This window comes from Brachycentrus maculatus, unplaced genomic scaffold (assembly GCF_059751285.1).
Source record: "Brachycentrus maculatus isolate JH-2025_06_01 unplaced genomic scaffold, ASM5975128v1 h1tg000852l, whole genome shotgun sequence".
Taxonomy (NCBI): Eukaryota; Metazoa; Arthropoda; class Insecta; order Trichoptera; family Brachycentridae; genus Brachycentrus; species Brachycentrus maculatus.
In genome coordinates, this window is record NW_028281579.1 from 1 (window position 1) to 130,000 (window position 130,000).

At 37.8% G+C, this 130,000-nt stretch overlaps 8 protein-coding genes and 3 long non-coding RNA genes across 21 annotated transcripts in view; all 11 read left to right on the plus strand.

Moving 5' to 3' along the window:
• The first annotated feature begins 5,680 nt into the window (after nucleotides 1–5,680).
• Nucleotides 5,681–11,060, plus strand: Gbs-70E (Glycogen binding subunit 70E). Its single transcript, XM_088275387.1, has 2 exons — nucleotides 5,681–6,051; nucleotides 8,945–11,060. Exon 2 carries the CDS (start codon nucleotides 9,403–9,405, stop codon nucleotides 10,219–10,221), a length of 819 nt encoding a protein of 272 aa, XP_088131513.1. The 5' UTR covers nucleotides 5,681–6,051; nucleotides 8,945–9,402; the 3' UTR covers nucleotides 10,222–11,060.
• Nucleotides 11,061–19,933: 8,873 nt separating this feature from the next.
• Nucleotides 19,934–30,679, plus strand: LOC148300012 (interleukin enhancer-binding factor 2 homolog). Of its 3 annotated transcripts, none has more exons than XM_088275382.1 (9): nucleotides 19,934–20,136; nucleotides 21,111–21,268; nucleotides 23,098–23,226; nucleotides 23,809–23,940; nucleotides 24,794–24,955; nucleotides 26,266–26,358; nucleotides 28,115–28,257; nucleotides 28,815–29,020; nucleotides 29,864–30,679. In XM_088275382.1, exons 2-9 carry the CDS (start codon nucleotides 21,113–21,115, stop codon nucleotides 30,028–30,030), a joined length of 1,188 nt encoding a protein of 395 aa, XP_088131508.1. In that variant the 5' UTR covers nucleotides 19,934–20,136; nucleotides 21,111–21,112; the 3' UTR covers nucleotides 30,031–30,679. The 3 variants fall into 3 exon arrangements, with proteins under 3 accessions (XP_088131508.1, XP_088131506.1, XP_088131509.1); XM_088275380.1 differs by lacking the exon at nucleotides 19,934–20,136 and adding an exon at nucleotides 20,154–20,285; XM_088275383.1 differs by lacking the exon at nucleotides 19,934–20,136 and adding an exon at nucleotides 20,204–20,289.
• Nucleotides 30,680–32,821: 2,142 nt separating this feature from the next.
• Nucleotides 32,822–38,283, plus strand: Tapdelta (Translocon-associated protein delta). The gene is made up of 3 exons (XM_088275388.1): nucleotides 32,822–33,296; nucleotides 37,134–37,287; nucleotides 37,833–38,283. Exons 1-3 carry the CDS (start codon nucleotides 33,042–33,044, stop codon nucleotides 37,931–37,933), a joined length of 510 nt encoding a protein of 169 aa, XP_088131514.1. The 5' UTR covers nucleotides 32,822–33,041; the 3' UTR covers nucleotides 37,934–38,283.
• A 6,334-nt stretch (nucleotides 38,284–44,617) lies between these two features.
• On the plus strand, nucleotides 44,618–73,233 carry LOC148300014 (uncharacterized). Of its 2 annotated transcripts, XM_088275371.1 has the most exons (15): nucleotides 44,618–45,214; nucleotides 46,444–46,536; nucleotides 47,858–47,988; nucleotides 63,282–63,387; nucleotides 65,347–65,445; nucleotides 66,800–66,898; nucleotides 67,835–67,933; nucleotides 68,900–68,974; nucleotides 70,826–70,939; nucleotides 71,223–71,357; nucleotides 71,459–71,605; nucleotides 71,684–71,782; nucleotides 72,699–72,812; nucleotides 72,893–72,995; nucleotides 73,095–73,233. In XM_088275371.1, exons 4-14 carry the CDS (start codon nucleotides 63,282–63,284, stop codon nucleotides 72,979–72,981), a joined length of 1,176 nt encoding a protein of 391 aa, XP_088131497.1. In that variant the 5' UTR covers nucleotides 44,618–45,214; nucleotides 46,444–46,536; nucleotides 47,858–47,988; the 3' UTR covers nucleotides 72,982–72,995; nucleotides 73,095–73,233. The 2 variants fall into 2 exon arrangements, with proteins under 2 accessions (XP_088131497.1, XP_088131498.1); XM_088275372.1 differs by lacking the exons at nucleotides 44,618–45,214; nucleotides 46,444–46,536; nucleotides 47,858–47,988 and adding an exon at nucleotides 62,066–62,273 and having other exon boundaries at nucleotides 72,702–72,812.
• Nucleotides 53,755–57,909, plus strand: LOC148300015 (uncharacterized). The gene is made up of 3 exons (XR_015839006.1): nucleotides 53,755–54,349; nucleotides 55,557–57,045; nucleotides 57,137–57,909. It is a non-coding gene; the product is annotated as an uncharacterized LOC148300015 (long non-coding RNA).
• Nucleotides 73,234–76,665: 3,432 nt separating the features above from the next.
• Nucleotides 76,666–88,290, plus strand: LOC148300016 (uncharacterized). The gene is made up of 3 exons (XR_015839004.1): nucleotides 76,666–77,369; nucleotides 78,594–78,841; nucleotides 87,044–88,290. It is a non-coding gene; the product is annotated as an uncharacterized LOC148300016 (long non-coding RNA).
• Nucleotides 88,291–92,119: 3,829 nt separating this feature from the next.
• LOC148300017 (uncharacterized) lies at nucleotides 92,120–104,296 on the plus strand. 7 transcript variants are annotated; one of them, XM_088275375.1, is made up of 12 exons: nucleotides 92,120–92,284; nucleotides 93,207–93,312; nucleotides 94,256–94,354; nucleotides 97,529–97,627; nucleotides 98,991–99,089; nucleotides 100,124–100,198; nucleotides 101,089–101,229; nucleotides 101,320–101,445; nucleotides 102,744–102,857; nucleotides 103,771–103,878; nucleotides 103,959–104,061; nucleotides 104,162–104,296. In XM_088275375.1, exons 2-11 carry the CDS (start codon nucleotides 93,207–93,209, stop codon nucleotides 104,045–104,047), a joined length of 1,056 nt encoding a protein of 351 aa, XP_088131501.1. In that variant the 5' UTR covers nucleotides 92,120–92,284; the 3' UTR covers nucleotides 104,048–104,061; nucleotides 104,162–104,296. The 7 variants fall into 7 exon arrangements, with proteins under 7 accessions (XP_088131501.1, XP_088131505.1, XP_088131504.1 ...); XM_088275376.1 differs by lacking the exon at nucleotides 92,120–92,284 and adding an exon at nucleotides 92,339–93,087; XM_088275374.1 differs by lacking the exon at nucleotides 92,120–92,284 and having other exon boundaries at nucleotides 92,338–93,312; nucleotides 103,774–103,878.
• A 1,263-nt stretch (nucleotides 104,297–105,559) lies between these two features.
• Nucleotides 105,560–110,733, plus strand: LOC148300018 (uncharacterized). 2 transcript variants are annotated; one of them, XM_088275385.1, is made up of 4 exons: nucleotides 105,560–105,638; nucleotides 106,315–106,466; nucleotides 107,093–108,102; nucleotides 109,721–110,733. In XM_088275385.1, the coding sequence occupies exons 3-4, from the start codon at nucleotides 107,121–107,123 to the stop codon at nucleotides 110,611–110,613; spliced, it is 1,875 nt and encodes a 624-aa protein (XP_088131511.1). In that variant the 5' UTR covers nucleotides 105,560–105,638; nucleotides 106,315–106,466; nucleotides 107,093–107,120; the 3' UTR covers nucleotides 110,614–110,733. The 2 variants fall into 2 exon arrangements, with proteins under 2 accessions (XP_088131511.1, XP_088131512.1); XM_088275386.1 differs by lacking the exon at nucleotides 106,315–106,466 and having other exon boundaries at nucleotides 105,576–105,638.
• Nucleotides 110,734–112,405: 1,672 nt separating this feature from the next.
• On the plus strand, nucleotides 112,406–114,043 carry LOC148300019 (uncharacterized). The gene is made up of 3 exons (XR_015839005.1): nucleotides 112,406–112,676; nucleotides 112,970–113,516; nucleotides 113,593–114,043. It is a non-coding gene; the product is annotated as an uncharacterized LOC148300019 (long non-coding RNA).
• Nucleotides 114,044–122,005: 7,962 nt separating this feature from the next.
• Nucleotides 122,006–123,639, plus strand: LOC148300020 (putative gustatory receptor 2a). Its single transcript, XM_088275390.1, has 2 exons — nucleotides 122,006–122,070; nucleotides 123,299–123,639. Exons 1-2 carry the CDS (start codon nucleotides 122,047–122,049, stop codon nucleotides 123,464–123,466), a joined length of 192 nt encoding a protein of 63 aa, XP_088131516.1. The 5' UTR covers nucleotides 122,006–122,046; the 3' UTR covers nucleotides 123,467–123,639.
• A 5,074-nt stretch (nucleotides 123,640–128,713) lies between these two features.
• Nucleotides 128,714–130,000, plus strand: part of LOC148300021 (uncharacterized) — a 2,767-nt gene continuing 1,480 nt past the window's right edge. Inside the window, exons 1-2 of the mRNA XM_088275384.1 lie at nucleotides 128,714–129,260; nucleotides 129,940–130,000. The exon at nucleotides 129,940–130,000 is cut by the window's right edge and continues 1,480 nt beyond it. Of these exons, the coding sequence (XP_088131510.1) occupies nucleotides 128,765–129,260; nucleotides 129,940–130,000 (557 nt within the window). The 5' untranslated portion in view covers nucleotides 128,714–128,764. The remainder of the gene's footprint in view (nucleotides 129,261–129,939) is intronic.

Genomic DNA, 130,000 nt, shown 5'->3' on the forward strand with positions numbered 1-130,000 from the left:
GTATTCCGAATACACGCACAACTGAAAATTGACGATTTTTTATTTATGAAGTTCTTGAAAGGAGTGAGCGATATGTCCTCACCAGTTAAAATTAAAAAAAAAACCGCTTTTGCTGGGATATAGTAATTTTTCTGGGCATCCCGAAAACATGCACAACTGAAAATTGTCGATTTTTGATTTATGACGTTCTTGAAAGGAGTTAGCGATATCTGTCATGATCCAGCGATCCATCATGTCGGACCACGGAAGGGCGGCAAAAGAGGATAAAAGTGAAGTCCCGTTTGAACTGTGCTTGTCTGGAAGTTGGAAATTGGCCATCCGCAATGGCGAGGAGATCAACAAGCTGCCCTCCAGCGTGACGACCATCGCTCAGGAAGGCGTCCTGCCCAACACCTTGGCCAGTCTCCAGCCCATGGGATCAAGAGGAAGGCGTTTTAATTTGTCGACTCATCTTTTCCCCGCTCCAGACTCGACAGCCCGAGACCGATTGACGACGTTTTAATCCATTTTTTTTCATATCATTATCATTATCATCTAATTATTATTATTATCCATGTCTTTATAAGCGCCCTTGAGGTAGTATTTTACGAAAATGGCGCTATATAATTATCTAAATTATTATTATCTGAAATGTTGTTGTGACTTGCAAAGCGCAGGGGTGAATAGAAACGGCGTTATCTTCCTTCAGTTATCGCAGGCAAAATTCTTTTGTTGGCGCTAATGACATGTGGAATATTTTCATGCACCTTTGATCTCTTCCCCGCCATAATCCGGCCAATGAGAGAGGAGACAAAAGAGAATCGGGCTCACCGATTGGTCCGCTGACCTCGGGACCCCGTAATCTATGGAATAGCCGGAGAACGGGACTGCTCTATGGTTTATCTGTCAAAGTGACAGATAATTTTCAATGTAAACAAAACTTTTTTGCGATGTTGATTGATTCTCGCCATAAAAAATTATCAGCAGGGAGACGAAAATACAATTGAAATAAAAAATATGTATATATATATATATATATATATATATATATATATATATATATATATATATATATAAATATGATAAAGCGGTCCCAATTTTGATATTTAATGAATTGTTTACATCTGTATCGCATTTAATTGAAGACAAACAAAAACGAGTACAATATTATCTGTGTTTTAACTTTTGTATGTAGAAACGGAACGGATCATCGTCAGACGGGAGGAATATCTAATTTAACATACTCAACCTATAAATTATTGTATTAGACTCGTGAAGTGTTTATAACAGCTGATATAATCAATATTTTCATTCATCATTTTCTTTTAGAAAATTCGCCTTCGTAAAAACGCTGTTTTCGTAAGTTGGTAATAAATGACGTCACAGAAACGATGGACTTATATTAATATTGGTAATATTGCTCTATTGTTCTACTTGTTGATGTCTATGGTCAGCCCTAAAAAGATGTGTTGCAAAGTAAAAAGTTCAATAAGTGGCTTGATAATTATTTTTAATACATTGTCTTATATTTTTAAACTTTAAAAACGTTCTCCTGAAAAATCATTTTTTATTTATTTATGACGTTCTTGAAAGGAATGAGCCATATCGCTCACTCCTTTCAAGAACGTCATAAATCAAAAAACTTGATTTTTCAGGAAAACGTTTTTAAAATATAAAAATGTAACACAATATATTAAAAATAAATATCAAGCCACATATTGAACTTTTTACTGTGCAACAGATCTTTTTAGGTAAAACCTGGAGGTTTTTCCTCCATTTGAAAAATATTTAGTATATTTAAAAAAATAATTAAACAATACCTTTTCTTCAAAATGCAAAAACAACATTTTCTGCCCTGTAGCGGGTAAATATTAAGTTAAAAATATGCATCTTTTTCTGGGACATAGTACATTTTCTGGGCATTCCGAAAACATGCACAACTGAAAATTTACGATTTTTGATTTATGTCGTTCTTGAAAGGAATGAGCGATATGCGGCAACCGATATTTGACTCGGTAACAACGAGATACCTAGTTTTGTTTGTTTCTTTATCTGGCGGGTTTCGCACTGATAGCATTATCAGTTCAGTATTCGGATAGATAATCGAAGATAGCGTGCTTAAGACTACATACTAAGTACCTTTTCCTCCTGGTGATATGTATTTACTACGACTCGACGTAAATATGAGAATATCAATATAAAATATTTATTGAACAGGAACTCTATTTATTTGTATATGAGGTCCGAATCCTGGATTATTTTTTTAATTGGGAAACCAACAGAATATTTCGACAAAAATAACATAATATGGTAAAATACAAAAAAAACATTTCCAACTATAGGTTTCCACCTAATAATAATAATAAAACCCCTTTCCGCACCCCAATGGTGCATAGGGCACTATGTCATATAAACGCAGATGTTTTCATCTTCTGGTACAATTTAAAACTAATAATAATAAATAATAAAACCCTTATCCGCACCCCAATGGTGCATAGGGCACTATGTCATATAAACGCAGTGTTATCTTGATCGTTTTACACATGAAGGAAAGGTGATCAGCACTCCGCTTCAGGTACCAGTCCAGGCTAATATTGAATAAATATTAGAGTGAAAAAATCACTTTTATGTATTTTACCCCCCCTGGGAATCGAACCCGGGACCTTCAGAACGGTAGCCAAGCGTGCTGACCATTACACTACGGAGGCGGAGACGGTTTCCACCTAAGTAATCTAAAAATAAAACAATTTAAATAAATAAACTGTCATAAAGTATAACTATGTAGAACATTTTGAGTGTGTCCAAATACTTGTTCACAAAATCTGGATTATCTCCAATTACAGGAGTTATTTTCATATTATTTTTTGACATCTCATCAAAGATGAAGAAGAATATGGAAGTCTGGGCATTTACGGGGCTGACGACCGTCATAGGCTGGTCTAAGTGATCACTTTACACACGTGTAACATTCACCAATTCTACCCATTATTGACAACCACACTACTCAAATTCTTGGAAGTTCTATATATATGAACCAATTTAGAAACCTTGTTCTTGAATCACTAGAACTTCACTAGAACAAGATTTTGTTCAGATTTTGTGAACAAGTATTTGGACACACTCAAAATGTTGTAAATAAATTATCTGGTCAAATTATAAGCTTAATAATAAAAATGAAAATGATATTTTCTGGCGTTTCTCATGTGTGTGATTATAATCCAGGATTCGGACCTCACATACTAATATAAGAGTTTCTGCTTGATAAAAAGCTTCTTTACATCTCACCAATAGATGTCTCTAGTGAAGTTCAAGTTGAAGTTGAAGTTTCAAGAAGGTTTGGACACGTGGAACGAATGCGTGAGTAAAGAAAGGTAAAACAAATATGCATATGGGGTGAACGTATTTGGCAAACGGAGCAGAAGAAAACCGAAAAAAACTTGGCATGACCTGATATATTTCAGATGCTTGGGCGTGATCAGGTCAGGAGTGGGCATAATCCGCGGGTATGTACACTAGGATTTGCGTGAATTTGGAAGAGGCGAAGATTGTTTGCAAAGAACAGGAAAAGGTGAAGTTAAGATAGGTTACAATAGCGTTGCGGCTAGGGAGCTCGGAGTCGCATTCCCGCACTCGTCCCTGATAATAGACACGCACCAAGCACACTAGAAGCACGTGAATTTCAAGTGAAGCACTCATTTGTGAATCCATAAATACTATGTCTACTGATATTATGAATTCTTATCAGTGATGGGGTCTCCAAGTGACTTGATCCCTTATGAACTAAATCTATATATATATATATATATATATATATATATATATATATATATATATATATATATATATATATATATATATATATATATATATATATATATATATATATATATATATATATATATATATATATATATATATATATATATATATATATATATATATATATATATATATATATATATATATATACTTTAGTACGGTATAAAATTGAAGGTCTTAATTAAACTCGATTGGTCCTTAGAGAGGCCGTTATATTGTAATTAGTAAAAGGTCCTTAAAAGGGCTGTTATAACTTATATTAAATATATGTATGTATGTGGTTTTTATTTCTGAGATTTTTCGTGAGTTACTACTCGATAATTTTGGTAGGTTGGTATTTAATTAAAGCTCTATTACAATATTTAAGTATGTATTATTTATTAAACTCAATTGGTCCTAAAAGAAGCCCATTAAATTGTTAATATTTAAAGGTGCTGAAAAGGCCTTTTTTATATATATATATATATATATATATATATATATATATATATATATATATATATATATATATATATATATATATATATATATATATATTCCGCCTCCGTAGTGTAATGGTCAGCACGCTCGGCTACCGTTCTGGAGGTCCCCGGTTCGATTCCCAAGGAGGGTAATAATAAATATATGTGATTTATTCAATATTACCATGGACTGGTACCTGAAGCGGAGGGCTGATCACCTTTCCTTCATAAGTAAAACGATTATGATAACACTGCGTTTATAAGACACAGTGCCCTATGCACCATTGGGGTGCGGATAAGGGTTTTATTATTATTATTATATATATATATATATATATATATATATATATATATATATATATATATATATATATATATATATATATATAAATATTTATATATATATATATATATATATATATATATATATATATATATATATATATATATATATATATATAAATCAATGCTTTATTTGGCAATTCTTGATGAAATATCGCTAAGCAATTGCCAAGGTTTTAAGGCGAGATTAGACCCCAAATTCAGTCAAAATTTCAACGAACTAGTGTCATCATCCAAGTGCCTATTTAAAATCATCTTCCAAGTGCCTATTTTTGCAATCATTCTCGTCTATTCTGGGCGGTGTTTGCTTTACGACTTCAGATCGCAAATACTGTACATGTACTAGTGATGTGCTGCGTAAGAAATAGGTAGAGATATCTATTTATATGCACTGGCGCCAATGTCGTCTTCGAACTTGTGACGTGAATGGCTGGCAGGTCAACATGATCGATAGCGATGACCGGTTATCGTGCAAATAATCGGTTACGCGTATAACCGATAAATAGTGGAGTGAATTTTATATATCCGCTTAAATTCACTTCCTGGGTAAGATCAAGAATCAAAATCATACATACATCATGTTTTTGCCTAGAATTTTCACTCATGAATTGCATGAAATTATAGTAACATAAGTTACTATGATTTCATGTAATTCATGAGTGAAAATTCTAGGCAAAAACACTCGCTGAATTTATCCGAAATTACGGTTATGCAGTCAATAAGATAACCGAATTAACCGAAAGAACGGTTATGTAGTCCTAAGAAAACCTAATCATCCGAAAAAACAGTTATGCAGTCACTAAGATAACCGAATTATCCCAAAGAACGGTTATGCAGTCACTAAGATTACCGAATTATCTGAAAGAACGGTTATGCAGTCACTAATTAAACCGAATTATCCGAATAAACGGTTATGCAGTCACTAAGATAACCGAATTATCCCAAAGAACGGTTATGCAATCACTAAGATAACCGAATTATCCGAAAGAACGGTTATGCAGTCACTAAGAAAACCGAATTATCGGGTAACCGTGACCGGCGGTCGCTGCACATCACTGATTCCGTTCTGGCACTCGTTCAGTAGCAGCTTGGTCGGCGGGTCGGTCGGCGGTTCGGCAATCGTTCGTCAGACGTCATCCGTTCGCTAACTCTACATGACGACAGCGAAAAATTACATCCAAGACGTGTTTTTTTGTTAATTCATAGACGAATTAATAAAAAAGCTAGGAATATTTTAAAATAAATTATACAACTTTGTAAAAACCGCGTTTTTGTTCGGCATCTTGTGTGATGTACAAGTTCTGGATGAAGTGATTAAAAAAGTGGTATTCAAAGTGATTACTTGTGCCCGTATCTCTTCCAAATATTTTTTCTCTGATGTGTTAAAAATATATGTAAATGGTTTTTTACTTCTGACTCTTCGCTAGTTTCTACTTGATAATTTTGGCAGGTTAGTACTTTATATAATTGAAGGTCTAAATTTGCAATATTTATATGTTATTTATTAAACTCGATTGCTCCTAAGAGAGGCCGTTATATTGTAAATACTAAAAGGTCCTAGAAAGGGCTGTTATAACTTACATGAAAATTAATATAAATTTATTTTATTTTTGAGATTTTTCACGAATTTTAACATGATATTTCTGACAGGTTAGCACTTTGTATAATTGAAGGTCCAAACTGCAATATTTATCTATTATTTATTACACTCGATTGGTCCTAAGAGAGGCCGTTTTATTGTAAAAATTGAAAGGTCCTAAAAAGGTCTGTTATAACCTATATTAAAATATATGTAAATAATTTTTATTTCTGACTCCGCGTCGCGTGATATTTTATAATTTTGGCAGGTTGGTATTTAATTATTATAATATTTATACATTATTTGCTAAACTCGATTGGTCCTAATAGAGGCTGTTATGTTGTGAATATTCAAAGGCCCTTAAAAGGGCACTTATGTCTTATGTAAAAATATATGTACATATGAGTTTTTTATGAATTTCAATGTGTAATTCGTGAGTTTTAATGTGTAATTAAAGGTCTGATATTGAATTATTTACAAATTTACGTATTTAAATCTAATAGTCCTAAGAGAGGTTGTTATATTGAGAATATAAAAAGGCCCTAAAAGGACTGTTTACAATTAATGTAAAAATATATGTCGATGGTTTTAATTTCTGAGATTTTTTGGCAAAGGCCCTAAAAAGACCTGTTTTAACAGCTATGTATTTTTTTTAGGTTTACCTTATGCAACAAATATTAAAATATTTGAAATACTTGATCATGACAAGTTTTCTTCAGTCTTCCTCTGCTTCTATTTCCCACTACATTCGCCTCGGAAATTTATTCTTTCATTCATGGTTCCGCATGTTATACGAGTATGTACAATTTTACATCAAATATAATTTAATATTTGCCGGTTCGTGATCCAATGGTTAGGTCAGAGGCCACCCTACCACAACTTGATTCCTGCATTTAATCACGGGCCGCCTAGATCTATCATAAAATAAAATCGAAATATTTGTGAAAATTTAGTAAGAATATAAATAAAGGGTCCGCCAAATAACATTTTTTTTTTGAAAATGGGGCGCAAAACATCGAGTGTAGCTTCGGCTGTGTGGCACGTAGCGCCGTCCTGTTGAAACCAAATGTTGCCAATATCCTCCTCTTCAATTTTTGTGAACAAAAATCCGTTCAACATGGCCCGATAACGATCGCCATTGACTAACGGCCACTCCTTGCTCATTTTCAAAGAAAAATGGCCCAATTATGCCTCTGGACCAAAATCCGCACCAAACAGTGACTTGTTTTGGGTGTACCGGCTTTTCAATGTATGCGTGCGGGTTTTCTGTGCCCCAAATACGACAATTTTGCTTGTTTACATACCCGCCAAGATCAAAATGAGCTTCATCCGAAAAGATGATTTTTTTGGCAAAATCGGCATCTTCTGTAAGTCGAATGTCGCAATATTTCCCAGCGTTGTTCAAGCGTATACACAACCATATTCGCTCAGCGGAAGGATAAAACTAATTATCTGTCAAATCAGACATGAGCTAAGTGTTACCATTCACGAAATAAGCACTAGTTGAAAAAAAAAACTTTAGATGGCGGACCCTATATGTCTTTAAATTACAATTGTCATTGTCACTTTTTCTTATTGGAATCACGTTAGGATTGGATCATGAGTCCATTCAAGGATATATATATATATATATATATATATATATATATATATATATATATATATATATATATATATATATATATATATATATATATATATATCAAATTTCATTCATTCAATATTACCCTGGACTGGTACCTAAAGCGGAGGGCTGGTCACCTTTCCTTCGTGTGTTAACGATCAAGATAACACTGTGATTATATGATGCAGTGCCCTATTGCCCTAGTGCACCATTGGGGTACAGATAAGGGTTTTATTATTTTATTATTATAATATTCTTTAATTCGCAACTTTTTCTTTAAAACAGGTAACATTTGACATATATATATATATATATATATATATATATATATATATATATATATATATATATATATATATATATATATATATATATATATATATATATATATATGTATATGTATATGTATATGTATATGTATATGTATATGTATATGTATATGTATATGTATATGTATATGTATATGTATATGTATATGTATATGTATATGTATATGTATATATATATATATGTATATGTATATGTATATGTATATGTATATGTATATGTATATGTATATGTATATGTATATGTATATGTGTATATGTGTATATATATATGTATATATATATATATATATATATATATATATATATATATATATATATATATATATATATATATATATATATATATATATATATATATATATATATATATAATAATAATAAAATAATAAAACCCTTATCCGCACCCCAATGGTGCATAGGGCACTGCGTCATATAAACGCAGTGTTATCTTGATCATTTACACATGAAGGAAAGGTGATCAGCCCTCCGCTTCAGGTACCAGTCCAGGGTAATATTGAATAAATATGACAGTGAAAAATCACTTATATTTATTTTACCCCCCTTGGGAATCGAACCCGGGACCTCCAGAACGGTAGCCGAGCGTGCTGACCATTATACTACGGAGGCGGACGAAAATATATATATATATATATATATATATATATATATATATATATATATATATATATATATATATTATATATATATATATATATATATATATATATATATATATATATATATATATATATATATATATATATATAAGTGTGCAACTAGTTTCTGATGAAATTTATTTCATTCTTTTCAGATGTCGCTGACTTGAATCAAGATCGAAGATTGCAGCTTCGATGGACCTGTTTAGAGTCTTTTTACACGACTTTACTTACCAAATTCGGCCAACGATGAGATGACATTGAACTAAGATAAAATTCCAGAACTGATAGTACCGATTTTATCATGTTGATCAGGATAGAACGGATGTAGAAGATCACGAGAGAGACAAGTCAAGTTTGGGAGATAAAGTAATTGAAGCTTCCAACTACATTCCCAGATCTGAAACAGGAGCATCTAGGCTTCCTGACAGACCTTCTCTCGCGAAGCTATTTTATTTTGTGAACTTAAATTGTTATAGAAAATGTGAAATAAAATTGTACCCCTGTGAATTTACGAGTACATCTGATAGCATTCGATGTCCTTTGTGTCACTGCCAATCTAAAAAAATAAGAATTATCAATCAGGGAGATTAAAGTAAGGAAAGACCCCGCCATGTTGGCTTCGCACAACTTCCCCACGTACGGGCACAGCCCGCCGGCGGGATTCCTGGCCGAATACAGCGCGCCGCTGCTGCGCAGCGTGCACCGGCCGCTGAACTCGCGGCACTCGGCGCCCGCGCTGGGCGCGCGCGCGCCGCAGCCGCGCCCCTGCCTGCGCCCCGGGCCGGCGGCCGGCGCCAAGAAGCGCGTCGTGTTCGCGGACGCGCACGGGCTCGCGCTGACGCACGTGCGCGTCATGCGCGAGCCGTCGCACGTGCCGCCGCACTGGTCGCTGCGGCCCGCGCCGGCCGCGGCGCCCGCGCCCGCCGCGTGGGAGCTGGCCTTCGCACAGCCGGCCTCCGACTACGTGGACTTCCGGCGGCGGATCGACGAGGACGGCGTGTCGCTGGAGAACGTCATCGTGCGGCAGAAGGAGGGCTTCCTCACCGGGACGGTTAAGGTGAAGAACATAGACTTCGAGAAGGAGGTTCTGGTGCGGTGGACGGCCGACGCGTGGCACACGTCCGAGGACGCCTTCTGCTCGTACGTAGACGCCCCCGCGGTCGCTACCGGGGCCTACACGATCTACGACACTTTCACCTTCCGCGTGCCGCTGCCCGTGCACTCGGGGCGGCTGGACTTCTGCGTGCGCTTCCGGTGCCGCGACGCGGAGCACTGGGACAGCAATGGCGGCGCCAACTACACGGTGTGCCGCAAGGACCCCGCCAGGTCGCCTTCCCCTCCGCCGGCCGCGGCCGCCAGCTACCGGCCGGCGCTGTGGTCCGAGTACTCCAGCTGGCAGAACAGTCCCCCGGACGTGCCGTACTGGTGACACCCCCATCTTCATCGTACCCGGAAGCAACTTTACAAAGCTGCCTTTGAAATGGACGCCTCAGAAGCAGTCCTGTGGACGTGCCCTGGTGGCACCTCAAACTTCATCATATCCGGAAGCAGCTTTACAAAGCTGTCTTTGAAACGGACGCCTCAGAAGCAGTCTTGTGGACGTGCCCTGGTGACACCCCCATCTTCATCGTACCCGGAAGCAACTTTACAAAGCTGCCTTTGAAATGGACGCCTCAGAAGCAGTCCTGTGGACGTGCTTTGGTGGCACCACCAACTTCATCATACCCGGAAGCAACTTTACAAAGCTGCCTTTGAAATGGACGCCTCAGAAGCTACTTACGGAGCCAAGTGACGGGTTCTTATTTATGAATCTCTTATATTGCCCAAACAGCTTTACGCCCAGATTTTAGCTGTTTTCATAGATGTCACATCAAATTGCTCATACCCCACATTTAGCAACGTCAGCCTCCGTAGCGCAGTGGTTAAACCACTTAATTGCCGAACTAGAGGTCTCGGGATCGATTCCCAGTGACGTCAAAATAAATATTAGTGATTAATTTATTATGATACGTATCTTAACTTGATATGAAACAACTATCTGTAAGCATCCCAGGGCACTTCACCAATTTCTGAACTGGCGGCGCTATAATCGGCCATACTTTCAAACCTATCAGAAATCGTACCCGCATGCGGAAGGTTCCGAGACCATTACACACATATCACTCACTCCTTTCAAGAACGCCATAAATAAAAAAAACTTGATTTTTCAGGAAAACGTTTTTAAAGTTAAAAATATAACACAATGTATTAAAAATAAATATCAAGCCACTTATTGAACTTTTTACTGTGCAACAGATCTTTTTAGGTAAAACCTGAATGTTTTTTCTCCATTTGAAAAATATTTTGGATATTTAAAAAAAATAATTAAACAATACCTTTTCTTCAAAATGCAAAAACAACACTTTCTGCCCTGTAGCGGGTAAATGTTAAGTTAAAAATATGCCGCTTTTGCTGGGATATAGTACATTTTCTGGGCATTCCGAAAACACGCACTACTGAAAATTGACTATTTTTGATTTATGACGTTCTTGAAAGGAGTGAGAAATAAACAGGTTTCAATAATTAATGCATTATGGACGATAAATAATGGGCAGAATGGTGAACGTTACACAAGCGTGTAAAGCGATCGCTTAAGCCAGCCGAATGCCAGGTCGTAAGCCCTGGAATGCTCAGACTTGCATCTTCTTTCATATAAAGAGGAACGATACATGCTTCATATCATGTTGAGATACCTATAGCATTAATGATTTATTATTACACCTGTTTCGTACCTGAAGCGACTGATCGCCTCGCCTTTATATAATTAAAAATTCAAACAAACGGTCCAGTGCCCTGAGCACCATTTAGTACAGATAAGAGTTATTGTTAGTGTATTATATATAAGCTACATATGAAGTTTACAACATTTTGAGTGTGTCCAAATACTTGTTCACAAATCTGGATTATCTCCAATTAGAGGAGTTAGTTTTCATATTATTTTTTGACATCTCATCAAAGATGAAGAAGAATATGGGAGTCTGGGCATTTACGGGGCTGACGACCAAGTATTTGGACACACTCAAAATGTTGTAAATAAATTAACTGGTCAAATTATAAGCTAAAATAATAAAAATGAAAATGATGTTTTGTGGCGCTTCTCATGTATGTGATTATAATCCAGGATTCGGACCTCACATACTGATATAAGAGTTTCTGCTCAATAAAAAGCTTCTTTTCATCTCACCAATAGATGTCTCTAGTGAAGTTCTATTCATTCAAGAACAATGTTTCTAAATTGGTACATATATATATATATAGAACTTCCAAGAATTTGAATAGTGAGGTTGTCAATAATGGGTAGAATTGGTGGATTAGCCCCGTAAATGCCCAGACTTCTATATTCTTCTTCATCTTTGATGAGATGTCAAAAAAAGAATACATATGAAGTTATGTCCGTTGGTATATTTAGGTTCCTAGCAAGACTGCGATCACGAGTGTGGTTAAATCGTACAAAATAGCGCCACATTGATAGCACGATTTCATACCTGGAAACGTGAGGGCGACGGTGCTAATATACCTATCAAAACGTCTGAACCTTAGTTTCGCGCGCACTAAAAACATGTATACATATACACCCATACCTCGCTATACGACCGCTCTTTATCCGGCATTTCGCTATAACGGCCCCTTCAATAAAGGCACGTTTTCGATTTACGGCCTAAAATTTAACACTTAACGGCAAAAAAAAATTCTTTTTCGAGATTGAAATACATGTAATACATGGACATAGACATTGAAAAAAGGTTTTTATTTTTATTTTAATATTTGCGAGACAGTAACTGCTCATTATCATCTTGGTTCAGCATCTCTAAAGGTGTAAAACAGGGATGTGTAATGTCTGAGAGAATGATATAGAAGGAGAGAGAGAGAGACGTGATGAGCACAACGTGTCTCTCTCTCCAAGTCCAGCTCCAATATGTAAACCACACTCCCCAAATTCATCTAGCTTGCACTGATGCTATCAACGATCAATATAACAATGCTTCGTAAAAAATATACTGTCTCTTCTTCGTCTTATTCCTCATTGCTGAGGGCTGTGAGCCTTGCAGAAGCAATGACTCTTCTCCAGTTATCCCTTGCCTGCGCTGCACGTAGCGCTCCAACCACCGAGGTGCCTGCTGCTGCCTTAATTTGATCGGCCCATCGTGTGGGGATCTTCCTCTCCCTCTCTTCCCCTCCAGGCTACCCATCACAACTAGTCGTTCCAGGCTATCCTTGAGGCCACGCGCAACGTGTCCAAAGAACTGGAGAATCCGTCGGGTACAGATATTGGTCGGGTACAAATATACTGTACTTAGAAGAAAAAGACCGAAGACCGCAACCCAATGGCGCATAGGGCACTGCATCGTATCTAGTTTTATCTCGACTGTAAACCATGCGAAGGCAAGGGTGATGTTGTTATTTAAGTAGCCATACTCGCTAATCACGACACTACGGAGCTGGACGAACTTGTTGATTTAAAAATTGACTAGTTTATAATTCTGTTTCAATTTTTTTCGTAAATTTAAATCCCAAACAGCTATCAAACGTGATGTTTTTCAAAACCGGCTAAATCTTTGCTTAATTTTAAAATCATTTTAACCAGGGGTTCCCGATCTTTTTCAGCCCGCGGCGCACCTATAAGTTTAGTATTTTGTCACGGCGCCGTTCTTATGTAAGCTATTTGGAAAAGACAATGTGACATTATGTGTATATACATATATTATAGTCGAAAGAAATATGTTTTCCTTGCCATCTGTTTGATGCAGTGCCCTATGCACCATTGGGTTCGGACAAGAGTCGGAGAAAGAATAAAAAAAACATTTTTTACGCGCAGATCTGTGATTTTAGATTTTAATATATATATATAGTGCCGTATGCATCATTATTCCAATAAATCCATAGATTATTCCGCAGATATCTTCTCTCTATGGAATGGGGGTATAAACTGGTCGTAAACCATAGAAACGAACTCAGGCGTACGCATATTCTGATGTGCCATTTATTTATATGGTACGTTTGGGTCTTTTTGCCAAGTTGACCCTTCCCTTACGTTGCTATAAGCTTCCGCGTGCACTGGTGATATGTATTTTATACACTATATGAAAATTTGGTTTAAAAACGGGAAAAATGTGAATATTCCCTAAATGTTGCTTTTATTGACCATAGTTGAAGGTGAAATGTAACAATTTTGTAATGTTAGCTCTGGTAAAGTATCTGAAAAAGAGAAAAAAATACATAGTGAGTAGCCGCAATAGCTAGCTTAGCGACACGACCGCCGCGCAAGACGATCTGGGCACTACTGGCGCAGTAAACACGTCACGACATGCGCGTATAATGACAGGAAGAACGTATGTGTATTGGTGATTTTATCCCGGATTTTTTTACAAATTATTTATTTCCGTCGCTGCTAATGAGTAACTTTATATTATAATGCTTTCGTGTGATAAGTGATTATATTACGGAATAATACAAAGATTGTGAACCCGTATCTATTATATTTTATTAATTGATTCGGCAGTCACTTTGTGGTAAAATCTATCAATTTTAATTAATGTTTTACTTAGTAAATAAACTGCAACATTTTGAAACATTAGAAATTCATAAGAATATAAAACTAACTAACTAACCATCACGCCGCTTCTCCGCAGGGGTAGGCAGAGAGAATAGAGCGCCACACCACTCTGTCCTTGCAAACATTCTTCGCCTCTTCCACGTTCATGCATCTCCTCATACATACCCGCCAATTGTTACGACTCCTAACCTGACCACTTTCAAGTATTTGGCATACCTGATCGTGCCATGTTTTTCTCGGTCTCCCTCTGCTTCTTTTCCCGTTAACATTCGCCTCATAAATTTGTTTTACCGTTCTTTCCTCACTCATTCGTTCTAAGTGTCCAAACCATCTCAACACACTTTTCTTAATTTTATCGATAATGCTTATCTCAGCTTTGCATTCCTTCCTTATTTAACTATTCGCACATCTATCATACATCGTTTTGTCGCACATTCTTCTGAGAGATCGCATTTCGTCTGCATTCAGTCTGCTTTCATCGTTCTTTTGCCAACTCCATGTTTCACTTCCATACATTAGAGTTGGAACCGGGACTCCGTTGTGCACTGCCAGTTTAGCATCCGCTGATAGGTTTTTATTTGCTATAACTGATTTCAGTGTACCATTCACTTTGTTCCCTTGTTTAATTTTGGATATATTACCCAAAAATTCAATACAGAATTCTACCAACTGTCTGAATAAGAATAAGAATATAAATAACAATAAACCCATAATTAAAAATATGACAATGACTAAAGCCTCCCCCCTATTGTCTATGTTCCCTCTGATAAGAAATAAAAATTAAATTAATAAATAAAAATAAAAAACAGCCACTACCCCCTCTTCAACCTTCAACGTCCCAAGGACCCAACTATAAAATTTAGAATTAGCTTCACATACGGTGTTTGAAAATGATGCGGAATGCATCGAAACACGTGTCACAGTAGATTTTAAGAAATAGTGGTATTTACTAAGTAAAACATTAATTAAAATATCATGTTTTATATTGATATTCTCATTTGAAAAGTCGAGTTGTAGTAAAACATGTCACCGGGAGGGGAAGGTTGAAACAAGCCGGGGAGAAAAATGCCCATCAGTGCCTTTTTGGTATCGTAATAATTGTGTCAAAATATATGTATAAAAAATCGTGCCATCGTAGATCTATAGTCATTTTCAAGTGCAATACTGTTAAAAAATAAAGTGCCAATAATTTTACATATTTTAAGTATTTTATAAAAAATATTTATCCTATATAATTAGAATTTTAACTGAATAAAAGGGATTTGAATTTAATTTTAAAAGTGTAGCTGGCAAAAGAAGGATGAAAGTAGACTGGATGCAGTCGCGATACGATTTTTAAGTGTGGCAAAACCATGTATGGTAGATGTTCCAATGGTGATATAAGGAAAGGGTGCAAGGCTGAGATGAGCACTATCCAGCAAACTAAGGAAGGCGGCTTGGGATGGTTTGGGAAGGATGAGAGTAGACTGGATGCAGTCGGGATGCCATCTCTCAGTGCGGCAAGACCATGTATGGTAGATGTTCCAATGGTGATATAAGGAAAGGGTGCAAGGCTGAGATGAGCACTATCCAGCAAACTAAGGAAGGCGGCTTGGGATGGTTTGGGCAGGATGAGAGTAGACTGGATGCAGTCGGGATGCCATCGCTCAGTGCGGCAAGACCATGTATGGTAGATGTTCCAATGGTGACATAAGGAAAGGGTGCAAGGCTGAGATGAGCACTATCCAGCAAACTAAGGAAGGCGGCTTGGGATGGTTTGGGCATGTGGAAGCAATGAGTGATGAGAGAATGTTTAAACAAAGTAGATGCAGAATAAGACTGAGGAAAACTTGTCGTGATTGAGTAACTTAAATACTTGCACGTGGTCAGCAATGTATGAAGAGATGCGGGAATGTGAGAGGCAAAATGTTCGTATAGGCAGATTGGTGTGTTCTTTCTTCTCTGCCTACCCTGCAGAGAGTGGCGTGATGGTTAGTCAGTATGTTTATTCAACACCGTCCTAGACTGTTTCCAGTAGCGCAAGACTGGCCACCTTGCCTTCTGATTAACACTCAAGATATCACTGCAAGAATTGATCCTTGAGCAAAATAAAATTAGACTTGACGGTGATCAGAGTTTGTGAGGAACATAGGACGCAGCAACCCATAGTTACAACTGTAGGCAGAAAGAGGCCATTCAATTAGCTAGGCCATGTCTCCACATACCTCCCGAGAGCTGCCATCAAGCTTGCCTCTTTACAAGGCATCAAGCTCCCGTCAACTGCTGAGAATTCATCAGTAGCTAGATGAGGACACGACTTGGAAGGATGCTAGAGATGTTGTAGAAGACCCTGGAGACAGTTTGTGGCCGCCATATGCTCCAAATAGCAAGTGGATATGTATTAATCAATGAACGATCGTCAAATGGGGTTTTATAACTCGGGAGGAATGTCTAATTTAACATGCTTAACCCATAACGGATTGTGTAAGACTCGTTTTGTGATTATAACGCCCGATATAATCAATATTTTCATTCATCATTTTCTTTTTCCGAATTCGCCTTTGTTAAATACGTTGTTTTGGTAAGGTAGGATTTCTCATTTCTAAAATCTGACCCGGCTACTGAAAATGTTGGCCACCCATCCTATAAGAGGTCCTTGGGGTATGCAAATGGCTATTAGTGGTTCTGAAGATGATTCTGCCGGGGATGTTGATAATATAGACTGGTCAGACACTCCACGAAACAATCAGAGACTTTTTGGAACTCCAGGATTTGTAAAATTTCCAGAAAACCTGAAAATAAGGATGAATTTGCCTATTTGTTTATTAGGGTGGTGACTGACCGGAGCATTTCGTAGTAACGTAACTTCGTAACATCGCTCGCGGCGAGCATGTTACGTTACGGTGTTACAGCATCGCTGACTGACCGCGATCAGTGCTCGTTTAGAACGCAACTGCTCGCTTGTGGCCTTGCGCTCAGTGTTGCTATATCACTCACTCCTTTCAACAACGTCATACATCAAAAATCGACAATTTTCAGTTGTGCATGTTTTCGGAATGCCCAGAATATGTACTATATCCCAGCAAAAGCGGCATATTTTTAACCTAATATTTACCCGCTACAGTTATTTTGGCATTTTGAAGAAAAGGTATTGTTTAAGTATTTTTTTTAAATATACTAAATATTTTTCAAATGGAGAAACAACATTCAGGTTTTACCTAAAAATATCTGTTGCACAGTAAAAAGTTCAATATGTGGCTTGATTGATTTTTAATACAGTTTAATATATTTTTAAACTTTAAAAACGATCTAACGTCATAAATTAAAAAAACTTGATTTTTCAGGAGAACGTTTTTAAATTAAAAAATATAATAAAATGTATTAAAAATAAATATCAAGCCACTTATTGAACTTTTTACTTTGCAACAGATCTCTTTAGTCAAAACCTGAAGATTTTTTCTGTATTTGAAAAATATTTAGGATTTAAAAAAAAAATTAAAAAATACCTTTTCTTCAAAATGCAAAAACAACATTTCCTACCCTGTTGCGGGTAAATATTAAGCTAAAAATATGTCGCTTTTGCTGGGATTGTACATTTGTACATTTTCTGGGCATTTCGAAAACATGCACAACCGAAAATTTACCGGTACTTGAAGCAGAGGGCTGATCACCTTTCCTTCGTGTGTTACCGATCAAGATAACAATGCCTTTATATAATGCAGTGCCCTATGCGCCATTGGGGTGCGGACAAGGGTTTGAATGAAAAAAAAAGAAATATATTTATATATATATATATATATATATATATATATATATATATATATATATATGTGTATATATATATATATATATATATATATATATATATATATATATATATATATATATATATAGATATTATTAATTTGTGAATTAAGTGAAAGGAGTTTGATGTTAAATTAGTGCTATTTTAATCAGTAATTTTCTGTTATAATATGGTTTTGATATTAATTATTTTTAAATTTGTCATTTTTATTGTTTATAGAATAAGTACCTTCACTATTTATACAAAACTTGTACAAAAAAATGTTATTTTGTTATCGAAATATAAGATTTTACTAAATGAAAGGTATTTTTATTTATTTGCGTTTTATTTATCAATTTATTTATTTCATTTATTTTGTCCGCCTCCATAGTGTAATGGTCAGCACGCTCGGCTACCGTTCTGGAGGTCCCGGGTTCGATTCCCAAGGGGGGTAAAATAAATATTAGTGATTTTTTCACTGTCATATTTATTCAATATTACCCTGGACTGGTACGTGAAGCGAAGGGCTGATCACCTTTCCTTCATGTGTAAACGATCAAGATAACACTGCGTTTATATGACGCAGCGCCCTACGCACCATTGGGGTGCGGATAAGGGTTTAATGAATGAACCTACTTAAAAAAAAAAACAAATAACAAATACACAACATTGCGTTTATATGATGCAGTGCCCTATGCACCATTGGGGTGCGGATAAGGGTTTGAATGAATGAAGGAAACATATATGAAGAGGAATATGGAGGTCTGGGCATTTAGGGAGCTTACGACCGTCATAGGCTGTGTTTTTTTTTTCTTTATTTTAAATTCTTTTGCATTACATGACATAAATTCAAATACAAAAAAATATGAATATAAATACAAAAAAATATCCCACAAAGGCATGGCCTCTGTGTGGGTATACAATATAATTTAGTCATAATAAAAGGTATAAGGGTATAGGTATTATAAATAGAACTAGAATAATAGTGTTAATATAAAATACAAAAAATACTTGACTATCAGAAAACATTTTTTTTTTGTTGAGTAATTACTTTACACACGTGTAACTTTACCCATGATTGACAACCACACTATTCAAATTCTTGGAACTTCTATATATCTGGTTCAATTTCGAAACTTGAAGATCAAGAAAAACTTGGCTTAATCAAGGATTTCAAATACTTGAAAGTGGTAAGGCCAGGAGTTGTAATAATTGGGGGGTATGTATGAGGAAGAGTTACTGCTTTTACAAGGGTCACAGCTCTCATAAATGACGAACAATACAGAGATGAATCTTCTTCTCTGTATGAGGAGCAGGTTTGTCCGCCTCGGTAGTGTCATGGTCAACACGCTTGGCTACCGTACTGGAGGTCCCGGGCTCGATTCCCAGTCGTTAGTAAAAATAAATATTAGTGATTTTACACTCTCATATTTATTTAATATTACCCTGAACTGGTCCCTGAAGCGCAAGAGTGATCACTTTGCCTTCGTGTCAGTAACGATCAAGATAGCGTGTCGATGCGATGCAGTGCCCTATGCACCATCAGCTGCAGATGTGGGTTTGAAGAAGAAAATTGAATGTATTGAATGAAAATTTAATAACAGGAATTGAGGAGATTCATGAATGTGAAAGAGGTAAAGTTCGTTTGCAAAGACAGATTGGTGTCGTGTTTTATTCTCTCTGCCTACCACGTCGGAAGCTGCGAAATAAGTAACTTAAAGAATATACTACAAACCCCGTTTTAAAAATAAGGTAAGTACTCTCATCCCATTATTTTATTATTTTGTTGTCTATGCAAAATTGTTGAGCTTCTCGCTGTCAATTTACGTGCCGGCATTATATTTGTGAATTTAAGTGCTTTTTACGCGTTTCAACCATTTCTCTCAACAAGTTAACGTATATTTATTTAATATCCTTATTGAAACACGCTTTGAAACGCGACAATCACTTGAAATTTCATTAAAAACTCGCCCATATCAAAATATAAGGTAATATAATACATAATATCAAAACATATTTATAATTTATCTATGGAAAAGTAGCTTCGTTTTCCGCTGTCAAATATTTTCCACAGCGACTCTGCCGGCGTCGTTTGTGCGATTTACGTGTTTTCTACGAGTTTTAACCATTTCTAACAGTAAGTAAGCGCACAACAATGTAATATTATCCTCAGGACACATTTAAAAACGCTTCGATTCCGTGAAATACGTTGATTTTTCGACAAATCCGGTATCGAAAATGTGGCGTCCTACCATACATTAGACTGCCATTTTCTCTTGATATCGATGTTATTATAATGTACGCAATTGATATAGTGCACAAAATATACTTGAATTTTTTTCAGAAAACAATTGAATCGTTTTACAAGGTTAGTTGTAGACTTTCTTTTGTTCTGAAGTGAAAATCTTCGCCGTTTTTTGAGGTTATGATTTATACATGCGGATTATATTTTCCATTTGTTAGACATATCTCTCACTCCTTTCACCAACGTCAATTATCAAAAATTGTCCATTTTCAGCTGTGCATGTTTTCGGTATGCCCAGAAAATGTACTATATCCCAGCAAAAGCGGCATATTTTAAACTTAATATTTACCCGCTACTGGGCAGAACACCGTCCGCCTCCGTAGTGTAATGGTCAGCTCTCTCGGCTACCGTTCTGGAGGTCCCGGGTTCGATTCCCAGGGGGGGGTCAAATAAATATTAGTGCTTTTTTCACTCTAATATTTATTTAATATTACCCTGGACTGGTACCTGAAGCGGAGGGCTGATCACCTTTCCTTCATGTGTAAACGATCAAGATAACACTGCGTTTATATGAAGCAGTGCCCTATGCACCATTGGGGTGCGGATAAGGGTTTTATTATTATTATTATTATTTTAAATGTTTCAAATGTATTATGTTATAAATAAAAATTTTAATATATTTGTGTGAAGAAATGTTGATGACGCGGGGTGTTGCAGGCATGTCCCGAGGCGGGCGCGGCGGGCGGGGCCCCCGGCGGGGCGGGGCGCGGCCGCCCTTCCCGCGGCCCTCCCCGCGCCCCACCTTCGACCTGGCGCTGTGCGAGCTCGCCTTCCCGCGCGTGCGCCCCGCAGTCGACGACACGGAGTTCACGCAGGTACGCACGCTGCTCATCCCTACCACCCACCCGATGCAGCTGTTCATATATACCCGCCAATGAATCTTTGTCAGACGGGAGGAATATCTAATTTAACATATGTGAACCTTTCCAGGAGTACAAAAATTGACGTCCGACTTTCTCTGGGGAGTATGTTATTTTTACGTGAATTTTTTATTTGTATTAAATCGATGAATTATGAAGGTATTACGTTTAATTATTTTTTTAAATATACTAAATATTTTTCAAATGGAGGAAAAACCTTCAGGTTTTACTTAAAAAGATCTGTTGCACAGTAAAATGTTTAATAAGTGTGTTGATATTTATTTTCAAAACATTGTATTATATTTTTAAACTTTAAAAACATTCTCCTGAATAAGCTAGTTTTTTTTATTTATGACGTTCTTGAAAGGAGTGAGCGACATGGCAAACTTATAGTTTTAACTTCTCTGTGCCTCTCCAAAAAGAGACTGACCTCTTGTGCTTGGAGAGGGACTTACACTCAAGGTTTTATGTTTTATATAATTAATGGTATAATAGTCTTTTTTATATTTTTTTTTAAGATTTATATGTAATGGCCATTAATTTTTTTCTTAAGAATTTTCATATCTTGTATTTAATTTCTTTAGAGAGTTTATTAACCGGATCCACGCGGCTCGCATAACCGTATGTGTTTTCATAAAACATGTCCCATACGCGGCTGACATAACCGTTTGTGTTTTTACATTGCTCCAAGTTTCGAACCTCTGTTCAACTTGGAGGGATTTTTTCATGGTGTGGAACTTTGGATAAAATAATACGTCAATCCTCGGCCTTATGACATCTGTTGAAATATCTGACTAATAATTTGTAACATCACAAGGATAAATAAAAGAACAGATCCCTGATTTTTCTTGCGGTCGGTAATTAGTCCGCGCCATAATCATGCCCTATATCTGTCTCACTCTCGACGCTACGCATCGCCAGTGGGTAAGAGTGACACACGATGCGTGCTTTGATTTATTTATGTTACGATCTTATTTGTTTATATTACGATATATTTCAAGAATAATGTGACACACGTGTATTATAGAGTACCAAAAAGGCACAATGAATCCCATTGAACGTTTTTGTTTAGGAAAATAAATCGTTTCTTAACTAAATACATGATAAAAGTAATCATTTTAAAAACGGCGAAATACCGTATATATCGTAGTCATACAGGAGAAAGTGACCAAGTGCATTTTTTTACAAAAACGTGATCATTGACTATTTGATATCTTACTAGCTTAATATTGCCCTGAAAACAATCCCAAAGGATTTTAAACTTGGAAGTATAATATATTGACTTGGTAGAAATGACTAACTGCATGGATGTTTATTTCGTTGCCAAGCAAAAGTGACTTAACCAGTCAAGGAGCATGGACGTAAATGAACGTCAGTGCGAATTTTCCTTGAAGAGTATGGACAGTATCGGATAGTATCGAAGTCCGTCTGTCAGTTAGTATGATGTAACATGTATAACCATGACATCTGCGGATATTTGTGTGTAATTTTGTCATAATAATAATAAAACCCTTATCCGCACCCCAATGGTGCATAGGGCACTGTGTCATACAAACGCAGTGTTATCTTGACCGTTTTACTTGTTTTTTAATTTGTGTTTGATTTAAAATTAGAACATAAACTTTAATTAAGATTTCGATAGAATACAGTTAACAGAACAGATTTGAATTCAAAGGATTTTTTGTGCAAATTTGTAAATGTAACTTCTTTGTGAGGACCTCCACATGTAATGTGTTGCGGGAGCGTTTCTTGGGATGTTGTGACGACTGTGGACGCCCTTCCAGGCCCTGCTGAAGCGGCACACGGAGCTGACGCCCTCGCCCGAGGAGCAGACGGTGGTCCTGAACCTGGTGACCAAGATCGAGTCGGTGGTCGAGAACCTCGCGGTGGCTCCGGGCGATTTTGCCGCTTTCGTAAGTCTCATTAACTCCCCATATTTATTCGTAAGTCTCATTAACTGTGCATATTTATTTGGAAGTCTCATTAACTATTCATACTTATTCGTAAGTCTCATTAACTGTGGATATTTATTTGTATGTCTCATTAACTATTCATACTTATTCGTAAGTCTCATTAACTGTGCATATTTATTTGTAAGATTCATTCACTTTTCATATTTATTTGTATTTGTAAGTCTCATTAACTGTCCTTATTTATTTGTAAAACTCATTCACTGTTCATATTTATTTGTAAGACTCATTCACAGTTCATATTTATTTGTAAGTCTCATTACCTGTCCTTATTTATTTGTAAGACTCATTCACTGCTCATATTTATTTGTATGTCTCATTAACTGTGCATATTTATTCGTAAGTCTCATTAACGGTTCATATTTTAATTGTAAAAATCATTAACTTTTCATATTTATTTGTAAGACTAATTGACTCTTCATATTTATTCATAAGACTATGTTCATATTTTAGTTTAGCTTTCTCAATACAACTATAGATGGCTCCCGTGAACTCGCACATTAAGCGTGAATTGAATTTTTGCAGCAACTCCTAACCGTGAGGCATGTCGGAGCCTTCAAGCAGGGGACAATGGTGAAGGGTGATAACGTGGCCGAACTGGTGTTCATTTTAAAGACTCTGCCGACGAAGGAAGCGGTCGAGGGGCTCTCCGCCAAGGTAGGCAGACCGCGGCCAAATTTGACTTGCATTGCAAATCTATTTGTCCGCCTCCTTTTATTTATTTTTATTTATTTTTAAATGAAATATTTGTATTATTATTTACACAAATATTTAAATTTAATGCTATTTCTTAGAGTTTAATTGTGTACTAATTTGATACATGTGTCGGCAAAAAGCATAATTTTAAATTAACTATAAACTCGTATGTCCGCCTCTGTAGTTGAATGGTCAGCACGCTCGGCTACCGTTCTGGAGGTCCCGGGTTCGATTCCCAGGGGGGGTCAAATAAATATAAGTGATTTTTTCACTCTAATATTTATTCAATATTACCCTGGACTGGTACCCGAAGCGGAGGGCTGATCACCTTTCCTTCAAGTGTGAACGATCAAGATAACACTGCGTTTGTATAACGCAGTGCCCTATGCACCATTGGGGTGCGGATAAGGGTTTTAATAAACTCGTTTATCTCGAAACTACCGTTTTTAACTTGCGGCTATTTGCGTTTGCACATTGAAAGCTGTCCCACCGCATGCCCAGATCTGATACAGAAGCATCTAGGCTTCCTGACAGATCTGCTATTGCTAAGCAATTGTTTTTATTGAACTAAGTTGTAAAATTTATTGAAAATGTAAAACAGTATAAAATTGTATCCCGATTTTACTGTGAATTTACATTTAAAAGCTTTCAATATACCTGTCACTGCCAATCTAAATAAATACAAGACTGTAAGTCCATCACCAAATTTTCTAGAAGTTCCCCGGTGTAGGCAGTGAAAGGGATTTTGCCTTTGCACAGTAACGCAAAGTTATTGCTTCGAATATGAATGAATAGATAATTGCGGGTGCTTCAGGTGACGGAGGAACTGAAGAGTCCGCAGACGCCGGGCGCGGCGAAGGCGGAGGCCGTGCGCGTGCAGCTTGACGCGGGCGGGTTCAGCGTCACGCAGGGCGACGCCACCGTGCGCGTGCTCGTGTCCACCGTCAACCAGAACCTGCGCAAGCTCAAGCCGGAGGTGAGTCCGTCCGCAAGGCCGCTACACTACCTTGTCTGCAGGATTACAGGCATTTACCCTGAGGGAACTAGTCATATCGTAGTGGTACAGGAGAAAGTAACAAGACTAATTACCAACTAACAAGACATAAAAGGTTCAGGAGGGCCATTGAAGTCACTTTTGCTTGGCAACAAAATAAACATCAATGCAGTCAGTCATTTTCAACAAGTCGATATATTATACTTCCAAGTTTAAAATCATTTACAATTTTTTAACTAACTAACTAACCATCACGCCGCTTCCCCGCAGGGGTAGGCAGAGAGAATCGAATGTCAAACCACTCGGTCTTTGCAAACACTCTTTGCCTCTTCTACATTCATGCATCTCCTCATACATACCCGACGATTATTACGACTCCTGACCCGGCCGCTTTCAAGTATTTGACATACCTGATTGTGCCAAGTTTTCCTCGGTCGTCCTCTGCTTCTTTTTCCAACTACATTCGCCTCAATTGCTAAATTTGTTAAACAATTTTTTTCAGGGCAACAAATTGTTAAATTTGTTTAACAATTTTTTTCAGGGCAATATTAAGCTAGTAAGATATCAAATAGTCAGTGATCACGTTTTTGTAAAAAAATGCACTTGGTCACTTTCTCCTGTATGACTACGATATACGGCATACACTAATTGAAGTCCAACCCCTCTGTGGTATCAAACGTTTTGACCGATATCACTAGTCTGTTTTTGGTTGGTTGGAAGACATTGCTTTTCAGCAAGCAAGCCCGCCAATTTATGTACTTATTTATTTTCTGTACATTAAGGTTAAATAAATAAATATAAATATTGAAAATTTATATATCGTAGTCATACAGGAGAAAGTGACCAAATGCATTGTTTTATTGACTATTTGATATCTTACTAGCTTTATATTGCCCTGAAAAAAATGCCAGAGGATTTTAAACTTGGAAGCATAATATATTGACTTGGTAAAAATGACTAACTGCATTGGTGTTTATTTTGTTGCCAAGCAAAAGTGACTTAAATGGACCTCCTGAACATTTTACGTCTTGTTAGTTGGTCACTTTCTCCTGTATGACTACGATATGTGTATATACTGCCAGTATCAATTATTACATCACAAAACCCATTCAGAAACCTGAGACATTACTATATATCGTTAGTATCCTGACTGCCCATCAAACCTCCTCCCTCTACCTCCTTCCCTAAACTCCCTTCTTCCTTTGCCTTCCTTATAACCATCAATTTGTAATTTATGTTTTTAAATGTTCAAGTACTATCTACCCTCTGTTAATTAATTTATTCGGTCTCAGGTTCACCTGCCGTACGAAATCCTGCGTGGCCATTCCAGCGCCATCGGGCATACCATGTGGTTTGAGGAGAACGCCCATCACTCTTCCATCAAGGTATAGTCTTCCGTAAAGGTAACAGCAAAATAAAACAGTAAACTCGTATAAAACAGAAAACATACGCAACAGATACGCAGCTATTCATATCGCTCACTCCTTTCAAGAACGTCGTAAATCACGAATCGTTAATTTTCAGTTGTGCATGTTTTCGGAATGCCCAGAAAATGTACTTTATCCCAGCAAAAGAGGCATACTTTCAACTTGATATTTACCCGCTACAGGGCAGAAAGTGTGGTTTTTGCATTTTAAAGAAAAGGTATCGTTTAATTATTTTTTAAAAAAATACTAAATATTTTTCAAATGGAGAAAAAACCTTCAGGTTTTACCTAAAAAGATCTGTTGCACAGTAAAAAGTTCAGTAAGTGGCTTGGTATTTATTTTCAATACATTGTAATAAGTTTTTGCCCATGCCACAAATCTCAAAAATTCAACTTTTCCATCCGACCAATTATTTCAGGAAGCTGAACTTTTGGAGCTACGTGAAATCTATTGCCAACAGTGTCTTAACCGGATCCACGCGGCTCGCATAACCGTATGTTTTTTAACAAAACACGCCCCATACGCGGCTGACATAACCGTTTGTGTTTTTACATTGCCCCAAGTTTCCAACCTCAGTTCAATTTAGAGGGATTTTTTCATGGTGTGGAACTTTGGATAAAATAATACGTCAATCCTTGGCCTTATGACATCTGTTGAAATATCTGACTAATAATTTGTAACATCACAAGGATAAATAAAAGAACAGATCCCTGATTTTTCTTGCGGTCGGTAATTAGTCCGCGCCATAATCATGCCCTATATCTGTCTCACTCTCGACGCTACGCATCGCCAGTGGGTAAGAGTGACACTCGATGCGTGCTTTGATTTATTTATGTTACGATCTAATTTGTTTATATAACGATATATTTCAAGAATAATGTGACACAAGTGTATTATAGAGTACCAAAAAGGCACAATGAATCCCATTGAACGTTTTTGTTTAAAAAATAAATTGTTTCTTAACTAAATATGTACATGATAAAAGTAATCATTTAAAACATGGCGAAATACCACCGCGCAGAGGCGTCTCTTAGGAACAAAGTTAACGCGGTTAAAAGGTTAAATATGTTTTATATCGCCGACATTTCTTTCCTCAACAAATTAATAGGTCTTGTCCCCCTCCGTAGTGTAATGGTCAGCACGCTCGGCTACCGTACTGGAGGTCCCGGGTTCGATTCCCAGGGGGGTGTCAAATAAATATATGTGATTTTTTCACTCTTATATTTATTCAATATTACACTGGACTGGTACCTGAAGCGGAGGGCTCATCGCCTTTCCTTCATGCGTTAACGATCAAGGTAACACTGCGTTTATATGCAGTGCCCTATGAAGCACCATAGGGGTGCGGATAAGGATTTAAAGAGAGAAGAAGAAGAAATAAAATATCTCTCTGGGCAAACACGAGCAGTCTCCATCTCGATGGAGAATAATATGTATGAATATGTGAGTGTTTTTGCCTGGAATTTTCACTCATGAATTACATGAAATTATAGTAATTTTAAACATAAAGAGTAAATCCACTCACGAGTAGACATAGGCTATGAAACTTATAAAGTTGAAGCCTGAGTAGGGACATGACAAACGGTGTTGCATAAGCCGTAGCTAGATTTCAGTCACTTGGACGTTAGGTAATTTTAAAAAAATGTATGAATATGTCAAGATATTTACAGGCGTATTTCGACGGACCTCTCTTGCAATTCTCTGAACATTCCAGGTGCTGATAAGGCTGCTCAAGGACCTGTGCCGGCGGCACAGCGGCCTCTCCCCGCTCAAGCCGTGGCTGCTGGACACGCTGGCGCACTACGCGGTAATGAACTATCCCACGCGCCAGCCGCTGCCCATCAACCTGGCCTTCAGGTACGTCGGCACTGTAGCCGTCTCATTTAGACATTATTTAGGCTATTATCCTTGGCTCTACCCGACCCAGTTTCTCCAGGCTATGCTCGGCTACAATAGTTTAGAGACTAGAAGGAATGTGTATTTGATTACGCATTTTTTTCGATTGTTGCGCGGTATGGTGGATAATCCTGAAATTATCCGGAGCATCGGTCTGTATGTTCCCGATAGTTACCTAAGACAGCGTCGGCATAGATTGTTTCACATTCCTATACACAGGACCAACCTGCCGATGGTTATGCCTGTAGGAAGGGCTACCGCTATGTTGAACAATATCACATTGGATATTGATCTGTTCCATGTATCCGAAGGAGTTTTCCGAAGCGGGACTCTTCTACACATTTAACAAGAGTCTTCTTGCTTACTTTTTGATTTGTTTTTTATTGTATACGCCTTAAATGTAAGTTTGTAATGTATATATTAATTATTGAATAAATTGAATTGAATATGGAATTCTACCAACTGTCTGCAGTTGCTATAAATATTTTTTTTTCACGTGTCTGGTCTCTTGTCTCCAGGCGCGTGCTGCAGCTGCTGTCGTCGGGCTTCTTCCTGCCCGGCTCGGCGGGCGCGGGCGGCGCGCGCGCGCCCCGCGGCGGCCCCGCGCACTCGGGCCTCGGCCCCGAGCAGCTGGACCGCATCACCATGACGGCGCAGACGCTGCTGCGCGTGCTGGCGCGCGGCGGCCACGCCTACGTGCTCGGCCTGCAGGAGTTCGAGGACGGTGAGGCCAACAACGGGCATTTCGAGCCAATAATGGGCCTTTTGGGCCAATAATGGGCCTTTTGAGCCAATACTGGGCCTCTTGTGCTAATAAGTGTAACCCTCTCGAGGCACAAATAGTGGTCTCTCTGGGCCAATACGTTCACAACTATTTGTGGTTTGAGTGGGCTACACTTATTGGCTCAAAATGTGATTTATGGGCATTTTGAGCTTATAAGCGTAGCCTCTCTCTGGGTCAATATGTTTATGTAAATAATGGGCATTTTGAGCCAATAAGTGTAGCTCTCTCAAGGCACAAACAGTTGTCTCTCTGAGTCAATATGTTTAGCTCTTCTCAACTATGAATAGTGGGCCTTTTGAGCCAATATGTGTAGCCTTCTCAAGCCACAAACAGTTATAATTAACTTTTTTTGTAAATCACTATATAGTGATTTTAAAACAAATTTACATTTTAATTATAAAATGGAAAATCACAAAGTTAGTGCTTCAAATATAAATTATACCACAAATAGTTCTCTCTTAGTCAATGTGTTAGTCATATGGAGTCCACAACTGTCTCCAGGCTTTTCTGTCGGCTGCCAGCTCCCTTGCATCCTCCCAAGTCAGATCCACGTCCTGAAGTTCTGACGAGAACACATAGTTCTGTCTATAATATAAATTATACCACAAATAGTTCTCTCTTGGTCAATGTGTTAACTCTTTTCAACTATGAATAATAGGCCTTTTCAGCCAATAAGTGTAGCCCTCTTTAGGTTTGCGGGTCAGCGCTGAATATTTGCTTGGACTCAAAAATTTAATGTATATGTTATAAATTGATGTGTGTACATGTGTGTGCATGTTTCAGGCAAGGACATCTCCTGCGAGATAACCGTCTGGGACGGCGTAGTGGTGTCTCCGCTTGCGCCCGCGTACGAGCCCTCGGACGCCAAGCCCGAGCTGGACGACTCCCTGTACGCGCCGATGGAGGAGGGCGACTCCGATTCTCCAGCCCCCGTGCCGGTTGCTACCTGATCGCCTGGTGCGCGCTCTCAAGGTCACTGCGAACTCTCCCGGTCACTCGAGCCCCTCCAGGTCACTCAACTACTCCAGATCACTCGAGCCTCTAAAGATCACTCCAACCTCTCCTGGTCACTCAAACCTCTAAAGATCACTCCATCCCTTCAGGTCATTTAACCCTGTCACTCGAACCTCTAAATATCACTCCAACACCTCCAGGTCACTCAAGCTCTCCAGGTTACTCGAATCTCTTCAGGTCACTCCAACCCTCCAGGTCACTCGAACCTCTAAAAATTACTCCAACCTCTCCGGGTCACTCTAACCTCTAAATATCACTCCATCCCTTCAGGTCGCTCGACCCCTCCAGATCACTCGAACCTCTTCAAGTCACTCCGACCTCTACAGTCCTCTCAAAGATCCAATTTTCGAGCAGTTAAAATACCTAATCTAAGAAATTGGTGGCAGTTTTTTTTAGGCTACCGTATTTTTTCAACACACCGAATTCGCATGTGACAATTTCTACCACGTATCGTAAGAGTTTCTATAATAGGAACGTTATATTTAAATAAGTAATTACATATGTATTTATATGATATAAAAATGTGTTATATTCCGTCAAGTCATACCTTGTTCATTAAACACAAATAAATGAATAAAATATAAATCATTTTTGTTTTTTTTTTGCCTATTTTTACTTAATATATTATTTTTTATAGATAGTCCGCCTCCGTAGTGTAATGGTCAGCACGCTCGGCTACCGTTCTGGAGGTCCCGGGTTCGATTCCCAAGGGGGGTAAAATAAATATAAGTGATTTTTTCACTGTCATATTTATTCAATATTACCCTGGACTGGTACCTGAAGCGGAGGGCTGATCACCTTTCTTTCATGTGTAAACGATCAAGATAACACTGCGGTTATATGACGCAGTGCCCTATGCACCATGGGGGTGCGGATAAGGGTTTTATTATTATTATTTGACATCTCATCAGAGATGAAGAAGAATATGGAAGTCTGGGTATTTACGGGGTTGACGACCGTCATGGGCTGCAAAATATCGCAAATAGAAGCGACAGCGACACGACCGCCGCGCAAGACGATCTGTATTCTACTAGCGGCTGGCGAAGTAAACACACACGTTATGACATGCGCGTATACTTACATAGCAAAGCACAGAAACGTTTGTGTATTGGTAATTCTATTCCCAATTTTTTCAAATGATCGACTTTATATTATTTTTTGACATCTCATGAAAGATGAAGAAGAATATGGAAGTCTGGGCATTTACAGGGCTGACGACCGTCATAGGCTGGTTTAAGTGATCACTTTACACACGTGTAACATTCACCAATTCTACCCATTATTGACAACCACACTACTCAAATTCTTGGAAGTTCTATATATATATGATCCAATTTAGAAACCTTGTTCTTGAATCACTAGAACTTCCCTAGAGGCATCTATTGGTGAGATGTAAAGAAACTTTTCACTAAGCAGAAACTCTTATATTAGTATGTGAGGTCCGAATCCTGGATTATATTCACACACATGAGAAACGCCAGAAAATACCATTTTCATTTTTAAGTATTTGGACACACTCAAAATGTTGTGAATGACTTTATATTTTAATACTTTCATGTAATACATTTCGCCCACTCCTTTCAAGAACGTCATAAATCAAAAAACTTGATTTTTCAGGAGAACGTTTTTAAAGTTTAAAAGTATAATACAATGTGTTAAAAATAAATATCAAGCCACTTATTAAACTTTTTCATATGCAACAGATCTTTTTAGGTAAAACCTGAAGGTTTTTTCTCCATTTGAAAAATATTAAGTATACTTAAATATATTTAAAAAAATAATTAAACAGTACCTTTTTCTCAAAATGCAAAAACAACACTTTCTGCCCTGTAGCGGGTAAATATTAAGTTTAAAATATGCCGCTTTTGCTGGGATACAGTACATTTTCTGGGCATTTCGAAAACATGCACTACTGAAAATTTACGATTTTTGATTTATAACGTTCTTGAAAGGAGTGAGCGATTTGTTTCATCTAACGGTACTGGAACACTTGTGATGAGGAAGACGGAAACGCGCAAATGAAGGCAATTATTTATTTATCGAAAATTACAAAGTTATAAGGGCGAAAAGAAAGCGACACCAATATATCGAAATAAATAAATAACAAACGGCTGTATAAGGTTCAAATTTCGACCCGTATCACTAATCTACTTTTCGTTAGTTAGAAGGTTTTGCCTCTTAGCAACAAACTCGCCAACATTCATAAATTCTGTACAAAATTAATAATCTTAATAAAAGCCCAAGTGTTTTTTTTTACAATTATTATTGAATTAATTTTTACCGCATTTGGGAATGTGAAAGAGGCGAATAATGCGTGTAAAGACAGAGTAGTGTGGCGTTCTATTCTCTCTGCCTGCCCTTGCGGAGGGGCTGCGTGATGGCTAGTTTAGTAAGCCAGGGTTTTTGCCTAAAATTTTCACTCATGAACTACATGAAATTATAATAACTTTAAACATAAAGAGTAAATCCACTCACGAGTAGGCAAAGGCTATGAAAATTTAAAAGTTGAAGCCTGAGTAGGGTCATAATCACTTATCAGCGGTGTTGCACAAGCTTCACTTGGACGTTAGGTAATTAAAAAAAATGACTAGTTTGGTAAATGCCTTTATTACTTTATACCCCGTTTTTAGATTGTAAGTAGATACTTTTAAAGAAAATAGTATGCGAAGAGAATGCTTAATACATTTTTTACTTCTGGTAACATTAGAGACACGTCAAAATTGAAATGCGTCATAAGAAAATAGTCGTTAACGCCAGCATTATAAGAATTATACTTGCTTGAATTTTGAATATAAACCGTTCTGACGTTTCCTACGTGGAACAAAATTCAGTAAAAATTTCACAAAATCATAACCTATTTCTTGAGGGTCGGCTGCTGCTCGTCGCTGTGGCATTTTGAAGAATATCGAAATATCCTGTGATAAACAGTTTGACGAGTATTTCAAACATGGATTCGAAGAGCGCGTTGTTTTCTCTGGCCCTGCTGACGGTGGTCGCGTCGGCATTCGCCAATACTTGCGTAAACCCGAAGGTGTCTGCTACATCCTTCACGTCCCGGGACGCCGCCGTGCTGACGCACACCGCCTTCGTGACCGAGTTCACCCTGAAGTGCGACAACCCTCTTCCCGCGGGCTTCGCCCTGTACGCGGAGGTCGAAGGGAAAACGATGCCGGCTGCTAAGATCGGGGGGTCGAGATACCAGGTATGTGGACGCTCGCATTCGGTTCTTGTTTTTAATTTATAGCTTATTATTAAGGCTGCAGTTATATCCGGATGCCTCAGAAACTCAGAGGAACAAACACACGAGAATAGAAAGTAATATGAAAATATCGTTTTCATTATTTTTTTACGTTACGTACAATTCAAAATGCTTTTTTTAAGACCCATTTGTCTTTGATATGTAAAAAAAGTATTTTTTTCATACATCAACGGCCCACTCTACTATCCATGTCTTTATAAGCGCCCTTGAGATAGTATTTTACGAAAATGGCGCTATACAAATTATCCAAATTATAACTTACTAACTAACTAACCATCACGCCGCTTCCCCGCAGGGGTAGGCAGAGAGAATCGAACGCCACACCACTCTGTCTTTGCAAACATTCTTTGCCTCTTCTACATTCATGCATCTCCTCATACATACTCGCCGATTGTTACGACAACTAACCATACACTTACAAGTATTTGGCATACCTGATCGTGCCATGTTTTTCTCGGTCTTCCTCTGCTTCTTTTTCCAACTACATTCGCCCCGTAAATTTGTTTAACCGTTCTTTCTTCACTCATACGCTCCACATGTCCAAACCATCTCAACACTCCTTTCTTAATTTTATCGATAATGCTTATCCCAGCCTTACATTCTTTCCTTATTTCATCATTCGAACATCTATCAAACATCGTTTAGCCACACATTCGTCTGAGGGATCGCATTTCGACTGCATTCAGTCTGCTTTCATCCTTCTTTTGCCAACTCCATGTTTCACTTCCATACATTAGAGTTGGAACCGGGACTCGGTTGTGCACTGCCAGTTTAGCTTCCGCTGATAGGTTTTTATTTGCTAAAACTGATTTTAGTGCACCATTCACTCTGTTCCCAGCATTTTTCTCCGTCTTATTCGAGATTCGATTAGATGAGATGAAGCTCGTCATCAATGTGGACTCCGAGGTACCGTATGGATCTAGCAAACGATTTAAAATCGTATCCCGATTTTACTGTGAATTAACATTAAAAAGCTTTCAATATACCTGTCACTGCCAATCTAAATAAATACAAGACTGTAAGTCCATCACCAAATTTTCTAGAAGTACCCCGGTGTAGGCAGTGAAAGGGATTAGTGTTTAGTTCAATTAGTCAGCTAGATCCGACTCCGACCCGACGTTGGCCGGTACACAGACGCCCACAACCCCGACCAGCACAGCAGACAGACACGGAACAGTGCAAAGACATTGACAGAGGTCAATCATCGCATTATCACTCAACCATTATCGATACTCTATTTCGGATCCCTTTCACAAGTAACGACACATCGCTCACTCCTTTCAAGAACGTCATAAATCAAAAAACTTGATTTTTCAGAACGTTTTTACTACTACTACTACTACTACTACTACCATCACGCCGTTTCTCCGCAGGGGTAGGCAGAGAGGATGGAACGCCACACTCTTCTGTCCTGACACTCCTAGCCTCCTTCACATCCATACATCTAGTCATACATGCCCTCCGATTACGCAGACTTTTGACACCGCCAGATTTTAGGTTCTGATTGATCTGATCGTGCCAAGTCTTTTTCGGTCGTCCACGTTCTGTTTTCCCTCTCACATTCGCCACATATATTTTCTTAGTCATTCTCTCGCTATCCATTCGCTCCACATGTCCATACCACCGCAAAGAGCTCTTTCTAATCTTTTCAATTATTCCTCGTTCAGCCTTACATTCCTTTACATTGTAAGAACGTTTTTAATGTTAAAAAATATAACACAATGTATTAAAAATAAACATCAAGGCACTTATTGAACTTTTTACTGTGCAATAGATCTTTTTAGGTAAAACCTGAAGGTTTTTTCTCCATTTGAGAAATATTAAAAATACTTAAAAAAATAATTAAACAATACCTTTTCTTCAAAATGCAAAAACAACATTTTCTGCCCTGTAGCGGGTAAATATTAAATTAAAAATATGCCGCTTTTGCTGGGATAAAGTAAATTTTCCGAGCATTCCGAAAACATGCACAACTGAAAATTGACGATTTTTGATTTATGACGTTCTTGAAAGGAGTGAGCGACATGTATACGTATATACACATATACATATACACATATTTTTTCTTGATACACGCCTATCATAATCCTAACAAACGATGGACATAAAATCCAATGGACATCCTCGGCGGAGACAGCATCCTGCGTCTCGTGAAGAAAACAGCTTCAGTTTTCTGGACAGTGAGCTGTAGCCCAGCGTCATCCAACCAACCCTTCTTATGGCCTCTTTTCGGCCAGACGCAAGGTCCGCTTATCCTTGGCTGTCATAATGACGGCCACATCGTTCCCGATAGTTACCTAAGACAGCGTCGGCATAGATTGTTTCTCATTCCTATACACAGGACCAACCTGCCGATGGTTATGCCTGTAGGAAGAGCTACCGCTATGTTGAACAATATCACATTGGATATTGATCCGTTCCATACAACTTTAGCAATAGTATTCTTTCTTATTTTCTATTTTTGTTAATGTATACGATTTAAATTTAAGTTTGTAATGTGTGTGTTAACTATAAATAAATAAATTGAAATTGAATTGAATCGTCAGCGAAGGTGACCATCTTTGCTTCTTCTGGCATGAACACCCTCAGCAAGTCATAGTACATGACATTACACAGAGCCACTCCGAGAACCAAGCCTTGCGGAACACCCGCCGTACTATTCGCTTCGTGCCCGTGCAGTCATACTCCAGTAGCCTGTCCTAGAAGTAGCCTCCTACGAGCCTGGACAGGTGTACTGGAGCGTCGTTCTTCTCTCTCCCCATTTTGCAGTGCTGAACGCGTTCTTGACGTCCAGCGCGATCAACACAGCATGTTTGCTCGCCTTGGCGCTTCCCTGTCATGCGTGTCGGACTGTGTCCACCACTTGAAACCTAACCTAACATAACCATAGGGTTATAGGTTGGTCTTGTATATAGGAATGGGAAACAAAACTAAAAACCAAAATCTGATGCGAGTGTCAAATGTCAGGGATCTGGGCGTTAGGTTTGTGAGCACCCTGACAATTTCACCATCACATAGAGGCGGTCAGTGGTAATGCATTGAAAATGCTAGGATTCGTTCTGCGTACTGCCAGGGTTTTCCAAAATACCCGCGTGCTGAGAACTCTTTATAACTCCTTGGTGCGAAGTAGACTTGAGAGTGGCTCCGTGATCTGGGGGCCACACGAGCTTAAGTACTCTCTTATGGTAGAGAAAGTCCAAAAGAAGTATCTCTACATGAGAGAGTGCGGCTATTATCCTCGGCTCTACCCGACCCAGTTCCTCCAGGGTATGCTCGGCTACAACAGTCTAGAGACTAGAAGGAATGTGTATTTGATGAGGCATTTCTATCCATTGTTGCGCGGTATGATGGATAATCCTGAAACTATCCGGAGCATCGGTCTGTATGTTCCCGATAGTTAGCTAAGGACAGCGTCGGCATAGATTGTTTCCCATTCTTATATACAGGACCAACCTGTCGATGGTTATGCCTGTAGGAAGAGCTACTGCTATGTTGAACAATATCACATTAAATATTGATCTGTTCCATGTGTCTGGAGGAGTTTTCCGAAGCGGGATTCTTCTACACCTTTAAGTCTTCTTGCTTACTTTTGATAAACACGCCTTGATTTTGTTTTGTATATATTGTTTGTTATGTATATATTAATTTTTTTATCGTTGAATAAAATTGAATTGGAATTGATTGATTATATCATAATATATTATTATAGGTTAGTGTTATCTGACTGACTGAAACTAGTGGTTTGAATATGCTGAACAAGCCCCGCATTGCTTTGCGCAGGTTTCCTGGACCGAGGAGGCGGCGCGCGGCGGGGAGCGGCGGGTGCGCCTGTACTCGGAGGAGGGCTTCACGGCCCTGCGCAAGGCCATCAGGTCCGAGGAGCCCACCGACTCCGTGCCCAGCGTCGGCGAGATCGCCATATCCTACTCCGCCGGTCAGTCTAGCGTCTTCACTTTTATATTTCTTTACAAAAATGTTAGTAATATTAGTATATAACCACTCGCCGAGATTTTTATGTCTACCGGTTTCGAGATGTACCCGTCTCTTCGTCAGGACAATCACTACTACAGCATGCAAACAATACCACCCTTCACCACCATAGCACTATTTACACACTTAAAACTACACAAAACATTTTGTTAACCTGTTAACCAAACGGGACGCATAAACACGTCAGACGTAAACAATATCGGGTACGGGTAGGACATATGAATACGTCCTTGAAATATCGCTCACTCCTTTCAAGAACGTCATAAATCAAAAAACTTGATTATTCAGGAGAATGTTTTTAAAGTTAATTAATTTGTTAATTCCCAGACTTCCATATTCTTCTTCATCTTTGATGAGATGTCAAAAAATAATATGAAAATAACTCCTGTGATTTGAGATAATCCATATTTTGTGAACAAGTATTTGGACACAATAAAAATGTTGTAAATGTCTTTAATTATTTTACGATGTTGTCTTTGTTGATTTTAGGCTTCGGAGGTCCGTGGGTTAACTCCGAGGTGATCGCCGCCGTCATGGCGTTTGGCGTGTCGTACGTCGCCATCACCAACAAGAGAAAGCTGCTTTCATAAGCTTGAACCGCAAGTCCTGCCACACGTCGCGTCACTTCACAAATGATATCGAGAATGACTCCTTGAGTGAACATAGTCCAGCGAAAACCCAGGTCAAGCTGGTCCAGCTATCACACTGTTGTCGGGCGGTTTTGTTCATCGACCCCTCCCTTGATTATACCCTGGCAGTCTGCCGCCCGACCCTCAGTATACTAATCACAAGTAGCCGCAACACCCAATTCCCGTCTGTACAATGTTTGCAGGCGTCTCCCGCGCTCTACCAAGAGTAAGCAAATGCAACGCTTTTAAGCGATTCCCGCAAAGCATGTGTTGATTGAACTGTATCAAGCTAAAACCCCCATCAAGAAAAAGACTGAATTATGAACTTGATATAGCTAAATCTCACATTTGAGGCTCTGAAACAGACTGGATACAGCTAAAAACCTTGTCAAATAGACTCTTAATTAAACTATGTCAAGTCACAAGGAACTTGATATAGCTAAATCTCACAATCGAGGCTCTGGGACGAACTGGATACAGCTAAAAGCCTTGTCAAATAGACTCTTAATTGAACTATGTCTAGTTACAAGGAACTTGATATAGCTAAATCTTACAATCGAGGCTCTGGGACGAACTGGATACAGCTAAAAGCCTTGTCAAATAGACTCTTAATTAACCTATGTCAAGTTACAAGGAACTTGATACAGCTAAATCTCACAATCGAGGCTCTGGGACGAACTGGATACAGCTAAAAGCCTTGTCAAATAGACTCTTAAAACTATGTCAAGTTGCAAGGAACTTGAAATAGCTAAATCTCACATTCAAGGCTCTAGAACGATCTGGATACAGCTAAAAACCTTGTCAAATAGAATTAAAATATGTCAAGCTAAAATCTACATTGAGAATTACACTAAATAATGAGCTTGATACAGCTAAATCTTTTATGGTCACATTTTAGAACAAATTTTACTTATAAAATTGTTATATTATCTAGTGATTTGGAATTAACTAAACTAAACTAAAATTTGGATTATTTTTTTGAAAATTAAACACTTGAATATACCACTTAACCTTTTAACCGCGTTAACTTTGTTCCTAAGAGACGCCCGTGCGCGGCGGTATTTTGCCGTCTTTTAAATGATTACTTTTATCATGTATTTAGTTAAGTATGATTTATTTTCCTAAATAAAAACGTTCAACGGGATTCATTGTGCCTTTTTGGTACTCTATAATACACGTGTGTCACATTATTCTTGAAATATATCATAATATAAACAAATTAGATCATAACATAAATAAATCAAAGCACGCATCGTGTGTCACGCTTACCCACTGGCGATGCGTAGCGTCGAGAGTGAGACAGATATAGGGCATGATTATGGCGCGGACTAATTACCGACCGCAAGAAAAATCAGGGATCTGTTCTTTTATTTATCCTTGTGATGTTACAAATTATTAGTCAGATATTTCAACAGATGTCATAAGGCCGAGGATTGACGTATTATTTTATCCAAAGTTCCACACCATGAAAAAATCCCTCCAAGTTGAACTGAGGTTGGAAACTTGGAGCAAAGTGAAAACACAAACGCTTATGTCAGCCGCGTATGGGGCATGTTTTGTTAAAACACATACGGTTATGCGAGCCGCGTGGATCTGGTTAATGAGTTTTATTTATATATACCACTAGTTTCAAAAACTTACAGATATTTTCGTCTTTGAGTAGATGAAAACACCTGTAAGTTTTCGAAACTAGTCGTATATAAATAAAACTCACTAAGTGGTTTATTCAAGTGTTTTTTTAGTGTAATTTATAAAATTATTATTGAATTGATATATTTTTCTTTGAATCTACAAGGTATATTGAATTTTCTTACGATTAATTTTATTATTATTTTTTTATAACAATTTAAAAATAAAGGGTAATTATTTAGTGCGGCCTATACGGCTGTCCAAACTCGAAACACGGTAAGGGACATTTTTTTCGTAGTATGTTTTTTTGCATTTTTGGACTAAGTAGATTCTACTTATGTTTTAAATATTGAAAGCATTAACTTTGTGGATCATCTTGATATATTATTTCGAGAAATAAAAATACTTTGTGTTCTGATCCACTCACATTTTTATTTAACCAACTAGTTTCGGCAACAACCTGTTGCCCTCTTCAGGGTTACATTTATTACTAATAGATGTAACCCTGAAGAGGTAATAAATGTAACCCTGAAGAGGGCAACAGGTTGTTGCCGAAACTAGTTGGTTAAATAAAAATGTGAGTGGATCAGAACACAAAGTATTTTTATTTCTCGAAATAATAGATTCTACTTAGTCCAAAAATGCAAAAAAACGTACTACAAAAAAAATGTCCCTTACTGTGTTTTAAGTTTGGACAGCCGTATACTCGGACGAATGTTTTCACAAACACATACGGAGCAGGTTTAATTTTGTTTATCATATTGCCTGTACGGTTCCTCTCAGCCCTGCGTTGCTGCCCATGGAGATTTTATATTACCATACCACAAAGGCAACAATGCTTTTAATATACAAAATATATATTCACTATACCTATGGTCGCCAGGTTGCAATTCTGAAAAAGCTGCCAGGTAAGCTGTATGCGCTTGTGAAGTCATTTGTGGGCCTGTACCAGCCTTAAGATTTATGTCACAAAAACGTCACAAATTTCTCTTTGCAAAATGTATTATTTTATAAGAAAAGATCCCTAGTCTAGATATATAACTAACTAACTAACTAACCATCGCGCCGCTTCCCCGCAGGGGTAGGCAGAGAGAATAGAGCGCCACACCACTCTGTCCTCTGCCTAGATATATCGTATGTAGATTTATATTATCCACTGACACTTGGTGATGGAATTGCATTTTTAATATATTATTAGATTAAAACCAATATTTTTAGCTTTTCCGCTTTATTTTTATTTGACCAGCGACCGGGTTTTGTCGTCACCAGTCTGATGATGTCGGTAACGACGAAACCCGGTCGCTGGTCAAAAAAAAATAAAGTGGAAAAGCTAAAAATGTAGGTTTTAATCTAATAATATATATCGTATGTAATATTTAGTTCAATGTATGATTTGTGAAGTGAGTGAGTTCTAAGTTATTTGTATTTTGTAAAAATAAAGTTTTTTTAAAAAAAAAAAAAAAAATATGTTTTTTTACTAACACACTTTGGACTGGAATGGTATTTCTACCCGTTGGGCAGTGATGGGATTCCAAATTTTGAAGAACTGGTTTGCCCTTTAGGTAGTACCCCTATCCCCCACTCTATAAAAATAGTTTTTATATTTTGTAGTCATACAGGTGAAAGTGACCAACTAACTATATGTAAAATGTTCAGGAGGGCCATTTAAGTCACTTTTGCTCGGCAACAAAATAAACATCAATGCAGTAGTTAGTTACCAGAACAACCGGAAAATCTTGACAAACAAATTGTAAAATTAAACAAATCCTTATACGGTCTAAAAAAGTCACCAAAATATTGGTATGAGGAGTTAAATTCTGTATTACTAGAACAGATGTTTGTGCGTTCTAAAAACGATTATTGTTTGTACATATACACGAAATGTGAGGTTAAAACTTACTTACTAGTGTATGTTGACGATATTCTTATAGCAGGAAATGATGTGAAACACGTTGTTAAAATTAAGAACGAATTAAAGAGCAAATTCGAGATTAAAGACTTGGGTAAGGTGAATTATTATCTGGGAATTAGAGTAAGCCAAGATGTTACAAAGGGTGTTACAATTCTAGACCAAAAATTATATTTAGAAAAAGTACTGGAAAAATTCAACATGAGTGACTGTAACGGAGCAGCAACATGCTGTGACTCAGGTATGATTTTTGAAAATCTAATAAGAGAAAAGTCGGAGAGTGCAGAGATTGAGCACAAGTGTAGACAGATTATCGGAAATTTGATGTACGCAGCTGTAGGGACAAGACCAGATTTGTGTTTTATTACTAACAAGTTGGCTAGATTTCAGAGCAAAGCATCTTCTGATTTGTATAAAGCCTTAAAACGAGTACTGCGATATGTTAGAGCCACCCTTGATGTTAAATTAATATATACTGCTGATTCTAATTGTTATTTGGAAGGATATGTAGATGCAGATTGGGCAGGCGATAAAACGGATCGGAAATCCACGACAGGATATATTTTTAAAGTGTTTAATGGCTGCATAAGTTGGGCATCCAAGAAACAGCAAAGCGTCAGTTTGTCATCTACTGAAGCTGAATATATTGCCTTGAGCATCGCTTGCGCACAAGCGTGTTGGATAAGGGGAGTATTGGATGATTTTGAAATTAACATTACAGGAAAGATTTTAATATTTGAAGACAACCAAGGTGCGATCAAGTCTGCATTGAATGCAGGGACGCAGAGACTCAAACATATCGATATAAGATATCATTTTATCAAGGAGAAAGTTGAAGATGGGTGGGTAGTGTTAAATTATATTAAAACCAACGAGCAAATTGCAGATATTTGTACAAAGATTGTTAACAAAGTTAGGGCTCAGTATTTGCTAAAGAAAATTTGTAATATGTAGTATGCGGGTGTTTATTATTATTTTTTTTGGATTTTTCATTGAGGGGGGGTGTTAGATTTAAGCAATGAAAACATTGTATACCGCCATCTGTGGGCGTCGGATGTAAGCAAGCAGAGGTGCGCAAGAGAGCGGCGCAGAGCGAATAAGAGGATCTACGACAGTGGTCGGTCGATTAGAAAAACACGTATATTGTTATTAAATAAACTCAATTAAAAGTTAATCTTTGTTCTCTTTGCATCCTTCCCTATTCCCGTCAACAAACGGGAACGAAAAATACGAGATACCAATAAGTTGTTCAAATATTTCAAATAAATATAGACAAACTATGGTTATAGACAATTATCGATAGAAAAATAGAAACCCGTATTTGAAGAATTTTATAATATTGAGTATTATGCCAAAGTTAAAGTCAAATTTTGCGTATGAAAGTGTAGTTTTTCTTACTTGACACAACGCTCCCTTGAACTTCTGCAGCACCCCCCAAATGCAAAAAAAAAATAAAAAACGCCTAGCCAGACTTCCAAAACGCCCACAAAGAGGCGCTGGCACCCCCGTTAAGAAACATAACTTCAGGAAGTGGTGGGCACTCCTTCCGCCCTTTTAAAATATTGTATTTTCTAGAATTTTAAATATAATATAGTAATTTGAAAATTCTATCGTTTTTGTTTTTGTTGAAAAGCCTTATATTTATACATAGTTTGAGATAATAATTTAAAAAAAGTTACCATTACCATTTACCATTGTAAGGCTGAGTTGAGTAACCATTATTAATCGCCTGAACTCTTTTTATAATGTAGTTCCTCGAGCGCCCGACGCGGCTGCTGAGAGAACCACGCTCCATCATTTATTTCATTTTCTCCGGACATTTACATCTCAAGTCTATAATTTTTTGCTCATCTATAAATATTGTGATTGGTGTTAACTTGAAATGGTTAAAAGTTATAATTTTATAAAGGTTGGCTGTTAACTGATGAAAGTGCATCAATAATATCATTGCGTAGTTCAATATAGCAATGCTGGTCTAAACGGTGTAGTGTATTTCTAAGAATCTGTGCCGAATGAACACATGTGGCAAGTTGGCGTTAAAAAGTGCTTTGTGTTCGTCCCTTAAGGGTACTTTACGACCATAGTGTATTCATCCGAAACCCCTAACTTCTCGGGGATAAATGACGACAATAAAAATGTGCAAAGACAATACCAACTTGAGAACATGTGCTTAAACGGTTAAATTTTATGAAATCGAACTACAAACTTAAATACCTCAATTGCGCCAGTTCCCATTTGTATGAAAGCGAAAGCGGAAAACCTCAGAGACAAAACCATCATGTCGGATCACAGAAGGGCGGCAAAAGAGGATAAAAGTGAAGTCCCGTTTGAACTGTGCTAGTCTGGAAGTTGGAAGTTGGCCATCCACAATGACGAGGAGATCAACAAGCTGCCCTCCAGCGTGACGACTATCGCTCGGGAAGTCGTCCTGCTCAACACCTTGGTCATTCTCCAGCCCATGGGATCAAGAGGAAGGCGTTTTAATTTGTCGGCTCATCTTTTCCCCGCTCCAGACTCGACAGCCCGAGATCGATTGACGACGTTTTATTCCATTTTTTTAAAATTATTATTTTATTATTATTATCCATGTCCTTATAAGCGCCCTTGAGGTAGTATTTTACGAAAATGGCGCTATACAAATTATTATTATTATTATTATAAACGTCGCGTTTTAGCCGTGACCTTTCTATTTTTGTTTACACTGAAATAAATAAATTTAGATAGTGAAATATCTTCTTTGTAAATTAATATTTTAATTTTGAAAATAAGTAATACAACAAATTTCAATATAAATACCATTTAACCTGAAAAATGAATGATAAATATTTCGGCGGGTGGATTCGACATTCAGCCGCGGCGAAGTCACGCCCAGCCGGGAGCTTAGTACTTCTAGCCGTTTACGTCACTTCCGGCCGGTGGCGAATATCATTTCTAGCCATAAAAAATCGAGGCAGTTGGCGGTCTTTATATAAATTGGTTAGTCTGTGGACATACATCAGTGCAGTCTGCAAGTGCAATTGGTAGGCACCGGATTTCTATGTTTCCATTGACAATTGTCTACATTTAGTGTTATCTCCTCCCTTATACGTCGTTTTTGAAGAATCTGACGTTTACGAGTCGAACCCATTGCGAAACATTGCGTGCGAACATCGTGTGATGAATATCTCGTACATTATCTTCCAGCACAATGAAAAGATAAAAGACTTGTCGCCTTCGTTCGTGATATGTGATTGAGTGATAACAACTTAAATCATAAAGGTGCATATATATTTGTAATGAAGACTGAAGGCGTTCACACATCTAGGCTCTTTGTGGCGTGACACGTGTTCGCTTATAACCTATAATATTTTCTATATTGAAAACCAGATGGCGTCGCCTTTCTGTGATAAATTCGCTAAATAGAAGAAGCCCGATCGATAATTGATACATCATTGTTTGGAATAACGAACAGTGCACACGTATTTCGTCATCCGATTTCAATTCAGCAACATGGCGATTCTAATACACAATTACACCCATACTAGGCATATTGAGAACTTTCGACACGCGTACTGTGTTTATGAAGACTTTAAGAAGACCTGCCGATCTTGTATGTGTTTCACGACACTATTATCACAGTTGGAATGCATCAAAGAATCATGTTCTCGAAGCTAAAGAATACCTGCGATATTTCGACGGGCAGCATTCAGACGAATCTAAAAAAGGTATTAAACAAGAACTATTTCGAATTCAATACTGGGATGTAAGTAATGAAGCTGTCATCTTACATTATTTATAAGTTCTGTTGGTATGTTGACTGTGTTTTTTAACCTTTCCCTTCCCTAAAAAATTCCGCATGCCTCGGTGATATGTATTTTACCTAACTAACTAACCATCACGCCGCTTTCCCGCAGGGGTAGGCAGAGAGAATCGAACGCCACACCACTCTGTCTTTGCAAACATTCTTTGCCTCTTCTACAGTGATGCATCTCCTCATACATACCCGACGATTATTACGACTCCTGACCCGGCCGCTTTCAAGTATTTGACATACCTGATTGTGCCATGTTTTCCTAAACCGATATGTATTTTGTACACCATAATATTAAACACGTCGCTCTCTCCTTTCAAGAACGTCATAAATAAAAAAATCGACAATTTTCAGTTGTGCATGTTTTCGGAATGCCCAGAAAATGTACTATATCCCAGCAAAAGAGGCATATTTTTAACTTAATATTTACCCGCTACAGGACAGAAAGTGTCGTTTTTGTATTTTGAAGAAAAGGTATTGTTAAATTATTATTTTAAATAAACTAAATATTTTTCAAATGGAGAAAACACCTTCAGGTTTTACCTAAAAAGATCTGTTGCACAGTAAATAGCTCAATCAGTGGCTTTATATTTATATTTAATGCATTGTGTTATATTTTTAAACTTTAAAAACGTTCTCCTGAAAAATCAAGTTTTTTGATTTATGACGTTCTTGAAAGGAGTGAGCGACGTGTCCGTCTCCGTCCGTAGTGTAATGGTCAGCACACTCGGCTACCGTTCTGGAGGTCCCGGGTTCGATTCCCAAGGGGGGTAAAATAAATATAAGTGATTTTTTCACTGTCATATTTATTCAATATTACCCTGGACTGGTACCTGAAGCGGAGGGCTGATCACCTTTCCTTCATGCGTAAACGACCAAGATAACACTGCGTTTATATGACGCAGTGCCCTATGCACCATTGGGGTGCGGATAAGGGTTTTATTATTTTTATTTTTATTATTTTATATGAAAATGTGGTTTGAAAACGGGAAAATGTGAATATTCCCAAATGTTGCTTTTATTGACCGTATTTGAGGTTAAAATGTTACAAACTTTCTACACTGCCAAAGAAGAATTTTTCTTTGTATTTTTTTCAAGTAAAACGTCATCGCAGATAATTAATTTTGTATCTTGTTTCCTCAGGTGGTCTTCAGTGGCGAGTGCCGCCTGGAGGCTGTCACGGAAGGCCGACAATTTGTTGGGAGAAGGCCATCGGAGCGATATTGCGTTGTACAAGTATTGAAACATCCATCTGCAATAGTGATATGGCATGCGTTACCAAGTGCCCGGGCCTTTTTTATGTTGTTGAAGGAAATATTAATCAAAATTCATATAAAGACGTTCTGGAAGCGTTTTTTTCCATTACACGATGCGCTTAAACCGAGTGAAGGTCCGTAAAAAACAAAATTCAAAAAAAAAATTGTTTATTTTAATTTTTTTTTAAATAAATACATATTTTGATATATATCGCTCACTCCTTTCAAGAACGTCGCAAATCAAAATACTTGATTTTTCAGGAGAACGTTTTTAAAGCTTAAAAAAATAATACAATGTATTAAAAATAAATATCAAGCCACTTACTCAACTTTTTACTGTGCAACAGATCTTTTTAGGTAAAACCTGAAGTTTTTTTCTACATTTGAAAAATATTTAGTATATTTAAAAAAAATAATTAAACAATACCTTTTCTTCAAAATGCAAAAACGACACTTTCTGCCCTGTAGCGGGTAAATATTAATTTTAAAATATGCCGCTTTTGCTGGGATATAGTACATTTTCTGAGCATTCCGAAAACATGCACAACTGAAAATTGACAATTTTTGATTTACGACGTTCTTGAAAGGAGTGGGCGATATACGCGCAGGGTCCGCACGATTCACTTATCGCGGAACATACAGGATTTAATAGAATGTACTTTATAGTAATAAACAAAACATATGGTAATCTTGTGTAGGTACTTTACAATGATATCTATGTAATTCAATCAATGTTTTGCATTGTATAGAATCAAAAACAAAGAAAAAACTGTACTTTCAATAGTAGTACGTATAAATATATGTGTGTACATATATATATATATATATATATATATATATATATATATATATATATATATATATATATATATATATATATATATATATATATATATATATATATATATATATATATATATATATATATATATATATATATATATATATATATATATATATATATATATATATATATATATATATATAATCGGGAAGATTCGGAGAACTAGTGTTTTCTCAAGTTTGGTGTTTTGTACATCTATCAGGCCGACATACATACCGAATCCAGCCGGTTCATTCGCTGGAGGAAGGAGTTTGGTCGCGTCATGCTCAACGCCGATGTGGAAGGAGAAGATTATTTTAAAAACATTTTGCGGACTGATGAGTTTAGTTTGGACCGTGATGGCATAACGAATTACGACAATTTAGATGTACATTATGCCAATGTGCAAATCGATAAAAAATTAAAAAAATCCATTTCTTTCATTTTATGATCCGAAATTCACTGACGCCTTTGTCAGATTCACCGTACCTAGGAGTCTTCAGCTGATGGTGCGCGGGGCACTGCGCCATATGAATGCAGTTTTATCTTGATCGTTAACACATGGAAGAAAGGTGGTGATCAGCCCTCCGCTTCAGGTGCCAGTCCAGGGTAATTGAATAATTATCAAATGTATTATTTCGGCATTTACTCGTAGTAAGACATGTTGAAATTATTAAAGGTAACAATTTTTTTTTTAGTTTATTTATTACGACGATTTTCGGAAGCTATGCATCCATCTTCAGGCCTAAATATAAACTACTACTACTACTACCATCACGCCGTTTCCCCGCAGGGGTAGGCAGAGAGGATGGAACGCCACACTCTTCTGTCCTAACATACACTCCTCGCCTCCTTCACATCCATACATCTAGTCATACATGCCCTCCGATTACGCAGACTTTTGACACCGCCAGATTTTAGGTTCTGATTGATCTGATCGTGCCAAGTCTTTTTCGGTCGTCCACGTTCTGTTTTCCCTCTCACATTCGCCACATATATTTTCTTGGTCATTCTCTCGCTATCCATTCGCTCCACATGTCCATACCACCGCAAAGAGCTCTTTCCCCTAAATATAAACTAAGTTTACATTTAGACCCGAAGCTTCTGAAACTAGTAAATAAACTCGAGTGGTAAAAAAACAAGTGTTTTCTTTAATGATAAATTTAAGAGTGAAAAATCACTTTTAATTTTAGACCACTCCCGTTCATCGTCATCTTAGCTGGTATGTCCGCGTTTAAATTCTGCTACCCAAAATTTTACACTGGTAAATGATGAAAAAGAGTCCAATTCGTCTTTAATTTGCATAGATGAATGTTGCCTGTCTAAAACAAACATTTAATGACTGCTAAGCTACTCAATTTTTTTTCATTTTTGAACAAACGCTCACGGCGACTCACTCAAACGACTGTCAAAAAATAACTGGGCGTTCAAAGTGGTCAAAATTTGGTGAGTACCTTTCAAAACATGCCCAAACACATGCTTAAGTTTTATGTTGAGGTCGGAAACTTTTCAGACTGCCCTTGTGTATGTTTATATATATATATAACATGGTAATATTTTTCTTTGTAAATTAGTGGGTGTATAATAATAAAATAAACAATGTGTTGCTTTGTAATTGAAGAAACGACTTCTTCTTCTCTCCATGTTCGCTCCCTAGGTAGAGCACATGGCCAACACGAGTCGTCTCCAAGTCACTCTGTCACGCGCCATCTCCTTGGCTTCCTCCCAGGTCAGTCCGGCGTCTCGAAGTTCCGCTGAGTATAGTCGGTGAATGGTCGTCAGCGGCCTTCCGGGGCGCCGGAATCCTCGGGGTTGGAAAAAAAAACAGACAGTAAAAGTTTATTCTTAATTAATATTTTTAAATTACATATAATATGATAGTTCACCCAATATAATATATTTTGCTGTCTGAAGTCTTTTGTTTATTCAGTGCGACGCATGGCGACATCTGGTGGTAGATTTGCGCGATCTGCTTTACCGACTGTCACAATATTGAGAGTCGGTACTATATGTAGGTATTTAATCAAATCTGTATGTATTTGATTTACATATATATATATATATATATATATATATATATATATATATATATATATATATATATATATATATATATATATATTTATATATATATAAATATAGGTCCTCACCCAGAACCTCGCAACGCGCGGGTCTGGGTGAGGACCTATCCGACATCGGATAAGGAACTCTCTACAACATTCTTTCTTCTACTGTTCACCGTCCATAACAACTGGCGATGAGGATTATAAGGATTTTTTAGATGGGAATGAATCTTTGTCAGACGGAGGAATATCTAATTTAACATACTCAACCTATGAAGGATTTTATGAGGCTCGTTTTGTGTTCAAAACAGCCGTTTTCTTTTGGAAAATTCGCCTTCGAAAAAACCTTATATTCGTAAGTTGGCAATGAATGACGTCACAGAAGAGATGGAGTTATTTTAATATTGGTAACATTGCTAAATTATTACTCTATTTGATGTCTATGGTCCCCCCTCCCCTCATATGTCTATAACACAAATGGTAGTGTAGTGGTAAACAAACAATCTACACTTCTACAGTTCTATAAACCATAGACAACAAACCATATGACGTCATAAAACGTTCGATGACGTATACGAACGCACGTTTTTCGTTTTATTAAAATATCTAAAGTTTAAACCTTCATATTTCCCTTATTTCTTCTACACAGATTTCAATAAGAAAGCGACTGCCTTGTGATTTTTCGTTTTAATTTGTTAGCCAATACACCAACATCGTGATATTTATCCATTGCATTTATTATGTACAAGGTTTATAGATCATTTAGTGGATTTTCGTTTCTTTTAGCTAATCCAATATGTTTTTATTTGAATCCGTGTCGGGAACAGGAGGGATAATCTAGTGTGGGCCAATTGGGAACGTGTCAGCATTTGCTCATTGCCGGGAGGAAACCACGTGGAACTCCTCAGGAGAAGCCGCTCACAGAGACTGCTGACTGTCCTCAGCAGACCTTCCGTTCCACTCGAAGAGGGTTCGGCATTTTGTGTCCTAGCTTGGTTTATGGTACCAATGTCCTGCACCATAAATAGTACTGTGCGGGTAGCCCGTGTTGGTGTGCACGCGTGCCATTGTATGCAAGTACTAGAGCTGCTATCGACCGATGGCTATGCATTAGGCACAAATCAAACCCTTTCATCGCGGATCGGATGTCTGGGAACAATTAAGAGGTCGTCTTCTGCAATTCTCCGTACTAAATGGTGATTTTAACGCCAATAGAAAGCGCTCACTTCTATTGAATCTTTCAAGTTCAGCTTTTTCGTTAGTATAAGGTTTACACATAAATCATAACGGAAGTTAGTTTTGGAAATATATTCACATCGCGTGAGAGAAAAATTTTATATAGCGCTTTGATTGGCGTTTATGATGAGCCAGGATGAAAATTTTATCTGTAAGATTGAAATCGATAAGTACAAATTGCCAATTTGGATCTAGATTATATGCAACTCTAATAGGTATTTCAAAATGGGTTTAAAGGAATGTAGGACGAAAGAACATTTATTTCATGAAGGGAACGCTTTGAGTTTTCAAAAATGCATTGAAATGGCGTCAACAATCAAACATTTAAATTAAAGAATCGTTCTGAATTTTAAAAAAATATATTCAAAAGTCAACAGTTTTAAAAATAAAATAAGGAATCATCACCAGTCAGGAACGGGTTGACAATTCGCAATTCTGCCGAATCGTTCGGTTGGCGATAAGACCTAAAAATGATTGTCACAAATGTTCCAGGTCAGGTATACGAGTAGTTTGTCATGTAAGTGTAAATAAATGCTACAGGCGTGCTAAACCGGGACATTTTAAAGTAAATGTAATTTTTCTAAGAATAAAAGCGTGATTTTAAAGGCGAAATATCATGGAACAGATAGAACAGAACTATAGATGATATAGTTTTTAGATAATTGTGAATATAAATAATAGAGAGTTAAAATTTTTATTGGATTCTGGCGCGTCTGGTTCTGTGGTACTGAAAAATATTTGAAAATTATAAATTATCCAACGATCAAAGGAAATTACTTAGTTTTGACAAGCAGTTGCAAGTTGTGGATAAATGTGTAATACATGTTGGGTATAAGGAAGTATTGCAAAGGATCTATCGCACCAATGCCATTCAGCTGAGGCACGAAGAAGTCAGTAATCATGGTTCTGTAGCGCTCTCCATTGGCAGTAGCATTCTGGCCGGCATCGCCTATAAAAAAACCCGGGCCAATGATTTCGCCTGCCCATAAAGCACACCTAACAGTGACTTTTAACGGATGCAAGGGCGTCTCGACAAAGGCTTCTGTGTATTCTCCACTCCAAATTCGGCAATACCGCTTAGCACATCCGCATATCAGTTTTCTTTCAAAACATGTACATAAAGACACAAATTGAATGTATCCCCGCAAGTAAGAAACGTCAGATTGTTCAAAAAACGACCAGATTGTAAACGTCTCGTAAACGTCAGATTGTTCAAAAAACGACCAGAAAATGACGAGACACACTAATACATTAACAAAAACACCAAAACGGGAACGAAAAATACGAGATACCAACAAGTTCTTCAAATATTTCAAATAAATATGGACAGACTATGGTTATAGACAATTATCGATAGAAAAATAGAAATCCGTCTATGAAGAACTTCATAATATTGAGTATTATGCCAAAGTTAAAGTTAAATTTTGCGTATGAAAGTGTAGTTTTTCTTACTTGACACAACGCTCCCTTGAACTTCTGCAGCACCCCCCAAATGCAAAAAATTTAAAAACGCCTAGCCAGACTTCCAAAACGCCCACAAAGGGGCGCTGGCACACCCGTTAAGAAACATAACTTCAGAAAGTGGTGGGCACTCCTTCCGCCCTTTTAAAATATTGTATTTTCTAGAATTTTAAATATAATATAGTAATTTGAAAATTCTATCGTTTTTGTTTTTGTTGAAAAACCTTATATTTATACATAGTTTGAGATGATAATTTCAAAAAAGTTACCATTACCATTTACCATTGTAAGGCTGAGTTGAGTAACCATTATTAATCGCCTGAACTCTTTTTATAAATGTCACGTTTTAGCCGTGACCTTTCTATTTTTGTTTACACTGAAATAAATAAATTTAGATAGTGAAATATCTTCTTTGTAATATTAATATTTTAATTTTGAAAATAAGTAATACAACAAATTTCAATATAAATACCATTTAACCTGAAAAATGAATGATAAATATTTCGGCGGGTGGATTTGACATTCAGCCGCGGCGAAGTCACGCCCAGCCGGGAGCTTAGTACTTCTAGCCGTTTACGTCACTTCCGGCCGCTGGCGAATATCACTTCTAGCCATAAAAAATCGAGGTAGTTGGGGGTCTTTATATAAAATAGTTAGTCTGTGGTTTACGAGCAGGGGGGGTCGACTCGTAAACGTCAGATTGTTCAATAAACGACCAGAAATGACGAGACACACTAATACACTAACAAAAACACCAAAACGGGAACGAAAAATACGAGATACCAACAAGTTGTTCAAATATTTCAAATAAGTATAGACAAACTATGGTTGTAGACAATTATCGATAGAAAAATAGAAATCCGTATAAGAAGAACATGATAATATTGAGTATTATGACAAAGTTGAAGTTAAATTTTGCGTATGAAAGTGTAGTTTTTCTTACTTGACACAACGCTCCCTTGAACTTCTGCAGCACCCCCCAAATGCAAAAAATTTAAAAACGCCTAGCCAGACTTCCAAAACGCCCACAAAGGGGCGCTGGCACCCCCGTTAAGAAACATAACTTCAGGCAGTGGTGGGCACTCCTTCCGCCCTTTTAAAATATTGTATTTTCTAGAATTTTAAATATAATATAGTAATTTGAAAATTATATCGTTTTTGTTTTTGTTGAAAAGCCTTATATTTATACATAGTTTGAGATAATAATTTCAAAAAAGTTACCATCACCATTTACCATTGTAAGGCTGAGTTGAGTAACCATTATTAATCGCCTGAACTCTTTTTATAAATGTCGCGTTTTAGCCGTGACCTTTCTATTTTTGTTTACACTGAAATAAATAAATTTACGTAGTGAAATATTTTCTTTGTAATATTAACATTATAATTTTGAAAATATGTAATACAACAAATTTCAATATAAATACCATTTAACCTGAAAAATTAATGATAAATATTTCGGCGGGTGGATTCGACATTCAGCCGCGGCGAAGTCACGCCCAGCCGGGAGCTTAGTACTTCTAGCCGTTTACGTCACTTCCGGCCGCTGGCGAATATCGCTTCCAGCCATAAAAAATCGAGGCAGTTGACGGTCTTTATATAAATTAGTTAGTCTGTGTTTACGAGTCGAACCCATTGCGAAACATTGCGTGCGAACATCATGTGATGAATATCTCGTACATTATCTTCCAGCACAATGAAAAGATAAAAGACTTGTCGCCTTCGTTCGTGAAATGTGATTGAGTGATAACAACTTAAATCATAAAGGTGCATATATATTTGTAATGAAGACTGAAGGCGTTCACACATCTAGGCTCTTTGTGGCGTGACACGTGTTCGCTTATAACCTACAATATTTTCTATATTGAAAACCAGATGGCGTCGCCTTTCTGTGATAAATTCGCTAAATAGAAGAAGCCCGATCGATAATTCATACATCATTGTTTGGAATAACCAACAGTGCACACGTATTTCGTCATCCGATTTCAATTCAGCAACATGGCGATTCTAATACACAATTACACCCATACTAGGCATATTGAGAACTTTCGACACGCGTACTGTGTTTATGAAGACTTTAAGAAGACCTGCCGATCTTGTATGTGTTTCACGACACTATTATCACAGTTGGAATGCATCAAAGAATCATGTTCTCGAAGCTAAAGAATACCTGCGATATTTCGACGGGCAGCATTCAGACGAATCTAAAAAAGGTATTAAACAAGAACTATTTCGAATTCAATACTGGGATATAAGTAATGAAGCTGTCATCTTACATTATTTATAAGTTCTGTTGGTATGTTGACTGTGTTTTTTAACCTTTTCCTTCCCTAAAAAATTCCGCATGCCTCGGTGATATGTATTTTAACTAACTAACTAACCATCACGCAGCTTCCCCGCAGGGGTAGGCAGAGAGAATCGAACGCCACACCACTCTGTCTTTGCAAACATTCTTTGCCTCTTCTACATTCATGCATCTCCTCATACATACCCGACGATTATTAAGACTCCTGACCCGGCCGCTTTCAAGTATTTGACATACCTGATTGTGCCATGTTTTTCTAAACCGATATGTATTTTGTACACCATAATATTAAACACGTCGCTCACTCCTTTCAAGAACGTCATAAATCAAAAATCGTCAATTTTCAGTTGTGCATGTTTTCGTAATGCCCAGAAAATGTACTATATCCCAGCAAAAGAGGCATATTTTTAACTTAATATTTACCCGCTACAGGACAGAAAGTGTCGTTTTTGTATTTTGAAGAAAAGGTATTGTTAAATTATTATTTTAAATAAACTAAATATTTTTCAAATGGAGAAAACACCTTCAGGTTTTACCTAAAAAGACCTGTTGCACAGTAAATAGCTCAATCAGTGGCTTTATATTTATATTTAATGCATTGTGTTATATTTTTAAACTTTAAAAACGTTCTCCTGAAAAATCAAGTTTTTTGATTTATGACGTTCTTGAAAGGAGTGAGCGACGTGTCCGTCTCCGTCCGTAGTGTAATGGTCAGCACGCTCGGCTACCGTTCTGGAGGTCCCGGGTTCGATTCCCAAGGGGGGTCAAATAAATATAAGTGATTAATTTTCACTGTCATATTTATTTAATATTACCCTGGACTGGTACCTGAAGCGGAGGGCTGATCACCTTTCCTTCATGCGTAAACGACCAAGATAACACTGCGTTTATAGGACGCAGTGCCCTATGCACCATTGGGTGCGGATAAGGGTTTTATTATTTTATTTTTATTATTTTATATGAAAATGTGAATATTCCCAAATGTTGCTTTTACTGACCGTATTTGAGGTTGAAACGTTACAAACTTTCTACACTGCCAAAGAAGAATTTTTCTTTGTATTTTTTTCAAGTAAAACGTCATCGCAGATAATTAATTTTGTATCTTGTTTCCTCAGGTGGTCTTCAGTGGCGAGTGCCGCCTGGAGGCTGTCACGGAAGGCCGACAATTTGTTGGAAGAAGGCCATCGGAGCGATATTGCGCTGTACAAGTATTGAAACATCCATCTGCAATAGTGATATGGCATGCGTTACCAAGTGCCCGGGCCTTTTTTATGTTGTTGAAGGAAATATTAATCAAAATTCATATAAAGACGTTCTGGAAGCGTTTTTTTTCCATTACACGTTGCGCTTAAACCGAGTGAAGGTCCGTAAAAAACGTAATTCAATAAAAAAATAGTTTATTTTTATTTTTTAAATATATAAACATATTTTTATATATATCGCTCACTCCTTTCAAGAACGTCGCAAATCAAAATACTTGATTTTTCAGGAGAACGTTTTCAAAGTTTAAAAAAATAATACAATGTATTAAAAATAAATATCAAGCCACTTACTGAACTTTTTACTGTGCAACAGATATTTTTAGGTAAAACCTGAAGTTTTTTTCTCCATTTGAAAAATATTTAGTATATTTAAAAAAATAATTAAACAATACCTTTTCTTCAACATGCAAAAACGACACTTTCTGCCCTGTAGCGGGTAAATATTAATTTTAAAATATGCCGCTTTTGCTGGGATATAGTACATTTTCTGAGCATTCCGAAAACATGCACAACTGAAAATTGACAATTTTTGATTTACGACGTTCTTGAAAGGAGTGGGCGATATACGCGCAGGGTCCGCACGATTTACTTATCGCGGAACATACAGGATTTAATAGAATGTACTTTATAGTAATAAACAAAACATATGGTAATCTTGTGTAGGTACTTTACAATGATATCTATGTAATTGAATCAATGTTTTGCATTGTATAGAATCAAAAACAAAGAAAAAACTGTACTTTCAATAGTAGTACGTATAAATATATGTATGTACATATATATATATATATATATATATATATATATATATATATATATATATATATATATATATATATATATATATATATATATATATATATATATATATATATATATATATATATAATCGGGAAGACTCGGAGAACTAGTGTTTTCACAAGTTTGGTGTTTTGTACATCTATCAGGCCGACACACATACCGAATCCAGCCGGTTCATTCGCTGGAGGAAGGAGTTTGGTCGCGTCATGCTCAACGCCGATGTGGAAGGAGAAGATTATTTTAAAAACATTTTGCTGACTGATGAGTTTAGTTTGGACCGTGATGGCATAACGAATTACGACAATTTAGATGTACATTATGCCAATGTGCAAATCGATAAAAAATAAAAAAAATTAAAAAAATGCATTTCTTTCATTTTATGATCCGAAATTCACTGACGCCTTCGTCAGATTCACCGTACCTAGGAGTCTTCAGCTGATGGTGCGCGGGGCACTGCGCCATATGAATGCAGTTTTATCTTGATCGTTAACACATGGAAGAAAGGTGGTGACCAGCCCTCCGCTTCAGGTGCCAGTCCAGGGTAATAGAATAATTATCAAATGTATTATTTCGGCATTTACTCGTAGTAAGACATGTTGAAATTATTAAAGGTAACAATTGTTTTTTTTTAGTTTATTTATGACGTCGATTTTCGGAAGCTATGCATCCATCTTCAGGCCTAAATATAAACTACTACTACTACCATCACGCCGTTTCCCCCAGGGGTAGGCAGAGAGGATGGAACGCCACACTCTTCTGTCCTGACATACACTCCTCGCCTCCTTCACATCCATACATCTAGTCATACATGCCCTCCGATTACGCAGACTTTTGACACCGCCAGATTTTAGGTTCTGATTGATCTGATCGTGCCAAGTCTTTTTCGGTCGTCCACGTTCTGTTTTCCCTCTCACATTCGCCACATATATTTTCTTGGTCATTCTCTCGCTATCCATTCGCTCCACATGTCCATACCACCGCAAAGAGCTCTTTCCCCTAAATATAAACTAAGTTTACATTTAGACCCGAAGCTTCTGAAACTAGTAAATAAACTCGAGTGGTAAAAAAACAAGTGGTTTCTTTAATGATAAATTTAAGAGTGAAAAATCACTTTTAATTTTAGACCACTCCCGTTCATCGTCATCTTAGCTGGTATGTCCGCGTTTAAATTCTGCTACCCAAAATTTTACACCGGTAAATGATGAAAAAGAGACCAATTCGTCTTTAATTTGCATAGATGAATGTTGCCTGTCTAAAACAAACATTTAATGACTGCTAAGCTACTCAATTTTTTTTCATTTTTGAACAAACGCTCACGGCGACTCACTCAAACGACTGTCAAAAAATAACTGGGCGTTCAAAGTGGTCAAAATTTGGTGAGTACCTACCTTTCAAAACATGCCCAAACACATGCCTAAGTTTTATGTTGAGGTCGGAAACTTTTCAGACATGGTAATATTTTTCTTTGTAAATTAGTGGGTGTATAATAATAAAATAAACAATGTGTTGCTTTGTAATTGAAGAAACGACTTCTTCTTCTTCTTTCCATGTTCGCTCCCTAGGTGGAGCACATGGCCAACACGAGTCGTCTCCAAGTCACTCTGTCACGCGCCATCTCCTTGGCTTCCTCCCAGGTCAGTCTGGCGTCTCGAAGTTCCGCTGAGTATAGTCGGTGAATGGTCGTCAGCGGCCTTCCGGGGCGCCGGAATCCTCGGGGTTGGAAAAAAAAACAGACAGTAAAAGTTTATTCTTAATTAATATTTTTAAATTACATATAATATGATAGTTCACCCGATATAATATATTTTGCTGTCTGAAGTCTTTTGTTTATTCAGTGCGACATCTGGTGGTAGATTTGCGCGATCTGCTTTACCGACTGTCACAATATTGAGAGTCTGTACTATATGTAGGTATTTAATCAAATCTGTATGTATTTGATTTACATATATATATATATATATATATATATATATATATATATATATATATATATATATATATATATATATAAATATAGGTCCTCACCCAGAACCTCGCAACGCGCGGGTCTGGGTGAGGACCTATCCGACATCGGATAAGGAACTCTCTACAACATTCTTTCTTCTACTGTTCACCGTCCATAACAACTGGCGATGAGGATTATAAGGATTTTTTTAGATGGGAATGAATCTTTGTCAGACGGAGGAATATCTAATTTAACATACTCAACCTATGAAGGATTTTATGAAGCTCGTTTTGTGTTCAAAACAGCCGTTTTCTTTTGGAAAATTCGCCTACGAAAAAACCTTATATTCGTAAGTTGGCAATGAATGACGTCACAGAAGAGATGGAGTTATTTTAATATTGGTAACATTGCTAAATTATTGGCGGCTCTATTTGATGTCTATGGTCCCCCCCCCTCCCCTCATATTTCTATAACACAAATGGTAGTGTAGTGGTAAACAAACAACCTACAGTTCTATAAACCATAGACAACAAACCATATGACGTCATAAAACGTTCGATGACGTATACGAACGCACGTTTTTCGTTCTATTAAAATATCTAAAGTTTAAACCTTCATATTTCCCTTATTTCTTCTGTACAGATTTCAATAAGAAATCTACTGCCTTGTGATTTTTCGTTTTAATTTGTTAGCCAATACACCAACATCGTGATATTTATCCATTGCATTTATTATGTACAAGGTTTATAGATCATTTAGTGGATTTTTGTTTCTTTTAGCTAATCCAATATGTTTTTATTTGAATCCGTGTCGGGAACAGGAGGGATAATCTAGTGTGGGCCAATCGGGAACGTGTCAGCATTTGCTCATTGCCGGGAGGAAACCACGTGGAACTCCTCAGGAGAAGCCGCTCACAGAGACTGCTGACTGTCCTCAGCAGACCTTCCGTTCCACTCGAAGAGGGTTCGGCATTTTGTGTCCTAGCTTGGTTTATGGTACCAATGTCCTGCACCATAAATAGTACTGTGCGGGTAGCCCGTGTTGGTGTGCACGCGTGCCATTGTATGCAAGTACTAGAGCTGCTATCGACCGATGGCTATGCATTAGGCACAAATCAAACCCTTTCATCGCGGATCGGATGTCTGGGAACAATTAAGAGGTCGTCTTCTGCAATTCTCCGTACTAAATGGTGATTTTAACGCCAATAGAAAGCGCTCACTTCTATTGAATCTTTCAAGTTCAGCTTTTTCGTTAGTATAAGGTTTACACATAAATCATAACGGAAGTTAGTTTTGGAAATATATTCACATCGCGTGAGAGCAAAATTTTATATAGCGCTTTGATTGGCGTTTATGATGAGCCAGGATGAAAATTTTATCTGTAAGATTGAAATCGATAAGTACAAATTGCCAATTTGGATCTAGATTATATGCAAGTCTAATAGGTATTTCAAAATGGGTTTAAAGGAATGTAGGACGAAAGAACATTTATTTCATGAAGGGAACGCTTTGAGTTTTCAAAAATGCATTGAAATGGCGTCAACGATCAAACATTTAAATTAAAGAATCGTTCTGAATTTAAAAAAAAATATATTCAAAAGTCAACAGTTTTAAAAATAAAATAAGGAATCATTACCAGTCAGGAACGGGTTGACAATTCGCAAATTCTGCCGAATCGTTCGGTTGGCGATAAGACCTAAAAATGATTGTCACAAATGTTCCAGGTCAGGTACACGAGTAGTTTGTCGTTCAAGTGTAAATAAATGCTACAGGTGTGCTAAACCGGGACATTTTAAATTAATTATATTTTTTTCTAAAGATAAATGCGAGAATTTAAAGGCGATATCGGGAAATAACATGGAACAGATAGAACAGAACTATAGATGATATAGTTTTCAGATAATTGTGAATATAAATAATAGAGAGTTAAAATTTTTATTGGATTCTGGCGCGTCTGGTTCTGTGGTACTGAAAAATATTTAAAAATTATAAATTATCCAACGATCAAAGGAAATTACTTAGTTTTGACAAGCAGTTGCAAGTTGTGGGTAAATGTGTAATACCTGTTGGGTATAAGGAAGTATTGCAAAGGATCTATCGCACCAATGCCATTCAGCTGAGGCACGAAGAAGTCAGTAATCATGGTTCTGTAGCGCTCTCCATTGGCAGTAGCATTCTGGCCGGCATCGCCTACAAAAAACCCGGGCCAATGATTTCGCCTGCCCATAAAGCACACCAGCAGTGACTTTTATCGGATGTAAGGGCGTCTCGACAAAGGCTTCTGTGTTTTCTCCACTCCAAATTCGGCAATACCGCTTAGCACATCCGCATATCAGTTTTCTTTCAAAACATGTATATAAAGACACAAATTGAATGTATCCCCGCAAGTAAGAAAGTTGCCCCGCCCGGAGAGGAGGTGATATGGGGTTGTCAAACAAGGAGGCGCTAATATTTTGCACCCGATAAAACGAGAACAAACAGAAATAATCTTTAATGCAGAAAAAAGTACCGCGCACTCAACATTTGATGTTTAGTGCGCGGTCCAACATCCGACCAATGACACCGCGCGCGTGGCTGCGGCGTCAACGGCGTTCAAATTCAACCGAGTTTTAAAAATCAACTATGTCATAAAATTATAACTTTTACTGTTTTACCAATAAATATGGTACATATAACTATAATGCACGCATTTTATCGTGTGTCTAGATCAGAAATATTATAAATTAACATGAAAACTTTAAAAAAATAACTCAATAAAACATTACTCCTGGGATGTACAGTTTTGATTTCTCACTGATTTTAGTTGATAATTCAATCAAAAGTATGAGTCAAGTGTCGTCAGTAAATATGTATTAAAATTATAAGAAATAATGCCTTACAAAAAGCTTTCTTTACTGATTAGTAGATATCACACGAAAGTATCTTTATAATATGAACCGCCACGAATGGGGGCGTGGCTTAAACGGCGGCTGATTTGCAAATGTAAATCGCAAATCGTAAATTGCAAATGTAAATCGGCTGATAGGCCGATGGGTTAATGACATTTTGCCTTGGAAAAGAGGATCAAGCTGAATATTGTTTTCGACCCATTCAACGAACCTCGACGCGCATGATCGTCACGCGGTTTCAACTCTTGCAAATGGCAAAACGTACTGACTACAAATCAACTGTCAGCTGTCAAATTGACAGTCCGTACAAACAATGTTGACAGTTTAAAAACAAACCTTTGAAAATAAACCAAAGTACTAGCAATCGTCTACTGTTCCTCTCCCCCCATGACCACACAACAATAAACATCGGACATCTTTTGCCTCCAGATCGACTTTAAAATATGACATAAGTAAATACAATTTTTATATGATAAAATAACAGATTTTCCACATTTATTTTATTTGACCCGTGACCGGGTTCCGTCGTTACCGACATCGTCAGACTTGTGGAAGGCTAGACAAAATTATATGTTACAAACATAAAAAGGAAGAGGTCGAAGTCCATGATTTTAAGTAAAATTTTCTGTCAAAATTTATAATAATAATTACACATAAGTTATGGTTTGCAGTATGACTTTATGCAATTTTATTATAGAAATGTATTTTTGTTCGTAAATTGAAATAATGTCTGGGGAATCTGGAACCGTCGGTTGACAACCCTTTCTACTGCCCATTAGTGGGGGAAGTCCTGTCTTCTAAGATTTCGGGTAGTTATTTCTTATCGACATGACATTTGAGTAGCCGTTGTTTGCATTCAACCTTTGCTGCATTCTAGTATATAATCTCCGGGTGAACGCTTGTGTGTGACTTGGCCATTCAATATTCCCTTGTCAGGGTGAGTTTTTACTGTATTTATCTGTAAGATTTGTAACCGATCTAACTTACTAGATGCGTGTAAGGATTGAACGTTTTTATTGTTGCCTTTTTATTTGTCCAACTTTTGACGGTTCATTAATCCTTATTCCGCACGACCGTCCTGTTAGCGGCGCGTATGGTGATGGTGATCACAATAAATATGAGCCCGAATCGGCCTCTAATATTTAGTCTAAGTTTGATTTATTGTTAACCTCCCGGAACACGCGCTACAAGTTGTAACAATACACCGTGAGACTGTGAGGCATTCATTGTGTAATGGACCTGCCATTCGCCTTAGAATTTAGTACATAAATATCCCATAGACTGATAACCGACATAATATTGATTCTGTAACAGGTGGAATTCCACTTGTAGCTATGTGCAAGTCATCTTGTGACCATATTTAATTAGTGTCCTTATCAATCTATGGATAGATATACAAACCTGCCACCCACTGTAACACCAGGGACAGTTAAGGACAGTTATCTAGAAGCGATTCACGCCACTCGTTACGGTAGTCAAAAGTTGCAAGCTTACGCAATATCAACTTTGAATAATAAAGTTATTCGTTGCATCCAGTGCGTATTATTGACGCGAGTCCGCCTTCCATTCCTGACAATAGGACCTCAGCGTTCTGGAATTGGTCCCATAGCGTTCCCGTTGCGGACCAATACACTAAGTTTGATTTATTGTTAACCTTCCGGAACACGCGCTACAAGTTGTAACAATACACCGTGAGACTGTGAGGCATTCATTGCATATATTTGGCACACTTGACGCGCGGATCTCTTCCTCTACTGGATAGTAGCAGTATTTCTAGAAAATCACCATTCAATTAATGCCGGCAATGTTGAACAATGAATAGAAAACTGAGAGCATTCATCGTTGTTAGCTAATTGACCCTTTTCGTTTTTTTGTTACTTATGAATGTTGAATCTGATGATGGAATGGCTGTTTTTATTATAATTTATTGGTTATATTTCTACAGATGTCCGGACAAGGTTTACTGGAGGCAGCGGAAGGGGGAGATGTGGCGAAGGTCAACACTCTTCTTAAACAACATAATATAAACGTAAACTGGACAAATAGTCAGGGTAAGATATTCCAAGATTATTGAACTAGTGAACCGAGGAATGTAGCAAAGCGTAGTAGCGAGGAATGTAGCAAAGCTTAGTAAAGCGATATGATATACAAGTGGGAGAATATTACTGTATTTATTCTACCTTTGCCGGCCAATGTCAAGTGGAAAGCCCCGCGAGTAGCTAGACTTCCATATGGAAGTCTGGGAACAAATAGATGGTTCGCTCTGTTAAGGCACCTATCCCTGCAAGCTAGTTTGGTTCCTCCACATTCCCGGATGATATATATTTGCCTAACTGCGTGCCTCGGACAGTGGTATTGGGAGGGCAGTTACTCGCCGCTAATAGCTTCTTCAATGTTCCGTGTCCGTTGCGCAGTGGTTAGCGCGTTTGGTTACCGCGCTCCGGGTCCCCGGTCCGATGGCTAGAATACTGAATACCGTCGGCCTCGCTCCGTGTAAAGCTCAAATTGTAACAAAATTAACTAACTAACTAACCATCACGCCGCTTCCCGCAGGGGTAGGCAGAGAGAATCGAACGCCAAACCACTCGGTCTTTGCAAACATTCTTTGCCTCTTCTACATTCATGCATCTCCTCATACATACCCGACGATTATTACGACTCCTGACCCGGCCGCTTTCAAGTATTTGACATACCTGATTGTGCCAAGTTTTCCTCGGTCGTCCTCTGCTTCTTTTTCCAATTACATTCGCCTCATAAATTTGTTTAACCGTTCTTTCTTCACTCATACGCTCCACATGTCCAAACCATCTCAACACACCTTTCTTAATTTTATCGATAATGCTTATCTCAGCCTTACATTCTTTCCTTATTTCATCATTCGAACATCTATCAAACATCGTTTTGCCACACATTCGTCTGAGCGATCGCATTTCGACTGCATTCAGTCTGCTTTCATCCTTCTTTTGCCAACTCCATGCTTCGCTTCCATACATAAGGGTTGGAACCAGAACTCCATTGTGTACTGCCAGTTTAGCTTCCGCTGATAGATTTTTATTTGCTAAAACTGATTTTAGTGCACCATTCACTCTGTTCCCAGCATTCACTCTCCTTTCTATGTCTTTATCAATCTTTCCATCCCTAGAAAACATACTACCCAAATATATGAAATCATCTACCTGTTCCTAAATCTCCCCATTTACCAATATTTCACACTCAGATCTATTCATCTCTTTCAAAAACCATGATTTTGGATTTGCTAACATTCATCAATAAAACACTTTCCTTGCACACATTATACACTTTTGTCACCAACGTTTGCAGGTCTTCTTTGCTATCGGCAAGAAGAACAGCGTCGTCAGCATATAAAAGGCAACAAACGGTCAAATTATTCATTCTTGCTCCAATATTTAAACCTTTCAGCTCTTACATGCAGTTATCCATGTATAGATTAAACAGCCAAGGCGACATTACACATCCCTGTTTTACACCTTTAGAGATGTCAAACCAGGATGTTAACAAAATTAGGTAACATATAATAATTTTATGTAATAATAAATGTTTTCTTTAAATGTTTAAAATTGCTACAAATATTCCACCGTATATGTCATTGACTTAGAACAATAAACACAAATAAAAAATTGTATTCCAGCAAGGTTTCTATTCCAAATTTACAAATCTTCTTGCTGACGAGGTAGAGAACTCATACAGAATAGAAAATCTCCTTATTACATTATGATTCAAATGTATTTTTTAAAAATGTTATAGAAAAGAACAATAAAAAACTAATGGATAATTATATTTCATAAAGTGATGTGAAAATAAGTATTTAGTTATGCCCTTCAAGTGATTTCTCACAAAAACGGCACAATATAAGTTGTACAATAAATAAATAATTAAATGCAAGAAAGTAATTAAATGCTGGAAAGGTTACTGGGATAGGTAGTGGGGTCCTGCTACATGGCCTCGCGCTGGCCGTGCACCCTGTATATACAGTACATCCTCCGTTACAGGGTGGACTGCACTACACTGTGCAGCACTGTGGGGCCACCTCCCGGTAGTACGGGCACTCCTGCAGGCGGGGGCTGCAGTAGATCTGCAAACTAAGCTCGGTAAGTGTAACTAGTAGTAGCAGTAGTAATATGCCCAACACACGCAATGTACATACAGGACACCATGGTATATAGGTTACATGAATCATCACTAACTAGCAGAAACGGAAATATACATTTATTTGCAAACGGCGCATAAAGACCTTTTATATATTAAATGTTAAATCAAGCACTGATTTTTTAATCTACTAAAGAATCAATTTTTTTTAGCCTTACTGCAAAAATTAAACTAAAAAACAAAATATCAACATTTCAAAGTCGATCCGGATACATATGATGATTTCCGATATGTTTAAAAGTTTGTATATACTGTAAAAACAATATTTGGGGCTTTTCATTGCACTGCATAGCCAACCCCAAGGTAGACGACTCGCGGTCAGACCACCATAGAGATGAATTAACAGCTGGAAATCGACTTCGCAGGAGGCTAATCCGTCTATAAAGAGGGGGGTATGAATGCACATACATAAAGTGATCACTTGAGTCAGCCAAATGCCAGGTCGTAAGCCCTGGGATGCTCAGATATACATCTTATTTGGAATAATTGATATCATGCATATGGTGAATAATCCAGTAACTGTCAGTTTCTAAATTATTTTTAAAATGTTGATAATGAAATAAATTAAACATTTTCTAGCATTAACTGTCTCCCATTCACCAATTCCAATTATGTATTAGCTAAAATAATAAAAAGGATATTTTCTGGGGTTTCTCCAGGACTCGGACCTCACATACTAATATAAGAGTTTCTGCTCAGTAAAAAAGGTTCTTCGTCTTACCAATAGATGTCACTAGTGAAAATTCTAGTGATTCTTGTACAATGTTTCAAAATTGGATCATTCATATAAGTTCCTAGAATTTCATTAGTGTGATAGTCAATCATGGGTAGAATTTGTGAATGTTGTCGCGTGTAAAGTGATCGCTTAAAACAAGCCTACGACGGTCGAAGGCCCCGTAAATGCCCAGACTTTCGTGTTCTTCTTCATCTATGTTGAGATGTAAACAATCATATGATAAATAACTCCTATAATTGGGGAGATAATCTAGATTTGTGAACAAGTATTTGGACACACTCAAAATATTGTTCACATTTAACTTTTTCAAAACGTAAAAAAAGTAATTGACAATTATGTTTTATAAAATGATCTGAAAAATAAGTTCAACTTCCCCTAGCCCTTCGAGTGATTTCTCTTGAAAACGGCGCTAGATGAATTGTCCAATAAATACATAATTAAAGGTAAACTATTGGTGACTATAACATACTGGGGAGGTTACTGGGATAGGTATTGGGGTCCTGCTACATGGCCTCGCGCTGGCCGTACACCCTGTATATACAGTACATCCTCCGTTACAGGGTGGACTGCACTACACCGTGCAGCATGGCAGGGCCACCTCCCGGTAGTACGGGCACTCCTGCAGGAGGGGGCTGCACTAGATCTGCAAACTAAGGAAGGTAAGTGTAACTAGTAGTAGAAGTAGTAATGTGACCAACACATTCAAAGAAAATATAGAGGACTTGGGATATAGATTTGGCATTAGTGGTGCATAAGGCACCGCATCATACTCTTTTATAACTATACAAAAGCGGGGTGATCAGATCGGTGGTACCCAGTTGAAGTAGGTGAAGGAACTTAGAAATGGAGGAGGAATAGAAGGTCTCGGAAGGGTTTTTGGATAGGTATTGAGGTCCCGCTACGCGGACTCTGTGACATGTGTGCGTATGTGTATGACACAAACCCGTGTATGTATTATCTCCCTCGTTTAGAATAACTAACTAACTAACCATCCCGCCACCCCGCAGGGGTAGGCAGAGAGAATAGAACGCCACACCACTCTGTCTTTGCAAACTTCCTTCGCCTCTTCCACGTTCATGCATCTCCTCATACATACCTGCCGATTGTTACGACTACTAACCTGACCACTTTCAAGTATTTGGAATACCTGATTCCACATTCTTCTGAGAGATCGCATTTCGACTTCATTCAGTCTACTTTCATCCTTCTTTTGCCAACTCCATGTTTCACTTCCATATATTAGAGTTGGAACCAGGATTCCGTTGTGCACTGCCAGTTTAGCTTCCGCTGATAGGTTTTTGATAACTGATTTCAGTGCACCATTCACTTTGTTCCCGAATTATTTATTTGTTATTATTATCATTCATTTCTTCTTTTATTGAACTTCCTTTATAAAAAATGTGCAAACGTCGCGGCCTACACGCGATACGAGTGAAGTCCTTAAGTTTCACTTAAAAAACAAAATAAATGCAACAACTATAAACTATTGGTGACTATAACATACTGGGGAGGTTACTGGGATAGGTATTGCGGTCCTGCTACATGGCCTCGCGCTGGCCGTACACCCTGTATATACAGTACATCCTCCGTTACAGGGTACACTGCACTACACTGTGCAGCATGTGGGGGCCACCTCCCGGTAGTACAGGCACTCCAGCAGGCGGGGGCTACAGTAGATCTGCAAACTAATGCAGGTAAGTGTAACTAGTAGTAGCAGTAGTAATATGCCCAACACACGCAATGTACATACAGGACACCATGGTATATAGGTTACATGAATCATCACTAACTAGCAGAAACGGAAATATACATTTATTTGCAAACGGTGCATAAAGACCTTTATGCGCCAGCAATTACAAATGATTTAAAATATAGATTTTTAAAAATATATTTTTAATATTAAAAGCATTGTTAACTTTGTGGTATGGTAATATAACACTCTCCTTATCATTCATCATTCGCTTTGTGTAATACCACTTAAATGCTCTACTTCATGACCTCACGATTCAGTTGACCTGATGATGAAATGGTTATTCCGAAACCGGTAGTCGCGGAGGAGAGTTTTATAGTTTATTCATGCATAATGTTTTGTTCACATTTGTTTATAGATATACTATTTAAAACTTAGCAATTCTAACATAGACACTAGATACATGATAGATCAGACTCACTGTGCCGTCGCTCTGGGCGCTCAATTACAGGGCTTGTGAGCTGTCATGGGCTGGTTGAGTGATCGCCGTGCACACGTGCAACATTCGCCAATTCTACCCACGATTAACCTATTGACTACGGGTTGCACGCATTGGTGCGTTTCAGTAGGTACCTTCAACTTCACACACAAAAAACACGCTTCGCTGTGTAGCGGATAGGTGTGAATATAGTGAAAACATTCACGGATGGGAACATTGGTACACGAGTATAATAAATCCAACATAAAAATCCAGTTTCCGGTAAGCGCTGGTTCAAAATGCCCGAATAATGCACATTGTTCATATTACCCCCATTATGTTATGTATGTACTTACACGATTCAATGTCTGCCAGTGAACAAGTCATTTCTGTCTTTCTACCTTCATTCCGCACCAAGATGTCGAGGGTATCCAGGCTTAATGTACAAGCTCCGCTCTTGTGAAACTATTTTATATTTTTTAATGTTTTTAGGTAAAACACCACTCGACTCCGCTAAAATATGTGGTCACGAGGAAGTAGTAGCTTGGCTGGAGTTGGAAATAGGCAGTAAGTATAAGCCAGTAAATGTATTCACAACCAGTGGAATGTAAACATTTCCTACCAACTATACACTTTCACATAAGTATACCCACAACAAGTACCTACTTGAATCTAGACTAATATATTTACTAGTAGATGTGTGCACGCTACAAAATAAAACATAAGAAGTAAATACCGTTCCCGAAAATGAGGCGACGTTTTACAGGAAATAAGTTGAGGACTCTTCCTAATATCTGCTGGACTGAACGTGTTATGGATATACCTAATGTTGTATCGTGCAAAGAATGTGTCATTTTAAAGTGATGAATATAAAGCATGTTGGTGTTTGCACTCCCTCGGTGAGTAGCTAGGTTTGTGTCTACCGCCTCTCTATACACCACCAGCATAGCACTATTCACCCGCTAACACTGCGCAATATACTAATCACACGCGTTCTCGGTCTGCCCTCACTCTGACGCACTCTGCCTAGTCCTTCTAACGATACTAGCATGCAGGTCTAAATGACCAATCACAGAGCATGTTATACTAACAATGTTAATATTGCCTTTCCAGACATGCAGTGTGAACTCTGTTAAAAGGAGACCTCCGACTGCCTTTATCATTATTTTATTTGTAATTTTTCCTTTACATCATCACACTATTTTATAAATATTTAGGCACATCCTGTGCGTGGGTATAAAATATAGTGCAATGTACTTTATGGTTTGAAGCTAATTGTAATCACATTAAACTGGAAAAATAGGTGATTTAATAAGATGAGGAGTAAGAAATATGACGTATTAAGTATTTTCCATATGTTTCTTGTCCTTCCTCTCTCCCTTCCCTACAGACTGCTCCCGACCTGCGGACAGGAGGCTCGGCTGGCGATCCCACTATACCGGCTGCTTGGACACAGGAATCCGTCCCTCTTGGCTACCTCCATATGCCGCGCTCTCCGCGTGGGACTCTCCTAACGAGTGACTCCCGTTTCTTCCTCCGTATACCGCTTCCATTCCCCTCCTTACACAAGTCTCGTAACCTGGCGTAGGTTCTTCCTGTATCTTCTACGGAGTTGTGGACTCCCAACATGACTCGCGTCGCGAGGCCCCACGTGATTTCATCTACTCTCCATGTTGAACTAATCTCCCATCTCTCGATCTCCAATCATCCTCCCGTGTCGGAGTATGGAGTTTTATCCTCTTGCAGAATCGCTCCACTTCCTATTGGCTGGCGAGGATATGTTACTACCCCCAGAATAAAGCTCAGCCTCCTCGTCCAGCCCTCAGTTGATTGCCACGCCATTTACAAAACTTTAATGCTTAATAATAATAAAAATAAAGTAAGAAACAATATTGCCAAACACGTCGACAAGGAATAAATTAAACGGCTTTAAAAGACCGATAGTGCTTTTGCAAAAAAACTATCTTTCCAGGTTGCAATAATATTACTTTAACAGAAAATGTCTTTTGGCGGTGCTTTAACTCGGAACTTCTTTACAAGGCAATTCCGAATTTCTTAAGATACACGATCCAGGGATTTATCTCGGCGATATTATACATTATGACGGTTCGGACCATTTAGCAAAATAAAGTATTCGAGGGTGTAATTGAAGAAAGGTTCAAACCTTTCCGCGATCCTATGCAATCGTCGCTGGCTTTGAAAATAAGTAATTTTTACTTTTATATTGCGAGAAGGTTAGTTTAAAAAATTTCAGACCTTTAAAATATTGTTGTTGATGGATTGTTTTGCCAGCTTTGTCGGTGCTTTGATAAAATAAAAGTGGATGTATAAAACATACCTCGTCAAGTTTACACACACCAAGACAGCTGTCCAACCCGCAGACGAGAGATGACAAGTGACTTACTGTTTGATCCTCAGAACGCAAGACGGCCGAGTTGGAGCAGAAAGTTAAGGAGCTGGAGGAGGCCCTGACTGCCCGAGCCGGCCCCGCCCCGTCCCTGGAAACCCTGCAGCAACACCGCCAGGACACGGGTACTGAGTCTTGTTGTTAAGTGCGAGAAATTATTTGAACACTTTTACAAACACGATGGACAAATATTACACTCTACATCGGATTCGCAAACAAGGAACATTAGGATCATTTGATATTGATAAATACATTTATAGAAAAGAGAGTGAATGATGCGCTGAATTCAGTTTTAGCAAATTAAACCTAGGATCTACATAAAGAAGAAGAAGAATAATATTGTTTTTCAACCTGCAGACAAGATATGACAAGTGATCCTACTTTACTGACTTACTATTTGTTCCTCAGAACGGGAGATATTGCAACACACTGCACCATTGGAGCAGAAAGTTAAAGAGCTGGAGGACGCTCTGACTGCCCTAACCACTCCCAGCAGCTCCGCTCTGTCCCTGGAAACCCTGCAACAATACCGCCAAGACACAGGTACTGATTCAGAATATTCACAAACAAGTTTCAATATTGTTTTCCAACCTGCAGACAAGAGATGACAAGTGATACCGACTTACTACACATTTGTTCCTCAGAATGCAAGACGGCTGAGTTGGAGCAGAAAGTCAAAAAGCTGGAGGACGCCCTGACTGCCCTAACCGCTCCCAGCAGCTCCGCTCTGTCCCTGGAAAGGGTGCAAGCTAAACACGCCGAAACCCTGCAGCAACTCCGCCAAGACACGGGTACTTTGATATTCAGAATATTCTTAAATAAGAGATGACAAGTGATCCCACTTTACCGACTTACTATTTGATCCTCAGAACGCAACATGGCCGAGTTGGAGCTGGAGGACGCCCAGACTGCCCGAGCCGGCCCCGCCCCGTCCCTGGAAACTCTGCAGCAACACCGCCAAGACACGGGTACTGAGTCATGTTGTTAAGTGCGAGATACTAAATCATCACCATTACAAATATGATGGACAAATATCATACTCTACAGCGGATTCCCAAACAAGGAACATTAGGATCATTTCATATTGATTAATATATAGAAAGGAGAGTGAATGGTGCCCTGAATTCAGTGTTATCAAATAAAACCCCATCAGGGAAAGCTAAGCAGCACTGTCCCGGTAATGTATGGAAGTGGAGCATAGAAGGATGAGAGTAGACTGAATGCAGTCGGAATGAATCTCTCGGTAGATGTTCCGATGGTGATACGAGGAATGGGGGCAAGGCTGAGATAAGCATTATCCAGCTAACTAAGGAAGGTGGGTGGAGATGGTTTGGGCATGTGACGTTCACCATTCTACCCACGATTGAGAACCCTATTACTCGGATTCAGAGAGTTGTATATATGAGGGGAGGTCAAGAAGTTCGCGGAATGACAGGGAAGGATAACGAAATGAAACATTAAACTATTTTTCCTTTTCAATGTATTCTCCCTTAACCCTAATACATTTATTAGATCTGTCAAATAACTTATTAATACCGTCAAAAATAAAAGATTTGTCTTGGGCGTCAAAATAGGCCAAAATTGCCGACTTTACTTCATCGTAGTCGCCAATATTTTTCCACGCAGTTCTTTCTGCATTTTTGGTAACAATTGATAGTCGCTTGGGGCCAGGTCTGGGCTGTAGGGTGGGTGGCGCAGTTGTTCAAAACCGCACCGGTGAATGGCAGCCGTCGCAACACGGCTTGTGTGCATGGGTGCATTGTCTTTTGTAAGCTTTCCTCGCCTTTTTTCTTTAATAGCTTCTTTTAATTGATCTAATAAAGAAACGTGGTATTCTCCCGTTATTGAAACACCACGTTCCTTATAATTTATTTCATTTAGTAGGAGCAGGTATTTCTCCCCTGATGGTGGCTGCCAAGGAGGGAAACTCGGAGGCAGTCGACGTACTACTGGCAGCGGGAGCTGCGGGAGCTGCGGTCGACCGATCGGATAGCAAAGGTAACCCATACTATCCTTGGCCGATTACAGATCTAACTACTCGCACGTCTGACTGCACTGATGTATATCCTCGGTTGCAGGTCGGACAGCCCTGGTGTATGCGCTCCGAGGGGGTCACCTGGACGTGGTGAAGGCCCTGTTAGCGGCAGGAGCGGATGCCAATCTGTGACCTCAATTAGCAAAGTAACTTTACTTTCGTGAATTTCTACTCGTAATCGGGTTAGTACTTAAATATGACATGAAATGTATTTACATTCAGCACAAATGTTTGTCTGTTTTCAGGAAATCCACTTGCTGGACTCGCGTTCTTCTCGTGTAAAACTGATCCACCCTGATCCACGCCTCGCCTCGGTTGGCGACATATACCATATTGTACATACTTTTATATTGTAAATAATAAATACATATATGTAAACAGGGATCTCTACTTATTCTCAATGAAAGCACCCATCTAGATCATGAATACCCACTCGTGTAAATATGCTGGCCACATAGGCGTCCTGAATGCTCACGTACCTGCAATGGGGCTTTACTGATAAGTGCACCTACCGTAGCTATATGGGCAACTTGCATAAACGCCAGCCTGCTGTGGGTGTAGACTGGGTACCACACCACACCAGTCAGGGGGGGTCGACTCGTAAACGTCAGATTGTTCAAAAAACGACCAGAAATGACGAGACACACTAATACACTAACAAAAACACCAAAACGGGAACGAAAAATACGAGATACCAACAAGTTGTTCAAATATTTCAAATATATATACGCAAACTATGGTTATAGACAATTATCGATAGAAAAATAGAAATCCGTATATGAAGAACTTGATAATATTGAGTATTATGCCAAAGTTAAAGTTAAATTTTGCGTATGAAAGTGTAGTTTTTCTTACTTGACACAACGCTCCCTTGAACTTCCGCAGCACCCCCCAAATGCAAAAAATTTAAAAGCGCCTAGCCAGACTTTCAAAACGCCCACAAAGCGGCGCTGGCACCCCCGTTAAGAAACATAACTTCAGAAAGTGGTGAGCACTCCTTCCGCCCTTTTAAAATATTGTATTTTCTAGAATTTTAAATATAATATAGTAATTTGAAAATTCTATCGTTTTTGTTTTTGTTGAAAAGCCTTATATTTATACATAGTTTGAGATAATAATTTCAAAAAAAGTTACCATTACCATTTACCATTGTAAGGCTGAGTTGAGTAACCATTATTAATCGCCTGAACTCTTTTTATAAATGTCGCGTTTTAGCCGTGACCTTTCTATTTTTGTTTACACTGAAATAAATAAATTTAGATAGTGAAATATCTTCTTTTTAGTATTAATATTATAATTTTGAAAATATGTAATTCAACAAATTTCAATATAAATACCATTTAACCTGAAAAAATAATGATAAATATTTCGGCGGGTGGATTCGACATTCAGCCGCGGCGAAGTCACGCCCAGCCGGGAACTTAGTACTTCTAGCCGTTTACGTCACTTCCGGCCGCTGGCGAATATCACTTCCAGCCATAAAAAATCGAGGCAGTTGGCGGTCTTTATATAAATTAGTTAGTCTGTGACACCAGTGCAGAAAGCTGCATGCAAGGTACCCATATGGGCACTGTATGTACACTACTGGAAGCAGCTTATGAAGCAGGGTTGCCAATCTGTGGGGAATTCCCCAAACGGCGGGGAGTTTCAACTCGATCGGGGAATTTGTGGGGATTGATGAGATGTCAAAAAATAATATGAAAAATAGCTCTTATAATTGGAGACAATCCATATTTGTGAACAAGCATTTGGACACACTCAAAATGTTGTAAATAAATTAACTGGTCAAATCTTATGCTAAGGTAATAAAAATAAAAATTATATTTTCTGGCGTTTTTCATTTATGTGATCATAATCCAGGATTCGGACCTCACATAAAGCAGTTTGTGTTCAAACAGTCAGCTCAGTAAAATCTTTTTTTTCATTTCACCAATAGATGTCTCTAGTGAAGTTCTGGTGATTCAAGAACAATGTTTCAATATTGGTTCATATATATATATAGAGCTTCCAAGAATTTGAGTAGTGTGGTTGTCGATAATGGGTAGAATTGGTGAATGTTACGCGTGCGTAAAGTGATCACTCAGACCAGCCTATTACGGTCGTCAGCCCCGTAAATGCTCAGACATCCATATTCTTCTTCATCTTTGATGAGATAAAATTATAAAATACAAAATAAAATTGATAATTTTTTTTTATTTATGTGTCCTAATTAATATTTCTGGTTTTAAAATTTCTTCAAAATGTTCATAAGTACACAATTTTTTGTTGCTGTTGGTTCATTGTGTGTTTTCTTCTCTCGTCTGGTCGTAGGAATGCTTTTTTTAACATTCACCCTGATTTTACTTTCTGATTACCTCTGCATTCAAATTATTTATAAAACTTACAGAAAGCAATAAGTATAAAACTCGTTATAATTTTATTTTTACTTTTTATGTCTTTATGCGGTCCTTGGAAATTTTTTAGGTCATCGGTGCGGTCCGGGGTGCGATTTGGGTTGGCCAGGCCTGATTTAGAAGATTCTTAGGTAGGTACTGAAATTAGTTTCCATATTGTCTATGACAAGATAATTGTCTATGCTCCTCTGTGGGCCGAGTCGTGTCTAGGTTACGCTATAGAAAATTTTCATTTTATCAGTGATACCTCGAATGTTAGTCGCAGGAGCAGGGGGGGTCGACTCGTAAACGTCAGATGGTTCAAAAAACGACCAGAAATGACGAGACACACTAATACACTAACAAAAACACCAAAACGGGAATGAAAAATACGAGATACCAACAAGTTGTTCAAATATTTCATAGATTTATATTATCCACTGACACTTCGTGATGGAATTGCATTTTTAATTTATTATTAGATTAAAACCAATATTTTTAGCTTTTCCACTTTTTTATTTGACCAGCGACCGGGTTTCGTCGTTACTGGTCTGATGATGTCGGTAACGACGAAACCCGGTCGCTGGTCAAATAAAAAAGTGGAAAAGCTAAAAATATTGGTTTTAATCAAATATTTCAAATAAATATAGACAAACTATGGTTATAGACAATTATCGATAGAAAAATAGAAATCCGTATATGAAGAACTTGATGATATTGAGTATTATGCCAAAGTTAAAGTTAAAATGAAAGTGTAATTTTTCTTACTTGACACAACGCTCCCTTGAACTTTTGCAGCACCCCCCAAATGCAAAAAAATTAATAACGCCTAGCCAGACTTCCAAAACGCCCACAAAGGGGCGCTGGCACCCCCGTTAAGAAACATAACTTCAAAAAGTGGTGGGCACTCCTTCCGCCTTTTTAAAATATTGTATTTTCTAGAATTTTAAATGTAATATAGTAATTTGAAAATTCTATCGTTTTTGTTTTTGTTGAAAAGCCTTATATTTATACATAGTTTGAGATAATAATTTCAAAAAAGTTACCATTACCATTTACCATTGTAAGGCTGAGTTGAGTAACCATTATTAATCGCCTGAACTCTTTTTATAAATGTCGCGTTTTAGCCGTTACCTTTCTATTTTTGTTTACACTGAAATAAATAAATTTAGATAGTGAAATATCTTCTTTGTAATATTAATATTATAATTTTGAAAATATGTAATACAACAAATTTCAATATAAATACCATTTAACCTGAAAAATGAATGAAAAATATTTCGGCGGGTGGATTCGACATTCAGCCGCGGCGAAGTCACGCCCAGCCGGGAGCTTAGTACTTCTAGCCGTTTACGTCACTTTTACGGCCGCTGGCGAATATAACTTCTAGCCATAAAAAATCGAGGCAGTTGGCGGTCTTTATATAAATTGGTTAGTCTGTGGATATACATCAGTGCAGTCTGCAAGTGCAATGGGTAGGCACCGGATTTCTATGTTTCCATTGACAATTGTCTACATTTAGTGTTATCTCGTCCCTTATACGTCGTTTTTGAAGAATCTGACGTTTACGAGTCGAACCCATTGCGAAACATTGCGTGCGAACATCATGTGATGAATATCTCGTACATTATCTTCCAGCACAATGAAAAGATAAAAGACTTGTCGCCTTCGTTCGTGATATGTGATTGAGTGATAACAACTTAAATCATAAAGGTGCATATATATTTGTAATGAAGACTGAAGGCGTTCACACATCTAGGCTCTTTGCGGCGTGACACGTGTTCGCTTATAACCTATAATATTTTCTATATTGAAAACCAGATGGCGTCGCCTTTCTGTGATAAATTCGCTAAATAGAAGAAGCCCGATCGATAATTGATACATCATTGTTTGGAATAACCAACAGTGCACACGTATTTCGTCATCCGATTTCAATTCAGCAACATGGCGATTCTAATACACAATTATACCCATACTAGGCATATTGAGAACTTTCGACACGCGTACTGTGTTTATGAAGACTTTAAGAAGACCTGCCGATCTTTCACGACACTATTATCAGTTGGAATGTATCAAAGAATCATGTTCTCGAAGCTAAAGAATACCTGCGATATTTCGACGGGCAGCATTCAGACGAATCTAAAAAAGGTATTGAATAATAACTATTTCGAATTCTAACATTAAATACTGGGATATAAGTAATGAAGCCGTCATCTTACTTTCTATACATTATTTATAAGTACTCTTGGTATGTTGACTGTGTTTTTTAACCTTTCCCTTCCCTAAAAAATTCCGCGTGCCTCGGTGATATGTATTTTAACTAACTAACTAACCATCACGCAGCTTCCCCGCAGGGCTAGGCAGAGAGAATCGAACGCCACACCACTCTGTCTTTGCAAACATTCTTTGCCTCTTCTACATTCATGCATCTCCTCATACATACCCGACGATTATTACGACTCCTGACCCGGCCGCTTTCAAGTATTTGACATACCTGATTGTGCCCAGTTTTCCTAAACCGATATGTATTTTGTACACCATAATATTAAACACGTCGCTCACTCCTTTCAAGAACGTCATAAATCAAAAATCGTCAATTTTCAGTTGTGCATGTTTTCGGAATGCCCAGAAAATGTACTATATCCTAGCAAAAGAGGCATATTTTTAACTTAATATTTACCCGCTACAGGACAGAAAGTGTCGTTTTTGTATTTTGAAGAAAAGGTATTGTTAAATTATTATTTTAAATAAACTAAATATTTTTCAAATGGAGAAAACACCTTCAGGTTTTACCTAAAAAGATCTGTTGCACAGTGAATAGCTCAATCAGTGGCTTTATATTTATTTTTAATGCATTGTGTTATATTTTTAAACTTTAAAAACGTTCTCCTGAAAAATCAAGTTTTTTGATTTATGACGTTCTTGAAAGGAGTGAGCGACGTGTCCGTCTCCGTCCGTAGTATAATGGTCAGCACGCTCGGCTACCGTTCTGGAGGTCCCGGGTTCGATTCCCAAGGGGGGTCAAATAAATATAAGTGATTAATTTTCACTGTCATATTTATTCAATATTACCCTGGACTGGTACCTGAAGCGGAGGGCTGATCACCTTTCCTTCATGCGTAAACGACCAAGATAACACTGCGTTTATAGGACGCAGTGCCCTATGCACCATTGGGTGCGGATAAGGGTTTTATTATTTTATTTTTATTATTTTATATGAAAATGTGAATATTCCCAAATGTTGCTTTTACTGACCGTATTTGAGGTTGAAACGTTACAAACTTTCTACACTGCCAAAGAAGAATTTTTCTTTGTATTTTTTTCAAGTAAAACGTCATCGCAGATAATTAATTTTGTATCTTGTTTCCTCAGGTGGTCTTCAGTGGCGAGTGCCGCCTGGAGGCTGTCACGGAAGGCCGACAATTTGTTGGAAGAAGGCCATCGCAGCGATATTGCGCTGTACAAGTATTGAAACATCCATCTGCAATAGTGATATGGCATGCGTTACCAAGTGCCCGGGCCTTTTTTATGTTGTTGAAGGAAATATTAATCAAAATTCATATAAAGACGTTCTGGAAGCGGTTTTTTTCCATTACACGTTGCGCTTAAACCGAGTGAAGGTCCGTAAAAAACGTAATTCAATAAAAAAATAGTTTATTTTTATTTTTTAAATATATACATATTTTTATAAATATCGCTCACTCCTTTCAAGAACGTCGCAAATCAAAATACTTGATTTTTCAGGAGAACGTTTTTAAAGTTTAAAAAAATAATACAATGTATTAAAAATAAATATCAAGCCACTTACTGAACTTTTTACTGAGCAACAGATCTTTTTAGGTAAAACCTGAAGTTTTTTTCTCCATTTGAAAAATATTTAGTATATTTAAAAAAATAATTAAACAATACCTTTTCTTCAACATGCAAAAACGACACTTTCTGCCCTGTAGCGGGTAAATATTAATTTTAAAATATGCCGCTTTTGCTGGGATATAGTACATTTTCTGGGCATTCCGAAAACATGCATAACTGAAAATTGACAATTTTTGATTTACGACGTTCTTGAAAGGAGTGGGCGATATACGCGCAGGGTCCGCACGATTTACTTATCGCGGAACATACAGGATTTAATAGAATGTACTTTATAGTAATAAACAAAACATATGGTAATCTTGTGTAGGTACTTTACAATGATATCTATGTAATTCAATCAATGTTTTGCATTGTATAGAATCAAAAACAAAGAAAAAACTGTACTTTCAATAGTAGTACGTATAAATATATGTGTGTACATATATATATATATATATATATATATATATATATATATATATATATATATATATATATATATATATATATATATATATATATATATATATATATATATATATATATATATATATATATATATATATATATATATATATAATCGGGAAGACTCGGAGAACTAGCGTTTTCACAAGTTTGGTGTTTTGTACATCTATCAGGCCGACATACATACCGAATCCAGCCGGTTCATTCGCTGGAGGAAGGAGTTTGGTCGCGTCATGCTCAACGCCGATGTGGAAGGAGAAGATTATTTTAAAAACATTTTACGGACTGATGAGTTTAGTTTGGACCGTGATGGCATAACGAATTACGACAATTTAGATGTACATTATGCCAATGTGCAAATCGATAAAAAAAATGCATTTCTTTCATTTTATGATCCGAAATTCACTGACGCCTTCGTCAGATTCACCGTACCTAGGAGTCTTCAGCTGATGGTGCGCGGGGCACTGCGCCATATGAATGCAGTTTTATCTTGATCGTTAACACATGGAAGAAAGGTGGTGACCAGCCCTCCGCTTCAGGTGCCAGTCCAGGGTAATTGAATAATTATCAAATGTATTATGTAACCGGCGTGGGTTACGTGCGATGACTCTCAAAAATGTACACGCCTGGCCTTCTTCGGAATCTCCCAACTATGCCACCGTTGTAAGGGGTGACGTTCCAGACGGCCCCGCCGTACCGAGTTACCGAGTAAGCTGGATACGGACGGAGGTGAATGGATGTATGAGCCGGGAAGAGCGGCACTGGACCGACAAGTCAACCTCAATAGCCCTGATAAGGGCTTTCCGAAACTGGTCCGTGAATCGGTATAATGAGGCGAAGCGGTCCAGGCTGGCGGCGCGGCGAGTAGTCCAAGGAGCGGGAGCGGAGAAATGAAACACAGGTTTCAACAGTCACACCAGAACTGGTTTATTACAAAAAAATGCGCCCTCTATATACCCGGCCGTGATCGCGTACCGCCCGACAGTGGGAAAGTACAGCCAATCAGCGGCCGGGGGAGAGAGACAGCCATATCTCTGTCTCTCTCTAATGGGCACCGGACGGGCTACACTTTCATACCGTACCGGTGCCGTTCCAACAGTTCGTTATTACATTACAAGTTATTTTATCCTATCTTATATCAGTAATCTATTTATACTACTTAACATCTAGGCGCATTTATGTATTAACATTGTCTTATTCTTTCTTATATCTAATACATTCTGTAAATACATGAGAAATCGGTAGAATCCATAGAGGCCCTTCTTCGGGCCGCATTCCGACGGGCGACCGTTTCGCTCGCCGCCAGGCGCCTGGAATTCTTTTTCAGGGCCGCCGCACGGGGTGTGCGATCTGTCCGTAACACTCCCCCCGTGCAGCTAGTCTGCACCAAATTTCCTGGGACGGATTGCACGTTCTTCTCCCTTATCACGCCGATGGTGATGATTGTGGCCCGTTCAGCGTGGTCTCTCGGCAGCATCCTCGCGTCACCAGAGACACCAGGCCGCGACTCGCCCTGATGGAGTCGCCTTCCGGGTCACAACGCCAGACTGGAGAAGTCTGGGCTTGAGGTGATGCTTCGCGTCACGTCCAGTGATCAGCATCCTTGTCATCCTTCCAGAGTCATCCGGCCGCATCCATACTCGGGCGGAGACATCTGGCTGCGACTTGTCATCTAAGTCGCCTTGGTTTCCATATTACATTTGCCAGGCTGGCATCGCCTGGGCTTGAGTTGATGCTCCGCGTCACATCATGTGATCACCCGGCAGCATCCTTGTACGGCCAAAGTCATCCGGCCACATCCATAATCGGGCGGAGACGTTTGGCTGCGACTCGTCTTTCGTGAAGTCGCCTTGATTCCCCAGCATCCTTACCAGAGTCATCCGGCCGCAACCTTGTTCGGGCGGAGACGTCCGGCTACGACTTGTCCTAAGTCGCCTAAGTTCCGGAATTCTCACCGGAACCGCATGTGCCAGGCTGGCGTCGCCTGGGCTTCAATTGATGCTCCGCGTCACATCCTTGTGATCACCCGGCAGCATCTTCGTACGACCAGAGTCGTCCAGCCGCAATCGTTCGGGTGGAGACGTCTGGCTGCGACTTATCCTGAGTTTCCTAAGTCGCCTAAGTTCCGGAACTCTCATCGGAACCGCATGTTTGCCAAGCAAGCGTCGCTTGGGCTTGAATTGATGCTCCGCGTCACATCCTTGTGATCACCCGGCAGCATCTTCGTACGACCAGAGTCGTCCAGCCGCAATCGTTCGGGTGGAGACGTCTGGCTGCGACTTATAGTGAGTTTCCTAAGTCGCCTAAGCTCCGGTATTCCCACCGGAACCGCAGGGGCCAGGCTGGCGTCGCCTGGACTTTGAAGTGATGCTCCGCGTCACGTACAAATAGTGATCACCCGGCAGCATCCATGCCAGAGTCATCCGGCCGCAACCTCGTTTGGGCGGAGACGTCTGGCTGCGACTTATCTTAGTTTCCTAAGTCGCCTAAGTTCCAGAATCCTCACCGGAACCGCGAGTGCCAGGCAAGCGTCACCTGGGCTTGAATTGATGCTCCGCGTCACATCTTTGTGATCACCCGGCAGCATCCTTGCCAGAGTCGTCCGGCCGCAACCATTCGGGCGGAGACATCTGGCTGCGACTTGTCTTGAGTTTCCTAAGTCGCCTAAGCTCCGAACTTCCCGTCGGAACCGCATTACATATGCCAGGCTAGAATCGCCTGGGCTTGAAGTGATGCTCCGCGTCACGTGCTTGTGATCACCCGGCAGCATCCATGTGTGGCCATGAGTCATCCAGCCGCAATCATTCAGGTGGAGACATCTGGCCGCGACTTTTCCTTAATGTCGCCTTGGTTCCGAACTACCCGTCGGAACCGCATAAGTTTCCTGGCCGTCAGGCCACGACCCTTCTGTGAGTCGCCTTGGTTCCGAACTTCCCGTCGGAACCGTATGAAGTGTGCTACCGGGCCGTGACTTGTCCGAGAGTCGCTCCGGATTTCCCATCGGAACCGCATCAGGCGGCAAATCGTCTCGGGCCCGCAGCGACCCCGCCTTCCCAGGCGGTTGCTGCGTGGTAGCCTTCGCCGTTATTGCACGCGTATTCGCCGCGCGGCTTCTTTCCTTTGATACTCCCAAGGAGTCGATTGCGCACATTTGCGCCTGTAGTACTCCGCTCGCGGAGTCATTCCCCTTCACTTTGGGGCGTCCGTACGTGACCGGTCCCAGTGCGGTCACTATAGTCAGCTGACCGTTCCTTTGAAGCACTGGGGTGTCGATCGGGAACATTAGAGACGCGTTGTCGAGGCCGATAAGCAACTGCGGCTTGATAACGCCTCCGGTCTGCGCGAGCGCGCCACCTTCACGAACAAGATCCAAGTCCTTAATGGTCCTCGCCCTGATCTCGAATTCCCCGTTTTGTTCACTTTCCAAAGTCACCGTTACACGCTGTGACCTGTATGTGTTGCCTCGTCCACACGCGCCTTTGATTATCAGATTCTCGGCTATCCCTGTAGCACCAATTGCGCGGGCGACGCCCTCCTCCAGGAGGGTTACAGATGCAGCCTCGTCCATCAAGGCGAACACTTTTGCGGTCCCCCGTGGTCCCTTCAGAGTGATCGGCAACACTTTGAAGGTGACCGGGACCTCACCGTCATTTATCCACAACACCTGCGCATTGTCCACAGCGTCCTCACTTTCATCTTCCACAACACTGTCCGTGCGGAAGGAGTGCAGGATCCTATTGTGGTGTTTTCCGCATACATCACAACTTCTCGCTTCACAATTTGGCACCTTGTGCCCTGGTTCCAAACACTGGTAACACAGTTTGGACGACCGCACAAAGTCCCAGCGGTCATCCACGGTTTTCTTCTCGAACCGTTTGCATCGGCGTATGTTATGCCCGTTGGCCTTACAAAATACGCATTCCTTATCACTTGTTGTGTCGCGCGTCGCAAACACGTGATACCTCGGCTCGACGCGTCGAGCGTTCTCGCGGCGGGCGGGCTCGGCGCACTTGTCGCGCTGACCCGCGCGCTCCTTGTCTCTGTTCCTCGCCACCATTCTGAACAGACCTCCGTGGCGCGTGATGCCGGCGGTGATCTCGTCAAGCCAAGCGGCGAGATCGTAGATACTGCTCCTCGTCTCGCGGCGGCGATCGAGGAACCAATCCCACCGGAGTTGCGTCGGCATCTTGGCAACCATCTCCGCTAGCAGCTGCGGGTTGTCGAGATAGCAAGCGTCCATCCCGTCCACGGTGGTGATGACGTTGCGTATCGAAACCGCAAAATCCACGACTGCTTCGTCCGCGGGGTGGTCGGCGAGACTCGGCATCCTCCGGGCGTCTTCCAGTATCTGCGCGATGATGAGTGTCGGGCTGCCGAAGGCGTCCTCCAGCGTCCGCAATATTTCCGACACGTTGCGCGGATACAGTAGCAGGCCTGCTACCATGTGACGCGCACGCCCTTCCAGTGCGCGCGCCAATCTTCCGATGTTGTCAGCGTCCCCTATCCCCCATCTCTCAGTAGATTGGAGATATGCCGCGTTGAAGCGGCGCCATTCCCTCGGGTCTCCGCTGAACTTGGGCAACTCCGGCGGCTGCCCCGACCATCGAAAGTAGTCCCCGCCTCGGGGTGAGGGCTCCGCGTAGATTGCGCTTCCGTCATCTCTGCGGTGCCGTTCGTCCGGTCGAGCTCTGTCGACCCATTCGCGTACCGGGTAGCGATCGCGTTCGTCCGGTGCGTGCCAACGCAAGCCAGAGGTTTCCATACGCCTCGGCTCCGCGTTGCCAGTAGGCGCCGGGCCATGTCCCCCGGGCGCTTCTCCTCTGTGGCCGGTCAGTTCGTCCCGCGATTCCCCAGCGAATCGCGTAGGTTCCGGATCCAACACCGGAACCGGTAGAGCTGCGGCCGATGTCCTGAATTCCCTTCTGGGCTGATTGGCGGCGTCGTCCTGCCGCGTTCGTAGGTGGGTGGATTGTTCGACACCCGGTATAACCTCCCCCCCTGGGGAGCTTACGTTAGCTGCTGTCCACTGTGACAGGAGCTCACGGAGTTGCTGGAACTGCCTCTCGCTGCTAGCGGCTAGCTCCGCCATCTGGCGGCGCAAGTCGCTACTCGCATCAGTTCGGACTGAACTGACCGAGTCCCGACCCTCCTCACGGCGCTGCTCTTCGGGCTCCATGGCGACGTTGCGTCCCGACCTCAGGGATGCAGGCATCGTAGCTGGAGACTGCGTTGAAGGATCCGGCTCGAAGGACCAAAATGTAACCGGCGTGGGTTACGTGCGATGACTCTCAAAAATGTACACGCCTGGCCTTCTTCGGAATCTCCCAACTATGCCACCGTTGTAAGGGGTGACGTTCCAGACGGCCCCGCCGTACCGAGTTACCGAGTAAGCTGGATACGGACGGAGGTGAATGGATGTATGAGCCGGGAAGAGCGGCACTGGACCGACAAGTCAACCTCAATAGCCCTGATAAGGGCTTTCCGAAACTGGTCCGTGAATCGGTATAATGAGGCGAAGCGGTCCAGGCTGGCGGCGCGGCTAGTAGTCCAAGGAGCGGGAGCGGAGAAATGAAACACAGGTTTCAACAGTCACACCAGAACTGGTTTATTACAAAAAAATGCGCCCTCTATATACCCGGCCGTGATCGCGTACCGCCCGACAGTGGGAAAGTACAGCCAATCAGCGGCCGGGGGAGAGAGACAGCCATATCTCTGTCTCTCTCTAATGGACACCGGACGGGCTACACTTTCATACCGTACCGGTGCCGTTCCAACAGTTCGTTATTACATTACAAGTTATTTTATCCTATCTTATATCAGTAATCTATTTATACTACTTAACATCTAGGCGCATTTATGTATTAACATTGTCTTATTCTTTCTTATATCTAATACATTCTGTAAATACATGAGAAATCGGTAGAATCCATAGAGGCCCTTCTTCGGGCCGCATTCCGACGGGCGACCGTTTCGCTCGCCGCCAGGCGCCTGGAATTCTTTTTCAGGGCCGCCGCACGGGGTGTGCGATCTGTCCGTAACATATTATTTCGGCATTTACTCGTAGTAAGACATGTTGAAATTATTAAAGGTAACAATTGTTTTTTTTTAGTTTATTTATGACGACGATTTTCGGAAGCTATGCATCCATCTTCAGGCCTAAATATAAACTACTACTACTACTACCATCACGCCTTTTCTCCGCAGGGGTAGGCAGAGAGGATGGAACGCCACACTCTTCTGTCCTGACATACACTCCCCGCCTCCTTCACATCCATACATCTAGTCATACATGCCCTCCGATTACGCAGACTTTTGACACCGCCAGATTTTAGGTTCCGATTGATCTGATCGTGCCAAGTCTTTTTCGGTCGTCCACGTTCTGTTTTCCCTCTCACATTCGCCACATATATTTTCTTAGTCATTCTCTCGCTATCCATTCGCTCCACATGTCCATACCACCGCAAAGAGCTCTTTCCCCTACATATAAACTAAGTTTACATTTAGACCTGAAGCTTCCGAAACTAGTCGTAAATAAACTCAAGAGGTAAAAAAACAAGTGTTTTCTTTTATGATAAATTTAAGAGTGAAAAATCACTTTTAATTTTAGACCACTCCCGTTCATCGTCATCTTAGCTGGTATGTCCGCGTTTAAATTCTGCTACCCAAAATTTTACACTGGTAAATGATGAAAAAGAGACCAATTCGTCTTTAATTTGCATAGATGAATGTTGCCTGTCTAAAACAAACATTTAATGACTGCTACGCTACTCAATTTTTTTTCATTTTTGAACAAACGCTCACGGCGACTCACTCAAACGACTGTCAAAAAATAACTGGGCGTTCAAAGTGGTCAAAATTTGGTGAGTACCTACCTTTCAAAACATGCCCAAACACATGCTTAAGTTTTATGTTGAGGTCGGAAACTTTTCAGACATGGTAATATTTTTCTTTGTAAATTAGTGGGTGTATAACAATAAAATAAACAATGTGTTGCTTTGTAATTGAAGAAACGACTTCTTCTTCTTTTTCTTTCCATGTTCGCTCCCTAGGTGGAGCCTAGGTGGATATATATATATATATATATATATATATATATATATATATATATATATATATATATATAATATATATATATATATATATATATATATATATATATATATATATATATATATACATATATATATATATATATATATATATATATATATATATATATGTAATAAAATAACTAGGTACCTACCTATACATTTTATTAAGTACTTACAAATAGTACCTACATAAAACAGTTCTACCACCAGATGTCGCATGCGTCACTCAGAATAAAACTAAAGACTTCCGATAATATTGTTAACTGTCAGAATCAGATAGATAGATATAAAAATTATTATAAAGATAAATTAAGAATAAACTTTTACTGTCGTTTCTTTAATTACAAAGCAACACATTGTTTATTTTATTATTATACACCCACTTTACATATTATTTACACCCAATTTATAAAGAAAAATATTACCACGTTATAAAACGACAATTTTGTTAATTGGAAATGGATTATGAAACATTAGATGTACTAAAACAATTACTACAATATGTTCGGAGTGAGAGAGAAAAATTAGAAGATGATAAAAGAAAACGATTAGAAGATAATCAAAGAAGACGTGGAAATTTAAGAACTAGTGATAAAATTAAAAATAAAAATCATGTGAAAAAAATTTCTACAAAATATAAAATAAAATATACTCCAGAAAAGAAGAATTTCGAAGCAGATTTTGTGAGCAGGAATCCAGTATTAGAATCGAAGGAAAATGCAAATGAACAATTAAAAGTTGTAAATTTGGTTAAATTAGAAGATATTTTAAAAGATCAGAATAAAAATGAAGACATACAAATTACACAGAAACAGTGCTTGAAAAATTAAAATAAAAATAAAGTAGAAAAAACTTCTACGAAAGATAAAATAAAATATACTCCAGGAAAGAAGAATTTAGAAGTAGATTGTCTAAGCAGGAATCCAGTATTAAAATCGAATGAAAATGCAGATGAACAATTAAAAGTTGTAAATTTGGTTAAATTACAAGATAATTTAAAAGATCAGAATAAAAATGAAGACATACAAATTACACAGAAACAGTGCTTGAAAAATGAAAATAAAAATAAAGTAGAAAAAACTTCTACGAAAGATAAAATAAAATATTCTCCAGGAAAGAAGAATTTAGAAGTAGATTGTCCAAGCAGGAATTCAGTATTAAACTCGAATGAAAATGCAGATGAACAATTAAAAGTTGTAAATTTGGTTAAATTAGAAGATACTTTAAGAGATCAGAATAAAAATGAAGGAATTCAAAAGAAAAAAACAAATGGATTGAAAAAAAAACTGTGTCTACTTTAAAAGGGTCAAGAAGAAAAAGAAAAAAAAAGAACGAAAAAAAAAAAAAAAAACTTTATTATATCACTAAACTTATACAAGAAGATGATCCGGAGGACGAGTGAAAATTTTACTATGAATTTTCATCCGCAAGGGGGGAGATGTAATAAAATAACTAGGTACCTACCTATACATTTTATTAAGTACTTACAAATAGTACCTACATAAAACAGTTCTACCACCAGATGTCGCATGCGTCACTCAGAATAAAACAAAAGACTTCCGATAATATTGTTAACTGTCAGAATCAGATAGATAGATATAAAAATTATTATAAAGATAAATTAAGAATAAACTTTTACTGTCGTTTCTTTAATTACAAAGCAACACATTGTTTATTTTATTATTATACACCCACTTTACATATTATTTACACCCAATTTATAAACAAAAATATTACCACTATATATATATATATATATATATATATATATATATATATATATATATATATATATATATATATATATATATATATATATATATATATATATATATATATATATATATATATATATATATATATATATATATATATATATATATATATATATATATATATATATATATATATATATATATATATATATATATATATATAAAAATATAGGTCCTCACCCAGAACCTCGCAACGCGCGGGTCTGGGTGAGGACCTATCCGACATCGGATAAGAAACTCTCTACAACATTCTTTCTTCTACTTTCTTCTACGGTGAACACCGTCCATAACAACTGGCGATGAGGATTATAAGGATTTTTTTAGATGGGAATGAATCTTTGTCAGTCGGGAGGAATATCTAATTTAACATACTCAACCTATAAAGGATTTTATGAGGCTCGTTTTGTGTTCAAAACAGCCGTTTTCTTTTGGAAAATTCGCCTTCGAAAAAACCTTATATTCGTAAGTTGGCAATGAATGACGTCACAGAAGAGATGGAGTTATTTTAATATTGGTAACATTGCTAAATTATTGGCGGCTCTATTTGATGTCTATGGTCCCCCCCTCCCCTCATATTTCTATAACACAAATGGTAGTGTAGTGGTAAACAAACAACCTACAGTTCTATAAACCATAGACAACAAACCATATGACGTCATAAAACGTTCGATGACGTATACGAACGCACGTTTTTCGTTTTATTAAAATATCTAAAGTTTAAACCTTCATATTTCCCTTATTTCTTCTACACAGATTTCAATAAGAAAGCGACTGCCTTGTGATTTTTCGTTTTAATTTGTTAGCCAATACACCAACATCGTGATAGTTATCCATTGCATTTATTATGTACAAGGTTTATAGATCATTTAGTGGATTTTTGTTTCTTTTAGCTAATCCAATATGTTTTTATTTGAATCCGTGTCGGGAACAGGAGGGATAATCTAGTGTGGGCCAATCGGGAACGTGTCAGCATTTGCTCATTGCCGGGAGGAAACCACGTAGAACTCCTCAGGAGAAGCCGCTCACAGAGACTGCTGACTGTCCTCAACAGGCCTCCCGTTCCACTAGAAGAGGGTTCGGCATTTTGTGTCCTAGCTTGGTTTATGGTACCAATGTCCTGCACCATAAATAGTACTGTGCGGGTAGCCCGTGTTGGTGTGCACGCGTGCCATTGTATGCAAGTACTAGAGCTGCTATCGACCGATGGCTATGCATTAGGCACAAATCAAACCCTTTCATCGCGGATCGGATGTCTGGGAACAATTAAGAGGTCGTCTTCTGCAATTCTCCGTACTAAATGGTGATTTTAACGCCAATAGAAAGCGCTCACTTCTATTGAATCTTTCAAGTTCAGCTTTTTCGTTAGTATAAGGTTTACACATAAATCATAACGGAAGTTAGTTTTGGAAATATATTCACATCACGTGAGAGCAAAATTTTATATAGCGCTTTGATTGGCGTTCATGATGAGCCAGGATGAAAATTTTATCTGTAAGATTAAAATCGATAAGTACAAATTGCCAATTTGGATCTAGATTATATGCAAGTCTAATAGGTATTTCAAAATGGGTTTAAAGGAATGTAGGACGAAAGAACATTTATTTCATGAAGGGAACGCTTTGAGTTTTCAAAAATGCATTGAAATGGCGTCAACAATCAAACATTTAAATTAAAGAATCGTTCTGAATTTTAAAAAAATATATTCAAAAGTCAACAGTTTTAAAAATAAAATAAGGAATCATCACCAGTCAGGAACGGGTTGACAATTCGCAATTCTGCCGAATCGTTCGGTTGGCGATAAGACCTAAAAATGATTGTCACAAATGTTCCAGGTCAGGTATACGAGTAGTTTGTCATGTAAGTGTAAATAAATGCTACAGGCGTGCTAAACCGGGACATTTTAAAGTAAATGTAATTTTTCTAAGAATAAAAGCGTGATTTTAAAGGCGAAATATCATGGAACAGATAGAACAGAACTATAGATGATATAGTTTTTAGATAATTGTGAATATAAATAATAGAGAGTTCAAATTTTTATTGGATTCTGGCGCGTCTGGTTCTGTGGTACTGAAAAATATTTAAAAATTATAAATTATCCAACGATCAAAGGAAATTACTTAGTTTTGACAAGCAGTTGCAAGTTGTGGGTAAATGTGTAATACATGTTGGGTATAAGGAAGTATTGCAAAGGATCTATCGCACTAATGCCATTCAGCTGAGGCACGAAGAAGTCAGTAATCATGGTTCTGTAGCGCTCTCCATTGGCAGTAGCATTCTGGCCGGCATCGCCTTTAAAAAAACCCGGGCCAATGATTTCGCCTGCCCATAAAGCACACCAAACAGTGACTTTTAACGGATGCAAGGGCGTCTCGACAAAGGCTTCTGTGTATTCTCCACTCCAAATTCGGCAATACCGCTTAGCACATCCGCATATCAGTTTTTTTTCAAAACATGTATATAAAGACACAAATTGAATGTATCCCCGCAAGTAAGAAAGTTGCCCCGCCCGGAGAGGAGGTGATATGGGTTGTCAAACAAGGAGGCGCTAATATTTTGCACCCGATAAAACGAGAACAAACAGAAATAATCTTTAATGCAGAAAAAGGTACCGCGCACTCAACATTTGATGTTAAGTGCGCGGTCCAACAGCCGACCAATGACACCGCGCGCGTGGCTGCGGCGTCAACGGCGTTCAAATTCAATCTAGTTTTAAAAATAAACTATGTCATAATATTATAACTTTTACTGTTTTACCAATAAATATGGTACATATAACTATAATGCACGCATTTTATCGTGTGTCTAGATCAGAAATGTTATAAATTAACATGAAAACTTAAAAAATAACTCAATAAAACATTACTCCTGGGATGTACAGTTTTGATTTCTTACTGATTTTAGTTGATAATTCAATCAAAAGGATGAGTCAAATGTCGTCAGTAAATATGTATTAAAATTATAAGAAATAATGCATTACAAAAAGCTTTCTTTACTGATTAGTAGATATCACACGAAAGTATCTTTATAATATGAACCGCCACGAATGGGAGCGTGGCTTAAACGGCGGCTGATTTGCAAATGTAAATCGCAAATCGTAAATTGCAAATGTAAATGCAAATGTAAATCGGCTGATAGGCCGATGGGTTAGTGACATTTTGCCTTGGAAAAGAGGATCAAGCTGAATATTGTTATCGACCCATTCAACGAACCTCGACGCGCATGATCGTCACGCGGTTTCAACTCTCGCAAATGGCAAAACGTACTGACTACAAATCAACTGTCAGCTGTCAAATTGACAGTCCGTACAAACAATGTTGACAGTTTAAAAACAAACCTTTGAAAATACCCTATAAAATAAACCAAAGTACTAGCAATCTTCTACTGTTCCTCTCCCCCCATGACCACACAACAATAAACATCGGACATTTTTGCCTCCAGATCGACTTTAAAATATGACATAAGTATATACAATTTTTATATGATAAAATAACAGATTTTCCACATTTATTTTATTTGACCCGTGACCGGGTCAAATAAAATAAATGTGGATGATTTTAAGTAAAATTTTCTGTCAAAATTTATAATAATAATTACACATAAGTTATGGTTTGCAGTGTGACTTTATGCAATTTTATTAAAGAAATGTATTTTTGTTCGTAAATTGAAATAATGTCTGGGGAATCTGGAACCGTCGGTTGACAACCCTTTCTACTGCCCATTAGTGGGGGAAGTCCTGTCTTCTAAGATTTCGGGTAGTTATTTCTTATCGACATGACATTTGAGTAGCCGTTGTTTGCATTCAACCTTTGCTGCATTCTAGTATATAATCTCCGGGTGAACGCTTGTGTGTGACTTGGCCATTCAATATTCCCTTGTCAGGGTGAGTTTTTACTGTATTTATTTGTAAGATTTGTAACCGATCTAACTTACTAGATGCGTGTAAGGATTGAACGTTTTTATTGTTGCCTTTTTATTTGTCCAACTTTTGACGGTTCATTAATCCTTATTCCGCACGACCGTCCTGTTAGCGGCGCGTATGGTGATGGTGATGGTGATCACAATAAATATGAGCCCGAATCGGCCTCTAATATTTAGTCTAAGTTAGATTTATTGTTAACCTTCCGGAACACGCGCTACAAGTTGTAACAATACACCGTGAGACTGTGAGGCATTCATTGTATAATGGACCTGCCGCAAGTCATCTTGTGACCATGTTTAATTAGTGTCCTTATCAATCTATGGATAGATATACAAACCTGCCACCCACTGTAACACCAGGGACAGTTAAGGACAGTTATCTAGAAGCGATTCACGCCACTCATTACGGTAGTCAAAAGTTGCAAGCTTACGCAATATCAACTTTGAATAATAAAGTTATTCATTGCATCCAGTGCGTATTATTGACGCGAGTCCGCCTTCCATTCCTGACAATAGGACCTCAGCGTTCTGGAATTGGTCCCATAGCGTTCCCGTTGCGGACCAATACACTAAGTTTGATTTATTGTTAACCTTCCGGAACACGCGCTACAAGTTGTAACAATACACCGTGAGACTGTGAGGCATTCATTGCATATATTTGGCACACTTGACGCGCGGATCTCTTCCTCTACTGGATAGTAGCAGTATTTCTAGAAAATCACCATTCAATTAATGCCGGCAATGTTGAACAATGAATAGAAAACTGTGAGCATTCATCATTGTTAGCTAATTGACCCGTTTCGTTTTTTTTGTTATTTATGAATGTTGAATCTGATGATGGAATGGCTGTATTTTATTATAATTTATTGGTTATATTTCTACAGATGTCCGGACAAGATTTGCTGAACGCAGCGGAAGGGGGAGATGTGGCGAAGGTCAACACTCTCCTTAAACAACGTAATATAAACGTCAACTGGACAGATTGTGTAGGTAAGATATTCCAAGATTATTGAACTAGTGAACCGAGGAATGTAGCAATAAGAGGTGATGTTAGTAAAGCGATATGATATACAAGTGGGAGAATATTACTGTATATATTCTACCTTTGCCGGCCAATGTCAAGTGGAAAGCCCCGTGAGTAGCCAGACTTCCATATGAAAGTCTGGGAACAAATAGATGGTTCGCTCTGTTAAGGCACCTATCCCTGCAAGCTAGTTTGGTTCCTCGACATTCCCGGATGATATATATTTGCCGTTCCTAACTTGCGTGCCTCGAACAGTGGTATTGGGAGGGCAGTTACTCGCCGCTAATAGCTTCTTCAATGTTCCGTGTCCTTTGGGCAGTGGTTAGCGCGTTTGGTTGCCGAGCTCCGGGTCCCCGGTCCGATGGCTAGAATACTGAATACCGTCGGCCTCGCTTCGTGTGAGGCTCAAATTGTAACAAAATTAGGTAACATATAATAATTTTATGTAATAATAAATGTTTTCTTTAAATGTTTAAAATTGCAACAAATATTCCACCGTATATGTCATTGACTTAGAACAATAAACACAAATTAAAAATTGTATTCCAGCAAGGTTTCTATTCGAAATTTACTAATCTTCTTGCTGACGAGGTAGAGAACTCATACAGAATAGAAAATCTCCTTATGAGATTATGATTCAAATGTCATTTTTTAAAACGTTATAGAAAAGAAGAATAAAAAGTAATGGATAATTATATTTCATAAAATGATGTGAAAATAAGTATTTAGTTATGCCCTTCAAGTGATTTCTCACAAAAACGGCACAATATAAGTTATACAATAAATAAATAATTAAATGCAAGAAAGTAATTAAATGCTGGAAAGGTTACTGGGATAGGTATTGGGGTCCTGCTACATGGCCTCGCGCTGGCCGTACACCCTGTATATACAGTACATCCTCCGTTACAGGGAGAACAGCACTACACCTGGCAGCATATGAGGGCCACCTCCCGGTAGTACGGGCACTCCTGCAGGAGGGGGCTGCAGGAGATCTGCAGGATAAAGGAGGTAAGTGTAACTAGTAGTAGCAGTAGTAATATGCCCAACACACGCAATGTACATACAGGACACCATGGTATATAGGTTACATGAATCATCACTAACTAGCAGAAACGGAAATATACATTTATTTGCAAACGGCGCATAAAGACCTTTTATATATTAAATGTTAAAACAAGCACTGATTATTTGAACTACTTAGTTGCATTTTACAGTTGAAAAACACATAAAAAAGTGATTTTGTGACATTGTTACGGTCTGACTTTTGTACAAAAAATGAAAATTAAAGACCTTTTAAATATTAAATGCTAAAAAAAGCGCTGATTATTTGAATCTACTGAAGACTCGAATTTTTCATCTTCAATGAATTTATTTTTTATTTTTTACCGTATTACAAAAAATTAACTAAAAAAAAACAAAAAACATTAATATTTCAAAATCGATCCGGAGACATAGGATGATTCCGATGTGTATAAAATATTATATATATATATAAAATATTATATTATATATATATATATATATATATATATATATATATATATATATATATATATATATATATATATATATATATATATATGGTAAAAACATAATTTGACACTTTTTTTGCATCGCACGGCCAACCCCAAGGTAGACGAGTCGCGTTCAGACCACCATAGAGATGGATTCACAGCTGGGAATCTACTTCGCTGGAGGCTAATCCCTCTTAAAAACAGGCCACGAGGCCTACACCATGAAGGGGTATAAATGCACATACGTAAAGTGATCACTTAAGTCAGCCAAATGCCAGGTCGTAAGCCCTGGGATGCTCAGATATACGCCTTATTTCGTATAAAACGACAGATGCCATGTCATAAGATAAGACATTTATCATGTTTATTGGTATCATCCATACGGTGAATAATCCAGTAACTGTCACAGTTTCTAAATTAAATAGGAATTTAAAAAACGTTAAAAATGAAATTAACTAAGCATTTTCTAATATTAACAGTCTCCCGAATTATTTTATTATTATATATATTCACGAATTCCAATTATAAGATAAAATGATTCATTAGAATCCGAAACATACTAACCATCGACAACCTGAAAAGAGTTTACTACGCTATCGCTCACTCACTACTGCAGTATGGCATTATTGCATGGGGAGGCTCGTACAACAACATACTGAACTCAGTGAAAATAGTACAGAAAACCATCATTAAAGTCATCTTGAAAAAAAAAATATTTCCAACAAAATTATTATTTTAAAAATTTCAAGTCCCAAATATAGAATCCATTTATAAAAGAACCGCAGTTTTTCAAATACTAAAGGGTGACAACTATTTAAATCTAACAAAAAATTTATCATCGAGATTCTCAAACGATTTTTCTACTCCAAAATGCAACACCAAGCAATTTCAGCAAAACTTCAAATATTTGGCAATCAAACATTTCAATAAACTTACTTCCTAAAGAAATAAAAAAAATAGATGATATAAAAATCCTTAAGAAAAAAATTAAAGCTCTATACTTTTAAATCTTTAAAAAAATATATATAAAAAAAACGATTATATCTTTTATTATATAACATTAAACCACGAGTGTAAGTCCCTCTCCAAGCACAAGAGCACAGACTCTTTTATGGAGAGGCACAGCGAGTCGAAATATAAAAGTTCTCCATATGTATAAATGATTCAAATGTATTATGTTATAAATAAAAATGTAAATATATTAAATGAATAAAAAAAAAAGATAAAATAATAAAAATGAAAAGGATATTTTCTGGCATTTCTCCTGTATGTGATTATAATCCAGGATTCGGACCTCACATACAAATACGAGAGTTTCTGCTCAGTAAAATAGCTTCTTTGTCATACCAATGGATGTCACTAGTGAAAATTCTAGTGATTATAAAGTGTTTAAAGTGTCTAAAGTGATCACTTAAACCTGCCTACGTCGGTCGAAGGCACCTTGAATACCCAGACTTTCATATTCTTCTTCATCTTTGTTGAGATGTAAAAAAATATTTTAATAAATAACTCCTATAAAAATATTTACATAAGTAAAGTAGGGTACATATAAGCCCTTCCAGTGATTTCGTACGAAAACGGCGCTATATAAATTATCCAAGAAGTAGATAATTAAATGTAAACTATTGGTGACTATAACACACTGGGGAGGTTACTGGGATAGGTATTGGGGTCCTGCTACATGGCCTCGCGCTGGCCGTACACCTGTAAAATTTAAAAAAAACTGATTTTAGTGCACCATTCACTCTGTTCCCAGCATTCACTCTCCTTTCTATGTCTTTATCAATCTTTCCATCCCTAGAAAACATACTACCCAAATATATGAAATCATCTACCTGTTCCTAAATCTCCCCATTTACCAATATTTCACACTCAGATCTACATTCATCTCTTTCAAAAACCATGATTTTGGATTTGCTAACATTCATCAATAAATCACTTTCCTTGCACACATTATACACTTTTGTCACCAACGTTTGCAGGTCTTCTTTGCTATCGGCAAGAAGAACAGCGTCGTCAGCATATAAAAGGCAACAGACAGTCAAATTATTCATTCTTGCTCCAATATTTAAACCTTTCAGCTCTTACATGCAGTTATCCATGTATAGATTAAACAGCCAAGGCGACATTACACATCCCTGTTTTACACCTTTAGAGATGTCAAACCAGGATGTTAACAAAATTAGGTAACATATAATAATTTTATGTAATAATAAATGTTTTTTTTAATGTTTAAAATTGCTACAAATATTCCACCGTATATGTCATTGACTTAGAACAATAAACACAAATTAAAAATTGTATTCCAGCAAGGTTTCTATTCCAAATTTACAAATCTTCTTGCTGACGAGGTAGAGAACTCATACAGAATAGAAAATCTCCTTATTATATTATAATTCAATTGTCAGTTTTTAAACGTTATAGAAAAGAAGAATAAAAAACTAATGGATAATTATATTTCATAAAGTGATGTGAAAATAAGTATTTAGTTATGCCCTTCAAGTGATTTCTCACAAAAACGGTACAATATAAGTTATACAATAAATAAATAATTAAATGCAAGAAAGTAATTAAATGCTGGAAAGGTTACTGGGATAGGTATTGGGGTCCTGCTACATGGCCTCGCGCTGGCCGTACACCTGTATATACAGTACATCCTCCGTTACAGGGCTCACTGCACTACACTATGCAGCATGGCGGGGCCACCTCCCGGTAGTACGGGCACTCCTGCAGGCGGGGGCTGCAATAGATCTGCAAGATAAGTGGGGTAAGTGTAACTAGTAGTAGCAGTAGTAATATGCCCAACACACGCAATGTACATACAGGACACCATGGTATATAGGTTACATGAATCATCACTAACTAGCAGAAACGGAAATATACATTTATTTGCAAACGGCGCATAAAGACCTTTTATATATTAAATGTTAAATCAAGCACTGATTTTTTAATCTACTAAAGACTCAATTTTGTTTATCTTTATCATTATTTTTTTTATTTTTTAGCCTTACTGCAAAAATTAAACTAAAAAACAAAATATCAACATTTCAAAGTCGATCCGGATACATATGATGATTTCCGATATGTTTAAAAGTTTGTATATACGGTAAAAACAATATTTGGGGCTTTTTTTGCACTGCATAGCCAACCCCAAGGTAGACGACTCGCGGTCAGACCTCCATAGAGATGAATTAACAGCTGGAAATCGACTTCGCAGGAGGCTAATCCCTCTATAAAGAGGGGGGTATGAATGCACATACATAAAGTGATCACTTGAGTCAGCCAAATGCCAGGTCGTAAGCCCTGGGATGCTCAGATATACATCTTATTTGGAATAATTGATATCATGCATATGGTGAATAATCCAGTAACTGTCAGTTTCTAAATTATTTTAAAAATGTTGATAATGAAATAAATTAAACATTTTCTAGCATTAACTGTCTCCCATTCACCAATTCCAATTATGTATTAGCTAAAATAATAAAAAGGATATTTTCTGGGGTTTCTCCAGGACTCGGACCTCACAAACTAATATAAGAGTTTCTGCTCAGTAAAAAAGGTTCTTCGTCTTACCAATAGATGTCACTAGTGAAAACTCTAGTGATTCTTGTACAATGTTTCTAGTTCCTAGAATTTCATTAGTGTGATTGTCAATCATGGGTAGAATTTGTGAATGTTACTCGCGTGTAAAGTGATCGCTTAAAACAAGCCTACGACGGTCGAAGGCCCCGTAAATGCCCAGACTTTCGTGTTCTTCTTCATCTATGTTGAGATGTAAACAATCATATGATAAATAACTCCTATAATTGGGGAGATAATCTAGATTTGTGAACAAGTATTTGGACACACTCAAAATGTTGTTCACATTTGATTTTTTCTAAACGTAAAAAAAGTAATTGACAATTATGTTTTATAAAATGATCTGAAAAATAAGTTCAACTTCCCCTAGCCCTTCGAGTGATTTCTCTTGAAAACGGCGCTAGATGAATTGTCCAATAAATACATAATTAAAGGTAAACTATTGGTGACTATAACATACTGGGGAGGTTACTGGGATAGGTAGTGGGGTCCTGCTACATGGCCTCGCGCTGGCCGTACACCCTGTATATACAGTACATCCTCCGTTACAGGGGCCACTGCACAACACTGGGCAGCAGAGGGGGGCCACCTCCCGGTAGTACGGGCACTCCTGCAGGAGGGGGCTCCAGTAGATCTGCAAACTAAGGAAGGTAAGTGTAACTAGTAGTAGAAGTAGTAATATGACCAACACATTCAAAGAAAATATAGAGGACTTGGGATAAAGATTTGGCATTAGTGGTGCATAAGGCACCGCATCATACTCTTTTATAACTATACAAAAGCGGAGTGATCAGATCGGTGGTACCCAGTTGAAGTAGGTGAAGGAACTTAGAAATGGAGGAGGAATAGAAGGTCTTGGAAGGGTTTTTGGATAGGTATTTAAGGTAAAGACCTTAATGCGCCAGCAATTGCAAATGATTTAAAATATAGATTTTTAAAAATATATTTTTAATATTAAAAGCATTGTTAACTTTGTGGTATGGTAATATAACACTCTCCTTATCATTCATCATTCGCTTTGTGTAATACCACTTAAATGCTCTACTTCATGACCTCACGATTCAGTTGACCTGATGATGAAATGGTTATTCCGAAACCGGTAGTCGCGGAGGAGAGTTTTATAGTTTATTCATGCATAATGTTTTGTTAACATTTGTTTATAGATATGCTATTTAAAACCTTAGCAATTCTAACATAGACACTAAATACGTGATAGATCAGACTCACTGTGCCGTCGCTCTGGGCGCTCAATTACAGGGCTTGTGAGCTGTCATGGGCTGGTTGAGTGATCGCCGTGCACACGTGAAACATTCGCCAATTCTACCCACGATTAACCTATTGACTACGGGTTGCACGCATTGGTGCGTTTCAGTAGGTACCTTCAACTTCACACACAAAAAACACGCTTCGCTGTGTAGGGGATAGGTGTGAATATAGTGAAAACATTCACGGATGGGAACATTGGTATAATAATACCCATTGAATAATACCCCATACGAATAATGCACATTGTTCATATTACCCCCCTTATGTTATGTATGTACTTACATGATTCAATGTCTGCCAGTGAACAAGTCATTTCTGTCTTTCTACCTTCATTCCGCACCAAGATGCCGAGGGTATCCAGGCTTAATGTACAAGCTCCGCTCTTGTGAAACTATTTTATAATTTTCAATGTTTTTAGGTGAAACACCACTCGACTGGGCTAAAAGATGTGGTCACAAGGAAGTAGTAGCTTGTCTGGAGTTGGAAATAGGCAGTAAGTATAAGCCAGTAAATGTATTCACAACCAGTGGAATGTAAACATTTCCTACTAACTATACACTTTCACATAAGTATACCCACAACAAGTACCTACTTGAATCTAGACTAATATATTTACTAGTAGATGTGTGCACGCTACAAAATAAAACATAAGAAGTAAATACCGTTCCCGAAAATGAGGCGACGTTTTACAGGAAATAAGTAGAGGACTCTTCCTAATACCTGCTGGACTGAACGTGTTGTGGATATAGCTAATGTTGTATCGTGCAAAGAATGTGTCATTTTAAAGTGATGAATATAAAGCATGTTGGTGTTTGCACTCCCTCGGTGAGTAGCTAGGTTTGTGTCTACCGCCTCTCTATACACCACCAGCATAGCACTATTCACCCGCTAACACTGCGCAATATACTAATCACACGCGTTCTCGGTCTGCCCTCACTCTTGTCCTTCTAACGATACTAGCATGCAGGTCTAAATGACCAATCACAGAGCATGTTATACTAACAATGTTAATATTGCCTTTCCAGACATGCAGTGTGAAGTCTGTTAATAGGAGACCGTAAAGTAGAGACCTAGTCCGACTGCCTTTATCATTATTTTATTTGTAATTTTTCCTTTACATCATCACACTATTTTATAAATATTTAGGCACATCCTGTGCGTGGGTATAAAATATAATGCAATTTACTTTATGGTTTGAAGCTAATTGTAATCGCATTAAACTGGAAAAATAGGTGATTTAATAAGATGAGGAGTAAGAAATATGACGTATTAAGTATTTTCCATATGTTTCTTGTCCTTCCTCTCTCCCTTCCCTACAGACTGCTCCCGACCAGGAGGCTCGGCTGGTGATCCCACTATACCGACTTACTATTTGTTCCTCAGAACGGACGGTGTTGCAACACACTGCACCATTGGAGCCGAAAGTTAAGGAGCCGGAGGACGCCCTGACTGCCCTTACTCTGTCCCTGGAAAGGGTGCAAGCTGAACACGCCGAAACCATGCAGCAACTCCGCCAAGACACGGGTACTGCCTCAGAAATAAGTTTATATGTACGAAGACAGCTTTCCTACCCGCAGACAAGATATAACAAGTGACTTACTATTTGTTCCTCAGAACGGGAGATGTTGCAACACATTGCACCATTGGAGCAGAAAGTTAAGGAGCTGGAGGAGGCCCTGACTGCCCGAGCTGGCTCAGCTCTCTCCCTGGAAACCCTGCAGCAACACCGCCAAGACACGGGTACTGATTCAGAATCTTCATAAATAAGTTTGACGTTGCCCACCTTTTATCAAGCTGATATACCTTGGAATATTAGAAGGGGGTGTTTGTGAAATTAGTATAATTGTGAAAACAATCAAAGAGTATGTAGAAATGAACTTAAAACCAATCTTAATCTAACTTAAATTCAACTGATATATAAAACGTTTTGGCAATACGGCTGTTGGAGCAGAGGGTGGCAGGGGCTGCTTGGACACAGGAATCCGTCCTCCTTGGCTACCTCCATACGCCGCGCTCTCCGCGTGGGACTCTCCTAACGAGTGACTCCCGGTTCTACCTCCGTATACCGCTTCCATTCCCCTCCTTACACAAGTCTCGTAACCTGGCGTAGGTATGCTGTTCTTCACTCCGCTTCGCTTTCCCGTTCAGACTTGACCGCTCCCGATGCTTCCCGTCTCCAACATCCACTCTCTGACTTCTCGGATGTTGCGGTCTTCCTGTATCTTCTACAGCGGAGTTGTGGACTCCCAACATGACTCGCGTCGCGAGGCTCCACGTGATTTCATCTACTCTCCATGTTGAACTAATCTCCCACCTCCCGATCTCCAATCATCCTCCCGTGTCCGAGTATGGAGTTTTATCATCTTGCAGAATCGCCCTCAAATCCACTTCCTATTGGTTGGCGAGGATATGTTACTTCCCCCAGAATAAAGCTCAGCCTCCTCGTCCAGCCCTCAGTTGATTGCCACGCCATTTACAAAACATTAATGCTTAATAATAATAAAAATAAAGTAAGAAACAATATTGCCAAACACGTCGACAAAGAATAAATTAAACGGCTTTAAAAGACCGATAGTGCTTTTGCAAAAAAACTATTTTTCCAGGTTGCAATAATATTACTTTGACAGAAAATGTCTTTTGGCGGTGCTTTAACTCGGAACTTCTTTACAAGGTAATTCCGAATTTCTTAAGATACACGATCCAGGGATTTATCTCGGGGATATTATATATTATGACGGTTCGGACCATTTAGCAAAATATAGTATTCGCGGGTGTAATTGAAGAAAGGTTCAAACCTTATGCAATCGTCGCTGGTTTTGAAAATAAGTAATTTTTACTTTTATATTGCGAGAAGGTTAGTTTAAAAAATTTCAGACCTTTAAAATGTTGTTGCTGATGGATTGTTTTGCCAGCTTTGTCGGTGCTTTGATAAAATAAAAGTGGATGTATAAAACATACCTCGTCAAGTTTACACACAACAAGACAGCTGTCCAACCCGCAGACGAGAGATGACAAGTGACTTACTGTTTGATCCTCAGAACGCAAGACGGCCGAGTTGGAGCAGAAAGTTAAGGAGCTGGAGGAGGCCCTGACTGCCCGAGCTGGCTCAGCCCTCTCCCTGGAAACCCTGCAGCAACACCGCCAGGACACGGGTACTGAGTCTTGTTGTTAAGTGCGAGAAATTATTTGAACACTTTTACAAACATGGTGGACAAATATTATACTCTACAGCGGATTCCCAAACAAGGAACATTAGGATCATTTCATATTAATAAATATATAGAAAGGAGAGAAAATGGTGCCCTGAATTCAGTGTTATCAAATAAAACCCCATCAGGGAAAGCTAAGCAGCACTGTCCCGGTAATGTATGGAAGTGGAGCATAGAAGGATGAGAGTAGACTGAATGCAGTCGGAATGAATCTCTCGGTAGATGTTCCGATGGTGATACGAGGAATGGGGGCAAGGCTGAGATAAGCATTATCCAGCTAACTAAGGAAGGTGGGTGGAGATGGTTTGGGCATGTGACGTTCACCATTCTACCCACGATTGAGAACCCTATTACTCGGATTCAGAGAGTTGTATATACGAGGGGAGGTCAAGAAGTTCGCGGAATGACAGGGAAGGATAACGAAATGAAACATTAAACTATTTTTCCTTTTCAATGTATTCTCCCTTAACCCTAATACATTTATTAGATCTGTCAAATAACTTATTAATACCGTCAAAAATAAAAGATTTGTCTTGGGCGTCAAAATAGGCCAAAATTGCCGACTTTACTTCATCGTAGTCGCCAATATTTTTCCACGCAGTTCTTTCTGCATTTTTGGTAACAATTGATAGTCGCTTGGGGCCAGGTCTGGGCTGTAGGGTGGGTGGCGCAGTTGTTCAAAACCGCACCGGTGAATGGCAGCCGTCGCAACACGGCTTGTGTGCATGGGTGCATTGTCTTTTGTAAGCTTTCCTCGCCTTTTTTCTTTAAAAGCTTCTTTTAATTGATCTAATAAAGAAACGTGGTATTCTCCCGTTATTGAAACACCACGTTCCGTATAATTTATTTCATTTAGTAGGAGCAGGTATTTTTCCGCTGATGGTGGCTGCCAAGGAGGGAAATTCGGAGGCAGTCGACGTACTACTGGCAGCGGGAGCTGCGGTCGACCGATCGGATAGCAAAGGTAACCCATACTATCCTTGGCCGATTACAGATCTAACTACTCGCACGTCTGACTGCACTGATGTATGTCCTCGGTTGCAGGTCGGACAGCCCTGGTGTATGCGCTGCGAGGGGGTCACCTGGACGTGGTGAAGGCCCTGATAGCGGCAGGAGCGGATGCCAATCTGTGACCTCAATTAGCAAAGTAACTTTACTTTCATGAATTTCTACTCGTTAATCGGGTTAGTACTTAAATATGACATGAAATGTATTTACATTCAGCGCAAATGTTTGTCTGTTTTCAGGAAATCCACTTGCCGGACTCGCGTTCTTCTCGTGTAAAACTGATCCACCCGATCCAGGCCTCGCCTCGGTTGGCGACATATACCATATTGTACATACTTATATATTGTAAATAATAAATACATATATGTAAACAGGGAACTCTACTTATTCTCAATGAAAGCACCCATCTAGATCATGAATACCCACTCGTGTAAATATGCTGGCCACATAGGCGTCCTGAATGCTCACGTACCTGCAATGGGGGTTTACTGATAAGTGCACCTACCGTAGCTATATGGGCAACTTGCATAAACGCCAGCCTGCTATGGGTGTAGACTGGGTACCACACCACACCAGTGCAGAAAGCTGCATGCAAGGTACCCATATGGGCACTGTATGTACACTACTGGAAGCAGCTTTTGAAGCAGGGTTGCCAATCTGTGTGGAATTCCCCAAACGGCGGGGAGTTTCAACTCGATCGGGGAATTTGTGGGGATTGATGATATGTCAAAAAATAATATGAAAAATAGCTCTTATAATTGGAGATAATCCATATTTGTGAACAAGCATTTGGACACACTCAAAATGTTGTAAATAAATTAACTGGTCAAATCTTATGCTAAGGTAATAAAAATAAAAATTATATTTTCTGGCGTTTTTCATTTATGTGATCATAATCCAGGATTCGGACCTCACATAAAACAGTTTGTGTTCAAACAGTCAGCTCAGTAAAAGCTTTTTTTTTCATTTCACCAATAGATGTCTCTAGTGAAGTTCTGGTGATTCAAGAACAATGTTTCAATATTGGTTCATATATATATATAGAGCTTCCAATAATTTGAGTAGTGTGGTTGTCAATAATGGGTAGAATTGGTGAATGTTACGCGTGCGTAAAGTGTTCACTTCGACCAGCCTATTACGGTCGTTAGCCCCGTAAATGCCCAGACTTCCATATTCTTCTTCATCTTTGATGAGATGTCGAAAAAAATACAAAATAAAATTGATAATTTTTTTTATTTATGTGTCCTAATTGATCATTTTGATTTTAATTTTTTCAAAATGTTCATAAGTACACAATTTTTTGTTGCTGTTGGTTCATTGGGTGTTTTCTTCTCTCGTCTGGTCGTAGGAATGCTTTTTTTAACATTCACCCTGATTTTACTTTCTGATTACCTCTGCATTCAAATTATTTATAATACTTACAAAAAGCAATAAGTATAAAATTCGTTATTTTTATTTTATTTTTACTTTTTATGTCTGTACGTGGTCCTTGGAAATTTGTAGGTCATCAATGCGGTCCGGGGTGCGATTTGGGTTGCCCAGGCCTGATTTAGAAGATTCTTAGGTAGGTACTGAAATTAGTTTCCATATTGTCTATGACAAGATAATTGTCTATGCTCCTCTGTGGGCCGAGTCGTGTCTAGGTTACGCTATAGAAAATTTTCATTTTATCAGTGATACCTATAAATTAGTTAGTCTGTGAGTGATACCTCGAAAGTTAGTCGAAAAATATTACCACGTTATATATATATATATATATATATATATATATATATATATATATATATATATATATATATATATATATATATATATATATATATATATATATATATATATATATATATATATATATATATATATATATATATATATATATATATATATATATATATATATATATATATATATATATATATATATATATATATATATATATATATATATATATATATATATATATATATATATATATATATATATATATATATATATATATATATATATATATATATATATATCGTCCGCCTCCGTAGTGTAATGGTCAGCACGCTCGGCTACCGTTCTGGAGGTCCCGGGTTCGATTCCCAAGGGGGGTAAAAATAAATATAAGTAATTTTTTCACTGTAATATTTATTCAATATTACCATGGACTGGTACCTGAAGCGGAGGGCTGATCACCTTTTCTTCATGTGTAAAACGATCATGATAACACTGTGTTTATAAGACACAGTGCCCTATGCACCATTGGGGTGCGGATAAGGGTTTTATTATTATTATTATATATATATATATATACATATATATATATATATATATATATATATATATATATATATATATTTAAATACCTGTATGCCTACCCGATAGTCCACGTTTCTCTTCCATATAGCAGAATGCTCCAGACAGGAGGTTTAATTAAGATTTTACTACATCTCATCAAAGATGAAGAAGAAGTCCGCGCATAGACTAGTTTTAATGATTACTTTACATAGTCGTACAGTAAAACCCCATTCGGGAATCCAAAACAAATGATCTGAGAAGGTACTTTATAGAAAGATTTATATATGTAGTGATTAGTCATATTTTCTTATTTTGTTTTTACCTTATGTTTTTTTATATTTTCTCATTTGTTATATTCTCTCAATTGTTTATTTTAAATATGCTTCTTACCTTATGTTTTCTCATTTATTTATTTTAAATATGCTTCTTGTGCCTATTTATTATACCTGTTTATTGTTTTTATATTTTGCCATGTATTATTATTAGTTTTGGTTATTTAAAAAAAAAAATGTTACTCTATTATTTGTGTTCCAGTCTTGTTAACCTTTATCCCATGTCCCAAATTGAGAAAAAGTAATTACTCATCGGGTATATTATATGTTTATATGATTTGTGTATGTAATATGTTTTGAAATTATAATATAAATTAAGATCCGGTCAAATTAAGGCAGCAGCAGGCACCTCGGTGGTTGGAGTGCTACGTGCAGCGCAGGCAAGGGATAACCGGAGAAGAGTCATTGCTTCTGCAAGGGTCACAACCCTCAGCAATGAGGAATAAGACGGAGAAGAATAATATTTAAAAAATACTGCAGTGAACCACTCTGGCCGTCTCTGCTTGTCTGGACAAAAACCTTGTCATAAAACATTTAATTCTTTTTCCCTTGCAGTTTGTATAATTTTTGTATCTTGAAGACTATGGAGCTCGCTTCGACTTGTATTAAGGCTGATCCGGGAGAAGCTGTACGGAATACTCTCCTGCCTACTAGAGAGGGGACACATCTCGAGAGTGGGGGGGTTTATAGCAATTTTCAATGTACTAGAGATACGAGTGTATCATATACCGCTGTTGATAAGAAGATTATCTCTCCGAATATCTCTGTTATCAGGATGGAAACAGGAACTGATGATGATGATGATGCTCCCGAAGCGGCACTCAAGAATGATGGTGTTATAAGTAATCATCCACAGTGTAGTGGAGTTGTATCACACTCCGTTATAAACGAAGAGATCATCTATCCCGAAGCTCCTTTAGTTAAAAGGGAACTAGGAACTAATGATCATGATACTCCCAATACTGGAGAAGGAGCGGTAATCAAGAAAAATAGTGTTATAAGCAATCATCCACAGTGTGGTGGAGTTGTGTCACATGCCGTTATAAATGAAGAGATCATCTACCCCAAAGATCCTAAAGTTAAAAGGGAACTAGGAACTAATGATCATGATACTCCCAATACTGGGGAAGGAGCGGTAATCAAGAATAATGGTGTTATAAGTAATCATCCCCAGTATGGTGGGGTTGTATCACATGCCGTTATAAACGAAGAGATCATCTACCCTGAAGCTCCTATAATTAAGACGGAGCCAAGAAGTGGTGATGATGACACTCTCAATAGTACGGAAAGGATGCTAATCAAAAGTGATGGTATTTTTAGAAGTGTTCCACATACTGTTGATACTGTGAAGGAGGAAATTATGTACATCTACCCTGAGGTTCTTGAATCTAAAACGGAGTCAGGAAGTAATGATGGCGCTCTCCTTCTGGGAGAAGGGAGGTCATGTCCCGATACGACTGTACCGGGGGCCAGTGCTGGACTACAGTTCACTGCAATTGATATTCGTCATTCTGATTTAAAGCAAGAACACTTTGCATCCTCCCAGATCACTGAAGTCGCTTGTAGTAAGTAATAATAAATATATTATATTACATGTATTCAACCGTATCCACTCCCTAGGCGGAGCATTTTGAGTCCACAAACTGTCTCCCAGCTTTTCTGTCAGGCTGCCAGCTCCCTTGCGTCCTCCCAAGTCAGATCCGCGTCCTAGTGATCTGACGAGAACTGCAGACGAACTGTCAGCAGTGGTCGGGAACATGATGCCTTGTAAAGGAGGCGAGCTTGATGGCGGATCTCGGGAGGCATGCGGAGTACATGGCCAAGCCAACTGCATCGCCTTTTCTTGACGACAGTTGTGACCTAGATTGGCTGCGTCCTACGCCTTATCTCTTCATTCCTCTCAAAGTCAAACCACCGCACGCCTAAAATTCTCCGCAGACACCTATTCTCAAAGCTTACACGGCTTTGAGAATAGTACATTCTCTAATATTATCTGCAATAAGCTCCTTATCTTTCTGTATGTAAAAGCGGAATGGGCAAAAGAAGGATGAATATAGACTGAATGCAGTCGCGATGCGATCTCTCAGTGCGGCAAAACCATGTATGGTAGATGTTCCGATGGTGGTGATATAAGGAAGGGGTGCAAGGCTGAGATGAGCAATACTCATCAAACTAAGGAAGGTGTGTTGAGATGGTTTGGAAGTGTGAATCGAATGAGTGAAGAAAGAACCGTTAAACAAATTTATGAGGCGCAGATAGTAAGAAATAGGAGCAGAAGAAGAAAAGAAAAGCTTGTCATAATAATAATAATAATAAAAAGATCATGTACCATATTTCAAACACTTGGGCGTGGTCAGGTCAGAAGTCGGAATAATTGGCGGGCATGTATGAGAAGAAGCATGAATGTTGAAAGAGGCGTAGATTGATTGCAATGACAGATTGGTGTTGCGTTCTATTCTCTCTGCCTACCCCTGCGGGGAAGCGGCGTGATGGTTTGTTTGTTAGTTTTAGATAATTTATATAGCGCTATTTTCGTAAAATACTTGAATTAATGAATTGAATTGGGGAAATGAAATAATTTAGCAAACAAATAGATACGTTTTTTATAAAAATAAAAATAAAACCCTTATCCGCACCCCAATGGTGCATAGGGCACTGCGTCATAAAAACGCAGTGTTATATTGATCGTTTACGCATGAAGGAAAGCTCTGATCAGCCCTCCGCTTCAGGTACCAGTCCAGGGTAATATTGAATAAATATAGCAGTGAAAAAATCACTTTAATTTATTTTACCCCCCTTGGGAATCGAACCCGGGACATACAGAACGGTTGCAGAGCGTGCTGACCATTACACTACGGAGGCGGACAAATACGTTTTTAGCTTTTTTTATTCCATTCTTATTTAAAAGCAAACCCACTTTATACTTTAGAAAATTTATACATTAGAAAAATATAAAACACAATATTTTCTTCTTATTTATACTATTTATTCCTTTTCTTTTTATTAACACAAAAACTATTTAAAAAATACGTGTTTTCTTGAATATACATACTATTACGTAAAAATTGGTACATGTCCCGTTTTGAGGACAAAAATAAATGGTCAGTTTATGTATATATAAAATGTCCTGTTATTTACTATTTTTTTAAATCAATATTAATTACATTTTATTTAAATTTTCAGATTCAAAGAAAGCGACAAGATCGAACTGTTCAGGAAAGAAAATTAGAAATAAAATATCTTCTTGTAGTCGTACTGAAAAGAGGTTCTCACAAAAAGTGCATTTAACATCGCACACACTAACTCATACGGGTAAGAAGGCATTCTCGTGCCCAGACTGCAAGTACAAATGTTCACAAAAGGAGAATCTTAAAAAGCACATATTGACTCATACCGGCGAGAAATCATTTTCGTGTTCAGAGTGTGAATACACGTGTTCTCGAAAAGATGTTTTAAAATTACACATGTCGACTCACACTGGCGAGAAACTGTTCTCTTGCTCGCAGTGCAAATATAAATGTTCTCGAAAGGGGTATCTAAAAACACACATGCTAACTCACAACGGTGAGAAACTATTCTCATGCTCAGATTGCAAATATGAATGTTTTCGGAAATATGTTTTAAAATTACACATGTATACTCATACTGGTGAGAAGCCATACGCTTGTTCGGAGTGTAGGTTCAAATGTTCCCAGAAGGAGAATCTAAAAATACACAAGTTGACCCATACTGGCGAGAAACCGTTCGCATGTTCAGAGTGTAAATATGCTTGTTCTCGGAAAAAAGGGTTAAAGCTACACATGTTCACGCACAGTCACGTGAAACCGTTCTCTTGCTCAGAGTGTAACTATGAATGTTCTCAAAATGGGGATTTAAAGAGGCACATGGTAACTCACACTGGTGAGAAACAGTTCTCATGTTCAGAATGCAAATATGTATGTTCTCGAAAATATATTTTGACAAGACACATGTTTACTCATACTGGTGAGAAACCGTTCTCTTGCTCAGATTGTGAATATTCATGCTCACGAAAGAGCAGTTTGATTAGGCACCTGTTAAAACATTCTCATAAGTAAGGGTTTAATCAATAAAGTATTTTTGATAAAAAATCTGTTGTTTACATCAATATAAATATAGATTTTTGAACAAAAAAAAATTGAACACGAACCATGTAATAAATTAAATTGATTTAAAAATGTCTTTTTTTTCTTCAAAATAATCCATAGGAGCCTATGTGAATACCATATGCACACAAGTGGATTTCAGTATCCACCCATTTCCGCTAGTCGTGCTATTGGTTAGACGCTTGACTGGCGTCGCGGGTTTAATTCCCAACGATCGCAAAATAATTTTTCTTATATTTATTTGCAATGGGTGTTTGTGATGTGCTTTTCACATTTACCTTCCCTATTTTTTACTATCCTGCCTGCAGAAAAGCTTCCATATGGAAACTTCTGTAAACATACTGTAGCCATATGGCTACAGTATGAAGTCCACTTGTGGTCGTACGGTAGCCATATGGCCACCTTCGGGGCACGAATGGCGGCAACGGATGTGTACTGAAAAGTCTTTATGCATCTAGTATACACATGGGCCCCTTGTGTATACTGGAATTCAAACCTTTATCCGCATCCCAATGGTGCAAAGGGCACTGCATCGTTTAAGCGGAGTGTTATCTTGATCGTTAAAATATGAAGGAAAAGGTGATTTGCCCTCCGCTTTAGGTACCAGTCCAGGGTAATAAATAATAATAATAATAATAAACCCTTATCCACACCCCAATGGTGCATAGGGCACTGCATCATATAAACGCAGTGTTATCTTGATCGTTTACACATGAAGGAAAGGTGATCAGCCCTCCGCTTCAGGTACCAGTCCAGGGTAAAATTGAATAAATATTAGAGTGAAAATCACTTATATTTATTTAACCCTTGCCCTTGGGAATCGAACCTGAGACCCCCAGAACAGTAGCCGAGCGTGCTGACCATTACAATACGGAGGTGGAAACAGTCTTCTTCCTGGCTACATCCCAGCTTGTTGTCCTTGTAGACTGACTGTTGGGGTCAGCTCCCCTCGTCCTCAGGCTGTCGGTCCTTCTGTCCTGGACAACGTCACCTAGGCCATGCCTTCGTATCATGCTTTCTTTCTGCTTCGCCAATGAATTTCCTGGTCTTCCTCTAGATAACCTTCGAAGAGGTGGAATCAGTATCCACCTATTGCAAATATGCATGCATACAAGGAGATCATATAGATGCCGTATGCACTTTTTAGTAAAAAAAACTCTATAAATATGCTCCCAGAAATATTAAATAAATAAATAATATTTTAAATATATATAATATTATTATCAGGTATGCCAAATACTTTAGAGTGGTCAGTCGTAACAGTCGGCGGGTATGTGTGAGGAGATGCATGAACGTGGAAGAGGCGAAGAATGTTTGCAGAGACAAAGTGGTGTGGCGTTCTATTCTCTCTGCCCACCCCTGCGGGGAAGCGGCGTGATGGTTAGTTAGTTTTGTTTTTTTTTAGAAATATTTAATCTCAACGTTTTTTCTCGTGCTGTTTTTAAAACTTTTATTTACTTAAAATTCTATGTGACACAGTGAATTAAATGCGTCCCAAACAAATTACACGTGCAGTATTACTCTTATGTAAAAAGCTGTGGAATCGAACCAGAAAAAAGGTACTTGCATTCAGAATTTTAAATTATTTTGTTTTTTACTTTATTTTTCTTGCAGGTCTTACGGTATATAGGTAGGTACGCAGTCCAGTAGTAGGTCCTGTGACCTAGGAACGCCATTTTGTTTACAGCTGAAATCTTTAGAACGTAGAATCTGTGGTTAAGTCTGTGGTCTTCGTTGTGTCCTGTCAAGCGTTTCGGAATTGTTATTATTAATGCATTTGACCCTGGATAACTTAACTATATTTGTAGATAAAATGCCATTTGTGGATCGCTCAGTATTGACATATCGCTCACTCCTTTCAAGAACCCCATAAATAAAAAATCATCAATTTTCAGTTGTGCATGTTTTCGGAATGCCCAGAAAATGTACTATATCCCAGCAAAAGTGGCATATTTTTAACTTAATATTTACCCGCTACAGGGCAGAAAGTGTTGGTTTTGCATATTGAAGAAAAGGTATTGTTTAATTATTTCAAATGGAGAAAAAACCTTCAGGTTTTACCTAAAAAGATATGTTGCACAGTAAAAAGTTCAATAAGTGGCTTGATATTTATTTTTAAAACATTGTATTATATTTAACATTACTTATATTAATTTCCACCCACCCCCCCTGGGAATCGAACCCGGGACCTTCAGCACGGTAGCTAAAAATGCTAACCATTACACCACAGAGGCGGACAATTGTTCAATACTTGGCACAAAAAGGGATGAAGTAAGTCAGGTGTGTTAATTGAAGCATTTGTTTGCAGGTGGAATAAATCATTATTGCTGCGTACAGTAAATAGATGATTGGAGAAAAGATGGAGCGCACTCCAGTTCATGTCAAGGTTGAACCGGGAGATACAGATGTGTGTATTCTCCTACCGCCTCCTAAGGAAGGGGCGCTACTCGAAACTAAACCGGAGACAAGCTATAATGTACGAGAATGCTCTGTGGACAATTGTTATCCGAAAATAATATGCCTAAAAACTGATGAAATCAAAGCGGAATCAAGAAGTGATGATGAAAATGGCAATACTGGAGAAGGGACATCGTGTCCTGGCATAGCTGAACCGAGACCCAGTGCTGAAGTAACATCTAAAGAGGTCACAATCAAAGCAGAACCAGGAAGTGATGGTGAATATGGCGATGCTCTCCATACTGGAGAAGAGGCATCATGTGCTGATATGCCTAAATCGCGACTCGGCACTGAAGTAACATCTAGCGACGTCACAATGTCGACGGAAATAAACATAGATATTCCCAACATTAAACAAAAATGCTTGGAATATTCTCACGGAATGGGCGATGCCTCTAGTGAGTTATAGGTCCTTAGGTTAAAAATATATCACATTTGTTTGTCGCTTTTTATTACATTAATTTTATTTTTTAGATGCAAAAAAGACTAGGAGATATAAAATTGACAAAAAACCGTCTTTTGGGAGTGCCTTGGAAAAAAGTTTATCTTGCTCGGTGTGTAAATATAGATGTTCTCGAAAATGGAATTTACAAAAACACATGTTGACCCATTCTGTAAAGAAACTGTTGTCTTGTTCAGAGTGTAAATATAAATGTTATCGAAAATCCGCTTTGATAAAACACGTTTTAAAACATACTAGTAGTGTAAAAGTGTTCTCTTGCTTAGAATGTGAATACAAATGTTCTCAAAAATCCTATTTGAGACGACACATGTTTATTCATACTGGTGAGAAACCATTTTCTTGCTCAGAGTGTAAATATAAATGTTCTCGAAAAGGAAATTTACAGAAACACATGCTAACTCATTCTGTAAAGGAGCTGTTCTCATGCTCAACGTGCGAATATAAATGTTCTCGAAAATCCGTTTTGATAAAACACGTTTTAAAACATACTAGCGAGAAACTGTTCTCTTGCTTAGAATGTGAGTATAAAAGCTCGCGTAAATCAACTTTAAAAAAACATATGTTGATTCATACTGGGGAGAAACCGTTCGCTTGTACAGAGTGTGAATATAGATGTAATCAAAGATCCGCATTGAAAATACATATGTTTATTCATACTGGTGAGAAACCATTCTCTTGCTTAGAATGTAAATTTGAATGTTCTCAAAAATGCGACATGAGAAAGCACGTCTTAACTCACTCCGATAATAAGCCATTCTCTTGCTTACAATGTGAATATAAATGCTCTCAAAAATCCTATTTGAGACGCCATATGTCTATTCATATTGTCGAGAAACCATTTTATTGCTCGGAGTGTACATATAAATGCTGTCGCAAAGGGGATTTAAAAGCACACATGGTATCTCATTCGAGTACAAAACCATTCTCTTGTTCAGAGTGTGAATATAAATGTTCTCGAAAACAATGTTTGAATCGTCACATGTCAGTTCATACTGGTGTGAAGCCGTTCTCATGCTCGGAATGCAAACATTCGTTTTCCCGTAAAACTCATTTGACGACGCATATGTCAAGGCATTTTCAGAAGTAAATAAATAAACAAGAAATAAATTAACAACATTTTGAGTGTCAAATTTTAAGCTAAAATAATAAAAATGAAAATGATATTTTCTGGCGTTTCTCATGTCGCTCACTCCTTTCAAGAACGTCATAAATCAAAAATTGTCAATTTTCAGTTATGCATGTTTTCGGATTGCCCATAAAATGTGCTATATCCCAGCAAAAGTGGCATATTTTTAACTTAATATTTACCCGCTACAGGGCAGAAAGTGTTGTTTTTGCATTTTGAAGAAAAGGTATTGTTTAATTATTTTTTTAAATCTACTAAATATTTTTCAAATGGAGAAAAAACCTTCAGGTTTTACTGAAAAGATCTGTTTCACAGTAAAAAGTTCAATAAGTGGCTTGATATTTATTTTTAATACATTGTATTAGATTTTTTAACTATTAAAACGTTCTCTTGAAAAATCAAGTATTTTGATTTATGACGTTCTTGAAAGGAGTGAGCGATGTGTGTGATTATAATCCAAGATTTCGGACCTTACATAGTGCTCAATAAAAAGCTTCTTTTCATCTCACCAATAGATGTCTCCAGTGAAGTTCTAGTGATTCAAGAACAATGTTTCTAAATTGGTTCATATATATAAAACTTCCAAGAATTTGAGTAGTGTGGTTGTCAATAATGGGTAGAATTGGTGAATGTTACACTTGTGTAAAGTGTTCCTACTCCTGTTCTACTGTCTATCTTTGATCAGATGTCAAAATATAATAATAAATAAATTGTATACAATAAGAAAAATGTTTTTCATAATGAACCCTGATAATATATTTTTCACTCTAATATTAATTAAACATTGCCCTGGACTGATACCTGAAGCGGAGGGCTGATCACCTATTCTCCATGTGTTGGATCAAGATGACACTGCGTTTATCGTGGGTGTACTGGTAAAAAACGTTAAATCGAAAATATGCAATTTTGATTTAATGATGCATATTATAAAATTACCAACGTAGGTACTAGTTTGAAGTGGTAAGTAGTTTGAAATGTCATATATTTGTGGTTTTACAAGTAAATTCAATTTTAAGTTTAATAGCGGGTATTTTAATCAGGCTAAAAGCTTTAAATAACAGGGATTATTCAAACAGGGATTTTAGTGTTAACTTTTTTGCCAGTATACCCACGATATGATGTCCGGTCAGCACGCTCGGCTACCGTTCTTGAGGTCGAGCGCACCGATGCGGAAAAAGAAGGAATTGTGCACAAGCCAATCATCCGTTTTTCATGCTAACCGGACTGCCGGACAGTAATATTCCGTGTAGTGCACAAGCGCCCTGAGGGCGTTTGTCCACTACACGAAATTTTACATTCCGGCACGTCAGTTAGCGTTTTAAAACGACGATTGGCTTGGATTGGCTTGTGCTTTTGTCCATATTTCTTCGGATCGGAGCTCTTGATCGGTGCGAGAACAGGTTGCAAATTCGATCACGCTAAACTATCGTAGTCGCTTTCTTTTTAGGTAATATTCCGGGTAGTGGACAAGCGACCTTAGGGGGTTTGTTCTATCGATTTTTCGACTGCAAACCCGATCGCTTTCACGTATTTGAAATGATTGATCGTATCAAGTTTTTTCAGTCTTTTGCAGATTTACATGACCAAACCATCCCAACACACCTTTCTTAATTTAATCGGTAATGCGTATCTCAGCCATGCATTCTTTCCTTATTTCACCATTCGAACATCCATCATACATTGATTTGCCGCACATTCATCGGAAGGATCGTGTTTCAACTGCTACTTTCATCCTTTTCTTGCCAACTCCATGCTTCGCTTCCATACATTTGGGTTGGAACCAGGACTCCGTTGTGTACTGCTAGTTTAGCTTTCATTGATAGGTTTTTATTTGCTATAACTGATTTCAGTGCACCATTCATTCTGCAAACTGATTATTTTTTATTGAAATAACCACTACTACTTAACCGCAGCCAATGGTGCATAGAGCACTGCATCAAATTTAAGATATTTTATCAGTCGTACGTACAAGGTAATAAATTTTTTTAATGAAAAACATTTTTTTTTTATAAAATAAAGTTTATTTTTTAGTTTCCATCTTTACTTTCGAAAATGCCTTAACATATATCACTCACTCCTTTCAACAAAGTTATATTTAAAAAATCGTAAATTTTCAGTTGTGCATGTTTTCGGAATGCCAAGAAAATGTACTTTGTCCCAGCAAAAGCGGCATATTTTTAAACTTAATATTTACCCGCTACAGGGCAGAAAGTGTTGTTTTTGCATTTTGAAGAAAACTTATTGTTCTATTATTTTTTTTAATGTATTTAATATTTTTCAAATGGAGAAAAAACAGATATTTTTAGGTAAAAAAGGTTTTACCTTAAAATATCTGTTGCACAGTAAAAAGTTCAATAAGTGGCTTGTTATTTATTTTTAATACATCGTTTTATATTTTTAAACTTTAAAAACGATTTCCCGAGAAATCAAGTTTTTTGATATATGATGTTGTCGAAAGGAGTGAGCGATATATGAGTATGTGATATCAAATGACTCGTCCGGGAAAATGAATATTGACATTTTGACCAACAGAATGGTTTCTCACCAGCGTAAACAGTTTCTAAATATTCTTAGAATTTACGATACTAACCACAAATACTGCTTTTGAGACAATTTATATTAACTGTAATGGCCCTGCCATTTCTCATTCGCACTTTTATTGTCCTTTTTTAGGAAGTCGAGGGAGTCGAGGGACATTTGCTTGCAATATGTTGTCCGGCCTTTGGTTCGAGATGCGTTGCCATAGCCATAAATCGGTACAGCATTTTATGATTCTCTACCCTAAAGCAAGAGGGTTTTTAAATAGTCTAATTTGGTATGGTTTCATCCCAGTATATATCAATAATTTATACATTAGGATGTTTTCTTTTTCACGCAACTATTCCAGGGTTAAATTAATTAATTTAAATAATGAATTAATGTGATGAGGCACATCGTGTTATTAATTATTCATGTTGACCTAAATTATTCAATAAAGCTACCGTCATTAGTCGAAGCTGTCAACTGTCAGTGTGAACAAGTTACATACGCAATAAAGAGATGGTTTCCAACGTCTCCGGTATATATTGGGCCATTTCTCCAGTCTACCATGTCGTGAGGCTCATTGGACTAGCCCCATACACGACAAAAACAGTCAACGGCCGCTCGTTCTACAAAGTCACCAAGTTCACACAATGCTACAACTTCTTGATGACCCTTGTAATTCTCGCAAACTCGATTCCCATGATCATATTTCACCGGAAACACTTCGCATCCAATCGCTTCAACAGCATCTCGTTATATTCGGACCTGTTCAGGACCGCCAGTTCGTACGTCTTGCAGCTCTTGTGTCTGCTCCTCGCGTTCCGGTTTAGGCATCAGACTTGCAGGCTGGTGCGGGACATGAGCGCGCTGGACGAGGCCTTGATCGGCCTCGGCTGCGTCATCAGCTACAGGGACACGCGCCGGTATTTCTTGCTGCTGATGGTATTCCTCTGCGCTTCTTTATGTGTATTTATCTATGCTGATTGCGACATCTTCGTCGTGCGAGGAAGGAACATGTTATCGTATTGGGTCTCTTGCATTGTTGGATTTTTAGTACACATGCTTACAATTATCAATCTGATTGGATTCCTTACTCTCATAAAGGAAAGGTAACTTCTTTTTACTTATTGTAACTGCACAGTTAGTAGAGGTCCATTTTGGATTGTTGGGTTAATATACCAAAAATTTAACACGGTTATTGGATTGAATTATACTTTTATTTACATATATCGCTCACTCCTTTCAACAACGTTATATATTGAAAATCGTCAATCATCAATCGTGCATGTTTTTGGAATGCCCAGAAAATGTATTATATCCCAGAAAAAGCGGCATATTTTTAGCTTAATATTCACCCGCTACAGGGCAGAATGTGTTGTTTTTGCATTTTGAAGATTTTTTTTTTGAATATCCTAAATATTTTTCAAATGGAGAAAAAACCTTCAGGTTTTACCTAAAAAGATCTGTTGCACAGTAAATAATTCAATAAGTGGCTTGATATTTATTTTTAATACATTTAACTATATTTTTAAACTTCAAAAACGATCTCCTAAAAAATCTAGTTTTTTAAAAAATATATGACGTCGTTGAAAGGAGTGAGCGATATATGATAATATGTGACGTCTAAAATAAAAATATAATTCAATCCAATAACGGCTTTTTATTTTGGATATATTACCCAACAACTACTTTGGGACAGGCTATCTAAAAACGGGACGGTCCCGTTCAAAACGGGACGTATGGTCACTTTATCCATGACCCGTTAAAATTTTAGCCAAATCATAACTTATGTTTTTTTTATTAAAATTCAAACAATTTTGTATTCGCGTTTCAGGTTTATTTTGCTTAATAAATGCATCAAAGTTCTCAGCTTCGAACAGTCGCAACGTCCCGAAGTGAGAGGCAATACTTGGATGAGGAAGAGCAAGAAAGTGGCCAACGTGTCTCTGGGAGCAGTCAGAACGAGCAGAAACGTCGAGTTCCGAGCGTGCGACTACTTGGACAAGCTGTGCGATGTTCACTGCAGGCTGTGCGACATCGGGAACACCGTGAACGCGATGTTCTCCGTCCAGTTGCTGATTCTGATCAGCGTGGCCTTCATCGTCCTCGTCATAAAGTTCTACATGTTCTACCTGATGCTGAGCAAGAACGAGGACTACGAGCTGACACTGCAGCAGTCGTGGACAGGAGCCTCCTTTGGAGTTTGGTTCATCGTGTTCATTTTCTTCCTGTCTTGGATCTGCACTAACATCACAGATGAGGTAAAGTGACTAGACGCAATTTGAACGCACCCAAAAATAATGTGACTCCTTGGCTACCAAAACCCATTGGAACCTCTTATAACGAGCATAATTCGTTCCAGCATCTTATTCGTTAAACGAAACATTCTTTCCCATGCAAAATAAGATAAAGCGTTACATGTCGAAAGAAAACCAAAGTTTTTAATTTTCATTCAAATAAAATTACTTATAAATTATTAAGAAGTGTAACAACTTAGAAAACAATTTAGATAAAAAAAAACGGTAATAAAAATATGAATTTATCTTCTTCTTCTTCTTTTTCTAGATCCTAAGGATCTGTTTGTGCCTCGCTTGTAGCTCTTAGGATGTTACTCCCATCTGTCTGGAGACCACCTTTTTGGAGGTCTGCGAAATAAACGCAGGGAGCATTTTTTCCCTTTTTTGCTCGCTATGCGAATTACTCGTTATAACTGCTTTCGTTACTCTAGCGAGAAATACCAGATCCGTCGGATCTGACGCCATGATATACAAAAGTATTAGGTACATTTTGGATAGTACGGCCTAGAATTTTCACTCATCGTAAATACCCAGACTTCCATATTCTTCTTCATCTTTGATGAGATGTTAAAAATAACATAAACACTCAGTCAAAATCCAATCCAAACCCCGCCCACTCCTTTCATCCTGCGAGTATATAAGCTGGTTTATTAATATGTTCAATCCTAGTGCATGTTTAACCTCGACTCGTGACGCATATTGGTGCTGAAACCTTATGCGAGTGTTTTCGCCTAGAATTTTCACTCATGAATTACATGAAATTATAGTAACTTTAAGCATAAAGAGTAAATCCACTCACGAGTAGGCATAGGCTATGAAACTTTTAAAGTTGAAGCCTGAGTAGGGACATGATAAACGGTGTTGCATAAGCCGTAGCTAGATTTCAGAGTCACTTGGACGTTAGGTAATTCAAAAAAAAAAATGGATAGTACGTTAGGAATTCCTTCAGGGCTGGGCAAAAATTTTCAATTCATGTTATGTTTTTTCCTATAATAAGTTATGCATCGGTATTTAGCATTCAATGATCATTTATATGTTACAATTAGTTGCAATATTACAAAAAATTAAGTTACAAAAGTACCTACTTAAACAGAAACGAAAAAAAAACACACACTAAACCAATTTTGTTTCCGCGAAAATTAAATGGTGTAAAGCTGAGAAATTATTCAAGAACTTAATTTTCAAGAATCAAAAACCATTTGCAATTAATTGATACAAATTTAATACATATATTGCAAAATTAAAACTATTTTTTTGTTCATTTTTTCTCCCTTCCCGGTGTTGTGTACCTTGAACACATAGCTTCTAATAACCATAAAAATAATAAATCCCTTACCGCACCCCAATGGTGCATAGGGCACTGCTTCATATAAACGCAGTGTTATCTCGATCGATTATACATGAAGGAAAGCCCCATATCAGCCCTCCACTCCATGTACCAGTCCAGTGTAATATTGAATAAATATTACAGTGAAAAAATCACTTATATTTATTAAACCCCCCTGGGAATCGAATCCGGGACCTCCAGAACGGTAGGCGAGCATGCTGACCATTACACTACGGAGGCGGACAGGAGGCGGAGGCGGAATAACCATAATATCTCTATAAATATAATAAATACAAGGCTAAGATATTAATTATTCCTCCATAACATATTGACGCATTCATTTAAAAAATAATATTTATAATAGTCAGAAATTATCGGGTACATCGGAGGTATTTTGTGAATATCGGAAACAAATTCGCGTATAAACAGCGCGTGAAGAGTGTGCGGGAACCGCGACACTATGTTCGCATCTCACTCTTGCATACTTGCACCGTGCAAGCGTGAGGAGCTCAAAACTCAATGTTCTCTAGGTATCGGTAAGTTGCTCTTCATCTCCCGACAAGAGTGGACCTATGCTCGTTCCGTGAGCGTTGCCAGATGGTTTTTTAATGTTTTAAGCAAATAAATCTAAATTATTATAATTTGTGACTTCATTTATAATTAATTAAGGGGATTAGCTGTGAATGTCAGTATTTTTTCGATTTGAATTGGCTAATTTTTTATTGTTTAGTGACTACGCAACATCGGGACGCGCGTTTTATTTTAGCACCGGAAGGGAATGGTTAATTACACACACCCCTCTTATTGTTTTCCAATGCCGAATCTCGTCGATTGTCGACATCTTTATGTACAATTTATGCGTACGGCGTAAAAAGGAAGTGGACAATAAACGAGCAGCATTTAAATAAAAACACATTTATTTAGTTAGAAGAAACAAAAATCCTCTTAATGGTCTATAAACCTTGTACACAATAAGCAAAGTAAATAATAAATGCAATTCTCATCTAAAAAAAACACACACACGCCACATACGTCAACTGCTCAATTACACATGAAAGAAAATAAAAAAGCCAATTCATAATTATTGAATCCTTATATTTGAATTAAATTGCCTTGCAGTTTCTAAAATTAATTGTTTTTTTTTTAGGCAAACGAGTCCAGCGTTCTGATCCACAAAATAAAATATGTTTCAATGGACAAAAAGACCGCGACCAGCGTAAGTTATGTATATTCAATAATTTACTGACGAGTGCACTGGGCTTTGCTGCTATTCCCTTTATTCTCTCTTCCTTTCCTCCTCCGTTTCCCTTTTCACACAAAACACGTGGTCCTAATATGCACATAAGTGTCTAAACTTGCACACGTGCAGAAATGCACACAGCGGTCCATGGAAAAATCGCTGAGGGATAAAGTAAGAAATGAAGATATCAGGAACGCAACTAAATTAGAGAATATCATGGATCGCGTGGTAAAACTCAAGTGGCAATGGGCAGGACATGCTGCAAGACAGGACTCCACGAGATGGACCCCAAAAATTAAATCTTATTTTGCCTTTGTTCCATATTTTACTATGACCTCTAACCTCCGTTGTAAACTACTTTTATTTATTGTTTCGGCATTAACTTTGTGGTAAGACATGTTACAATGATTAAAGAAAACACTTCGTTTTTTACCACTTGAGTTTTATTATAGACTACATGTTTCAGAAGTTAAACTTCCATCATTCAGGTCTGTATAATAACTAAAATATAAAATATAAAATTGTTCTATAAATAAGGAGAGGGGAAAGTAAGGGGAAGGGGTAAGTCAAGGAACGGAGTTTGAAAACAAAGGAAAAATGGAAAGCAAAGGTGAAGAATTTTGAAACAATATATTATTTAATAAATTATTATTAGAATTTAGGTTTTTTTGGATTTCTAAATTTTCAAGATAATTCATAATTTGGCCTTTATATGGAACAAGGTGTAATAATTTTTATTTATGAGAGTGAAATGAGTGATTATTATCAATTATATGATTGAATCCTTGTTTAATTTCAGGAATTTGCAAATCATATAATAGATACTAATCACTCATTTCACTCTCATAAATTAAAATTATTACACCTTGTTCCATATAAAGGCCAAATTATGAATTATCTTGAAAATTTAGAAATCCAAATAAACCTAAATTCAAATAATAATTTATTAAATAATATATTGTTTCAAAATTCTTCACCTTTGCTTTCCATTTTTCCTTTGTTTTCAAACTCCGTCCCTTGACTAACCCCTTCCCCTTACTTTCCCCTCTCCTTATTTATAGAACAATTTTATATTTTAGTTACTATACAGACCTGAATGATGGAAGTTTAACTTCTGAAACATGTAGTCTATAATAAAACTCAAGTGGTAAAAAACGAAGTGTTTTCTTTAATCATTGTAAACTACTTTGTTGTACCTTTTTAGGTTCAGATGTTTTCACTCCAGTTGCTTCACCAAAAACTGGAATTCACCGCTTGTGGGTTCTTCAAGGTGGACTTCACGATGATACGCATGATCGTCAGCTCGGTCACGACATACCTCGTCATACTTATCCAGTTCGAGATGGCCAGTCGACCGGCCACTTCTCAATAAGCATTCTCTAATTGTGTTCAAAATCCGCCAGATCCATGTAAGTCGATTAAAAAAAAATACAAAATTCTCCGGGTAACATTTATGTTTAAAAGATTTGTCTTTCTTTAGATAAAATATTATGAAATAGAGAATTTACCCATTTTTTAAGAAAATTAGTCAGGTCAAAAAAAAAACACACAAGTCGCAAACCGATAATGACGTCATCTTAACTTTTGACCTATCCCCGCTCTCTGATCGGCCGATGTAGGTCAGAAAGCAAGTTCCATGAATAAAGCGGAATTTGAAATACAACGCTGTTTTTAGTATTTTTTTAGCAAGGTTTTCAAGTATATAAATAATTATTTTTTGATATCTCATCAAAGATGAAGAAGAATATGGAAGTCTGGGCATTTACGAGGCTTACGACCGTCATAGGCTGGTTTAAGTGATCACTTTACACACGTGTAACATTTACCAATTCTACCCATTATTGTCGGTGAGATGTAAATAATAAAAAAGAAAATGGTATTTTCTGGCGTTTCTCATGTGTGTGATTATAATCCAGGATTCGGATCTCACATACTAATATAAGAGTTTCTGCTTAGTAAAAAGCTTCTTTACATCTCACCAATAGATGTCTCTAGTGAAGTTCTAGTGATTCATGAACAAGGTTTCTAAATTGGTTCACATATATAGAACTTCCAAGAATTTGAGTAGTGTGGTTGTCAATAATGGGTAGAATTGGTGAATGTTACACGTGTGTAAAGTGATCACTTAAACCAGCCTATGACGGTCGTAAGCCCCATAAATGCCCAGACTTCCATATTCTTCTTCATCTTTGATGAGATATCAAAAAATAATATGAAAATAACTCCTGTAATTGGAGATAATCCAGATTTTGTGAACAAGTATTTGGACACACTCAAAATGTTGTATATATATATATATATATATAATAATAATAAAACCCTTATCCGCACCCCAATGGTACATAGGGCACTGCGTCATATAAACTCGGTGTTATCTTGATCGTTTACACATGAAGGAAAGCTGATCAGCCCTCCGCTTCAAGTACCAGTCCAGGGTAATATTGAATAAACATTACAGTGAAAAAATCACTCATATTTATTCTTACCCCCCCTGGGAATCGAACCCGGGTCCTCCAGAACGGTAGCCGAGCGTGCTGACCATTACACTACGGAGGCGGACAAGCATACAACTATTTCAAATAATAAAACCCACAATTGGCATTCCGATGGAGTATTTATTTTAAAATCTTATAAAGTTAGATCTGGCGGACTTTGAAAGTAGGCGACACAATTCTACTTTTTTTTTTACAAAAATGCATTAACCTTGTTTAATTTTGGATATATTACCCACAGATTCAAAACGGAATTCTACCAACTGTCTGCTGTTACAATAATTATTTAATTATTTATTGATTCGGAATTAACTTTGTGGTATGACATGTTTATTATTTATAAAAAATTAAATACTTGAATATACCATGTAATGAGTTTTATTTATATATACGACTAGTTTCGAAAACATACAGGTGCTTTCATCTTCTGGTAAAAATTAAAACTTACGAACAAAAAATGTTTAGGGGTATATATGGGTTAATAAATATAGGGAAGGGGGGGGTTAAGGAACTAACTAATTAACCATCACGCCGCTTCTCCGCAGGGGTAGGCAGAGAGAATAGAACGCCACACCACTCTGTCTTTGCAAACATTCTTCGCCACTTCCACGTTCATGCATCTCCTCATACATACCCGCCGATTGTTACGACTCCTAACCTGACCGCTTTCAAGTATTTGGCATACCTGATCGTGCCAAGTTTTTCTCGGTCTTCCTCTGCTTCTTTTCCCGCTAATATTCGCCTCATAAATTTGTTTTACCGTTCTTTCCTTATTCATTCGTTCTACGTGTCCAAACCATCTCAACACACCTTTCTTAATTTTATCGATAATTCTTTTCTCAGCTTTGCATTCCTTCCTTATTTCACACATCTATCATACATCGTTTTGTCGCACATTCTTCTGAGAGATCGCATTTCGACTGCATTCAGTCTACTTTCATGCTTCTTTTGTCAACTCTTGAAACAGTTTATTATTAATTAATTTAGATAAAACGTTAAATTATAACTTACTGTTTCAAAATACCTCACCTTTATTATCTATGTTTCCTTTTACAAACAAAAAAATTGTTCCTAACCCCCCCCCCCTTCTTTAGAGCTGCAATGCAGACCAGCCGGGAATTTTCTGTAATTTCAAATACTTTCCGTTCAACGTTTCCCGCTAAAGTCTGTATCTTTTCGCATATATAGAGATACTGTGATTAAATTTTTTTTAAAGCTAATGAAACAAGTTGAAAATGATCTTTTTAGATAGCAATTAGTACAAATATTGAGTTTTAATTTTTTATTTCAATTTTATCTACATACATATCGCTCACTCCTTTCAAAAACGTCATAGTTCAAAAACTTGATTTTCAGGAGATCGTTTTTTAAGTTAAAAAATATATTAATAATAAATAATAAAACCCTTATGCGCACCCCAATGGTGCATAGGGCACTGCTTCATATAAACGCAGTGTTATCTTGATCGTTTACACATGAAGGAAAGGTGATCAGCCCTCCGCTTCAGGTACCAGTCCAGGGTAATATTGAATAAATATTACAGTGAAAAAATCACTTTTATTTATTTGACCCCCTTGGGAATGGAACCCGGGACCTCCAGAACGGTAGCCGAGCGTGCTGACCATTACACTACGGAGGCGGAAAAATATATTATAATGTATTTAAATTAAATATCAAGCCACTTATTGAACTTATTACTGTGCAGCAGATTTTTTAAGGTAAAACCTGAAGGTTTTTTCTCCATTTGAAAAATATTTAGTATATTTAAAAAATAAAAATAACTATAACTTTTCTTCAAAATGCAAAAACAACACTTTCTGCCCTGTAGCGGGTAAATATTATGTTTAAAATATGCCGCTTTTGCTGGGATATAGTACATTTTCTGAGCATTTTGAAAACGTGCACTGTTAAAAATTTTTGATTTTTGATATACGACGTTGTTGAAAGGAGTGAGAGATATATAAATTCTTAAAAATAATATTACCGATTGTATTCAGCTTTAAAATATTAATTCTCTCACAAATTGCCATGTCAATAGATTTTCCCTTTCTCAGAAAATAAAATTAAAAAAAATAAAGGGAAAATGGGACCTATGAAAATTAGCTGAGACAATCTAATATTACCCTCACCATTTGGAGTGTATCCAAATCATCTTCTTCTTCTTCAAACCCTTATCTGCACCCGATGGTGCATAGGGCACTGCATCATAAAAACGCAGTGTTATTTCGATAGTTAACACGTGAAAAAAGGTGATCAGCTCTCCGCTCCAGGGTAATATTGAATAAATATTAGAGTGAAAAATCTTTTATATTTATTTTCACATTATTTTTTGACATCTCATCAAAGATGAAGAAGAATATGGAAGTCTGGGCATTTACGGGGCTGACGATCGTCATAGGCTGGTTTTTGTGATCACTTTACACACGTGTAACATTCACCAATTTATAATTTGACCAGTTAATATAAAATAAGTGTACGTACCTACATCCCCCATTAACTATTGTTGTCTCCCATAAATTATAACTACACATGTTAAAACTATCACTTCAGTACCTTGAATTGTATAGCTACATAAGGACCGTCAGTCTATTTAATATTCACATTCGTTTGAAAATGCCATGACTAGGCGAAACAATTCGCTCACTCCTTTCAAGAACGTCAAAAATAAAAAATCGACAATTTTTAATTGTGTATGTTTTCGGAATGTCCAGAAAATGTACTATATCCCAGCAAAAGAGGCATATATTTGAAACTTAATATTTACCCGCTACAGGGCAGAAACGGTTGTTTTTGCATTTTGAAGAAAATGTATTATTTAATTATTTTTTTTAAATATACTATATATTTTTCAAATGGAGAAAAAACCTTCAGGTTTTACCTAAACAGATCTGTAGCACAGTAAAAAGTTTAATAAATGGCTTGATATTTATTTTTAATACATTGTAATTTATTTTCAAACTTTAAAAACGTTCTCTTGAAAAATCAAGTTTTTTTATTTATGACGTTCTTGGAAGGAGTGAGCGAATTGTCAAAATATTAATTTTAATGTGTTTTTTAAAAAATATATAAAATACAACTTACATAGTAGACCCGAAAAACCTGTGTTTGATTTAAAAATAATACTTAAAAAAAAATTATATATCGAGCTTTATTGAAAATGCCACGAATATTTGTCACTACTATAAAGGGTTATGCTTTACGAATAAAAACGCAAGTCCGCATACACGCTAACTCCCATATTTAATTATTTATTGTATTTTTTGAGAGGTTGATAGTGCCGAATCAGACGACACGTGTCACATATTATCATAAATAAATATATGTTAATAAAAGTAGAATTCAATGCAATAACCGTGTTTAATTTTTGATTTATATATATTTCATTACTCCAAAAAAGAGACTGAGCTCTTTTGCTTGGATAGGGACTCACGCTCGTCGTTAAATTTCATATAATAAATGGTAAAATAAATGTATGTATATATATATATATATATATATATATATATATATATATATATATATATATATATATATATATATATATATATATATATATATATATATATATATATATATATATATATATATATATATATATATATATATATATATATATATATATATATATATATATATATATATATATATATATATATATATATATATATATATATATATATATATATATATATATATATATATATATATATATATATATATATATATATATATATATATATTTATATATATTTATATATATATTTATATATATTTATATATATACATATATATATATATATATATATATATATATATATATATATATATATATATATATATATATATATATATATATATATATATACATACATTTATTTTTGTAGGAACATACTACTTTGGTAGGTACTGTTACTTTGTTCCTTGAGACGCAATCTTGTCTATGGCTGGCTATTGTTGACGTTAGACTATGGTTATAATCTGTGGTCAAGTCTGTGGTCCTCTCTTGCATCGTGTCACACGTCGTTGAATAAAAAGTTTGTATTTTGCGTCATTTAAAGAATATCAGTTCATTATAGCACTTATTTTAAGGTCAAAAAATTAAAATCTGGTATCGCATTTGTTTGCAGGTGGAATAGATTATTATTGTTGCGTACAGTAAATAGAAGATCGGAGAAAAGATGGAGCACACTCCAGTTCATGTGAAGGTTGAACCGGGAGATGCAGATGGGTGTATTCTCCTACCGCCTCCTGGGGAAGGGGCGCTACTCGAAACTAAACCGGATACAAGCTATAATGTACGAGAATGCTCTGTGGACAATTGTTATCCCAAAATCATATACTTAAAAGCTGATGAAATCAAAGCGGAATCAACAAGTGATGATGAAAATGGCAATACTGGAGAAGGGACATCGTGTCCTGGTATAGCTGAACCGAGACCCAGTGCTGAAGTAACATCTAACGAGGTCACACTCAAAGCAGAACCAGGAAGTGATGTTGAATATCGCGATGCTCTCCATACTGGAGAAGGGGCATCATCTGCTGATATGGGTGACCCGGGACCCAGTACTAAAGTCGTATCTAGCGATACCACTGTTTCGACCTCAATAGACGTAGACATTCCCGAAATCAAGCAGGAGTGTTTGGAATATTCTCACGGAATTGGCGATGTCTCTAGTAAGTTTCCTCCTTGCCTGCGAACTATTCTATGCTTCTTGTTTCTCTAATTACACTGGCCAACAACGATTTTGTAACTGAAATTTTAACATATTATTTTGAGAAATAAAAATACTTTGTTTTTCGATCCCCTCATATTTTTACTAACAACCAACTAGTTTCGGCAACAACCTGTTGCCCTCTTCAGGGTTTAATTTATGACTAAACATATATATATATACATAAAAGAAACAGTGTACAAGTTATTGGGTTTCCATAAGGATAGGGGTGGGGTTATGGTGTTACCTTAATACCTACCCCACCTTAAAACACCATCAGACTGTCGGTTACGATGAAACCCGGTTGCTGATCGAATAAAATTAATGTGGAAAAAATTACATAGTTGTTATTTTATTATTATAAATTTGTTTTTCCGTTCTTTCCTCACTCATTCGTTCCACATGTCCAAACCAGATGGTTTTGACGTGTGGAACGAATGATTGAGTGAACAACACACCTTTCTTAATTTTATCGATAATGTTTTCTCAGGTTTTCATTCCTTCCTTATTTCACCATTCGAACATTTATCATACATCGTTTTGTTGCAAATTCGTCTGAGAGATCGCATTTCGATTACATTCAGTCTATGCTACATTTTCTTAAAGATTGATTTTTATTAATACGTTCGTTTGATTTTTAGATGTAAAGAAGACAAGAAGATCCAAAGATTCAGTAGAGAGCAAACAAATATCTTGTAATGA

Coding starts and splice junctions, on each gene's coding strand:
- Gbs-70E (XM_088275387.1), top strand. CDS start 9,403: ATGTTGGCTTCGCACAACTTCCCCACGTACGGGCACAGCCCGCCGGCG.
- LOC148300012 (XM_088275382.1), top strand. CDS start 21,113: ATGTCCCGAGGCGGGCGCGGCGGGCGGGGCCCCCGGCGGGGCGGGGCG. Junction 26,359..28,114: donor CCCATCACTCTTCCATCAAG/GTATAGTCTTCC, acceptor TGAACATTCCAG/GTGCTGATAAGGCTGCTCAA. Junction 29,021..29,863: donor CCTGCAGGAGTTCGAGGACG/GTGAGGCCAACA, acceptor TGCATGTTTCAG/GCAAGGACATCTCCTGCGAG.
- Tapdelta (XM_088275388.1), top strand. CDS start 33,042: ATGGATTCGAAGAGCGCGTTGTTTTCTCTGGCCCTGCTGACGGTGGTC. Junction 33,297..37,133: donor TCGGGGGGTCGAGATACCAG/GTATGTGGACGC, acceptor TGCTTTGCGCAG/GTTTCCTGGACCGAGGAGGC. Junction 37,288..37,832: donor CGCCATATCCTACTCCGCCG/GTCAGTCTAGCG, acceptor TGTTGATTTTAG/GCTTCGGAGGTCCGTGGGTT.
- LOC148300014 (XM_088275371.1), top strand. CDS start 63,282: ATGTCCGGACAAGGTTTACTGGAGGCAGCGGAAGGGGGAGATGTGGCG. Junction 71,606..71,683: donor GCAACTCCGCCAAGACACGG/GTACTTTGATAT, acceptor TTTGATCCTCAG/AACGCAACATGGCCGAGTTG. Junction 72,813..72,892: donor CGACCGATCGGATAGCAAAG/GTAACCCATACT, acceptor CCTCGGTTGCAG/GTCGGACAGCCCTGGTGTAT.
- LOC148300017 (XM_088275373.1), top strand. CDS start 93,141: ATGAATGTTGAATCTGATGATGGAATGGCTGTATTTTATTATAATTTA. Junction 101,230..101,319: donor GCAACTCCGCCAAGACACGG/GTACTGCCTCAG, acceptor TTTGTTCCTCAG/AACGGGAGATGTTGCAACAC. Junction 103,879..103,958: donor CGACCGATCGGATAGCAAAG/GTAACCCATACT, acceptor CCTCGGTTGCAG/GTCGGACAGCCCTGGTGTAT.
- LOC148300018 (XM_088275385.1), top strand. CDS start 107,121: ATGGAGCTCGCTTCGACTTGTATTAAGGCTGATCCGGGAGAAGCTGTA. Junction 108,103..109,720: donor GATCACTGAAGTCGCTTGTA/GTAAGTAATAAT, acceptor TTAAATTTTCAG/ATTCAAAGAAAGCGACAAGA.
- LOC148300020 (XM_088275390.1), top strand. CDS start 122,047: ATGGACAAAAAGACCGCGACCAGC. Junction 122,071..123,298: donor ACAAAAAGACCGCGACCAGC/GTAAGTTATGTA, acceptor GTACCTTTTTAG/GTTCAGATGTTTTCACTCCA.